Source organism: Cryptomeria japonica, chromosome 3 (genome assembly GCF_030272615.1).
Source record: "Cryptomeria japonica chromosome 3, Sugi_1.0, whole genome shotgun sequence".
Classification (NCBI taxonomy): domain Eukaryota; kingdom Viridiplantae; phylum Streptophyta; class Pinopsida; order Cupressales; family Cupressaceae; genus Cryptomeria; species Cryptomeria japonica.
The window spans coordinates 238,860,404-239,004,582 of NC_081407.1; the positions used below are offsets into that span (position 1 = coordinate 238,860,404).

At 37.3% G+C, this 144,179-nt stretch overlaps 2 protein-coding genes across 4 annotated transcripts; one reads left to right on the forward strand and one right to left on the reverse strand.

The window, feature by feature from the left end:
- Positions 1-38,223: 38,223 nt before the first annotated feature.
- On the forward strand, positions 38,224-59,102 carry LOC131074382 (structural maintenance of chromosomes protein 4). Of its 3 annotated transcripts, none has more exons than XM_058010997.2 (21): positions 38,230-38,557; positions 38,702-38,809; positions 38,881-39,017; positions 39,093-39,161; positions 52,485-52,545; positions 52,613-52,776; positions 53,304-53,340; positions 53,414-53,524; positions 53,622-53,756; positions 53,851-54,135; positions 54,315-54,383; positions 55,231-55,395; positions 55,483-55,688; positions 55,883-56,204; positions 56,371-57,056; positions 57,196-57,292; positions 57,409-57,638; positions 57,781-57,946; positions 58,013-58,124; positions 58,203-58,384; positions 58,495-59,102. In XM_058010997.2, exons 1-21 carry the CDS (start codon positions 38,396-38,398, stop codon positions 58,615-58,617), a joined length of 3,627 nt encoding a protein of 1,208 aa, XP_057866980.2. In that variant the 5' UTR covers positions 38,230-38,395; the 3' UTR covers positions 58,618-59,102. The 3 variants fall into 3 exon arrangements, with proteins under 3 accessions (XP_057866982.2, XP_057866980.2, XP_057866981.2); XM_058010998.2 differs by having other exon boundaries at positions 38,231-38,557; positions 38,905-39,017; XM_058010999.2 differs by lacking the exon at positions 58,495-59,102 and having other exon boundaries at positions 38,224-38,557; positions 58,021-58,124; positions 58,203-58,337.
- A 1,680-nt stretch (positions 59,103-60,782) lies between these two features.
- LOC131074381 (vacuolar protein sorting-associated protein 25) lies at positions 60,783-93,823 on the reverse strand. The gene is made up of 7 exons (XM_058010996.2): positions 93,595-93,823; positions 83,093-83,242; positions 62,500-62,639; positions 62,070-62,123; positions 61,885-61,973; positions 61,245-61,320; positions 60,783-61,137 (listed from the first exon to the last, which is right to left on the reverse strand). The coding sequence occupies exons 2-7, from the start codon at positions 83,140-83,142 to the stop codon at positions 61,016-61,018; spliced, it is 531 nt and encodes a 176-aa protein (XP_057866979.1). The 5' UTR covers positions 83,143-83,242; positions 93,595-93,823; the 3' UTR covers positions 60,783-61,015.
- Between the last annotated feature and the right edge of the window lie 50,356 nt (positions 93,824-144,179).

Below are 144,179 nucleotides of genomic sequence, written 5' to 3' on the forward strand. Positions count from 1 at the left end.
AAAAGTCTTGGTCCTCAACAAGTGGTTGTTAGGCCCCAAGTTTCAAAGCATAACAAGGTGAACAGAGTGATGGATTCATAACCTATAAGGGAATTATCACAACCAATAAATAAGGCTTGCTTTGATAAAGTGTTGCTTGCTATTTTTCTCTCTTAACACAGTTAATTGGCCACCTTATCCTTCTGCTTCTCACTATTCTCGTAGCTATTTTTCACCCTTAAAAGATAGTTTGCGTTGAGGTTGGTATGTTTAAGGAACTCAAGGAGTCTATTGAAATCTAAATAGAAGCTAAGAGCCTCACCCAAATGATCATGCATATCAAGTCGTCAAACATATTATTAGTGTCAATCCTCAATTTACAAAATTTGAGATTATACTTTGGTTACTCAATACCCTAAGCCTCTACCAAAATAGCTTGTTGGATATTCTCTCCTTCAAAAAAGTGGGGATGGCTAGACTATGATGAGCAATAAAAAATGCTTGTGATCTCGAATCTAAAAGTCTTGGTCCTCAACAAGTGGTTGTTAGGCCCCAAGTTTCAAAGCATAACAAGGTAAACAAAGTGATGTATTCATAACCTATGAGGGAATTATCACAACCAACAAATAAGCCTTGCTTTGATAAAATGTTGCTTGATATTTTTCTCTCTTAACAGTTGGTTAATTGGCCACCTTATCCTTCTGCTTCTCAGTACTCTCATAGCTTGTTTCTTGAGATTTAAGAGGGTGAATCTATGCTAGATTGTAAAGAGGCACCGTGGTTTCAGATCTCCATAAGTGGTGTCACTTACAAAATGGTGCTTCCTAAAGAACAACTACAGAGCTCTTAATGAGCTTGAACATGACAACATGCCCCTTGATACTCAACTTACACGAAGTTTGTTTCATGAAATGCTTGGGGTCTTAATGACTCCAAAAGAAAATGAATCATTTGAGACAATTAACAAAGATTTTTCAAACCTATGTTTTTTGTTTACAAGAGTTGAAAATTGCAAGTTTTACATTTTTTGTTGTTGTTGTGTTGTATAGCCAAAAAATCACTTTTTGCATAGTGATTGTGAGCTACGTTGAATATTTTTCACTTTCATTTCACCAAGAGGGTAACAACACTTTCATTTTCTCTAGCTGAAAGCATCACATAATGTCTCATGGATGTGACCCCATTAATCAAGATACGTGTGCCTTTTTTTAATATCAATAACCACAATTTTGGGGTAAATATTTGTGCTTTATATGATGTTGAAATATCTCCTTTGACCTTAGATTGTGGAGTCTCTTCACATTGCCACTTGGATTGTGTGGGATTTCATTATAGTTCAATTGGCTTCTAATAAACTTGCCTATGAGATGAACAACTGGTGAAGGAGAGGCTTGGTATTACATGCATTTTAATCCAAGTGTTGGTCATGTCACTCTAATTATTCATGGTATGGAAGGACAAGTTTGTGGTTAGGTAATGAAAGAGTTCACAAATGTCTTTATGAGGCCATGTTGTTAGGACAACCTACCTTTTCCTTTGTAACTACTTTCAATTATTGGAGTGTCTACTAAATTTTGTCCTTTCTAATCACTTTTGAATCTAATTTTGTATTGAATGACAAGTTCCAAAGCTTAAGGACATTAAAATGCAATTCTACCTCCACATGTATTGTTGAGTCATAATTCCATGTAGGCCCATATCAAACACTTTTGGAATCTTGAGTCATGCTCTCCTTATGGAATTGGCTAGATTCAATGGTGAAATGATGCCATCAAACTATTTGGTTAATTTTTGCACACTTGTGGTCAACAATCGTCACTTTTTTTTTGTCGCTCATACAAGGCTACCACTTCAATTCTTTGTGACCTCATTGCCAATCTAGAAGTGCTTCCATTTTCTTACATTTCACCACTAGAAGCAAATCATATATAGTCACTCTACTTGGGGATTTCAAATCAAGGCACACTAGCATAAGCTTAAAATTGGGCGTAAAGCTTCCAAATAAAATTTTCAATCTCTCAAACATTTTCAAATTCCTAATAAAATCAAGCATATCAAAAAAGGATATCATTTCTTCTTTGAGCTTCTTCATATTCTTTAGGCTCTTGTTTGTGAATATTGTTAGGTTTTTCAAGATCAAATGCCTTCCCTTGAGATCAAACAAGCCCTTCAATCATGTGTTAATGTGACCTCCTATTAGCTCTCCACAATCTAGCAGGCTTTGTGGCTTGAATCTTTTGGTAGATCTTTGTGAAATGGCTTCTTTCATGGCTAATGACAAAGATCCTAAATGTGACTATTTTCCTTGTAAACTCTATAGGGTCTTATGGGATATTCTTGGTCCTAATTACTTCTAGGTTTACCTGAAAGATTTTTCTATTAGTACCCTATGTGCTATAATAAATAAAGACATTATTAAATTAATTCCTAAAGTGGTTACTCATAAAGAAATTTGAAATTGGTAATTAATCTATTTATTGAATACAACCTATACGAATAATGTTAGGGTCCTTGCACTTTGCATCCATCACTTGATTTCACTTATTATTTGACTAAGTAGTTTAGTTTTGCCAAGAGAAGATAGATTTGGGAAAATCTTATTGTTCTCTAGGAAGACATGAAATAGGCCTATTGCTATCAACTATAAGTCATTTACATCAAAATCAAATTTACTAAAGCCTACAACCAAATTGAATGGTTGCTCATCTTGACCATGCTTTAGGCTATTGGATTTTACCGTAAATTTATTTTCTTAGTCTAGATGCTCTTTGAAGATGCTTCATATTATCTCACAATTAATAATTGATAATCCTCTTCTTTTAGGCTTTTTAGATCTATTCACAAAGATGTCCTCTTGCTTTCGCTCTTTATGTTCTTGTTGCTTAAGGAATTGGCTATTTGCTAGCTAATGTAGTTGCCAAACAAATGGTTAAAATAATTTCCTTTTCCCACTCTCCTCTCCAACATGTCGATAGCCACTTTGTTAATGACTCCTTTCTCACTCTCTTGGAAGAGCGAGACAATGCTAATCATGTCCTCAAGTGCTTGACTACTTTTGCCTTGCTTCTAGTTACAATATCTATTGGCAAGCAATTGATAATCATTTCTTCCAAATCCACCCAAGTTGATTCTTTTGGTTGGAAGCAACATACAAAAATATTTAGGCTTTTGTAAATACCATTTGCTTTTCAATCCTCTTTTATAGCTCTTTCGCGACCTATTGTAGTTCCCATTGAGAAAAATCTCCATTTTTTAATTACAAGCCTCTTTCCCTTGTTGAAAAGTTTCATATTTGTTCTAAAGTGGTTGCAACCACTCATTTGTAATATTCTTCCTAGTATGATCTTTCACAATCCTTTTATTTCAATCTAGAACAATTGCTTAAAAATTTTCTCTGGTCCTCTTTAGATCAAGGCAAGGGTTTGACAAAGCTACCTAAGAAGTGTATTGTATCCTAGGTTACTTTAGTGGTCTTGGTCTCATTGATACTCAAAGACAGGGCTCAACATTGTGTGCTAAATATATAATGTAGGAGTAGATATGTGACTCCTTTGTTGCAAATATGAGTTTGTGTTGTCATTGATGTCAAACTTGTTGTCATTGATGATAACTTTGGTCTAGAAGATTGATCAGTTGTTTTCTAAAGTAATGCAGCATCAAAGAATTGGTTATGAGTTCATGCAAATGTGTATAAATTGATTTTGGTTGTTTCATATGGTATATCTGGTTGCCTTATGACCTTTCCAAAACTTTGGAGGTGTATTATGTGGTCCACAGTTGAAGTTGGCTAATGGTGGTTGTCTTGGTGAATAATCTGTTAGACTTAGTATAGTTTTATGGTTTGGATTGTGGCTCATTGCTTCATCATTGCTTACGATAAGAATATGATGTTGGTGGATGCAAATTCTTGATATATCCTAGTTTGTATGTTCTCATTTTATCTACAATAGATTTTTTGATGGTTTGAGTATCAACTTGTACAATGACAATGTGATAGGTTGCAAGAATGTGTTACATTCCTCCGCCTTTAGTAGTTTTGGTGGTGCGGCTCAATGATTTGGCTATGTTGGTATGATGCTATGTTGTGCATCCAAAAAAAGTATTGGTGGTCTGCATCATGTTTTGAGTAAGTTTAGTTGGTGTGCTTTAACGATTCTATCCATTGGAGCAAACTTGTGCAGTTTTGGACTGTGCAGTAGTGTGAGGAGTTGTAGGAGTTTATCTAAGATGAATATGAAGGTGTACCAACATGGTGTGATCCTTCACATGTTTCATTCTTCCTTTCACATTGCCTTGGAGATTATTTTGGGCTAGCTATTTATATCCTACATAGTACATCTAATTGGGCTGACCTAATTGATGTTTCTTTGGTTGCGAATGGTATATAAAGATGAAATCTATTTGGATGATGAGAGAGGTTATATGTGTGGTATGTGAATTTGTGTATGGTGTATCTTGTAAGTGAAAATGTTTGCAAGTATAGTTGAGTAGTAATGAAGTCAGTTTCAGATGCATAACAATAGTCAACTATAATTAATATTTCAGAGGATGTGTTTCTTCCCAGTTCAATAATATTGATTCGTTGTATTTAGATCTATCGTATCTTTCCCTAAAGAAGTGATCTTTAGTGTTTGGAAGTCCATTGTATCTTTCCCAAAGGTTGTGCGTCTTCGTCTTGCAAGTCAAAATCAAGAGTAGTCAGCTTCCTTGGGCTTGAGCCTAAAACCTTTCAACCTATTTTCATATAGTGGGATAGTTCTCACAACGTTTTTTTCCTCATTGGGTTTTTCACGTAAAATCTTGGTGTTCATGTGTGATTTCTCTTTTCTTTTTTAGTTCTTCTCTTCTGCACATGCGATAATTGGAATGCTTGGTAAATGAATGGTTAAATTGTTTAAGTTTTAGATCTTGGATTTGAACACAATGTCTGAATATGAAGATTTGGATATTATGGAACAACATGAATGGGATATTGATGCAATTGTAGATCTTGAAGGCGAATAAAAAATTCTCTATTTTATTTGGAGGTTTATCAGAAAAGGTCCAAGGGAAAAGAAGAACATTTCGTCCATTTGAAAAGACAAATTGATTAAGGAAAAAAGACCATTGATGATCTTGAACTCAAAGCTACATAGAAAATCTAGAGAATGCAGGAAACTAGAAAAAGAAGTAGTTATTTTGAGGAAATAATTGAAAGAGGCAAAATAACAAATTAATTAAAATTTCAAGATCAAAGGCAGTAGCGATATGCTTAATGAGATGCTAAGTGTTTAGAAACCATCTAAAGACAAAGGTGAACTTGGATTTGACAAAGGAGAATATTCTAAAACACTTTGCAAAGATGACAAAGGAAAAGAAAAGGTGTGGGATGAATCAAAGAAGACAAATGAAGATCAAAAGGGTTTCACTTAGGTCTAGAACAAGAAAAACTTCAGGAAGCCTCCTCCTGCTTAAACCAAGTACTCTCCATCTTTCAGTTGTAAATATTATGCATACAATAAATTTGGACATAGAGCTAGTGAATCTAGAAGTTAGATCAAATGTCAATATTTTAATAAACAATGCTATGCTTTCAATAAGTTTGGACATAGGGAAACTGAATGCGGAAGTAGAATGATGCATGGATATGTGAATACACACTATGGTAGAAATATTCAGTCTTTCAACATGTATTGTTATGCATGCAACAAATATGGGCACAAGGCTATTGAGTGCAGATCTAATTTCAAAAGGAATGAAAGTGGTTCGCAGCAAGGTCCTACTTATTATAATTGCCAAAAAATCTAGACACATTGCTAGGTTCTATTGAGGAAAGAATGAGAAGACCTCTGCTCCGGAAAAGAGGATTGATACCAATGACGCAAAGGAAAAGATGCAAAAGACATGGGTGAATAAATCTAGTGAGAATGTAGATTGCAGGAATGTGGATGGATCTGTACCTATTGGTAGTACAGATGCTTCCTTCAAAAACTAGATAAAATTCATTATCTAAGGGGGAGAACTCATTGAAGACCCTAAGGACCCCCTTATTGTGCAGATGTTGGATTGGTTTCAACATGGGAGATGTTAGGAAGGTATTTATAGAAATGCCAGATGTTTGCGGTGATTTGCAGATGTATTTGTGATAACTGGTATAACAAAGTATTAACTTTTTATATGTAGGAATCAAATGCATTCAAGGCAAAAAAAACCTAAGTTGGTGGGGTGAACAAATAAATTATGATTTCAAATTCACTTTCATCACTTGTGAATTCAAGTGTTATTTTGTACCAAGATATTTTTGGTGCTAACCCTAGCAACAGAGTGTTTCAAGGTACTTGCAAAGTTTTTTGTTTTCAATTTAGTTAGTTTGATTGAAATGACTTGATCCAGCCATGGTTCGGTGGGTCCTCAAAGAGAATTGACTAGATCATGTAGCAAGAGTAACACAATGGAAGCAACAACAACGAATAGAAATATTACAGAATCAAACATCTGCATCATCATATTATCATCATAGAACATCCGGTAATCAACTGGTTACATGCAGGTTAACATGCTAGATTACAATCCATCTGGAACTCTTGGAGTTATATAGATCTCTAATCATGAATATAGAACCTCATACTAATCGATATCCCCCTAATGACTACAAAAAACCATATATATATCCTTCGGAACACATTTGGGTCGGCCACAAAAGATTACATTAACCAAGGAAGGAAAGTGAAACGTGTAAGACAAGTCAGCCCCAAAATGTGAAGATCTCATCCACCAAGAACAATTCAGAAGTGCGGACCACAAAGGAAGGTCGGCCAAGGGCCTAAGAATATCATGTGTGGTGCCAAACTGATCCACAATTCAAGAAATCACTCCAGAAAATAATAAATCTTCAACATAGACGATAAGCTCAAAACTGCTTCGGAACCCAGAAATAGTTACTCTGGAAGGAACAACTCACTGAAAAAGAACCCAAATGAACTGGAAATATGGAATAATGCACAATAACACACCTAGAACCTGAAAATATGATCCGCAATGAAAGATAAACAACTATCGGAATGAACAGAAAGAAACATAGGAAACTGCTACATGAACTGAACAAGAACAAAACTAAGGAAATATTTTTGGTTGATGCAAGATTGCTCATAGATCGGGGATGCTCCTGCATCAAACACCCCGGGTAGAAAGAAATGTTCCATGAGTGGCAACTCATGAACATCGAAAAGGATTCAGAATATAAATCCCTTGCTCATTTATGATCCAAACATCTTCCTTGTCTGCAAACCGCTTCCTTTCCTCTTCTGGAACCTCGGCCATATTCTCCAACTTCTAGTTCTCTTTATTCTTCTTTCGTTTCTTCTTACCTACACACTATCTCTGCTTACTGATTCTCTCTTTACTATGTAACTCGGATTTATTTCTGCCATGAGACTTCATCTGGTCTGCCACCATAACCTTACGACCATCCGGTTCCATCCTGCTATCAGATTTATCTACAAGATCCTTTTGCAAAACCTTGCCACCATTCGGTGTAGCCTTTGCAATTAGCTTCTCATTACTGCAACTCTTCCTAAGACTCAAATTTATCACTCCTTTCTCCTTCCCCCTCAAGCAAGTCAAAGTGAACTTTTGCCCATCCTTCTCCATAGTGATAAGGTTTCTTCTACAATCATAAATAACTCTTCTATGAAATTGCCAAGGTATACCTAACAAAACATGACAAGCACTCATAGACACCACATCACATAAGACCTCATCTCTAAAAGGTCCAATATTAAAATGCACTAAACATTGCTCCTTCACTTCTATCTTTTGATCATCTTGTAACCAACTTACCTTGTAAGGATAAGAATGCTTAAGCCTCTACAATCCAAGATTCTCCACCATCTCATTAGATACCAAATTATCAGTACTTCCACTGTCCACAATAACCTTACAATACTTACCACTTGATTTGCATACAGTCCAAAAAAAACTCCTTCTCTAAGTAGGTTTGATATCTTCATTGCTCTGCTTTGCCATGTTTCTCCTAAACATAAGAGATTCTCCCTGCTCCAGTACACATTCAGATTCGGTCACTCTAGCTTCATGATCCTCATTTGCCACACAATTGTTGGCGGCATTATTGTACACGGGAATAACATTAGTTAATTATGTGTAATTGTTTTGGTTAGCTGGCAACCGAAGGGTGGAAGTTGTGGTGCGACGGTTGGCGCTCGCACCCCCTCGGTACCCTTTTATACTTCGGAATGTAACTTGTAACATACACTTGTTATGAATAGAACATCTGATATACTTTGTCTGATATCTACGGCATTATTCTGCGTTATGTTCTTTATGTCTTAAGTTATTCACCCGAGAGGGCAAACATTTGGCGCCGCTGCCTAGACGAACTCGGGAAGGGAAGACACAGATGGCTCACAGACACAATGGGCCTACCCGTTGGTGAGGTAAACCCGGAGGCCGACGACGCACGGACAGAACTGTACACAGGAGAAGACACGGCAATGCGAGAATTTTCGATTTTGCTCCAGGTAGCCATTCAGACATACGTTCGACGAGAAGCGGCGGAGGCAGAAATCCCACCAAGTGCCATGTGGACAGCGCTGGAGGTTAGCCCGGCAGTAAACCGGTTGATGAACCACCTCCCCCGGTTGCTTGCACAGGCATCGCTGGCACAACAGGCCCGCCTGGAGGAGATTGCCCAGGAAGAGCGACGACAACAAATCCTGCAACGCTACGAAGAGAACAACCGACAGGACACAGACAGAGATGGCGCCAGGCCAGGAGGGAATTGAACTGTGAACTTCTTATTTTCAAATAAAAGTGTCATTGACACGAGTTGTACTTGAGCAGATGAATTAATAAAGACATGTTTTGATTAAAGAATTTTTAGTTATGGAAATGTGTGACAATTAATGCCAAACCTCTTGAATAAAGATAGAAATAGAAAACCGGAAACGAACGAGTGGGAGGCCGCGCAGAGGGCTTTGATTCTGGAGCAGCAAGTAGAACGTAGATGAAGGCTGAGGCAACTTGCCGAAGGACGACCTACCGAACGGGGGCCCGAGGGGAATCGAGGAGGTGTCACGGAAGGTGCAGAGGCCAATAGAAATTTCTACGCGTCGCCAGATCATCGTAGGACGCGGAGCCACGAAGAATTTTTAGAAGAAACAAGGTTATAGCGAAATCTAGTCGAGGAGACTCGGGATCAGTTTAGGAACATATCTCTCACGCCACGGAGTGAAGATCACCAACGGGAAGCAGGAGTAGGAGCGTGTCAGAACGAAGGGGAGGGCAACAGTACGGGTGTAGGTGCCACACGCGACAGGCAAAACACCGTACCTCCAGGACACACCACCAACACTACCGGAGGTAGCAGTGCAGGGCCACAGACACAGACACAACCGCCTCCAAGAAGACGACCAGGGATGGCGAGCAAACAAAAGTTACCAATGTTCACAAGGGACGGCAAGGAAGACCCCTTACGGCACTGCCGTACATGTGAGACCATTTGGTCCGCCAACGGAGTAACAGACCACGATGATTGGGTACAACAGTTCCCAGCCACGTTACGTGGAGTCGCCATAGATTGGTACTCCGATATAGATAAGCAAAAAGTGGCCACATGGGCTAACTTACAGAAGGAATTCACGGAGGAGTTTCGGTTGCTCCGTGACGACAACGAAATTATAACAGAGATATATAGTACCAAGCAAGGTACTAAGGAGACAGTACGGGCATACAGCAGGAGACTGAAAGAACTCTTGGGTAAAATGGAGAGACAACCTGCTGAGGGCTTAAAAAAACGATGGTTTGTGGAAGGATTGAAATCCTCCCTACGGAAAAAAATGAAGATTGTACCCCCGACGTCATACGACGACGCCTATAACAGGGCGATGGATCTAGAAAGCGAATACAAAACATCAAGGAAGAAGAAAAGTAATAGATATTCATCTGACAATGATGAAGATTCTGACGGAGAGAGCAATAGCAGTAGCGAATCGGGTAAAAAGGCACAGGCGCTCTAGAAGGACATGGAACGAATGCTGAGAGAATTCAAGGCCATGAAAGGGAGTACAAGTAAGACGGAAGAAACTGAAGTGTGGTGTACAGACTGCAGGAGTGATGGACACACAAAGGGTACTTGCTCGAAGAAGGCATTCTATGAGATTTGCCAAATGATGGGACACTCCACCAAGGAGTGCCCATACAATATGAAAACCCGAAGCCCGAACCAGGTGTTGTTCACAGAGCAGGCCACAACATCCGCACCAGCGGGTACGGGCCAGCAGACTAACACAACGACATCATCTGGAGGATACCGAGATAATAGACGCGGTGGCAGAAGAAATAATAACAATAACAACAACAAAAACCGGATCTAGTACGATGCCAAGGGCCAGCCAATGATTCAATGTAGGGCCTGCAATCAGTGGGGACACTTCGCCCGCGATTGTACGAAGGAAGCCAACACTCAGCACCTCTGTCGATGGTGCGGGCCAGGCGACCACAAGGACGCAAATTGCCCGAAGCCTGGTGTACAACTTCTAAACATAGAACCTACGAAGGTAGAAGTATTGGCAATCACAAGGGCACAGGCTAAAAAGATTGCCTACCCAAATCCCCACACAGAGACCGAGAGAGTGTGGGAAGCCAGAGACGAGATCACAAAAGAAATGGCCGCACAAGGACAGAATAGTCACCAGACAGCAAGTCCACCATGGATGAAGGGAGAAGAGGAAATCTTACGGCAAATCTTGCAGGTAGAGGTACCAGTGAGAATTCAAGACCTCCTGGAGAGTATGCCGCAGCTAAAAACGGCTATTTTAAACTCTGTACCTCCACAAGTAAAAACGAAGGAGGTCGTGCGCCCCACAACCAACCCCGCGTTTAGGGAGGTCACGAGCCTCGCAGTCGACCCCATGTTGTTGGTAGTCAACAGCGGACGAAACCCGGCGGTGGTAGAAATGGGTATACTAGGGACCACCTGAACAGACACTATTGTGGATGGAGGATCAGGAGTAAATGTACTCCCAGAAGCGACATGGAAAAAATTGGGAAAGCCTACATTGTGGCCCCCTACGTTCAACCTGCTAGGGGCAGACCAACATGGGATTAAACCCATTGGTACCCTCATGGGCCAGCAGGTGATGGTCGGCACGCAGCCATTCATGTTGGATTTTGTGGTAATCCCCTTAAAGCAGAAAGGATATGACGCCATCCTGGGGCGGGGGTGGCTCATTGCAGCAAAAGTGAACCATAACTGGAAGCGGAATACCCTTTCTTTGGAAAACGTCGGGAGGAAGTACGTAATTGACCTCCGTACGCAGATGGTGAGCGAGGAGTTAGCCTCTTCCTCCGACTTGGAGTCCGAGGGACACCAGTTAGCGGAGGGTGGAAATAGATGCCGCATGGAGCCCAGTGATGAAGGGGTGTTAGAACTGTAGGCATGCTCAGGCGACGATGGGGACTCCTTGAATGGCCTCTTCCATTGGCAAATGGGAGATTATGAACTATTTACACCCTCGTGCAACGTATTGAGCATCGAAGAAGAATCAGATATATTTCCCCTAGAGTATGGCGAGTATAAGGAAGGGGAGGCAACAGTAAATGAGACGCCGACACACCAATTCCCGAAGGGGGAGCCTATTAAGTATCAGGAAGCCAAGTTAAAAGAAATGAATCTTGGGGAGACAGGTGACCCCAAGATCATCCTTGTCGGAGATGACTGGAATCCAGTGTTGAAGGCCGCAGCCTTCAAAATTTTCCTGGAATACAAGGATGTCTTTGCATGGACATACAAGGACTTGAAGGGCATGCCCCCAGGGCTATGTGTGCACCGAATAACGTTGGTACCAGAAGCCCAACCAGTGAGGAAGCGGCCGTACCGAATGAACAAAAATTATGCTGTATGGGTGAACGACGAAATTGAGCGGATGTTGGAAGCGGGCATAATCTTCAGAGTACAGACAAGTGAATGGGTGTCCCCCATTGTGATTTCCCTCAAGAAAGAGACCAATCAGATCCGGATCTGTGTAGACTTCCAGTGCCTAAACGCTGTCACTGTTAAAGACCCGTTTCCCATACCCTTCACAGACAGCATCTTGGAGGAAGTAGCTGGACATGAAATCTATTCCTTCATGGATGGGTTCTCTGGTTACAACCAGCTATCCATCGCGGAGGAAGATAAGCTAAAAACAACCTTCGTGGTGGAGGACAGTGTGTACGCATACAACCGAATGCCCTTCGGTCTATGCAATGGGCCTGCCACCTTTCAGCGCATTATCTTACACATCTTCGACAAGATGTCGGTGGGAAACTTCAAAGCATTCCTGGATGATTGGTCTATTTACAGCGAACAGGACATCTACTTAAAAACTCTTGGAGAATGCCTAGAGAGGTGTCGGAGGGCACGGTTGGCCCTCAACCCGAAGAAATGTAGATTCATGGTACCACAGGGAAGATTGCTGGGACACATTGTGTGTAAAGAAGGATTGAAAACGGACCTGGACAAGATTCGGGTAATAGTAGAAATGGAACCTTCGACGGATGTCACAGGGGTAAAGTCCTTCCTTGGTCATGTGGGGTACTACAGGAGGTTCATCAAGAACTTCGCTGACGTATCCCACCCGTTGGATAAGTTGACAAGGAAAGGGGAACCATACATTTGGGCAGAGCCACAGAGCAAGGCCTTCGAAGAGCTGAAGACAAGGTTGATGGCAGCGCCCATACTGGCGTACCCGAACTGGGATAAGGAATTCCACGTTCACGTAGATGCCTCAAACTATGCCATCGGGGCTACATTAGCCCAAGTAGGAGGACACGGGCTGGACCACCCCGTTTATTTTGCTAGCAGATTGCTCTCGAAGGCGGAGAAAAACTATAGTACCACAGAACGTGAAGCACTCGGTATGGTCTATGCAGTACAAAAATTCCGTCATTACCTCCTGGCCACACCATTCACATTTTACGTAGACCACCAGGCACTCATGTATTTAGTAAACAAGCCCATTATCCAGGGGAGGATAAGTCGTTGGCTATTGCTACTATAGGAGTTCACATTTTTAATTGTGGTAAGACCTGGGCGAAGCCATGTCATCGTCGACCAGCTGTCGCGGATTAAGTCAGGGGAACCTCCAGAGGGAGTAAATGACGATTTTCCGGATGCACACTTGTTCCAAATAGCCGTACTCCGGTCATGGTACAGAAAGATTGGTGAGTACCTATCAACGTCCCGGTTTCCGGAGGGTATGCCTCCAGGGGAACGAAGAAAGCTCGCATTAAGGAGCAGGACTTTTTTGCTCATTAACGGGTTACTCTACAAAATGGGGCCGGACTAGATATTAAGGCGTTGTGTCATGGAAGAAGAAGTCTCGAGTGTACTAAGGGAGGCACACGAAGGGCCCGCAGGTGGACACATGGGTCCAGACACCACAGCCCGAAAGGTTCTTCTCGCCGGACTATGGTGGCCAACGGTATATCACGACGCCAGGGAGTGAGTCGTGAGGTGCGACACTTGCCAACGGGCGGGCAAACCTCTGAAGCGGGACTTCATGCCCCTCAACCCGTCGCATGCACAAGAACTCTTTGACCGATGGGGACTCGACTTTGTGGGTCCTCTTAAGGCCAGCCGCACATGACGGTGCCGGTACATTATAGTTGCGACAGAATACTTGACCAAGTGGGTTGAGGCAAGGGCTCTCCAGGATAATTCGGCAGTAAGCACAGCGAAGTTTATTTATGAACAAATCATTACGCGATATGGTATACCTATTCAGTTGACTAGTGACCGGGGAGGCCACTTCGTGAACCATGTCATACGGCGGTTGACATCAGACTTCAAGATTTTTCACTCATTCTCAAGTCCGTACTACCCACGCGCCAATGGCCAGGCGGAGGCCACAAATAAAATAATAATGTCGGTGATATATAAGTCTTGCGGAGTGGAGAGGGATGACTGGGAGGAGCGCCTACCGTCAGTACTTTGGGCATACCGAACGACCTACAAAGTAACTACTGGACAGACTCCTTTCCAGCTAATGTATGGACAAGAAGCCGTGGTGCCAGTTGAATTCATGGTACCGAGTCTGCGGATTGCCATTGATAATCGCCTTGGCAACATGGAAAGCCTGAGGGAGAGGCTGTACGCGTTGAACAAATTGGACGAACGAAGGATGATGGCTCAATGGGCGACAGAAACAGCCGAGCAAAGACGGAAGATGTGGCACGACAAGCATCTCCGGCGAATGAATTTTACTCCCGGACAGCTGGTGTTAAAGTTCAATGGGAAGAACGAAATTAAACCTGGGAAATTCAAAGTCCGCTGGTTAGGGCCCTTCCGGATACGTGAGGTCAATACGAACGGGGCGATAAAGTTATGGACGTTGGACGGGAAGGAGATACCAGATGCAGTCAATGGGTCAAAATTAAAGATCTATCATGAACGAAGGGAACTGGGCCCCCCCAGTCAGTCAGCCCGCTAGAAAAAAATTGAAAAAAAATATATATAAAAGAAAATTTGAAAAAAAAATAAAAAAATATATATATATATATAAAAGAAAAGTTACATACAAAAAAAAAAGAAAAAAGAAAAAAAGAGGGCCACCGTATGGTGGAACCACCGAAGGTGGCATCACCGCACTGTGCGGTGGAACCATCGTGCGATGGCACCATCGTGCGGTGGTTACACCGTGCGGTGGGAGCCACCGAAGGCCGCGAGAAAAAAAGATAAAACGCCGCACAAAAACAAGACACCCGCACACCGCCGAGGAAGGAAAGAAGACGCCAAACCCCACAAACCGCCGAGGAAGGAAAGAAGACGCCGAACCCCGCACCACCACGCCACCACGCGATGCGAAGGGTAGAGCACGAGCCGCACAATCCCACACACTGCACGGCCAATCAAAATGCGCAGCAGCCAAAGGAAAAAGAGGGAGACTAAGCCACACAATCCCACGCAGCCAAGCCAAACGTAAACTACAGAGCCACAGGTAGACCAAGAAGCCGCACGGCGGCAGCCAAAAAGAGAGGGTCGTTACGAAGGGTAGATTTTTTCTAAACAAATCAGTTACAGGGAGATCGATGGATTCAGCAGGGAAGAGGAGTTGGAAGAAACAGCTGCACGCTTCTTCCAGTAGCAGCCAGAGGGATAGGGGTAGAAATATCAGGGTTTTAGCTTCAGGAGTGCGTGTTGCAGGCGGCACCATGGATGCCAGCGCTCGGCAAAAACAAAAACAGAAAACACCACAGGTTGCCACAAGTGCGAAAAACACAGTGACGCCACAGAATATTACTTTCGAGGGCCTGAATGGATTGGAATGCCGAAAATGGTGGCAAGACACACCCGATAATGACCTGGTAAAGCAAAACCTCTGAAAGGCACAAGTAGAGTGGACTATTCGGATGCTTGTGTTCCCTATCCGGGAGTACGAGGGTGCCCTACGCTTCATGGTGGACACCTTCGACAGGCACACATGCACCAGCACGTTTGAATACCTCCGAAGGGATGTCACTATATCCTTCAAGGCAAGGGATTTCACGAGGGTATTCGGCATTCCGGGCAGCCAGGGCAAGAAAATAGACTTGAAGGCCAAGAAGATGACACAGGAGGAGAAGGAGCGGTGGATTAAATTAGTCTCCCAGAATTTGACCACAGCAGAGTTGGACAGCGTGGCTAGAGCCACAAAGAGTCGCGGAATTCGTAAGACTTTTGTTGCGGAGGGCCACTGGAGATGCATTATGGATGTCATCAAGAGTAGATTGACAGAGTCGGGCAGGGCGTCGGACATTGCCCTCCCTCAGATTATGCTGATGAATGGCATCGTATATGACTGGGCCGCGTTACTGGCAGAGCGTATGTATGAGTTTTTGACGCTCCAGCATCGCACATTCTATATGCCTCATTACGCTATAGGGTTATTCCTGGAGGCCACACGGGAAGTAGTGCCGGAGGACAAGTTGGAGGTACGGCCACAGGGACCGTTGACAGCGGGAGAGCCTCCAATAATGTATTGGAGGCACTTGGACATTGGGCACTCTTCTGCGAAGCGGAAACGGGCGGTGGATAGGGCCTCGGCCTCAGGGGAGCCTGACAGCGGGAGGGAGTCTAGCAGCACGGAGGAGTCAGAGGAGGAAGATGAAGAGGATGATAGCAGTCAGGCAACGGAGGAGCCTGTACGAGTCCGGTTTGCCCCACCTCTGTTACCGATGGGCACGACTGTGCCAACACCTGGAGTAGGCGGCACCTGTATTCCGGCCTTCGGACAGAGCCATACGCTTGTTACACTTGGTCCCCTCCAGCACGAGCACCAGGGAGCACCGTCGGGCCCAACCACAGCGGCACTTACCGAGGACATGGAAGAGTCAGGGACGGAGGAGTCACCGCATTAGATAGTGGGCGTTGAGGAGCAGGGGCCTACGGAGGTGGAGGATACCGAGTCTCACGTGTGGTTGGACGTCATGGGTAGTGACGTTGTGGTGACTGTTTCTGCTTCATTGTTGGAGGAGCCGACGACAGCGACCCATCCCTCGGTCACAGAGATGCGTGCTGACCTCGAGGCTATGCAGAGCTGGCTCACACAGCGGTTTCAGATGACACTGGCACAGTCGAAGGGAGCTGTTGTATTCTCACCGTGTCGCGAGACTAGAGTGGAGGTAGTCGACTTGGATGACTCGTCAGGGGAGGCACATGGACTCACAGTTAGGCACGAGGCAGGGGAGGTCGCCTCTGCTGGGCAGGCACCAAGAGATGGTGCACCTTCGGTGGCGGAGGCGGTACCTTCACAGCAGGATCTAGTAGTGACCGTTCCACCAGGGATTTCTCAGTCTTCGGCACAAACGGGGGAGGATGTTGAGACCTATCTCGTTGACATGGCTGATATGGTAATGAGGGGTAGGCGGGTGGTGGCCGCTGCCCAGACACAAGCATTGCAGCAGGTGGTGGTGGAGCTAGAGCAGGTCCTACAGTTTATGCGGGTGGGCTGCCCGACAGCCTTTGCTACCTGCTTTGAGTCTCAAGGGTGGCCGACTGTGGAGACAAAGGAGATGCTCCAGGCTTGGAGGCTGCGTCAGCCTGTTGTGGAGAGTCGGGTGACGGCAGTTGTCCGCGAGATCGAGCAGGTCTACCGGGATGCCTATTATACATTGAGGTGTACACAGCAGAAGTTTGCAGTCAGGGAGGCTGCCCGAGTAGCGTTGGAGAGGGAGGTGGCCAGTCAGCAGGCCTCATGGGCAGCCGAGAGGGCGCAATTGTTGGCACAGCTAGAGATGACCCGCACAGAGACGGCTGAGATCCGGACAGCGAAGGCGGAGGTAGAGACTCGTCTGGCAGCCGAGGAGACTCGGCTGGTCTGCGCGACGGAGGCGGTGGATACAAAAGAGAAGGAGTTGCTGGAGGCAGCACACATGGTGAAGACAACTTTAGAGAAGGTCCTCGTGGCGGAACGGGATGTGGCTGCACGCACTCAGCAGGTGTATGAGCTTCGTGCCCGCTTGGCGACCCAGACACCGCCATCCCACACTTCTACTTCAGGGACGCTTTCTCAACCCCCTCCCTAGTCTTTCAGATATGTATATTGTATAGGTTGCATTATCTCCATTTTTGTAAGTCGCCTGGAGACGACTTTTCTTTTTGGGGGGGGATGATGTTGGCGGCATTATTGTACATGGGAATAACATTAGTTAATTATGTGTAATTGTTTTGGTTAGTTGGCAACCGAAGGGTGGAAGTTGCGGTGCGACGGTTGGCGCTTGCACCCCCTCGGTACCCTTTTATACTTCAGAATGTAACTTGTAACATACACTTGTTATGAATAGAACATCTGATATACTTTGTCTGATATCTACGGCATTATTCTGCGTTATGTTCTTTATGTCTTAAGTTATTCACCCGAGAGGGCAAACAACAATTTCTTTCCAACCCTTGCTTACACTCATAAGATCTATGTTCGTTCTCTCCACACTTGAATTAAAAATCCTTTGTTGCTCCTGCCACTGCCTTTTCTCTCCGTCTTTTGATCTGGTTTTTTATTCCACTTTGGTTTTGGGTCTTCATCCACTTTCTGCTTCTCTAAACTGTCACTCATTTGCCCTGTATATCTCTTTTTTTCTCTAGGGTTATCTTTTTTCTTCTTTTCACTTTCTACTCAACTTTCAAAGCATATTGGTAAGCCTCCTCAACTGTAGAAATCTTTAGCATACTCATCTCATCCTGAATGTTAAATGCAAGTCCATTTATGTATCTAGCCACCTTCTCCCTTTCCATCTCTCTATGCCCAGATCTGATCATTACCTTGTAGAGTTCCTAAGTATACTCTTTCACACTCATGTTTCTATGTTTCAGGTTCTGCAACTTCTTGAACAATTCCAACTCATAGTCTCCCAGAATGAACTTAGCCTTCAATCATGCAACCATTTGTCTCCACTGGGTGATCTTCATTTCACCACTCTCCACTCTGTCTCTCTGCGACTCTTTCCACCATAAGGCAACATGTCCTTTCAATTTAGTTTGTGCCAACCTAACCCTCTGCGGATCCTTAATATCCTCAAATTCAAAGTAGTCCTCCAACTCTCCAATCCAATCAATCAAATCCTCTGGATTCAGCGTCCTGAAAAAGTTTGAAATCTCCACTTTATGTATTTTACTTGCTTGTGCCACCGCTCTTTGAAATTTTTCATCTTTCGTCTTTCGGTCCTTCAACCTCTTCCGCCTCAAGCTCTTTTCCAGCTTCTTCATATTCATCCTCAAACTCTGGATTACTCCACATACCAGCCAATGCGTTCCAGATCTTGTTCCTCATCTCATTCTTGAAATCCTTCATCATTTTCTGTACCCTCTGGGGGTTCATCCTTCTAGGCGGCATCTACTCCTTTGCTCCAGTGCAATTGCCTCAACTTGGTGATCTGATTGCAGGTTTCAATTGCCTCACACTCGATGATATATTGAACACACTCATAGCCTACCTCTACTCGGCGATCTGTTCACCCAAAAGAATGCCTCAAGGTTTGCAACTAGCTCTGATACCACTTGATGCAACCATGGTCTAGTGGGTCCTCAAAGAGAACTGACCAGATCATGCAGCAAGAGTAACACAATGGAAGAAACAACAACACATAAATATTATAGAATCAAACATCTGCATCATCATAGAACATCTGGTAATCAACCGGTTACATGCAGGATAACATGCCAGATTACAATCCATCTGGAACTCTCAGAGTTATCCGGATCTCTAATCATGAATTTAGAACCTCATACTAATTGATATCCCCCTAATGACTACAAAAAACCATATATTTATCCTTCGAAACACATATAGGTCGGCCACAAAAGATTACATTAACCAAGGAAGGAAAATGAAACGTATAAGATAGGTCGGCCCCAAAACGTGAAGATCTCATCCGCCAAGAACAATCTGGAAGTACGGACCACAAAGGAAGGTCGTCCAAGGGCCTAACAATATCGAGTGTGGTGCCAAACTAATCCACAATCCAAGAAATCACTCCGGAAAAGAAGAAATCTCCAACATAGACGATAAGCTCAAAACTGCTATGGAACCCAAAAACAGTTACTCCGGAAGGAACAACTCACTGGAAAAGAACCCAACTAGAAATCTAGAAATCTAGAACTACAAGAACACACCTAGAACCCAAAAATCTGATACACAACGAAAGATAAACAACTATCAAAATGAACTAAAAGAAACACTGAAAACTGCTACATGAACTGAACAAGAACAAAACTAAGGAAATATTTTTGGTTGATGGAAGATTGCTTATAGATCGGGGATGATCTTGCATCATGACTACATCGATTGTTGTTGACATGTCTTTGAAGCCACAACTGCAATTCAAACCCTATCCTTTTGTGGTGATGAAGAGAGATAAGGAAGGTGTTTTGTCAAAGGTGTCATTAGATGTATTATACATGGGGGACGCTAGGGCTTATATCCATGTGCCCCTAACGGAGGTTAGTCATGTAATTTTCAATGATTTGTGGAAGTAGCTGGTGGAAGATGACCTAATGATGCTCAAGCAACAATATAAGCATATTTTGGAGTTAGGGTTGACCATATGGAAGGAATTCTCTGATTTCAGCTATGAGCATACATGGATTCAGATCATCTTGAGTTGAATTCATGGACATGTTATATTATTGGATTGCCCACACAAGATTATGAAGGATGTCATTAGGGCTTTGGTAGGTTTGTGCATCACTAACACACTTCCTATTTTGAAATTGGTGAGGAATGATACTATGTTTGAGCTTACTAGTGCAAAAACTAACAAAAGGGCTATGGCTATTGAGAACATCACTAATTGAGGTGTCCACTATGTTACCAAGGGTTTGATGTAAAATATTTACTATGAAAATTGTGAGTTCCACCACTGCCACCACAATACACTCTGCCTATTAGATGGTGGTTGAGGGAGAAAAGTTTGACTTATGTGAGCTTCTGAGACAACAACTTTTGGATAATATAGACAGGACAAATAAAAGCATGTATTCATTCAGGTATGGGTCCCTGATCATTTGTCTGGCGTTTGTGTCTATGAATGAGCTCCCAAGTGATGGAATTTAAGTATGGAATAAGTTCGCTCATGTAGCAGTGCAAATAAAACATCATATTAGAAATTTTAACAACTATACCGAGGTATACAATATTGCATATTATGGTTAGTTTAATAATTTTTTAAGACAAGATGCAAGAAAGAGAGAGGGTTCATGCCAGATTAGTAAGGAAGTATAGGAATGAGATCACCTTTCTGTTCAGTAAAGACCATTGCTACATTGACGTGTTAGATCCAAGGACTGCTTGGCTACCTGAGTTACCCTATGAAATATCAGAGGAGTATGTGGAGAAGAATATAGAGACCTTATTGCAGTTGCTGGTAGATCGGAGTGTAGAAATATTTGGGACTACAATTGAATTATTGAATAAGATGATCTAGAAGAAGGTTGAGATTAGACATGCAAAGTGGATAGAGAACTTATATAAAAACATAAATCTACCCATAGTATAAGAGGCCTTTGGAAATCAAGCACAAAGGAGAAGTTGGTAAATTTTCGCCTCTCCTTCGATGAAGATTGGTTCCTCTGGAACTCTAGTGAGGTTAGTTTCAAGTGAGAAGAAATGTTAGAAACCTAAGAAAAAGGCAACAAAAGAGAAATTTGGTATGCAACTTGAGATTGAGCAAGTAGACAATAACAACACAAATGAAGAAGTGCGAAAGGAAAAGTTTGTGATTTGAAAGAGGTCTTCAAGGACAACAATTAAGAAAGAGGATGTTGAAGAAGTAGAGGAAATTGTGCCTCTCAATTAGAGAAAGATAACTTTGGTCTCTCATGTAGAGACCCCTTTAAATAAAATGAAGTGAAGACGAAAAAAGCCAGAGAAGACAAAGGGAAAGAAGAAGAAGATAGGTTCCCCTCCGGTTGATGTTGATTATCAACTGCTTGATTTTGATAGTTTAGTGAATGCTATTTGTCAGCATGAGTCCTTGGAGGTGTTTTCCAAATTATACAAGAATGCCCCTTCGACAATTAAGAAAAGATAAAAAAGGATATTATCTGGTATCTAATTACCTTTGACAAGAATGTGAATGATATTGTAGATAAGTCACATGAGGAGTTGCTACAAGCCTTAACAAACAAAAGGAAGGACACGCTGATGAAATAATATGATGTAAGGGCACGAGCTTTAGATATAGTGTATAATCCTTTATCCAAAGAAGATAGAGACAAGATTGTGCAAGCTCTTAATACAAGGTTTAGAATAGAAGAAATATTGAATATCATACCGGGAGGTGATCCAAATGACTATCAAAGGATAGTCAAGCACTATTAGAGGATAGTCAAGCAGATTGAGGTTGCATAAGAGATAAAGAAGAATTTTCCTTCTACTTATACGGAGAAGACAAACACAAAAAATAGTTCGAGAGGGAGTATACTTGGTGTTGGTAGCAGTATAGTTGATTTGGAGAAGAGAACCGATGAACAATTAGGTAGTGATGGAGATGCAAAAATCGGTTTGGGTGATCACATAGAGACTATTGAAACAGTTGCATAATAGATTCCGAAGAAAACACAAGAAGAGTAAAAGGGTGTGGAGAAAGAGAAAGAACATCAAAATAAGGCATAGGAAATGAGTACTATGTTTGGTGGAGAATTTTCCAATCTTTATAGAGAATGTGTTGAAGTTGCAATTACCTATGTCTCAAGGTCAAATGAAATTTAACTAGTTGCCCCATTGCCCATGTTACATTTGGGTGATATACTTTACCACTTTGCACATAATAAATACTTTAAATCTTAGATACAAAGCTCATACTTGTTATTAATGATGCAGTGAAGTTTCTCCATGAGAAACTTTTGGAAGTTGTGATGGATGAGACATTCAATGATATGGAGCAGGTATAGGTGCTTCTTAATGGCTCAAAGGATCATGCTTCTTTGTTGGAAGCAACAATTTTGAAAGATGTTGAAAAGAGAGTAGAAGAAAATAGATTAGAAGATTTAGCGAATAAATGTGCAATTACACAGTGATTGCAGGAAGGAATAAGAGTTTTTGACAAGAGTATAAAGGATGTAGTGGCAACATATCAATTTTCTCACTAGTGACTTGTATTTACCAAAGACATTTAAGGTCAAATATACATTTTGGAAGTACAAATTATATAGTTGTCTAGTGTTGTAGACTTGAACAAGGATGTAGATGGTAACGATAGATTGTAGATAAAGAATTTGTTTATGCATTTAAATATGCTACTTTTCAAAAGGAAAAGATTAAGGTACAATTTGGTCATATGAGATATATTGTAGACTTGCATCTCACCAACATAGTGAGACTTCTTGCAGACTCTCAAAAGTTGGATTAGGAAGTAAAGGTTCTGGGTAGCTATAGTGAGGCGAATGATCTTCTTTTGAAGATTGAAAGTTAGCACAACATTACGAACTGTATAGAGGATGATTGGAAGATCACTTGGTCTCATGTCAAGTTTTTTCACAGGGGCATTATGCCCCCAGCTATGCAAACTCCTTATTTTTTGGTGGTAAGAAATTTTTATTCCCATACATACATATGCAGGTAAGTAGAAGGTTGTTGAAATACAATTTTGGTTTTCAAAATTTGTTCATACCCTAAGGGGGTTTTGTATACTGTCATTGAGTTTGTGTTGTATTTGGAGATGCCCTTTGTTCTTGATGTCAAAGGGGGAGAGAATTAATTGTGGAGTGATATGATAATAATTTGGAATTGGCACACGTATTGCCATCAATGACAAAGGGGGAGATTGTTGCAAATATGTGTTTGTGTTGTCATTGATGATAAATTTAGTTTGGAAGGTTGATCAGTTGTGTTCTGGAGTAATGCAGTATTAGAGGATTGGTTATGAGTTCATGCGGATGTATGGAGATTGATCGTGATTGCTTCAGATGGTATATTTGGTTATTTTATGACCTTTCTGAAACTTTGGAGGTGTAATTTGTGGTCCACAATTGAAGTTGGCTAATGGTGATAGTCTTGGTGAATAGTTTGTCAGATTAAGTATAGTTTGGTGATAGTCTTGGTGAACAGTTTGTTGGACTAAGTATAGTTTGGTGATAGTCTTGGTGAATAGTTTGTTAGACTAAGTATAGTTTTATGGTTCACATTGTGGCACATTGCTTCATCATTGCTTGCGGTTAGAAGATGATGTTGGTGGATGCAAATGCTTGACATATCTCAGTTTGTATGTTCTCATTTTATCTAAAGTAGAAGTTGTGATGGTCTGAGTATTGACTTGTACAATGACAGTGTGACAAGTTGTATGAATGTGTTGCATTCCTCCCTCTTTAGTAGTTTTGTTGGTGTGCTCAATGACTTAGATATGTTGGTGTTAGGTGATGCTATGTTGTGCATCTGCAAGAGTCTTGGTGGTCTACATCATGTTTTGAGTAAGTTTGGTTGGTGCACTTTAACAATTCTATCCATTAGAGTCGACCTACGCAATTTTGGTCTGTGTGGTAGCGTGCAAAGTTGTAGGAGATGATCTAGGATGGATAAGGTGTGTCAACATTTTTTGATCTTTCACATGTTTCATTCTTCCTTCCACATTGCCTTCGAGATGGTTTTTTTATTGACTATTTATATCCCACACAATACATCTAATTAGGCCAACCTTTAGAATTGATATTTTTTTGGTTGTGAATGGTATGTAAAGATAAAATATATTTGGATGATGAAAGAGCTTATATATGTGGTATGTGAAGTTGTGTATTATATATCTTATAAGTTTGAAGGTTTGCAAGTGCAGTTGAGTAGTAATGAATTTATTTTCAGATGTGTAACAATAATGAACAACAATGAACATTTTAGAGGATGTGTTTCTCCGCAATTCAGTAGTATTGATTTGTTGTATTCAGATCTATTGTATCTTGCACTAAAGAAGTGATCTTTAATGTTTGCAAATACATTGTATCTTTCCCTAATATTGTGTGCTTTAGTCTTGCAAGTCAAATAAAGAGTAGTGAGCTTCCTTGGCCTTGATCCTAAAACTTTGTAGCATGTTTTCATATAGTGGGATAGCTCTCACCGTGGTTTTTCTCTCATTAGATTTTTCATGTAATTCCCCTCTCATTTTATTTGTTGCATTTCATACTTTCTTATGCGGACTTGGCTTTTATGCTCGTGGATGGCATCTTTTATAGTTTGAAATGTTTATCTTATGCTCCTTTTTGGATGTATGTTTCGTGATTGTTCTAGACCAGTGATGTATTGAATTTATCCATGGTGACCTTGATTCTATTGTTGCATTGAGGTTTATGCTTTCTTCTTGTGTCTTGTTGTGAGAACCATTGCATGACTAATTTGGATACTTGATTCATTGGGTTGTTGTTATGGCATAATTTAGACCTATTGTGCTTGATGATTGAGATAGATCAATGTTGTGATTTAGTATTGTCATATGAAAGATGTGGATATAAATGTTGATGTGAGTAATGATTAGAGCGAGACAAATGATGTTTACTAGATTAGTTGATTAAAAGTAAGGAATCATATTTTATGCTATTTTGATTTGGTGAGATATCATGTTACTAACAATATTATGATGTTGACTCATTTGGGGAATATAGCTGTAGCGTCCTAAAATTGCGACACTTGCAATTTTGACTGCATTTCGGTCTTCACGATGGCGACGCAACACGGAACCTGAATGGAGACCCCGAAACCTGTTTATGACACCAAAAACTGCATTTTCAAGCACCCTGGCCTGAACCTCCTTTGCACCCTGCTGTCCCGGGAGGTGGGACTAGAGCGCCCAGCGCCCTAGTCCCTGGCCCTATTTTGGGCCCGGTCTCCTATGGGACTTCGGGTCTTTTTGTTTGCAAATTGGAAATTATATTTCCTGGTCGGCCTAAGGTCGGGAAAATCAGTCTTTTAACCCTAATTGACTAGTATATAAACTACATTTTCTCTCTCATTTGGGGAGGATGAACAAAGGTGGAAACAACATTCAAGCATTCAAACATTCAAGCATTCTTTCAAGCAATTGATCATTCCAAGTCTCCATTCAAGGCTAAGTGTTGCATTCAAGACAAGGATTCAACCATTGAAGAGGAGATCACTTACTACATACTACTACAACATACAACATACAACAACATCTATACCTTCGCACATAAGGATATAAACATCCTTACAACAAGGTATTAGTACTTGTTTTACATTACAGACATTTACATTTACAGCATTTCTCATTTCTTGGTTAATTCCAAAACCGGGGTTTGACCTAAAGGCAAACCCCTAATCCCTAACCCCCCAATCGTCTTCGCTTTTCTGTGTGTAGGTTGCAGGTACGCGGCTGAAATTGAAGATCTGGAATCCTTGTGCAGAGACGAACAGATCCCCCTTCGTTTCGCGGATTTTTCGGAGGACCGTGTGCACGCCGGGCGCCATCGTCTCGTCAACTTTCGCTCGAATTTGCAGGACAGTGCTGTATCGACATTTTACTGCTAATTCCAGGTCCGCAGCTTCATCCTGTATCCCTATCTCAGTTTATAAGCGAATCTTTCTCACTTTCTATGCATTCCTAGCTTAATTCTTCTATGCACATTCTTTACAAAAGAGGGTAGCCTTGCTATCTTAACCCTTGAAACGCATTTAGCATCCAATCTTGCATTGTGTGGGATTGGATCTTGTGGGTTTCAACCCCTCTTTTGAATGTAAAGTCTCCCTAAGTGAAAACCATCAACCCTAGCAACCTCCCTTCTCTCTCCTTGGAGTTGGAAGAGGGGAGAGCAACTAGGGTTCGATCGATTTTCCGCTTTACATTTTGGTGAACCTGACGTGAACATCCTTTTTGATTATTCATGGTTAGATCTGAAAATTTGCTTCCTTAATTACATTTCCATGTTTGATCTTTTGCAAATTTTAGAGGTTGATTGCATGAAAACCCTAAATTTTCTTTTTAGTAATTGAACTTGCGAAATGTCTAAATGTTAATGCTTGTTTCAGATCTACCCTTCTATTACAAATTATCAATTCATATCTATGCTTTAATTTTGAAAATTAAGTGGTTAAGTGTCAAAACCCTAATTTTTGAAACCCTCTTGATTCAACCTTTGTCCGACAATTTCACTGATCAAAACATCTCCAAATCAGCTGTAACTTTGGATTCCGCAATAAAATCACAATATCTTTCATCCCTGAAAATTTGGAAACAAGTTGCGAGGACCGTGTGCACTCCGAGCACCATCGTCCCCGACATTTTTTCTGAAATTTCGGGAGCTAGATCTTACTGTATTTTCCTGATAAAATCCAGAATTTTGGCTGATTTTATCAATTATAACACTTTCAAAATTACAGTCAAAGTTGGTCTTGTGATTGCTTGGTTTAAGGCTTCTAAACTTTTGAAAATTATTGAAATTGAAATTTTGTGTCAAAATTGTGTCCTTACTGCCCTAAATCTGAAAAGTGTTTTTGCATTCATTCAAAATTTCAGTGCTTTATTCAAATTCTTGCAATTTGTGACTTTTGAAATTAAGTGCTTAATTACAACAACTTTAATTTCCGCTTTCAAAATTGAATTTTGCGTGAAATTGAGTCAACTTTTAAATTTCAAAACTTGCATTGCTCTTAACATTCCCTCTAAAATCATAAAATTCAAAATTTCAGTTTCCCTCTTTTTTTTCAAAATTCAAATTTTGCATTTTTCGAGAATCTTGGTAGGGTTCAATTTCGAGATTGCAACTTTAATTTGGCCTATCTACAAATCGTAAAATCACTCAATTTTTTCAGATTAGCTCTAAAATCATCATAACTTTCATCCCTGCAAATTGCAAAAAAAATTGCCGGGACCGTGTGCACTCCGAGCGCCACGGTCCCTGACATTTTTTCTGAAATTTCGAGAGATTGTCCTGATTGTATTTAACAGCTTAAATCAAGAAGATTGGCTGATTTTACTGAAATTGCTACCTCTAAAAATCAAAATTTTCTCTCTCTCTCTAGTGCATGAGTTTTACAACAATAAGCCCTACTTACACTATTCCCGTTAGACGAAGCCGTAGAATTAAGTCTTTCCGAGGTTTAATTACTGAGGAGATGGAACCTAATTTGAATAGCCTTTTCAACGAGGACATGAGTAATTCCTCTAATCCTCCTAATGATGAAGAAGCTCTCCATGAGGTTTCTGAAGAACAACTTTCGAAATTGGATAACCAATTTAACGATTTTCGACAATGGATGTCTCAAGAATACCCCGATAGTCAAGCTCTTCCTTTAATTGAGAGTTTAAAACATATGCTTCAAAGTGACAAGAATGGAATTGATATTTTGCGTGGTATTGCACACATTGTGGATTCGAATGTGATGCCTATGAAGAGTTGTGCTGAAACTTTGGGTTATACACAACCTCCTACTCAAGTCAATCATTCTATTCCTTTGACAACTCCTATTGCTAGCATACCTACCTTTACATCAAACATAATGACTACTTCTACACAAGACATTCCTCCTGTGATCACCAGTCATGGGGACAATCCTTCCTCTTCAATTAACCCTCTTCCTTCATTCAATCTGATTTCTTCATTCACTCCTTCAATGAGTGTCCCTATTATATCTCCACAAATGAACATGATGCAAGGGGGCAATTCATTCAACCATTCCATTCCTCCTTGTAGTGTTCCTCCTGTCCAATCATCTCCTATGACTAATTATCATAGAGTCCCACCACCTTACTCTTTACCTTCTTTCAATAACATAACACCTCCATCTCAATCTAACACATCTAATATGAATTCTTTGACTGAAGCGACCATTAACAATCTTGCACAAACTGTCTCTTCTTTACAGCAACAAATTGCCTCTATGAATCAATCTAAGTTTAGTGTGCCCACATTTGATGTTGCGAGCCCACTTTCTCTTGACATTGTTCGAGCTATCCCTCCTAAACATGTTGAAATCCCGCATTTGGAGCTTTATAATGGTAAAGGAGATCCTCTAACACATGTTAAGACTTTTCAAACAATATGTACTGATTTTGCTTATGACCAAAGGTTGCTTGCAAAACTGTTTACTAGAACATTAAGAGACAAAGCCCTACAATGGTATTGCTCATTGCCTTCTTATTCTATTACTTCTTTTGAACAACTTGCAAATGCTTTCATTCAACAATTTCAAAACAATATAAGTCCTAAAGTTACTTTGATTGATTTAATGCATTGTAAACAAGGTGTTAAAGAAAAAGTGACTGATTTCATTGGTAGATATAAGCATTTGTATGCTCAAATTTCTTTTCCAGTGCCTGACAATGATATTCAAAGAATCTTTATTTCTAATTTACAAAAAGATATTTGAGACAAACTTCTGTTTTCTGAGTTTACTTCTTTCCAACAGTTGTGTGCAACTCTTCACAATTATCAACTGACTGTGAGTCAAATGGAACAATCACATCCTATGGCTCCGAGTGATAAGGGTGATAGCAGTCAACAACCATTTGGGAAGTTTAAACCGAACAGAGATTCCATCAAATTCAATGAAAACATCATCAACAACAATGTGAATGCGGCATCAGGTGTGCCTCCTATTTCTAAATTTTTCAAGAAAGAAAGAAAGTATACTCCTTTGAATGAATCATTGCATAGTATTATGAATAAGTTATTGGAACAAAATGTGCTTACTCTTCCTCCTATAAGGCAAATTGATCCTGCAAAGATTACTTCACCTTATTTTGATAACAAATCTTTTTGTCAATTTCATCGTCAGCCTGGGCATGATACTGAAAAATGTTTTTCTTTAAAGGGTAAAATTCAAGATTTGATTGATAATAATACTATCTCTGTTTCTGGAGTGAATGATAAAGGCAACACATCTGTAGCTCCTCCTAACCAAAATCTTCAGATTTTTACTGATCCATTACCTTCTCATACCTCTAATGCGATTGAGACTAATGATTCCTCTCTCTCATCTGATGGTCTTGTGTCTATGACTCCGAATGTGATTAACTTTGTAGAGCAGCAAGAAAACCCTAAAGAACCTTCCATCACATTTGATTCTAGTGAAACCATTAGGGCACCTGATGGTCCTTTATACATAATTGCAAAAGTCAAGAATACACCTTGTCGTGGAGTGCTTATTGATCCTTCGTGCATGGTTAATGTTATTACTGAAGAATTTCTTTTTACTTTGCAATTGAATCAAGTGATTTATGACAAAACAGATGTGGTTGTGAAATTATTTGATGCATTTTCTTCTCCTGCAATTGGTTCTATTACATTGCCTATTGAGGTCCATAACAAATCCCTTGATGTGAGCTTTGCTATTATTCCATCTTCCGAACAATTTCGTGTGAAGCTTGGCTATCCTTGGCTATCTTCCATGAAAGCTATTGCTTCTCCTATTCACAAATGTTTGAAATTTCCCCATAATGGTGAAGTTGTTACTATCAATCATAGTCTCTTTAAACCAGCTGAAAGAACTTCTAGTGTTCCTATTGATTACTTTTGGCCTAAACAATTCCAATCCCTTCCTCCGCGAAGTGATCGTCTTTTCAAATCTTATCAAAAATGGAAAACAGATATGATCCTATCTTTAAGTGAACCTAGAACACCCAAACTTGATATTCCTATCGTTCTTGAGAAGGAAGTTCTTCCTTTGAAAGATAAAACTAATGTCTTTCCTCAAGAAGATTCCCAACCCATCCCTATGGATGTGACTATGTCTATGCCTAATAAACTTCCTAAAAGTAGACCTATACCTCCTCGTCATGATGGACTTGGTCTCCTTCCTAAACCAAATATTCCTCCTTTATATGGAGCAGTTCCTCCTCCTCCTTTTTATAGAGAGAAGAGACCTTCTTCTTCTCCTATTATCCAGCCTAAGAGACCACAACCTAAACACCCAAGTGATAAGGATGAGAACATTCCTCCTCCTCAATTTTCTCCACTTCCTACTAAGACTAGACGAAATCGTTCTGCACGTGAACGCCGACGAAAGCGTCGTCTTAGAGCTCAGGTAGCTGCTTCTCAAACTTTGCAATCTCCAAAAACACCTTCAACAAGCATTATTCCATTTTCTCCTCAACCAGAAATTGAGCCAAAATTTCCTAAACATAAGATGCATGATGGTCTTGATCCTGTGCAAATTAAAGACCCTATTTTTATAAATCTTGATGATGATATAGATGAAAATGTTATTCATGATGAAAATGTTACTCCTCTTGCTTCCGATAGTGAATATGAACTTGTTGATATTGATAACCATTTATCTAATGAATTTTCTAAAGCACTTATCCTAGCTCCTAGACAAGAACAGCGTGGCTTGGAACATGAACATAGCCCTTGTTTGGATCTTGTGATAGCTCCATCTGCTGTGTTGGAGGTTTCTCCTCTAGCGTGTTCCCTGCCTTCCCGAAACATTGATCAGCAAGATCGGGGGGTAGATGACGTGCTAGACTAGTTTCATTAGCATAGCAGATTCTCTCCTCCTCTCTTTTGTTACTTCTTCTATATGTTATTCTCATTCTTCTATTTGTTGTCCTTAGTGTTGTCTACTTGAGGACGATGGAAAGCATTGAGATCTCTTTTGGTCTCTCTCATGTTGACTCAAAAGACACATGTGTTCCCTTCTTCTAGGTGACCTTCCTTGATTGGGGAATGAAGAACAATTATGCATACATACATATGATATATATACATGAATTATCATACAGCATACTGACCCCAAGGAAAGCGAAGTCACCTTGTGCTTTGTGTTTTGTGTCTATTATCCTTGGGTTTATCTCACACTTGGGGGCTAAATCTTTGCGATAATGTGCTCCTTTCCTTTCTCATTTCTTATGTGTATCACTACGTTAAAACAATCACCCCCGTTGAGGCGTGTGCGATCGCTTTAACGTAGGGGGGCATACACCCCGTCTATCCCTTCAAGATACTTGAAAATTTCTTGACGAACTTAGTTTTGCCTTGAAAATTTTTGGTATTTCTCTTGCATGACTCATAGTGAGGGAACCTTACTACTGACAGTCATGGTTCTCCCTCGTGATCTTCCCTTTTACTTTGTCAATCGAAGTCGTAAGATCCTTAGTCCACTGGGGGCTTGGTGTATCTTGCCTCCTTGACGTGGTGAAAGTTTTTCAATATTGTTTCCTTGTACTTTACCGGAAGTATGAGCATACATACTCCCGCTAAAGTGGGGGCTAAATGTAGCGTCCTAAAATTGCGACACTTGCAATTTCGACTGCATTTCAGTCTTCACGATGGCGACGCAACACAGAACCTGAATGGAGACCCCGAAACCTATTTATGACACCAAAAACTGCATTTTCAAGCACCCTGGCCTGAACCTCCTTTGCACCCTGCTGTCCCGGGAGGTGGGACCAGCGCGCCCAGCGCCCTGGTCCCTGGCCCTATTTTGGGCCCGGTCTCCTATGGGACTTCGGGTCTTTTTGTTTGCAAATTGGAAATTATATTTCCTGGTCGGCCTAAGGTCGGGAAAATCAATCTTTTAACCCTAATTGACAAGTATATAAACTACATTTTCTCTCTCATTTGGGGAGGATGAACAAAGGTGGAAACAACATTCAAGCATTCAAGCATTCTTTCAAGCAATTGATCATTCCAAGTCTCCATTCAAGGCTAAGTGTTGCATTCAAGACAAGGATTCAACAATTGAAGAGGAGATCACTTACTACATACTACTACAACATACAACATACAACAACATCTATACCTTCGCACATAAGGATACAAACATCCTTACAACAAGGTATTAGTACTTGTTTTACATTACAGACATTTACATTTACAACATTTCTCATTTCTTGGTTAATTCCAAAACCGGGGTTTGACCTAAAGGCAAACCCCTAATCCCTAACCCCCCAATCGTCTTCGCTTTTCTGTGTGTAGGTTGCAGGTACGCGGCTGAAATTGAAGATCTGGAATCCTTGTGCAGAGACGAACAGATCCCCCTTCGTTTCGCGGATTTTTCGGAGGACCGTGTGCACGTCGGGCGCCATCGTCCCGTCAACTTTCGCTCGAATTTGCAGGACAGCGCCGTATCGACATTTTATTGCTAATTCCAAGTCCGCAACTTCATCCTGTATCCCTATCTCAGTTTATAAGCGAATCTTTCTCACTTTCTATGCATTCCTAGCTTAATTCTTCTATGCACATTCTTTACAAAAGAGGGTAGCCTTGCTATCTTAACCCTTGAAACGCATTTAGCATCCAATCTTGCATTGTGTGGGATTGGATCTTGTGGGTTTCAACCCCTCTTTTGAATGTAAAGTCTCCCTAAGTGAAAACCATCAACCCTAGCAACCTCCCTTCTCTCTCCTTGGAGTTGGAAGAGGGGAGAGCAACTAGGGTTCGATCGATTTTCTGCTTTACAATAGCTATATGCTCAATGTTGTAGAGGAATAATATTGATGATGCTATTTATGCAGGTGACTAGATGGCATTATCATTATGGAGTTTAATTGATATTTAGAAGTAAAAGGGATGATATTGTATCATTCGATTATATGAGAATTCATACGATGTTAAAATCACGGGGGCTTCACTTAGTGAACCTGGGTTATATCACGTGCATTCGTGGCATACTAGATAATCCCCCTATTTTCAAAAAATATTGCCCTAAACTCCTTTTTTGTCACCCCCTCCCAATACACAATGTGAATTAAAAGCCCCTTATTTTTGCTAGATATTGTATTTTTTTATAGCCCAAATTAAAAACCCCCCTATTTTCATCAATAAGCACTATATTGTACCCTCATTTTTGGCATATTAAACCCCCCAATATGAATGCACGTGATATAATATTGCCTAGCCAGTAAAGCCCCATGGCTAAAATGTCCTTGAACGATTTGAGTTAATTTGATATGTGTGTGTGTAGGTACACTTGATGTGTGAATGTTTCAGTGACTAGAAGTACAAGACATTGACTCCACCTAGATCCATAGGTCTAAGTGTGCTTGCATCCCCGATGGTGGTTAACAGGAGATAACACATTGGCCAAACATCTTGAGCCAAAAACTTGTGCCCTTGATTACGACAATTCCCTTGATTTAATTATTTAATTATTTTGAGCCCTAACTACCAAAATTGGTAGCTTTTGGAAACCCATTCATCATGTTGAGTCGACTCATAATAATTGTCTGTACACATTCAATCAATTTAGATTTGTCATCATTTTATTGCATGTGTAATAGTGATTCTATGTTTTGATGTGGTATATGTCTTATGCATATTTGATTTAATGAGATTTAAATGATTCTTTTGAGGGGGTCTTTAGGGAGTTTACTAGATAATTGGATTTTAAATTTTTTTTTAGCATATTTTTCACTCAAAAAGTGAGTTTCTATTGTGTAATCGAGCTCATTTGCTCAACACTTATTGTATTTTTCTCATGCTCTTCTCAAAACCCTCTTCATGGTAGTTTTGGAAGGGTGGTGATCTTGAGTTTCTTGGGGTAGAATTTTTTGGGTATGGTGTCGATAGATTTGGATTGAGGAGGCTATGTTGTTGTTTGAATCTTGAGGCTATTGGTGGAGAGTGTGGATGAAGTTTCTCTCCAAATTGAGGTAGAAGACTTCAATCTTCTTCTTGTCTTTCAATTTGATCTCTTTGAATGCTTTCAGTGTTTATTAATGTGGATTTGAAACCTTGTTGAGTAATGAAATCCAATCCCTTTAAGTGTTTGATGGATTGCTTGGTTGTTCTGAATGTGGGTTTGGGAAAACAATGTGAAAATGAAGTGTTTTGGGGAAAATGTTGCCCAATTATCATGGGAATCTTGCATGGGTGTTTTAATTGTGTTTTTGAAATTTCATGAGATACTTCTCAAATGGTTTGGCCCCTGATTTTGGCCTCCCATACTTTATTTCAGTCGAACTTGATGCCTTAGGTAGCTTCCCAGAGCAAAATCTTGCAACTGCTTTCAAATTTCTGCATTTGCATGAATTTTGTATTTGCTAATTGAATTTCACATTTTCCAATTGGATTGTTGGCTAATCTAAACTAATTTTTGGGTTTTGACCTTCTTTGGGGGTTTGATGAGTTGTCCCACCTTCTAGCCTTGGTGTTTGGGGTCAATTGGCTTGTGATTGGATGAAATTTGATGTCAAGGCATGCTTCCATGAGATGCCAAAGTGAATTTTGTATTATTCTTTTAGATTGAGATCAATCGAGGATTGAATTATTGACTCAAAGACCTAGAGATTGCTCCTTGAGTTATGACTTTGATATGCATTATGTTTATGACCTATTGAGATGTTATTATGATGATGAGTGTGTATCTATGTTTGAGATGATTCTTTCGATGTTGGTATATTGATTTGCATTAGAGTCAATAGTGTTAATACTATTGCTTGACATGTGCCTACCTTGCGTGTGTATTGAATTGATAGCTCTTGATACGAGCAATTGCATGGATGCTCGAGAACCACTTGTATGACTTGATTGTTGTAACTTGCTACCCCATAATGCTCAGATTTGAAGAAATTCACTCATAATGCTTGCTCTAGGATATAATTGAATGATTGTAGGATGCTTGAGGATGAAAATAAATTAGGAAAGATGCTCTTATATGGGTTCCCAAGATATTACATAAATTAGGCCGACTTCCGATGGTCATATTAAGATATCGGGATCAGGAATCAATTGGCGAGAATTGATAGACTGACATATTCAAAATTAGGCCCAATTTGGGGGGACTATGCTGCCTAGTGCCCTAGTCCATCTAGAAAAGGGTGAGACAAAGGTAACTTACAATAGATAATCAGATCACCATATCATCATATAACATCATTTTTGCAATACAAAACTAGAAATAGACTTCGAAGAGAGCTAAGGGAGACACACTAAGAAAAGGGCACAAAAAAAGTGTGAAATTGTAAAGGGTTACAATTTATGACACCACATTTAAGAATACTTGTCGTTTTGATTCCTAAGAAGAACAATTGCAACACATTTGTTGATTTTAGGCCAGTCTCATTTTGTAATACCAACTACAAAATTATATCCAAAGTGATGGAAAATATATTAAAGATGATTCTCCCAAAATCATTTCGCATGAACAAAATGGATATGTGAGGGGAGGAACATTCTTGATAGTATAATTTATGCCCACAAGGTGATACATAGCATCGAAATGAAAAACATAAAGGCCATGATTGCGAAGCTCGATATAGGTAAAGCTCATGATATGGTATGGTGGAGGTATCTTATGAAAATCTTGGAGAAGTTCGGCTTTGATCCAATTTAGCTGAAGTGGGTTTTCACATATATCTCCACACCACATTACTCAATCCTCATTAATGGAACTATGCGAGGTTCTTTTGAAGGAACAAAGGAAATTCACCATGTGGACCTGATTTCTCCATTTCTATTCGCGACTCAGCAAAAGAATTTCACAGCTAGAAAACTTTGTCTTATGGAATGGTATTGAAATCACAAATTCCCTTCCAAGATATACCGATTTGCTCTTCGCTGACCACACATTGTTATTTGGTTCCCCAAATCTGAGAGAAGTTGAAATCATCAGAAGTACATTGGAGGAGTATGCAAACTGGTTTGGGTAGGTTATCAACTTTGACAAATATAAATTTATTTTTATAATGTTAAGAATACTATTTGGTGAAGACTGGCAACTAAATTAAATTTCTCTAATGGGTCACTCTCACGCAAATACTTGGGCATTCCTTTGTATGATGGCTCCACTCACTCAATCTACTGTAAGGAGACTGGAAAAATACAAGAAGTGGGCTAAGTCTTGGTGTGGCCACTTGCTATCTCATGTTGGGCGGATCATCATGGTTAAATCCATCCTTATTGCCATTCTAATTTATATGCTTTGGTGTGTTGACCGGTTGCTAAAGCAAATATGGATCTCACGAAGATTGAAAAGCGGTTTCTCTGGGAGGGTTCTAATGATCAGAAATAAGTTTCATTGATTGCCTGAGACCTAGTCAAGAAAGATGGAAATCCAAGGGGAACAAACATGATAGACTCTTTCATATAGAGCCTAGCTCTAGGAGTGAAACTATCGTGGACGAAGTGCAAAAATCCCAATGCCCTCTGGTGTAGAATCTTGGTAGAGAAGTGATGCATTCTATAATGTCGCGGCTTTGTTTGTTTATCTATATATATGTTTTATTGGATATTATATTGGATACTCCACTAATAGTAGCAAATTAGCAAAATAGAGAGAATTTTCTTCAACTTCATTTTCAATGCTAGTAGTTAATGTCCACACAAAATGGTACTGTAAAAAAATTTCAGATTTATAAATCACAAAGTTTTTTTACCTGATTTTTTGTGATTTTACAGCAATGAGGATGCAGATCATGAAAATTTAGCTACTAAAAATTTCATGGAAATCTGTTTTGTTTTGCATATGTTAGAAACTGTACGGAGTGTTGTTTTGTGTGGAGATTAGTGGTTGGGAATGGATGCCGCTAATCTCCACACAAAACAACACTTCGTACAGTTTCTAAAATCTTCAAAACAAAACGGATTATCGCAAAATTTTCAGTAGCTAAATCTTCATGATCTACATCCTCATTGCTGTAAAACTACAAAAAATCAACTGAAAAAACATTGTAATTTACAAATCTGAAATTTTTTATGGTGTCATTTTGTGTGGAGATTAATTGTTGGTGTTGGGAATGAAGTTGAAGCAAATTCTCTCTATGCTACGACTATTAGGGGAGTATCCAATAAAACATATATATAGATAAACAAAGTCGCGACTTACCGTTCTAATTATGCAATGGATCAAGGTGAGCCCTTGAAATTCTCTGATTCTGTTGTGGACTGGGGCGAGTTGAAAAGAATTTTAGAGGATGATATTGCTTTGGCTTCCAAATGGGATTGCGTTCCAGAGTTTCTTATGTGGCTCCTAATTTGTGAATAAGGACCAGGCCTATGTTTATTAGTAGGTAAGCACATATTGCCATTATCACTCCAATCCTAAAATATTGGGTATGAACTGTAATTTTCCACATATATTGGGAGCTACCCTTAGCAATTTGCCTTAAAAAAAATGTCCCCCACATTTTAAATAAATCAACACAATCAAAATAGCAATTTGCCCAAATAAAAACATGTCCCATACATTGTAAATAAATCAACACAATCAAAATAATCAGAGCAAACAAACAAATCAAATAAAAATATAAACTAAAATATTCAAACAAAATCATTTCTATTTTTTCAACATTAAAAAAAACATTCAAATCATAAGAATCAAGTCAAACATACAAATAATCAATAAAGCAACCAACTTCTAACATGTCCATAGTTATGAATTTTCAATCTTAGTCATTCCATTCACTCCATGGGAGCTAAGTGTGTATGATATTTTAGTGCATACAAGTCGATATATGTTATCTGGAAGATTTTATAGTGTACAATGTGTATTCAATTCAATTTCGTATTCAAAAATCATACAATTAAGAGAAAAATAATGTTATTATTTCAAGGCACTTTCTAATATAAAAATTATAGAATGACACTTTATCATATACTCCATGGACATCAAAAAGAATCTGAAGATAAATTAAAAATGTTTTTCTCAACTCCATAGACTATTTTATTTTGTTAAAGTTATTAAAATCTATCATTTCATTTCAAAGAAATTTGACTTAATCCGCCAACACAAAATTGACAAACTAAAAGTAAGAGTAACCAAGATAACAAAGATCAATAGTCTAACTAATTTAGGCGGAGAAGGAAGAGCCCCAAAAACATTTAGAAAAACGACTTTTCCGTTTTCCTTAACCATCTCCATATGACCAACTGACCAGGCATACTGCTCCCTCTACTTTAAAATCAACGGAATCAAACTTGCAATATCCAAACTTTCTAAAGCAGCTCATGTGACCGGGGTTCTGAACCCTTTTAGCGAATCCAAAACTATTTAAACAATTAAGCAGGAACTTCGAATGCAAAGCGAAAATGAGACCCACAGAAGAAGCAGTAGCGGAACCTCAAGCTAAGCAGCGTGTTTTGGTACACTCAATCACAGCAAAAGCTTTCAAGTCTTTCAACGCCAAAGTGAGAATCGAACCCCTAACCTGCTTCACCTGCATTGTTGGACCAAACGGCACAGGCAAGAGCGTATCCTTCCTCCAAATGCTTGGCGGAATTCGGTTAAATTCTCCTCCATTTATTTCCACTAAATGTATAGGCCAGATAAGTTTATACAAAATCATTAAAAATGGCGGAAAATCTTTTTTCTTCCTTAATCAAAATAATTTTCAGGCAATTGGCGAAGCCCTAGCATTTGCGTTGGGAGCATCCCCAAAATTTCTCAGAGCCAATGCCTCTTCGTCACTCGTCAATAATCGATCTTCAGACTCATCTACTAAGGTTAGCATTGCCTCCATTTTGAGGACCTCATTTTCTGTTCTTTATAACCTTTGAGTGTTTTGGCCGCAAAGTTTAGAGGTAGATGCCCAATCCAGGTCTCTGTGAAGCTAGAAAGAAGCGATGATGGCGCTAAGTTCAAGGTGCAAAGGGTTTTTAGAGGAAATTCCTCAAAATATTACTGGAAAGACGATATTCGGACCTCTAAGAGGTATTTTATTTCGTAATTCACGTTTCTAGATTTCATCTTCAAGTTTATTTGTTAATTTCAACTATCTAATGACAGAGAAATTACGCTGAGCGAGCTGAAGGAGAAACTTGCAAGTTTAAATGTTCCCGTGAATAACCTGGATAGGTATGTGTTTCGTATCTCCCACTAAATAATTTCGATGAATAATATTATTCGATCAAATTCTCCTAATACTCATGAGTCAAATCCTCACAGGGAGGGGAATTCAGTTATAATTCCTATTTTGTTAGAAAAAAATTGTATTCCTGATTATGTGCACAGAAAATTATTTAAATTTTTTATAATTACAGAAAATTTTAGTTTAAGCTTTTATTCATGAAGGAAAGATCATCGTATAATTGATCAATCAAATTGTAGTTAACCATTTATGAGTAGAGTCTGAATCTATGTTATTGATTAATCGAACCTCACAACTAGGGGAAAATCATAAGTTTAGATTTTAGCATTTAAACAATATTTTTGAGGTTAGGCTTTTGTAATTAGATTGTTAAAGAAAAAAATTAAAAGAAAAAATAGTTAGGGAAAACTTCTTTTATTGTTGATTAATCAGATCTTCACAATTAGAAAATAGAGTTTGAATTTTTTAAATGACAATTTTTTTAATTTGAATTTTGATGAATGGAGAAACTTTTAGTTTAGAATATCAAGATATTAAGATTTTGACTTATGTTCTTATTATCAGGAAAATAATTTTTGTAGCTACTATTTTAAATTCCCACCAAAAAGCAAATAGAAGGAAAATAGTGTTTATTTATTAACTTATTATTTGCAGCATTTTTCATGAGACCACTAGCTTCCATAAATTTCAAAACTTAAATTTTTCAATTGATCTACACTACAGAATCTTAGGACCAACAACAAAACCTACTGAAACTTTTTAGGAAGCTTCATGAATTCTTACCCTTAGAATTTTTCCTTCTCGTTTGAGCCCCTTAGAATTTTTCCTTCTTGTTTGAGCTTGTGTAGTTTTAGAACACTTTTTATTTAGGAGACAAAGAAGATGTCAAAATAAAAATTGTTAAATAAAAGAATGGTGGACTTTAAAATGTTGAGTCTCAAGCATCGACCTTCTGCAAGAATTGCTACGATGACCAGGTTAATTTAATCAACCTTTCCGAGATCTTGTTGCAATGAAAAATATCGCTTAACGACTGTTATCTCTAATTTTGCGGTGGTTGTGCTATTATTTTGCAGCGACTCTCCGACAATTCTTTACATGGGATGCAAACCAGATAACCTTTCCAATTTTTATATTTATGCAGTTAGAGTCTCTGTTTTAACATGCAAACTGAATAACCTTTCCAATTTTTTATATTTATGTAGTTAGAGTCTCTGTTTCAACACTTTGTGTGTGTGTGTGTGTCAATAATGTTCTCTCATAAATATTTTTTAAAAATTATATTATAATTTTTGTAATTTTCTAGTTTTTATTGTGTAGTCTTTTAGAAATTTATTTATTGATATAGCATAAGTTTGAACATATGCTTAGAAAAAGTGTAATATAATAATTTTTAAGTTTCCATAAATTAAAAAAAATATTAACTTAAAATTTCTTATTAGAGAAAAATAATATACACTTTTTTTATTGAAGAAAAACATTTTAAAAAAATTGTGATAAATCAAATGAGTACTCATCTATCAAAATAGAAAACTACATCTAAGGATCTTTTTGAAATATGGAAAGGAAGAATAGATTTTATGGAAATAAATAGAAGTTTAGTAGCGTGTACAAAATATTGTTTTTTGGAGATTGTCCTTCACTTCTATAGAATTTTCTATCAGGGTAGCATTGACAAAATCTCCAGACATGGGCTGAAAACTTTGCCAATTTGTATGGCATATACATCATAATTCGCCAAATTGATTATACATCGATGAAGAAACATATATATAAATTATAACATGATTCTCAAACTAGAGATTCCAAATGAAATTAAAGTATATCACTATGAAGATTCATAAGAGCCATACCTGCTTCATTAGTGTTTCCCTCCTTGCCAAAAAATTAGTGGCCTTTTATGATTTTGTGCTATTAAAATGTTTTTATTAAGGTGAAGATTTCTCTGGATGATGAAGCTCAAGAGTAATGAGTTCACGATGATAAAAAGAATTACCAACATTTGCAAAGAGGTGTTTTTGCATTGTTGTCGCCTCTCATATGAGTTCCTCTGTACAGTTTTTGATGTTTCTCATAATATTGATCGAAACAAGCTCAGTGACATTTGAACTGTGTTACTGATAAAGGAGAGCCTTTCTATAATACCATTATCCATCACCTTATCTAGTCTATCTTTAATTTTTTTTGAAATAAAGTACTTTCGTAGAGTTGTAGTAATCTCTTTATCTCATTTCAACATGAGTAAGTTCTCCATGAGCATTGAGATCTACTAATTAAGCCTTATCCCTAGCTATCTCCTAAAAAAAATATTTTCCCAAGATTTCCACAATGGCTTCCAATACTTACTCTTTGTAAAAAAATACTCTCTGCATTTTAGCTGTTATTTCTCCCTTGAACACCATTTGTTGCATTGTGGCTCCCAACTACAACATAGGCTCCTTCATATGTTGGATGTAAAGAGATAAGTGACCTTGAGATGTTGAGAGATAAACAACCTTGAGATTTTCCACAATCTCGTAAATTGAGTTAAGCAAGTGCTGATGAATGTAAGATTTTGCCAATCCAATCAACAATGATTGAACACACACATTCACCACATAATCATTGTTCATCATAATTTGTGGATCCATCCAACATGAAATATTACCTTCAATTATTAAATCTTCAATTTGCTCGATACCTTGGTTTGATAAAGTTTTCTAACATATATTCCCCTCCCTATATCAATGCTTGATTGAATAGTTAGGAATATAATCCAAGACCACCAAAGCCTCCTTCAAAATGTTCATTTTTTTTCAGTTCAATGAATGTCTATTCCTCAAACACAAGGTAATGGCCATCAAGTAACCTTCTATAATGATATTAACGAGATTTCGGGATTTGATTGATTGCAAACCAAGTAGAAGTACTTCAACATCCATCATTATTAGTACTTGGCCCCAATTTTATTGCTTTTGCTTCAATCAAATTACTCAAAGAATCTCAAATAACACATCCAACACCAGATAGGCCTAGATTGCCCCAAGACAATGTCATCAAAGTTCACTTTCCAAGTGCTTGATTGAGATAGGATCTACTTGACATGTGAGTGATCAACCAATAGATGAAAAGGATTAAAGAACCCATCAACATGATTAAACTTTATCTTTTCAATTTAAATATTTTTAATTAAAAAAATAACATTAATTGACTATTTTATCATTTATTTTACCATCGAAAAATATAGTTTATTCTTAATTTGTATCAAACAACATATTTATCTTTCAAGTTTTAAATAAAATATACAAAATTTTAAAAATATATATATTATTATCAAATTTAAAATATCAATTTTTAGTTAATAAAAAATCAAGAGTTGATCATAAAAACATTAATATTAATTTCAAACTTAATCCAAGAGATTGTGGTATAACAACAAAATAGTGTATTTTTTATATTTTAATTATAATTTTCATATTGCAATAATGCAACTCATAACTTCGCAAACATATATTGCTTAGAGGAAATTCAAATTCTACCATACACTAGATCACATTATCCCCGTGCTTAAAATTAAAATTAGAATTTGGAAAATATTTGTTAAAGTCTATCCTTAGATGAAATGATGTTCTTTTTTAATTGATTAATGATTTAAGGTGGATTTGAACCAACCCCACTTATATTATATGATATTTAAATATTCTTTTTGTTTTAACTCCCTTTTTCAAATATGTGGTTGTAGGTGTATATATAATAAAGTAATTAAGTTACCTTTTTTATTAATATTAAAATTCATTAAGGAGTTTTCAGTTCAAAGCCAAATAAAATAATATAAACATATTAAAATTGAGATACAATAGGTGAGCAACCTTGAAAGGAATAGTACTTTGAAAGTTAGAACAACAATTATTCAAACATAGAGAAAGTGAAAATAACCACTACTCAAAGAGGTTGGAGACTCCCCCTTAATCAACACTTGGGACAACAAGCACATCTTGCTAGTGGTCATAAGCCTTGTTAGAAAATAACAAAATTCATCTATCCCACCACCTCTATTCAACAATCAATTTGTAAACCTTTATCAATTTAATATGTTTCACAACCCAAACTAGTTTGTTGCCTTCTAACGGTGTTAATACTTGCTTGTCATCTCTATTAATACTTTATGCTAAGATACTAGTAAGTGCTTCATTACCAAACGTAGGTCAACAAAACATTGTGAGGTAACATAGGTTTGAATCCACATCTTGCAATAGAGTGTAGACTAGACAACCTTTTAGTGTTCCTCATTCAAATTCACCAAGACTTACTTTTGAGTTGATCAAAGAGGATCATGCAACACCTCTTGAATGAAATATTCGTATTCTACATTGTATTGTGGAACAAGCAATTTCTCCATACAACTCCTAATCTCAAACAAATTCACAACTTTGCCCAAATTTGTATTAAAATTTGTTAAAATTAGATCCCTATTTTGAACTAACTATTAACATTTAGACCTTTCAATTATGCTCTTCACAAGATATAGCAAAGCGAGAAAATTGGCAACAAAACATCTTTTTTAGTTGATGAACAAAGACTACCTCTTTGTAGAGGATCTTTGGAGCCACTAATTGACAAACAAGCTATTAAATAACCACCCAACACAACAAAAGACCACCCTACAAAACCTAAATAAGAGAACGTAATAACAAAACACAAGACTAGAGCACCCATAGTGGAGAATGACTCATCATTGACATGTTGTGAATTGTGTAGAATAACTTGCACTTGAAAGGATCAAAACTCATCATTCACCATCATTCTCAACCAATACATTGTAAAGGTCATCATTAGAGAGAAGCCACCAACCAAGTGATAATTAAGGGGGATGGTCATAGTCTAAAGAATTGTCAAGAAACCTTAATCCCTAATATTAACACATTTGAAGGAAAAGGAGAGGGAGAGGAACACCTAGTGGTTAGCTAGTAACTCAATCACCTTGTTTTATTCCCTATAGCAATGATTAAAAGAGACATTGGAAAGTTCCCTACATATACCTATGAACTCTACCAAGAAGGGATTGAGCTTCGAATTTAAACACTTGGCTTTCTTGAGGCCATTGAAGACATTCATAGAATCCTTCCCTACCACTCTTTACATAACATTTCAACAACCTTTTGCTATAGCCATACAAAGACCAGCAATGACCTCTTCCCTTTCCACCTCATTGTTAGTTTTGAGACACAATATGAGGGAACTTCCCTTGATGAAGGAACCTTAGAGTCTAAATAACATACTCCTGTAGGTCTCAAATTTCCTCTTGTGATATTATCAATGTTTGATTTCCAACAATCTGTCTTAGATGGAGTTCATTTCTCTTTGTGACCTTCTTTTATATTCGTGAGTGAGTTAGTCAAGAGTTATTTACTTTCTTTTGTTGCCAAAGGTCCTTTCACCCTACTCCATCTACTATTTCTCACATTAATTGGTATGCTCAAGTTGAGAAGTGTAAATTCATAAAAGATTTTTTGTGATTAAATGGAAAATGTGGTAGGAAGAGTCATGTAGTTGCTTGGAATTTCTATTGTAAACCAAGTTAAGAGGCTTTAGGATTAAGTACCTTAAGGATTGTTGATATGTGCTTTGACACGCCAACTCGGACAAGGCAAAGATTTTCTCCGCCTGTCTTAGAAGGAGATAAATCTCCCCAAGTTTTATATCACTAGTTCTTGGCATGCTTGGGTAGCATGAAGGTTGATGTTGTTTCAATCAAGGCGCTATGGTAATTAAGATAAAGTAGCACAAGTCCTATTGTAATTAAACATATATCAACAATTTAAGATATACCAATTGATTTCAACTTATCAAATATTGACTCCATTGCATTCATCGTTTATATTCATATGCAAACTAGCAAAAGTAAATACTTGCAATCAAATGATTTCAACTTCTAAAATAAGGCACAAATTTAAACCTTGATATAAACTTCTATTCTAACCCTAATTTAATCCCAATTGAATAGATTTTAAAGAAATTGCAAAAGATAAGGGCAAAGACTAAAAAGTAAGCTTGTTTTTACAATAATGTTGAATCCAATTTGGTGAAGTGGACAAATCCAATGGAGTCAATTTGCATAGCTAAGAGCATAAGAAGGTGCAATCTCAAAGGGTAGGATCAACCACGACGAGAAATGAACATGTTGTCTATATTTATGAATAGATTGGGTACACAAATATATTGCACATTCTGCACTAAAGATATTTTATAAAGCATTGAACTAAGATGCTTAAGTTGACTTTACAAAATGTCTCGCCCCCAACAACATCAATTCTATGAAGCACTTTATAAATTCATCAAATACCCATATGAATAATAGAACTGAAATTAGAATAACGTGGCTTGTGTTTGGAAACCAAGGGAAAATAGAAAACAAAGCTTAAAATTTTGAAAAAATTGTCTATAAAAGTTATATAACTAGTTTTCAACCCTTTACAATACTTATTTGTTGGTCTTTAATAGTCTTGTAGCTAACAAATTTAGTAGGTTTTCTTCGCCAAGTTGTTTACAAATCATTTAATTCATGTTAACAATTCCAAAATAAGGACCTAAATTCATACTTGCAAAATAACGTAGACTTAAATTTAAAGGAATGGTCAACCATTAGATTATGCTTAATTCACTTTCATGTGGTAGTGTAAATGCATTGAAATCAATAGACATGTCTTTGGCAAATTATTTATGATAATTTCCTTGTCAATAATTTCTTTTAGACAAGGGACATTCTAAACTGCAGCTCTTTCTGCAATCTAATAGCTTCTTTTCCAATTTGAGTGGATTCATCAATTCATTATTCAAATGTAGTAAATAATTCCAATATAAATGGCTTAAATTTTTCTTTCTTTGTCTATGGGAAAGTCTCTTATTTAATATGGGTCGCACAAGCTAGTTGAGTTTCCAAGAGAGGTAGCATGATCTAATCAATGATCTTTAGTAGTCTCCACTAAGTCAAATTATCCTTGTTCATCAACTTATCAAAATTGTTTATGCAGTATATATTTCTATGGCGCTCCAAGTTCATGCTCTTAATGCAACAAATCCTTAATTAAGGTGTCCTCGTTATGCAACAACAAAAAATGGAGTATCTAATTTCTTTTAAGATGAGCTTAAAGTCATGAACTTTCAATCAATTTAAATATCATACAACCGTTAGGTTTGACAAGATAAGAAATCCATTAAGCTAGTACTAAGAAAATCAACTTCCTTATATCAATAATTACCTCTCAACAAAAATAATCCACTTCCTTAGACACTATATTCAGTGTATTATGTGTACAAACAATCAATCTCCATTTGCATTGAGACAAGAACTAAGGGGTTTTCTTGGTTATGAAGTGGAATTTAAGATCCTTTGAAGTCAATACTCCTTGAAAAGTGTTTGTTAGATGCAATCTCACCGTTAGGTTCCTAAGGGCAAGAGTTATTGGAAGGGGTTTCTATCTAATTAATCTTTTGTTTGGCACATTCTCAATTAAGCTAATATACCATGTTTTGGCATTTTTGGTTCCATTTAAAGGTCTTGGGAGTCTATCAATGTTTATTGTAATTCATGATGTTTTCTCTTTGTTTGGTCCTATTATCAAGGGGATTAATGTGGGTCATGATGTTTTCTCTTTGTTTTGTTTTGTTGTCAAGGGGTTTAGGGCTTGACAGTCCTTCAAGGTGCTTAGTGTGGATCATGTTTCTCTTAGTTTAGGCCAGTCATCTAGCTTTTAAATCAATTGGTGTAATCTTGCCTAGGAGAATATTGTATGATTCAAATTTCATTGTCACTTTGTTTAATTTCTTTGTTTGTAACCTACAATAATTGGGAGCTTGTGTCAATTTGGAGGTTAAGACAATTTTGTCTTCATCTTTATATTTGTAGAGGCAATGACATACAAGCACCTCTTATGTGAGATCAATAAATTATTCTGCAACAATGTTTTGTCTTTCAATTATTTCAACAAATGGCATCAAAGCCACTTCCATTGATCTCCCATGTTCTTGTCAATATTATCATCTACCCTATGATTTTTCACATTCTTTTCAACAATTTGAGTAGCCCTTTGAAAAGTAGGATGTTCTTGTCAAAGATTTTAGACAATGTGCTTAGCATATCATATAGGCAATGATACATAAAAGAAAGAGCAAGGCCATTAAAAGAAAAAAAAAGTGACAATGTTTTGGATATTCAAGAAAGAAAAATATAAGAAAAAACACATGAATAGGTGATTTTTGAAGGTTGTGCTTCACTTAACAATCAATATGGTTAGCTTGGCAACAACCACAAGACGTCGTCCCATACGTAGCCACACCAAGCTACACATCCCCACAACAATTAATTTTTTTATAAGTTCTAAAGTCTCAAGCCAAAAAATTTAGAGGTTGTGTCAAGAGGGTTGACCATCAATTGCTTCGATTTGTTTTCTAACCTCTCTTAAGTTTTACATGGATGCATTTTTTACCTTGGGGATTGTTCTCTTAGAAAAGCAAGAGGCTTGTTGTAGACATCCACTCTTAGGCTTGGTGTAGAAATGGCTTCAATTAGACCCATCATGTCTCCTTCGCTCAATGTGTTCATACTTTGTGAATATAATGCAACTTGACTAACCCTAATGATTAACCATGTATGTATGTATGTGTGTATATGTATATTTGTATAATGCAACTTGACTAACCCTAATGATTAACCATGTATGTATGTATGTATACATATATATGTATATATGTATACATATACACACATATATGTATGTGTATGCGCTTGCACATGTATTGCATACGTCTTTCATGTTGTGATTGCAGGATCCAAATTTAGGATTGTATTATTGAGGAAAGATTTATTTGGTGAGATGTAACTCTAACCCTAATTTGTTGCAATTGTTATTTTATGGCAAATTAGAAAGGGGACATTACAATGCATAACATCTTATGAAAAACCATTAGTTTCATTTTTGGTAGGATTTTTTTATATTAGTTGTGTTGAACTTTTATAAGTCCAAATAAAGCTAAAATATACAATAGATGTAATTTAACTTTAACATATAGCTAATTGTACATTCATTGATAACATTAGAATAGATTTGGATTGACATTGACTTATGGTTTTTGTTCAACTTTCTAAGATTGCCCTTGTAATTCATGAACTAATTGTAGATTACAAACTAGGATAAATTGTCAACATATGTATACATTGCACCTTATTACATTTTACTTTCAAGTATTTAGCCCACAATCTTGTATGCCTAGTACATGTTTGTATTAATTCAACCCATGTCTAATAAGGTCATTATAATTGTCATATTTTGTTGAATTCTTTTGATGGATAATTATAGAGGCACATGCAAATGGTAGTGTTAGGTATTATTTTAGTTCTTCAAATGTGATTCCCACATATGGTTAGTGTTATCCTTTTCTTTTAATTGTCACATGAATATTTAGAACCACTTAATCTAGTTATATGATTAGAATTTATCTATGAAACATTTTAATAATTGTTGTAGATGGGTTAGTGATTTAATAGTACCTTATTGAATTAAAGTTCTCAAAAGGTTTTGAGTTACAAGCCTTATTCTTGGTCAATTGCTAGTAAAAGGAAGGTGTGGGAATGCCACTTACCAAATGAAGTATGTAAATAAATCTAAGAATTGTGTTTTTCCAACTATTCAAAGTCATGTCTTCTTTCATGATTATGGCCTAATCATTTAGGATTAGATTATTTTTCCTTTTCCAAGGATATGGACATGTTAATGGATAAAAGTGGAAGGTAATGTTTATTCTCAAGTTTTTTATATGGAATAAGGTGGCACAAAGTTTTAGGTTGGATCTATATTTGTATCAACTTTCTTATATTGTTTGTCTCCTAGAAGCGAGACTTAATACAAGCCTTGACTTACAATTGCATAGTAACATAGGGAGAATGACTTCATTGAGTGGTACTAGAACAACAAATTTTAAACCTACTTTAATGTTGTAAATTGATACTCCTAGCAATTCTACTCAAACTAGTGGATAAGAGCTTTACATGACTACATGTTGTTTATTGACCTCTTAAGTACAATAACCTCAATAGGGAAACTATCATGAGAACTAAGAAAGGAGTACAATGGTTATGTTGGATGATGATATTTTTGTGTAGGAATCATGGTTAAGGCATTTTAAATACTTCAAATATGAAAAATGTTAGATGTAGCATTATATGGAGAAGATATCAAGATGCATGTAATTATGGATCATTTGAGAAATTCTATTGTAGTGGGAATAGGTGTAATAAATTATTTTAATATCAATTTATCCTCCTTGCTTAATGAAATAACAAGACATGCTATATGATTCTGGAGCGGTATTTGGGTATTGGGGTAAGAAATTTTATATGACTACAAGATATTTATTGACCCCTCAAGTAGAAAACACTCAATATTAAGCCTATGTTATGAATTTCAAATGGAAGTGACTTCATATGGGTTTGTGTGAAATAATGTAGTTTAGTGTTGCATAATAAGCCTAGCCCCTATATTGATAAGACAAACCTTAGGACATTTAAGTTGGTTTATGAGGGTACACTTTGATTCAAGACCTCGATATCCTTGATAGGTGATTGTAAGAGTTTTGAGATGGTGACATTGAATTAGGATCAATATCAATGGGAGGTCATTTGCTTGAGATATTTGCATATCTAAAAGCATCCTTCAAAGCCATATTGCCTCACATGTTGCTTTAATGGTTCCTTAATACTTTGTTTATGTTGAGGACACAGCGACTGCATGTTGCTTCTTATTGGTCCATGTGATTGCACCTGTACTAAAAAAACATATCTAGAAGTAGATTTCCTATCATCAACACAACATACCCAATCTGAATTTGTGAACCCAATTAATCTAGGATGTTTGCTTTTGTTGTACAAATTGCCAAAGTCAAGTATCTCATTCATATATCTTATGTCCCTCTTTGTTGCAACCCAATGTTCTACCTTAGGTGTTGTCACGAACATGGAAATGTAACTCACAACATAGCTCAAATCGAGTCTAGTGGTTGTAAGAGATATATAAGAATACCCACTAGTTGCCTGAATGTCAACTCATCGATAACCTTTTATTCTAATTTAGCTAAAAGCTTCAGCCCTTTCTCCATGTGTAGACAAGATTTTGCAATTTGTTATTTTGAAATTGTTGAGAAAACTCCTAGCATATTTAGATTGAGAAATAAAATAAAATGACATGTCTCCCAAACTTCTACACCTCAACAATAAATTTCATGAAAGTTAGCTATAAGAGAAAAGCTAATTATGACCTTGCGCTTGCCTCTAGACGATCTCCCCTCAATCATTTCATCATCTTGAACATCACCAACGAGTTTTTCGCACCAATTGGATCTCTTTTTAGAAACTTTTCTATCTAAATCAACATGGCCATCATGACTTGAGATACATGTTTCTCTGTTGTTTGGATGTTAATCTAAGTTCTCCTCGCGAAAATCATGTATTGGTACTTGCTCGGGAGATTCCATATGCTCAAAATGAGATTCACAATCAAAACTATTCCCTCTTTTGGTGGAGCCAATGGAAGATGAACGCTTGAATCTGTAATCCTAAGCTCAAAAGAGAGTTGAAAAGGCCCAACTTATTCATCAATCACAACATCCCTATTGAATGTCAACATCAATTAGCTTGTAGGCTTTATTATTTTCATTAAACCCTATAAGCATCAACTTCTAACTCTTCAAGTCTAGATTGGTTCTCTTTACATCTAGAATCCAAACATATGCAATTGAACCAAAACCTTAAGATGACTCACCTTTGATTTCCTCCTAGACCAAGCTTCCTTTTGGGTCTTCTCCTTCATTGCCTATGTCAAAGATCTATTGAGATGATAAAATGTAGTGTAAACTACCATAACCCAAAACTTTCTGGGACTACTCTAGTTCCCCAATATCCACTGAGCCATCTTCATAATAGTATATTTCCTTCTCTCAACTACTCCATTTTGCTGCGGAGTATAAGGTGTTGTAAATTGACATTTGATACCATGTTTAGCACAAAAATCTATGAATTTATTTGAACAAAATTCACCTTCGTTATTAGACCTAAGAGTTTTGATGTCACATCCTAACTTTTTCTCAACCAATGACTTGAACTTCTGAAATTCTTTAAATGCATCCAATTTTGATTTCCAAAAAAACACCCACATTTTTCTACTGAAATCATTAACAAACAAGAGAATCCTTGCACAAGTGACACATTTTGTATTCATTGGTCTACAAACGTTTCCACGAACCAGTTGCAAGACCCTTGATGCTCTCCTAACCTTACTATCTAAAAAGAAATTTTGCGTTGCTTCCCTACTTAGCAAGCTGCACAAACACCTTGTATCTATTGCTATTTTTCAGGTAAACCTTCTACCATATTCTGTGAAGCTAACTGAGAGATAAGATAGATTAGGATGCCCATAAAATAGCTTTAACTAAAAAAATAAAATAACATTTCTTCAGTCTATCCAAAGACTTAATTGATCATTATAAATGAAATATTACAATATTGCTTTAATAACCCAATCCCAGAAAGTTGGTGGAACACAAATGTGTCGTGATAGTTATTTGCTTAAAAAAATGTAACACTTTCTTGGTGAATTATGGTGAAGATTTATTCCGAGCAAGTGAAAATCAATCCAAAATGTATTATAAAAATGAACACATTATCCTCTTGATTGAATGGTGAAGATTTATTCCAAGTGCGTGAGAACCAATCCACTCCGTTCCCCATTGTGTACAGATGCTCACAAAAAATCAATTCCTTATTAGAAAGAAGTGCACCATCTTTATGCATCATACACCATGCAAAATAATGATCCTTTAGTCCAAGCAGTGGGGCTTAATACCATTCTGTATGTGTACAGATGCAGCAGTACATTAACTTCCTCCTAAGAAAGAGCAAACTATCTTGTCATTACTAATACCCATGCACAGTATTAAATAATGAAAAATTATTCTTAGCAAATGCGAATCAATCCAAGCCATTCCATATGGTGTACGGTGTACTAGCATGATCAGTTCCTAAAGAGCACACTCAATGTTTTAGTTAATAAAATAAAATAATCTTTGCATATTCTTCAATTGGTTAACTTAGTTGATCAATTCAACACTCGCAACAATCAATCATCAGTTCAGCTTGATGACTGATTATGTGGTTTAATCCAAAATTGTTGATTTGAAAAATCATAACAGATTTCCTCAAAAAAAAATTGAAATTATCTATCATAAACAAGCCCTTAAGATCAACCAAGCTCAGATATTTACCGCCTTGTCCCATTTTGCAGATTCATAGTGATGCAGAATCGAGTGGCTGCTAAGGTTAAAGAGCCTCAAGAACTGACCAAGGTAGCCCTTTTTTAAAACTGCACTCTATTTTCTGACCTCCATGTGTCTGATGATTTGGTATTTGCAGCATCTTGAACTTGTGATTGGAACCAGCCACTATGAAGAGAAGATTAAAGAGGCTGACCAGGAAATTGTCAAACAAACTTCTGGGTTGGACTGTATGCAAGAGAGTTTGAGTGAGATAGAATTGAAGAGGAAACAGCTCAACCCTGAGGTTGAAAAATGGAATATGTGAGTGCCATCCCAATCCACTGAGCATGGTTTATATTTATTAGGGAAGACTTTTAAGGGCTGTTTTGCGATCAATTGAAAACCATTTATTAAAATTAAAATTTGCTGAAGTGCTTAAATTTTTTAGAAGGATTCTCATTGTTACCTCACATATTATCTAGTTCAAATATTAATTCCATTATATTTCCACAATCCATGACACTATTGTATGCAGTTTCTGGATTTGATTGTGTGCAAGATTTTTAATAATCTTTCATCTCCTTGAACTCTCATTCATCCTGATGATGGATCACGGAGTGTGATCTTAACTCTCATTCATACAATATAGTTCAAATATTTTTAACCAGTGCTACAAATACTCGTAGCAAGTTAAAATTTTCTCATATATATCATATACTATTTATAATTTTTATTTACAAAATGAAATGCTTTCCCAGCTATAATATGCTTAGGGAAAATTTCATTGTGACAATTATAATCAATCTGCTGAAAAGTCCAGCTATGTTCTGATACCCTCCTATTCTCAGGTTTACAAAAAAATGGCATCAATTTTCTGAGAGGAAGGTACGAGCTTTATCTATAGATGAATGCAATCTTGTCGCTTCCCCTGCTTGCAACTTACTTTGTCTTGAAGCAGGCACTGTTTCTCAGAAACCAAGAGAGATCTCTACGTGCGAGATTGCAAATATGTAGAGACCGGAAGGACAATGGGATACAAGAACTCAGTCAAATTCAAAGCAAACTCAATGTATGCAATATATCTTCTTCCATTTGCTTTTTGAATTTGATGTATTATTCTGGAAAAAACAGCATGAAGCTGTGTTTTCTTTAACATTTTTCATTAGTCTTTGCAAGGGTTGTTGACAAATTTGAATCTTGAGCGCACACGATTAAAAGTGGTCCTGCAAGATTGCCAGAAGAAACACAAAAGTGCCCAAAGGCAATATGATTTGCAGAGGACCAAAATGATCAAAGAAGAGGTACCGTATAAATTATATGAGTTTGAATGTTGCTTATATGCGTGTTTAAGGTTTCAAGTTTCATTATCAATATCTTGTGATTTCATCCTTGCAGGTTCAGTTAAAAGAAGCTGAAAAGGAGGCTGCTCTGCAGAAAGATCATTATCAGAAGGAAGAGAAGTCTCTTCAGACACGTCAGAAAGATATCCAAAATGAGTTGGATTTGCTTTCTAAGAATGTTGATGAGCTTGAAAGCAAGAAACACAAGATTTGTCAGGATAAGGAAGAGACAGAGAAGAAAAAATTCTCTCTTTTAAGTCCGGAAGATAATGTCTTGCAAACAGATAATTTGACCAACCAAGAAGAAGTTCTGCTTACCATGAAGATAACTAGACTGCAGGCATGTGGCATTCTCATATTGACAACCATAATACAATAAATGCACAATCTCAATTGCTCCCATTTACGATACTTTTATGCTCTTAGGAATTTTCCTCCAAGGAACAAGCAACTAAAGCAAATGTACTCTCTTTTAGAGAAGAATAACTCATGTGAAGGTCTTGTGCTGAATCGTTGCAGGAAAGACTAAACATATCAACCGAAAAGAGCAGATACAACATTTCACGAGCCTCACAGTTAACAGTGGAGGTAACTTTTAGATTGCTTTGTTAAATGGATGATTCAGAAGCTAGGGAACAATAGCTAGCTGCATTCTAACATAATTCAGGCATTTGTTTCCTGAAAAGGATACATTTGCTTAGGGGTTTCGCTAATATTTACTTTTGCTGTGCAAGTTATGTCATTCCATATCAGGGATGACCATGCTTATTAACCCTGTATGTTAATACTTTTTCCCAAGAGAAATCATCAAATTGAAATGGTTGCCAAAAATTGCATTTTTCAAATCAAATAATTTACACTCTGCATTGTTGGGCACACAGTATGTGGGAAGCACATACTCTTAAATGTTTTCCTTGAAATCCCATGTCATTCTCAGTTCTGTAAAGAAAGTTTGTAGGCACTTATGTGTTTTAGAATGCTCCCTTTTCTTGCTTGTCTTTTGAGATTAGATGTGATTTGGTTTCAGAGCCAATAATCCAGGAGAGCGCCAGAGCTCGAGAGCCAATTGATAGATCCAAATTTCTAACTATGGAAACAATTTGCACTCCGAAAACAGATTGAAGTGCTATTGAAAACAATGAATAACAAATTATTTTTCATTTTCTATGCTACATAATATTAGGTTTGATGTTGTCAATGCTATGCTTCTGTCTGTCTTGAATAGGTACAGGGTTGTGAATTATCACTACACAAACCTCTTATTGTTTGTCATCTGATAAAACACTTCTACTTGCAAATCGGAATTTCAAGATTGTGCTTCTGTAGCCTTAGCAAAAGTCTTACAAGAAGCACTTGATATTGTTCTTTTCACAAAACAACAAAACTAAACTGATTTCTCAGTAAAACCTTCTGATACTAGTAATTCAACTTTCAGATGGAAATTACAAAGCAGGAACTGGAGGAAGCGCTTAAATTTGAAGAAGACCAAGAAAGAATGTTGTCAGTCACAAAGAATAGATTGTCTCTGTTGCATGAAGAAATTGATTTGTTAGGTGGGCAGAAGATACCTAGGCTGAGAGAAGAGATTAGCAACAATGAAGTAAGAATGCTGTTGTGTTTACATCTCTCAAATACATATTGAACCATAGGGTTTCAAGAAGTTCAATAGAAAAATTATTTTCTGCAGGTGGAAATTAAGCGTTTGATAAAGAAGTTACACGACATTCAAAACCAGCCAAATAAGTTGTCAAAAGAAGATGAAGCAGCAAAGGTTCTTGCCCAAAAGTTGAAAGGAAAACTACATGGAAGGATCACAGATTTAGCTACAGTCAGTAACCATTTAGCAAGAGCAGCAAACTCCATTCTATGTCATCTTACAAATCCAGCAACTACGTAAGACTAATTGAAAAATCTTCCTAATTTATTGTTATTGCTACTAGATCACATTTTTTATTCCAACTAGCAAATATTACTCTCGTTTTTTATAATGACATTTCAATTTACAGCATTTGGTTGATTATAAGTTACATTTGAGAGCATAAATATATGAAAAATTACTTTATAATACCACTTGTATTTATGTGCAGATTTGTAGTTGATGACAGAGACACAGCAAACATGGTTATCTCATATTTTCAGGAAAAACACATTGGGATTGCAACATGTGAGATACTGTCTGAGTTAAGTCGGCAATTTAAGTGCTTGAATCCTTGTGAAATTGGATCATATGCTAGGCCAATTTTGCAAGATCTCCAGTGTTCAGAAAACTATCAACCTATCTTCCAAAAATATTTTGGGAGTTGGTGTGCAGCAAAAGATCTTTGTGCTGCAACTTCATACTTTAAGAGGAAGCAAAGTTACTCTGAGACATATAATATTGTAACAGAGGATGGGGACATCTTCAAAAAGGTACGATTAAACCTTGCTAATTCCCTGATTAAACTGTTCAAATGAATATATTTATTATTTTTGAAAGCCCTTTAACTGATTTCAATTTTTATTATGAGTTTGAGACTTTGCAACCATGTTTGTAATTTGGAAAACCATTACTGAAGTTTTGGTTGATCATTTGCAGGATGGTGAAGTGATTTCTGCAAACCAGGGCCTCAGAGGGAGAGTAGCATTTAAAACTATCAATGATATCTCTAACCAAAATGAATCAAACAACATCTTGATATGGGAGGAGGCCCTAAAAATGAAGATTAAACTGAAAGATGAATTGGAGGCAAGCCTAACAATGCAGCTAACCAAATTGGAAGTATTTAAATCTCGAGAGCGAGAATTTTCTGACCAAATTCAGAAAATAGAGGAAAGTATAAAGTTTTGTAAGAATTCTAATGCAGCATCTGTCAGAAAGAAGCTCGAAAAGCAGCAAATTGAACTACATAATATTCAGAAGACAATTAAAGATGTTTGTGATGATGGCAAACTTCAAAAGGAAATTGAAGAATTAGAACAGAAGCGAAAGAATCTAAAAGCCAAACTGAAAGCATCTGAAAAAAATTTATCATGTAATCCTCAACTGATCGAAGTAAATGAAAGAATTAGGCGGCTAGGGGATGAAATTAAATCATGTACTGGTGAGATCAGGAAGAAAATATCTTCTATTAAGGTATTAAAAAATCAGTTAGAAGCATTAAAATCTAGAGATAAGTTTATGTTATCACTTTCAGAAAAGCTATCAGCCCTTGAATCACAAAGAGAGAATTTTCTACACATAAAGGAGCAAGTTCGACAAGCAGAATTTGAGAAGTCTTCAAGGTGAGTTGCTGCTATGTTCAAAATGATATTAGTCTATATTATTTTACTGGCAAATCATTAGTATAGTCTTCTAGTTCTAAGCTATGTTTTACACTTAAATGTGGTGTTGTGTAATTCAAAACTGGAACTATACATTCAGAAAATCAGATATGGAAAAAGCAGAAACGAACATTGCTGCCATTGAAACAGAGATTGCGGAGCATGGGAAAGAAGAGAGGAAACTGAGGTTAATAGAGGTAATTCTGTAACTTGTTTTACTTAAACCAATATGAAATTTGAAGATGGTGTTATACCATAGATTTAGTTCTTATTTTCATAATAATGAAGCCTTATAAATTGAAACATCTGATAGGTTTGCAAAAAGAATGAATTGAATGAATTGATAGCATCTGAAACGACAACAGAGGAACAACTAGGAAAAGTCCTTTTTGCATTGAGAGATGGTTGTGATCCCCAATTCCACAAAAGAGTATGTCATGAACCTTCTAGTCCATCTTCTTTGCAAGCACTTGCAAGTGAAGCTGAAGATGAAGAAGGCTTGATCTTAGCCCAAGAGGAGATGTCCTTGAATGAAATCAGAAGGCAATATTTGATTTACTATTTTTGTAGAACTTTGTTTCATGGATGATAATGAATGTTTACATGACTACGATACTTTCAAATGGTCTTTGCATCATTTATGAATCTACTATTCATTGTTTCTCATGTGTACCTATTTTACCAGGAGCATTTGTGCAGATGTCCTGGAAGAAGATGTCAAATACAGAAAGAACGAATCTTACTTCTTGAAAGAACTCAATCAGCTAAGTCGGTTGATTGAGTCAAACCGAAATCACAAGGAAAATCTAGAAAATGAGAGGTTTCATGTTTTTCGAGAATCTGTCAAGAAGGTTAGTGGACAATGTGCTTCAATTGCATTCATTTTATGTTCCAGACTAACAATGTTGATTTTGTAGCTGAACAGCACACTGTCAAATATATATCGAAGTCTTACCCAACATGGAGATGCATATCTCTCTTTCACAGATGAAAAGTGTCTCCTGTTCTGTGATGGAGTGAATCTACAAGGTAAGGATCTAATTTGAAATCATTATATGCCTCATTTTGCAACTGTATAAAACACACTAGTTGATTATATGTCAACAGTCCGTCCAGATAGACATAAGTGGCGCAATTTCAACTTTCTATCTGGTGGACAACAAGCCCTAGCATCTTTAGCCCTGTCCTTCAGCTTACAAACAATGTTTCCTTCACCATTCTATTTCTTTGATGAGATTGATGCTGCTCTCGATACAAAAAATGCCCAGCTTGTTGCAGAATATATAAAGGTGATTCCACCTCTGTTCCCTGATGTGTTTCAATGCAAGGCTTTTTGTATTTGTAACTTAAAAATTGTGTGTGGCTTTCACTAACCATTTGTGCATTTTGCGAACTTCAGAATCAAACATCTGCTCAATACATTGTGGTTTCACATCGACCTCAGCTATATGAGCTTGCCACATCTTTGGTAGGGATTTATCATTACAGTGGTGCCTCTACATCTATAACAGTCAACATTTAAAACCCATGGATAAAGATGCTCCATCTTTGGATGTCATGTATCCGTGTACAGTTGAAATTGCAATTCTATAAATCGAGAACCAAAGTGGAAGAGTGTGACAAAGTAAATTTGAATGTGAAAGGGTCAATAATACTATTCAACATCAATATTTCTTTTCTTTGTAAAAATAGTGGTTATTTACTTTCTGTAGACTTTTGCACATGAGCCTTATTTTGAAAATTCAATAGAAATTACACGCAGAGCACATTCTTCTTGATTTTATTTTGATTCAAGGCCAAGAAAATGTTTGAGTAGGAAGTGAGTCTTGTAGATTCATTCACCAAGGACCATTTGTTAACATGGTCTAATGTCTTGTATAGTGACTATTTGCACATATTGGATTAATGGTGTCCATTGGAGCATACTGATGGTGGCTTGTATTACAAATGTAAGCAGGACTTGTTCAAGTATTTTATTTTATTACAGTTCTATTTTGTTTGTTACCATGGAGGACATGATGCATTTTCATTTTGAGTGACATATATTTTATCTACATCTTGTTCACCGACTTTAGTGGTGATGGTTCATAATGCATTAAATCTCTCTCTCTCTCTCTCTCTCTCTCTCTCTCTCTCTCTCTCTCTCTCTCTCTCTCACACACACACACACACACACGCACAATTTAGAAAGTTGGTGATGGTACATAATGCATTAACACACACACCCCCCCCCCCTCCCCCCACTCTCTCTCTCTCTCACGCGTGCACACACACAATTTAGATAAAAACAAATGTGAATTCCGACATGATGGATTATATATCTTAACTGGGATCAGTTTATCCACTCTGCAAAATTAAGTTTGTGATGTTCATTAATAGAACAATTTGTAGACTCATGGACAGTGATCATTTTTTTGTAATTCTACAAGAAATATAGTCTTTTACATTCATTACACAAAATAAGAAATATTTATTTTTTCAGTTATACAACAATCAACAACATTTTATTCCCGGGTCAAGAATTAAAACATCAATACAAGATCACGTCAAATGTTTAATTTAACATGCACAAAAAACATATCAATAAATCACATTCCAAATGGTTAAATGAACTTAAATGGGTTTTTGCTTTGTACCTATGAGGGCAAAAATCCTATTCATGTCAGCAAAAATCCTATTCACGTCAATGGCTTTCTTATGATTTCTTGCTTTTCATGTAAAATCAATCATTACTCTGGACTTCGGCCCATAGGCTTTACACTTTCATTCAATTTTAACTAATGGCTTATTTTTTATTTGGAAGAATCATATTTGGTACTGCTAAGATTATTATTTTTATACATATTAGAATTGATTAAAATCAGTCATTTAACATAAATTTTCTTTGGAAAACAATTTAACCAAAAACAATATTATAGTGTTTATTGATGCATTATATATGGTGTTTAATTCTTCAAATTTGCATTTTTTTCACAGGCCAATGTTAAATGATACCTTTGTAATCTTGCAAATATCCAATATTATTTAGCATTAAAAAAATAACATTAAAATGTCTATAAATAAGTAGGGTATGCAGAAAGTGTGGTTAACACTGAGCTGTACCTTAAAAGAAACACTGGTCTACTTAGGAGTTTCTTACTATGCTGTAATATTTTAAGGGTAAAAATATATGTCATATAATGGTTGCAACACTTCCAGCTTGTAATGATATTGGTTGCAAGATCTGCAGCTTTTTTCATTTCATTATTATCATGTTTTCATTCAAAATAAAGGATAATACTTACTCTGGAACTAGAAAACTTAATTATGACAATTAATATTTACAAATATCATATGAATTGCATTTTTACAATAATCAATTACGTATAGAATTTGGATTTGATTTTAAGGAAATATAAAATAAGCTTTTCAGTTTACTAGGGCTAAAATTTATCTTTAAAGATTAACTTTGTTTGGCATAGTGTGTAGAATTCAGGTTTGATTTAAATGGTAATCATAAAAGAAAATTCAAGTTATGCTGGCCTCAAGTTACTTTGAAATATTATATAGACATGTAGCCAAATCTAGAAGAACATCAGAGTGCCACAATTTGCTCCCAAGGCCAATATCCATAAAGATATACTAACTCAAGCTTATCTATAAAAGTTGGGTCGTTTCATCTAAGCACCCCAAATAAAGTCAAGCATATAACTCAACCCAGCAACAAGAGAATCTTCAATAATATTTATGAATCATGTATACAAGCGACATAATGTGATTGTTGTACTAGTGGGTATGTGAAAGTTCTATGATTCAATGAAGCCAACACAACTCAATGTAAGTTCTACGCTCCAATTGAAACCAACGCAACTCAAGCATGCCTCTAAATTATTTACAGTGATTGAAGAATGAGAAACTGCATACTAACTTCAAATTGATCCCTAAATAGAAAATTTTACACCTTCATCATCTGTTGATGTTCCTTTGAACATTACAGCTTTGCCACGTTGTTCTAACAACTTCAGTGCACGATGTAAAACAATGTGATCAATATCAGCAAGGTCTGAAACCATTTAACCAAATAGTAAGCATATGTGATTTGTCAAGCAGCATAACAAAAACTGTAAAATAACAATATGGTAACATGAAATAACATTGTGGCTTACAAACCTGTTCCTCTTGATTCAACACCTGATCGGATTTCTTCAAGTGTCATAACATTATCTTCCAGACCATTTTCTCGGACCTGCCATTTTCTAACAATTTAAAAAGAGTATATTTTCCCAAAATTGTGAGAAAATTCATAGAAATTAAACTCTAAAAGTTTCCTTTCATAAAAAGAACAAGATTCCGGTCTCATAAAAAGCCTTTCATCAATATCAACTCTATGGTATAATTTTTTTTAATTACATTTTATGCCAAATTTTAGTTTCAGGTTTGATTCAATGAAATAGTTATATTCAAGTCACATTTATGAAACTTTTACCATTTACAAATTTCTGCAACTACAGTTAAACAGAATTATATTAAAGATCATTGCGACCCGTCAAAATCTCTATTCACTACATACAAGCAGAATCATTAGCTGAAAAGAGAGTGGTTGAGATAACATAATGGAATATTATCAGTAAAGAAAAAAAGGAGAATGCAAGTAATGGCTTTCAGATATAATGCAAATATGAGTTTACATGGAAAGAAAGTACCAGTTTTAAGCAGACTTGGAACTCAGACTTGTAATTAACGGTTATATTTTCTCTTTGCTATGAAAAATGCACTTGCTTTCCTCATTGAGGGACAGGCCTAAACTTACAAACTGTAATATATACTCGGCCCAATCCTGTATTCGACGCCAAAGAATCAAACATTTTTTTCGTCCTTTATCTAGCCATTCAGCTCGACCTGTTCACAATATATTTAAGATTCAGCTATATCAAATACCTAATGGAAGATATTCAAAAGGTACAATGCAAATTCAAGAGGCCTCAGAAGATTAACCTTCGGAAACTAATGCTTGAAGAAAGACCGCCTTAGCTTCGTGGCTTAATTTTCCTAGATATAATCAAAAGAGCAAAAAATTATGATTTTAGAATTGATGTGAAACAAAATGAAAACTATATTGATGCTTTCAATGACCAAAAATGCTTAATTGGACTACCATCAATTTAATATAAGAAAACACCATGTCGAACTTTGGAAGTCAGAAAATGAAGCATTGATGTGCAGTGGAAATGACAAAACTTGTGGCAAAGGCATGTGATTCCTGGCTAAAGACGTATATGGGATGAATGTACATCATGAATACAACTTTAACAGTGTAGGTATTTAGTACATCATATAATTATATTTCTTATGTACTTGCTAATCACAAGACAATGGATATCAACACTATAATTTTGTAATATTCCTTCAGCTTTGAGATACTTACTATCAATTGCTGTATTGGAAAACAAAGAAAATTCCTCTTCTAAATTAATAATAAAGATTTTGTGATGCTTGCAATAGTTGAGTATCAATTCTTTCCACAACTGCACTTGTTTTTCCTGAGTATCCTTCACGGGCTGTAAACTGCACATCATTCACTACAAATAATTAGAACTGCATATTTTATATGAATCAAATTGGCTTCTAATCTACAAGTAGTCGTGATCAAAAGCAGAAATTAACATGTTTAAAACTCAGCTTTCAAAAATTGGATTGGAACTACAGTAAGGACAAAGTGTAAAATCAAGATTGGCCTTTAGAAAAAAGGGAACACATAAAAAATATCTCAGGACAAAAATATCTAGAGTAAGGATCAACAAATTCTTGGGTCCCTGTGACCCTTGCCAAACCAGAAACATTAATCCTTTGATGGCCATGCAGGTTATGAACCAAAACAATGGAGAAAAAGTAAAGGTGGCGAGGCCCAAAAGGCCCCCCCACATCACTTTTCAAAACTCTACATCTATAACAACTCACAATTTAAATGCTTAATAACATAAAACGCATTCATTTTGCCATTTTGTGAGATGAGAAAAAAAAGAGGGGCAGAACAGTGAAAAGATGAGGAAAAAAAAAGAGGGGCAGAACAGTGAAAAGAAGAGAAAAAAAAAGAGGGGCATAAGTGAAAAGAAGCAAGGAGAGTATCATCACTTTGTCATTTGAGGTAAGTTTGGGATTGAATGTTCATTTTTTAGATTCTTTTTGTACTTTTTCATTTTCCTTCAAAATTTCAAACCCTTAAGCATTTTTTCCCAAATTGCAGGAGTATTTTACAAATCTGGGATCATTATTTTGAATTTTTAATTAACATTACATCTATGTTACATGAGAACACATTCTTGGGTCTTTTCTAAGCATCCCCATCCCTGTCACCTTTTAGGGATACAAGGTCGCCTTGGAGAAATCCTTGGGCCGCTGGCCAAACTGGAAACAGTAATCCTTGGATGACCAAGCAGGTTTTGAACCAAAAGAATGGGGGAAAAAAGGTAGTGGGGCCTGCAATCTCCCCCACATCCTTTTCCAAAACCCTAAATCTAAAACAAACACACAAATTCAAATGTAAAAACAGAAAACACATTCATAGTGCCATTTGGTGAGAAAAGAAAGAAAAGAGAGGTAAAAAAGAAGAGAGAAGTTCGGCATCCAATGTTCATTTGTTCAAATCCTATATTACTTTAAAGTTTTAAATTCTTAACCATATTTTTCCTAGTTTGCAGCAGAATTTACAAATCTAGGATCATAATTTTTAATTTTTAATTAACCTTACATCTATATTACATGAGAACACAATTCTTGGATCTTTTCTAAGCATCCTCGTCCTCATCATGTTTTAGGATGCAGGGACACCTTGGCGATATCTTTGGGCCCCCGGCCAAACTGGAAAATCAATCCCTAGATGGCCAGGTAGGTTATGAAACAGAACGATAGGAAAAATAGGTGACAGGGCCCACAAGGTCCCCCACATCCCTTTTCAGCCCTAAATACAAAACTAACTCACAAGTTAAAACTTAAAAACATGAAACAGATTCATTTTTCCATTTTGTGAGAAGAGAAAGAAAAGAGGGGCTAAACATTGAAAAGAAGAGAGGAAAGTATCAACGATTTGTCATTTGAGGTAAGTTCAGCATCGAATGTTATTTTTTAAATCCTTTTTGAATTTTTTCTTTTTCCTTCAATGTTTCAAACTCTTTAAAACTTTTTCCCCAGTTTGCAGCAATAGTTTTTTTCACAAAAACAAGATAAGCAACAATTAGGGTTTACTTAAGTGAAGCTGTTCAAATCAAATAAATAAACCAAAGAGGTGTTGGAGGTTCTTCTTGGTTTGGGACTGCTGTTGGTACAGTGGGAAATAACTCTTTCGAATGTTCTTACTCTCCTAAAAGGTTATACAAAGGGCGCATTCAATGGCACCAAATTCCCTTTTCAATTTGTGACATATTCAAACAAAATAAAATAAAATAAAACATCAATGGAGAGTAGAAATTGGTTGTGCAATGAGTGCAGGAGGGATTTCAAATGGAGCTGCATAGTTGGAAAGATCAAAATTTCTAGGTTACATATGGAGGGTGAGGCTGTAGTTAAGGGTTTTCCTAGAATCTATGCAACTTCTTAAGCCTGCCATTGATGTTGAGAGCTAGAGAGGAATGGGTTCTCGCAGAGGTAAGAGAAACGCTGCTAGGAATAGGGCAGGCATAGTTGTAGGGAAGAATCAAATGATACAGTTGCCAATTTTTTTTACACCCATGCTAGGCATGGCACATTTTCCTATTTCAAAAATACGTTAAAAAAGACACAATGGTTCCTCATATGCTCCCTAGAGAACATAGACTACATAGCACTCATCCTTGATAGAAAATATTTAAAGGTGAGTTTGATGATGGACATAAGCCAAACTACCTAAAGGTGGCTCAATATTAGATATCGGCCACTCATCAATATCATAGTTACTAGATCTCATGTTTGCAGAGATATTGATTGCCCAAGCCAGTGCAAGAATGCAGACTTTCAATTTCAGAATTTGAGGAAGGCCACAAAGGAGGTCAACACCTTCAATAATGTATAGGTTATGATCAACTCAACATCTTTTTGCGGATTAAGTGGTATGATGGTGGAGGTTGCTTACAAGCACATTTATTGGACACCATGTTATGTTCATACATCAAAAACATTTTTTGTGGATTAAGACATTTTGGAAAATAGATTTGGGTGAACTTAATGATGGAATGAGCTATAGAGATTACAAGTGTTGATTTCCAACTACCACACATCACTTGGAAAATGTCATGACTTTTTCAAGTAAGGAATTTCTCAAATATGTGGAGACTAGATGTGCTAGCTACTTCATCACACTATAGAGATCACACTATAGAGGGTACTTAAGCTGCAAGAGCCTCAGCAATTAATGATAATTAATGCTTGAGGTGCATTCACTTTTTATCATTTAAGCCTCTACATTTACTCTTTCATCTCACCTATTATGTGGACAATTGAGTATGCCCTGTCATTAATTTGTGTGTCAACTCTCGTGAACTCTAATAGGCCTTGGAGGTCCAAACCCATATATGTAACAAGATATACGGATGACTTGTAGCTGGGAGTGAGACAAACCAGTATCAGATACAGTTTTGTTTCCCATGAAATCCATTTCAATAGACTATTCTCAATTTAACTCTAATGTTATGTGATATGGTTACATAATGCATATGGTGAATGCCTTATGATATAAATAATTTGAAGTTCCTATACTTTTTTTAATTTTCCTGTACGTCTCTTCCTTGTTGATCACCACTTTTGAAAGTCTTAAATGATGGTTAATAATTGAATTCTTGACACTAGTCGGCCTTGACAAATAATGCAACTAAGTAGCCGTTGACCTCTTCTCAATCAGGTCGGCCCTATTAAATGATTGCTAATATTTATTATTTAATCTCTTGCTCGGTCTTTTGAATCTCCCATTGATTATGTCGCCTAGGGTTATATTTAAGGTCAGCCAGCAAATAAAATGGACAACAGCATGTTTATAGGGCCAAGAACATTCTAGGATTAATCAACATCAAGTGTCCATGTCTGTGGAAGTTAAGAGCAAAAGACAATAAGAGTGTCAATGGTTGTGAGAATCTTTGAACATCACTCTACTTAAAATCAAAGGATTCAATGGTCAAACTGTCAATAGCAATTTTACACCTCATCTATGGACAGAAGGGATAAATAGTTGTAATATTTGGCAAAAACTTATCTTTATCTCTTAAATTGTTTGACATTTAAAAATAGTCATTGTGCACAACCAATCTATTATTCTAATCTTATTTCATCCTAAAGCAAGGAACAAGACTTGAATTGTTTTAAAAATAAAAAGTTGCTTTTAAGTTTCACATATATGATTTAAAACAAAAAGGATTATTTTATTAAAGATCAGTAAGTTAAAATGAAGAACTCTATGGCAAATGTTGGTTGGATACCTTGGCAGCTAAGAACTGAAAGTGGGCTGCTGTGGCTTTTAGCCTATAAATTATCTGTGTGCAACTATCTGAGGCACACTAATAGTTGTTAAAAAATTATTTATTGCTTGAGCAATGGGTTTTAGACGTATCGGGGTATGGTATTGAGATAATATACATTATTGGCTCATTTTTTATATAAATTAATAATATGAAATTATGAAAAGAAGGAACAAAAGTTGTAAATTGTATATTTATACGTAGGGTCAAAAGTTACTCTTAGTTGAAGAACTTAGTGATATCTAGATCACAATTTTAATTTGAAGGCCTTGAGAGTTTTAAAAATTGAAAATATTTAGCCTAACTAGTTAAAATATTAATTGAGATGTCTAGACTTTATGTGCAATTAGGGTTGGAAGAATAGACTTGGAAACCCAACAGGGAAATAGAGAAAACTCATTGATGATAAAGATGAGTTGATTATAATCTCCTTAGATAGAATTGCATCTCCTTTGGTTCCCTAAGGAATGTTTATGTAAGTGGTTTATGACAAGAAGAGCTCAAGGCATTCAGTTGGCCTAGATGTTAGGATAGTGTAATGGAATGTTAAGTCAAAGGTGCAATCTCATATGATGCTAAACTATCCTTTATAACACATAGTTGAACTACTTTGAAATAAATTCCTGCAATGGAAAATACCTAGTCATACTTCAAACCCCAAGAGACACACCCTGAGACAATGTATAATATACATAATTCCTAACCCTTAAGGGAAATAGATTAGCTTTGTGAAAGAAATCTGGTATAACATGATATAAAATGTATATCTAATACTATTAATACTTAGTTATGGGAATTCTAATTTGTATAACAATCGTGGTTATGGTTGATGATTGTTCTAGGTCAATGATAACAACATTTGCTGATTTCTATGAGTTTTAGTAAAAAAACATGTTAGATCATCAGCACAATCTAAACCTGGAATGGTAGGTAATTTGTTACCTTACGAGGTATAATATGGAAGATCATGATTAACTTAATGAAACACATAATTATGTTAGAGAGTCATTAAATACCATGTTTTAAATTGGTCTTACACCGTGAACAATCAGAAGTGTTGTGTGCCTACAGAATTGAATTTAGTCCATTATCAGAACTATGACATCTAGCTTTGGAAATGCAAGTAGCATGCACATGAAATGAAGTAAACTACTAAAATAGTAAACTAATCTTGTATGGACTTGTCTTAACCTTGTGGCTACAGTTTTCAAAATATGAATGAATCTCTTGTACTTTTTATGCTACAATGAAGACATAGTATGAGTACTCATGTACTTGCTGTTGCAAATGTTGCCATTGATGTCAAGACTGAATTCGTAGTCCAATATTGTCATTGATGTAAAAGGCATGTGATTGTTACGGATGAAATTTAATGAAGGCCAAACAACACTAATCGCCATACAAAGTAAAATCATGAGACCAAGAAGACAAGTTTATGGATGTTAGCTGACCACCTTTTTGTTTTGGCATATATAAGACAAGTTTAAGTTTATGAAGTGAATTTCTTAAAGTATGCTGGCCGAATTCATTATGTTTGTTATGCTGGCCGACCCATATCTTCATGCTACTAACTGACCTAAGATAAAGGTAAATATAAACATTTATTAATCGCCCATGTTAAGAAGCATATGGCAGTGATGAAGAAGTATATCATTAAAAACAGTGATGTTATTTGAAAGGAGAGCAGCAATTATCATTCATTTACAGGGTAGAGATTCACATGTTATAAACGTTCAATGTCTAATATGAATAATGCAGCGACAGAGTTCATAAAAGAGAACAATCTAAGTCTAAGGAATGAGGCAGCCAGCAATTACCAATTCATAAGGCAGCAATTAAAGTGTTAAAAGTGCAGTAATTAGTCTAAAAAGGCAGTAATTATTTACTCTCAAAAAGCAGTGATCAAGAGACATGATCATTTAAATGGATATCTATTTTCAAAGAGATGTGTCTCCTTAATTAGATATGAAGATGCATAACAGAAATCATCCATGCGATAAAGTGTGTAGAGCAATGGAGTGAATAGAACATTTATAGAGAACGTTAAAAGAGAAGAAAAGTATATGGAAGAGATTACATCATATATGCGAAGGAAAGTTGCAAATTTGTTCAACATCCATAGAAGAAGTTTATATGAGTAACACTCATAAAAGTGCAAGATTCTAGAAGGCATACAAATGTAGATCATTCAGATTTAAGCAGATGTAAAGCGAATTCTACGGAGGGGATAGACGCATGGAATAATGAAGAAGATATGAACAAGTAAAGTTGAGAAAGAGTATAATAGCATATTGATGATAAGCAGATTTTGTGAAGGGGGTACATGCAGATTTTTTAATGTCCCAAATTTTTGAAGTGACAATTAATTAAATTGATTTTTATTAAGTTGTCAAAAAAATAAATGAAATATTCAAATGATGACTTAATATTAATTAATTTTAATAAATTAAAAATATATATATTAAATGTCACTTTATTAAATAAAGTTCTCCAAATATGATTAAAATTAAAATTGACCAAGTTGGCCTAATATTCTAGATGATTCCTGGAGTTCTTTATAAGGAGGTTGGATGGAGGAAGTAAATTAGCATGCTTTTGCATTTGAGATTTTATGATTTTTGAAGACAAAAACCTTCAAGAGTTTGATAGATGGGCTCTATAAAAACCTAGTTCTTCTGAAGGGGTGGACTTGTGACGGAGTCTACATCTGTGCCAAATTTGTAAAGTCTTCGCAGAAGAATAAAGATATCTTCTGAGTTGAGATATTTTGTGCTTATATCTATTTGGAAAAAGACTATTGCTCTCTGAATCTTATATTGTCCACGGGATGTGTGGAGTATGTGAAATATGAGCCAATGTTTTAATTATCGAAACTCTTTATGTGACAGCTATATTAAGGGAGTTCGATATTGTTATTATTTCGTATTAAGATCTGATATTATTAAAGTTTGGCGGTTTTTATTATTTCCTCATTGGGCTATCTTCCATTATAATTTTGACTTGTATCGACCTTTGCTGTGCATAAGATATTTGAAATATTAATGCTTGCTGCAGATAATATTTTTGGGAAGCTGATACTTGTCCAGGCAAGCGTGACAATTCTTCTGACACATCCACCTGAGAACATCTCCTCTGCTATGTGATTTGTGTGAAATCTACCTTGCGCATGATAGGAGAATTTGAGACAACAATCACCAGTCTCCTAACTCAAGAAGGAGCCTAAGGAGATTGCAGAGCTCACAGAAGATTGAAGAAAGAAGTAATCAAGCCAGCTAAGGGATTTGGAAAATAATTTAGGTCAGACCTTGAGGAGGAGATTCAATATAACACCCAGGTGCCCTTAGCCAATTGATAAAGAGGAAGGGCAGAAATATCAGATCCATCACTTCTGGAATATGAGGTAATATATATATTCAACTTGATAATTGCAGAGAGTTCTGGAAGCTGCGGCAGACCCAGGTGTACGTGTCCTTAATTAGCAGTGTCTACGACACCTGCAAGTGAATATGTGATAGGCCAGGAACAGGTGTGAGCTTAATTTCTGAATCAGTTCATTGTATGGATTATCACAGTTCAAGAATATACGCATGAATCTTTATTGATCTAACAGAAAAATCAAAAACTTTTATGCAAAAGAAGGTTGATTATCTTTGGGGTCTTGTTGACGTGTATTTTGTACACAATCATACACAGAATAAAATACCAACAGGCATCTTATCCTCTCTTGAGAAAATAGTCTCTAACTGCTGAAGATCTGCAAAAAGGATCAGTTAGATGGACTCCAAGGTTCTTTTAGTGGGGTCTCCACGTGTGGACAAGCTTTTTAGTGGTATGATGTGATTTTCTGTTTCCTCCAAGGCGTCTTACGTATTCAAAGCTCGAAGATTTTACTAATCTAAAAGGAACTTTCAAAAAAAAAATGGAAAAAGGACAGGGTTTAAGGAAGTCTAATCTAGCCTAACCCTATGAACGACTTAGCATGAATGAGATTTGGCAAGACTCAACTAACTTCAATTTTGCCATAAGGTAACAACTCAATTGAAATTAGTGCGATCTTCTAAGGTAATAATGGTATTCAATGCATCAAAGACCAAGGACACTACTACGAAAGTACATATCCTAGATGCGAAAATGCTTGAAGGTTAAGGACTCAAAATGTTTTCCAGTCGACCACGCAAGGCGTTCCTACAATCAGCAAGAAGCTAGTGGTTTGGATTGCGAATCCTACCAAATATCAAATCTCACACTTAGCCTTTCAAATTAACAAACTACTTCGATTGAGCGTGATTCAAGTACATCCAACAACCATGAAGATAACTTAAGAAATTTGCAACAAAACACCATAACTTCAATATTTTATTGATTTCCAAGTCATCATATACAACAATTGCTTGAATTTCTCTCTTCAAGACTCAATCTTGCTACAAAATAAAAATTGCTTACAACTCTAATCTCTCTATTTCACTCTTAACTCTATTACCAAATGAAATGAAAAATGGGGGTATAAATAGCATCCCCAGTTACAATGAAAGGTCCAGATTGAAAGTAAATCAATGGACAAGATCATGACACCTAAACCCTAATTAGGGTTTGTTACAAATGACCTCCTTTTTACTGAACAATATTAAATACATAGCCAAATATTAAATTTGGCACAAAAATCTAGGAGGTATCAACCAATGAGAAATAAGATGTCATGTCATCTGTAACAACCTTTCATCTAGAATCTTATTCCCTTTCCAATTCTCTTTCTTAGCATATGCAATGAATTTTGTCACGATTCCTTCGATTTCTGTGCTTGGAATCTCGGGAAGATTCTTGATACTCTCTTCTAAGTGGATAACCTGATCAAATGCATCTAGAAGAGCTGTGTCCCAAGTAGGTTCAAGTTCCTTTGTTCTATCAATCAGGAGCATGGTAGTATACATCTGATCATACTGCTCATCTGTAACATCTGCGTCCTTGCGAAAGATGATCTTGATTCTATCTTCAAATTCTTGTAAATCCACATCTGTCTCGACCTCGATCCTTCTGCCAAGAATGGTACGAAGTACCTCAAATACTCTGTCCTGGATCGGATTGATCACCTCCTCAACTTGGCTACATCTAACACTGATGTCCTCAAAGAGAACACTCTTTATATGGAGTAAGGTTGACCACTGAAACAAACTGTGAGAATCACCTTCTAAGATCTTCTCTTGTGCTAAAATTCTTCTGGATGTATGTCTTATAACTTTCAAGACAGGGATGACAACGTCCTTGGTATGGGCAAATGCAGCTACTGTTGCCATCAATTTGTGAATAATCTCAAGAACTTGGATAGCCTGATGGGTGATCTTCGACATCCTTGTAACAAACTCTATGGCCACCGTGTGAGATCTATCCATCCAACTACATGTACGCTGGACCATATTCCTGAATCTTTCTGCTTCATTGATTGATTGAAGGGGCAATGCCTGCAATGGTGATCTAACTGGATCCTGACGTCCCAAAGGTTCATTGATGTGACTGAAATATGTCCTCCATGCACCGACCTCTTTCTCAAGCTTTCTATTCTTTTCTACTTCTTCTCTAAACTTATCCTTCAATGCCTCAAATGTGTCGGTGGCATCATCTAAAGTCTGCTCTGTTGTGGATGGTCCTAACTCAATAGTCTGTATATGATAGTCCTCTGCTAGGATCTCACCCTCATATTTGTCTGCTGCCGGTGTAGCTATCTGCAGTTTTCTTGATCCAGTCTCATCTCGAATCATCTTGGACATCTTTGTAGCCTTCTTTTTCTCTGTTGTCATATGTGAGCGTCCAACAAGGCTCTCTAAATCAATTGCACTGTCCTCGTTCTCAATTACGATCACCTTAGTCAATCTTTCCTTCAACCAATCTGGGATATTTGATCTTGTCTCTTGAACTTGGATCTCTTTATGTACCATTTCTTCTTGTCTGGGAGGAGACGTTACTTCATTATCGTTATCTAAATCATAGTCTTGGAGAGATCCATCGGATGAAACATGCTGTGCCTGTTCTTCTTCCTGTCTGTCATTTTGTACCATCGATTCCATGGATTCTTCCACTCGAACTGTTCTATCCTCTGGCCTGGAAGAAATACCTGGTGTTTGATCTTTGTTGGCACCTTGCTTTTTCTTGGAAGGCTCTTTCTTTTCTGATCTTTCCTTTCTCTTTGAACCTCTCGAATGGAGATTGCCCTCACTGGCACATCGAAGGTTACCTTCACCTGAATTCCTAGGATTAGGATTGCCTTCACTAACACTGGCTCCACCTTCGGCTGGTTTCTCTTCCAAAGTAAAAGACATGGCTATGCCTTGTTCTCTCAACTTCTGATGCTGAACGTCTACCCATCTGCGAGTACAAGACAAGACTGGTGCCATCAATTCATCTAAATCCACGACCTCGGGCTCATTCCAATTCAAACTTATTGTCTTGCTTTCTCTATCATATGAAGATTGGATGTGCCTGCCGTTGTCCTGAGCTTGGTCGGCTACTCTGTAAATCTTACATTTCCTGATGAAATCCAAAGGCAATCTAGAATGTATCTTTCGTTTCACTTCGAGATCATCTAGGAGATTCATCATAAAATCTTCAATCTGGTACTCATGTCTAAATCTTCTACCGACCGTCTCCTCTAAATGTCCATGTGGATCAAAACTATTCCTCCAAGCAAAAGATGAAAAAGGATACAAGGCTAACTCCTTCTCTGCGTCATCCATGGCTAAGACATTAGGACATACCTCAACTGAATTACCCAAAATAATAGGTACCTGAACTCCATTCTGATGTCTGTGTCTGAATGCCTTCACATATGCTGCCAACTGCCTTGTTACTTCAAGTAACACAATTCTGTCTGTCGGGTACCTCGGCAACATGTATGGAGGTAAAGGACATCCATACACTCTAATGTAAGTGAACTTGGGAAACTGAATGAACCAAGCACCGTACCTCTTGATGAATTCCTGGGCATCCTGAGATAATCTGTTGTGGATCCCTCCTTGCAACGTCCTTGTGATGTTCATCGTGAAAGTATCATTGATTAACTTGTAGTTCTTCCCTGGTGGATGATGCAAGTAGGTATAGGATTCACAAACTCTGACCTCGCCGGGTCCTCTTCCAATCACTCCTCTGTGAGGTAGTCCTGCGTACTCAACGCTCCTGATTAAGGCATAGATGACGTATGAACTCATGTGGAAGGACTTAGTAGCCCTGAGTCTTCTCAACTGTACGTCTAAGCAATGGCTAATTATCCTAGCCCAATGTATTGTACCCTTTCCTTGAACAATCATCTGGATGAAGTAAAACATCCATTTCTCAAAATAGAAGGCATGAGGTGCTCCTGTAACTCTGTTGAGCATGGTGATCAAATCTCTGTACTCCTCTTGGAAATCAATCCTGTGTGGTGTGTTCGGTACTTTGCTCAAACGGGGACGACTCTTGAGTAGCCAGTTCTTGTTGATTATGCTTAGGCAAGCATCTGGATCATCATCGTACACTGATCTGGCTCCTTCAACGCTCTTGTATATCATGTCCCTGTGCTCTGGAAGATGGAAGGCTTCACTTATGGCTTCCTCTGAAAGGTACGCCAAAGTGTTTCCTTCGTTGGACACAATTGTCCTGGACTGTGGATTGTAATGACGGGCACACTCGATCATCAACTCGTGGCACTGAATGGCTGGAGGAAAACCGGCCGCCTTGATGATACCACTCTCTATTATTCTCCGGGCGACAGGTGATGGCTTGCCGATGTAAGGGACCTCTCGGAACTTCTTCGTGCTAAAGTTCCCCAAGTTGGTATCTCCAATGTTGCTCCACTTGGACACGATCTTGGTCTCCACTTCTTCAGTCTTCTGATCTTCTTTCATGAGAGCCGAGCGACTGGTGGATGCTCCCGCCTTTGGAGTCGCCATACCTACACAACATTTCATTATAAGAAATAGATTTTGCAATAAATAACGTAACTAAGAGAGATAAGTTTTAGGAAACCTCATGATAAGTCTCTAGAGTTATCATTTCCTAAAATACAACGATTGAGCCAAGAGAAATTCAAGATTCAAAATTTCAAAATTTGAAATATGACGATAAATGAATAAAGCAATAACAATTAAATCGCCATACCTCGATAGAGAGCTAACTCTAGAATGCAAAAACAAAATTTGCCTAGGCAAAATTGAGGTATAAAGATAATCTTCAATATGATCCCCTCAAAATTGACTTCGCCACCTCTGGATAGAATGTGATCTTCACTTATCGCCTCGGACGTGGTCTCAAATGGATCTTCAAATTCGCACTAACAAATCTCCAAGTCCTTAGCAAATTTCCCTTTGGCGTGGTCTTAGATGGATCTTCAAATTCGCATCACCTTTTGATTGTTTACGCCACCTTGGATGGAATTCGCACTTCTCCAAACACACTTCGCACTCCACGCAAGATGATACTAGCGCCACTTTGGTTTGAAATCGCACCACCTTTGGATGAATGAAACTCGCACTACATTCGCCTCTTCTCAATTCGCATGAAGGAAGGTAAAATAATGATGTAGAAAATGATAATTCTACCCCCCTTATATAGCGCATTCATCCTTCATTTACTAAGGCCGACTTAATAAAAATAAAACCATTTCAAACGATTTTTAAATGATTTGCAATGACATAACAAGGCCGACCCCCTTAAATGAGCGCTCAAATCGAATTTTTTTTTATTAATTAAATAATTATTTAATGCCTTGCGTTTTTTAATTGCAAATTTCGATTTTTAAATAAGGCAAAAATAATTAATAAATGTTAACGCCATATTAAATGCCAATAAAAAATGGATTTTCGATTTTTTTAAATTGATTTAGCATTTAAAGAAATTCAAATTGTTTAATTTGGCGCCAAAATATGAAAATAAAAGGACGTACCTCATCGCTCTGGTCCCTTGGAGAGGGACAGGAGCGATCCATGATTTTGGTCTAGATTCTTGCGTTTTTAACGTTCAACTCCTTCATTTTCACGTCCCAAATCGATCATCTGGTGGTCCTTCGAATTTGAATGCCTCTCTTGTGCGAGCAAATGCATCTCATGATCATTATCGCCCTGGTCCCTTGGAGAGGGACAGGAGCGATCCTAAGTTTTTTGCTTGAAATTTTCCATTTTGGTACGATCCTTTCCTTGTATCATCTTCCAAACGTCATTTAGAACCTTGTGCGTCCTTGTCTTAACGTGACTTTCAAAGAATGTCATGTGTTTCGTCTAACATCGCCCTTGTCCCTTGGAGAGGGACAGGAGCGATCTCCATGTCTTCATGTTCATCTTGTATCTTTGACCTTCGAAATATCAATGCTTATGTTCTTTTGCGCTTATTCCCATTTGCTTTTATTATGTGTTTGGATGCATTAAAAGGACCATCGCCCTTGTCCCTTGGAGAGGGACAGGAGCGATCCATGATTTCTCCTTGATCTTTGAAGGAACGTGAGTGTTTTAATAGTATCGCCTTGGTCCTTGTCCAAAGGACAGGAGCGATGTGGGGCCTTTACACCATTTGGCGATGTTTGGACGTTCAAAACTCTTGTTTATCACCTTGTTGTCATACCATGGACCCTCCAGAACATTGCAATATATTGTCCTTACGTGAATTTTGTATGAAATGATCAATACATCTAATATCGCTCTGGTCCCTTCCTGAGGGACAGGAGCGAAGTTCATCATTTTGTGCTTGTTCTTGTTTGTACCCACTTGTAATCAACTTCATTGCGTGGAATGACGTCCTTTCGACCTTCTTGGTTGCTCGAAACTTGTTTGCCTTTTGAAATCTACGCCATTATGTAGATATCGCTCTGGTCCTTTCCCAAGGGACAGGAGCGATCTGGGTCTTAGAGTGTAAATCTCTTCATTGTGATGACCTTTACAACCTTGCGCTTGATGGAAATGCTCTAAAATGTCTTCGCCACCCCTCGTCTTGACTTGGATCGGCCTTGAACTTTGGAGGAACGGCCTTGAACTTGCGTAGAGAGTATTATCATCATCATCGCCCTGGTCCCTTGGAGAGGGACAGGAGCGATCCTTCCCTTGTGGCCACTATCTCACTTTGCCTGGTTCCAAGTTTATATTCAACGGACTCGTCCTTCTTCCCTCCATTCGTTCATGCCTTGACATCATTTGTAACTTTGCAAGAAAAGCAATTATATCAAAAATCGCTCTGGTCCCTTCCTGAGGGACAGGAGCGAACTAGGCATTTAGCACTGTTATGGACGTCCCGAAAATCTTCAATTTATATTCAATGCGTTCATCTCATGTTTTCCCTTGTTTTTGAACGTAAACTTGCCTTGACCCTTGTCTGGATTTTGGAAAATGGAGGAAATCGCTCTGGTCCCTGGGAGAGGGACGAGAGCTACAAGGTACCTCGCCCTGGTCCCTTGGAGAGGGACAGGAGCGATTTAGTCAATATAGGTCATTTTCCTTCGTTTTTGCATCTCAAATTATATTCATTTGGCAAAGCATCTTCCCTTGGACGTCCTCAAATTGCTAAGTCACTAAAATCTTGCAAGGACGAGGCGAAATTTGATTCGTAGCTCCGGTCCTTCACTGAGGGACAGGAGCGATTTTCCTTCTGGAGGCCTTTCTGTGCTCATGAAAATCTTCAATTTATATTCAATGGAAAGATCTTGTCGTTCTCCATCACTTCAAACGTAAAATTTGTCTGGACTCTGCAAGGATGATGAGATATTTGAAATTGAGCTCCCGTCCTTCACTGAGGGACAGGAGCGATTTTGCTCCTACAGGCCAAAATAACAAGATTTTTCACATTTTAACACTTCACGAGGTGAAAACAAATCAATTCCAATGCCCAGGATCAAACTTCAAAAAAGTCAAAATTTGGTCAAAATATTCAATCAAACAAAAATTCATATTGACGGTCAACACTTAGACAAGTTTAAGCTCTGCATGAACATTCCAATTGAAAATTAGACCAATTTGGCGAATTCATTGTATTCAAAATTTGCATTCTAGAAAAGAAGCTCAAAAGCTCTCAAAAATGACTGGATTTTGGCTTGAAAAGGCAAAATTTAAAACCCTAAGGCTTGGCCCTAAATCCAAACGACCAACTAACTAACAAAACCCTAAAAACAAAAGCGAAAACGAGCGAAAAACAAGCAAAAAGAGGGGGTCCCCATTTGGGATGGGGCGATGTGTGAAATGGTCACAACAGGTCTGTAATTCTGATATTTCATTTTTAAGTTTGCATTAATGAAAAGAAAAACAAGTTTTGGTTGATCCGACTATCCTATAAGTTTTTATGCAATCCAAGTGTCTTAAAATCAGGGATCTCTCAGTTTTTAAGTCAAGTATCTTTCAGTGGTATCAGAGCTTAAGTCTTGCCAACCTGTGGGGTCGTTGATGAGAAAAAGGGAACAAAGGTACTAACAAAGAGAGGAGAAGAAAGGTACCAGTATGGGTGACAGAGACGAAGATGCTGCTAAAGCCTTCTTCAAGAGGTCTGAGGAGTTTCATATTCACATGTCCGATACTATGAAGGAAATGGTCCAATTGTTGAGGGGTCTCAATCAGCATCATAATAGTGATAAGCATGCACACGATAAGAGTGAAGGAAACAACTCTAATGGGGAGAAGTCTACTACTGAAGATGAGAAAGCATCAGTAAATACCAAGTAATTCAAGGCCAAGTTCTTGTCAAAAGAGGATGTGGGCGAATGTCAATTTGATCCAGCTAATGAGATGGACTGACTTCAGGTTGAAGGCAATGCACTGAGTGAAGTAGTCCGTAATGATATGAATTTCACTGAATATTGTGGACTGAAAACAAAAGGAGCATAGGAGGAAGGGGTATGATGAAAGAAAGGATATCCAGCACCGTTTGGGGAAGATCATAATTCCCAATTTTGATGGGTCAAGCAATACATCAGCAAGATCATGGCTACAAAAACTTGATACATATTTCTCCTTGAATCCCATGCTCGAAGAGGAAGCTATTCGCCACCTTGCATTTGGAGGGAGTAGCTCATGAATGGTGCTACCACAGTATGGTAACCCAGGGGCATGATTCTATCACCACTATAGAGAATTCAGTCAAAGATTGATCAAAAGATTTGATAGAACAGACCCAGAGATCCATTTCAGGGATCTAGCACAACAGTTGAAACAAGAGGATAAGGTGGAGGATTATGTAGCAAAGTTTCAAAGACTCGTAATGGTGCTTGATGTGACAAAAAGAGACTCGTAGTGCTCTTCATTGAGGGATTAGCTGAACCCCTAAAAGGGTTGCTTAAGGCCTTCAATCCAATCACACTACAAGAGGTCATCACAAGAGCCCTTTATTTGGAGGATTCTGTGATTAAGAACAGTTTTATATCCAAGGGAAAACACAATCAAGAGGACACTAGTGCCAAGCACAAGAAGGTATCTCAAGAGGAGTCAAAAGTCCTCCCTAAGCCAAGTAAGGAAGATGATAAGAAGCTGGATTTTGCAATCAAGAATGAGCTGTGTAGGAAGAAGTTGTGCTTCACTTGTAAGGAGCCATGGGTGCCTGGTCATAGATGTCATGGGAAGGGTCAATTGCATTATATCAAAGTTACATTTGATGTTGATGATGCTATTAATGGTACTTCAAAAAGTGACAATAAGGAGCAAGATACTATAGCCTTAGCACATGGTACCACAGCTTTACTTTTAAGTACTTCTAAGTATCAGTCGTTTAGAGTAAGAGGTGTGGTTAATGGACAGCAAGTGACATGTTTAGTGGATAAAGGTGCAACTCACAATTTTGTGAGTGACAACTTGGTAGCAAGAGGAGGACTGCCATTAGAACAATTTTGAGGATTTCATGTCATATTGGCTGATGGGTTTAAGATAAAATGCAACAAGAGGGTACCACAAATGAACATTGAGTTTGATGACTACACTACCATCAATGATTTCTATATGATAGGGATTGTTGATTCCGATATCATATTAGGAATCCAATGGTTGCATCCTCTTGAACAATACATTCAGGACTTCCAGCAGATGGAGTTGAAGTTCATGGTGGATGGAAAGAAGATAATACTCAAGGCCTTGGTGGAAAGCGCCACAAGTAGCAGCAGCAAGGATGATCATAGCAATGAATAATCACGAAGTGAATGAGGGGACAGCCTTACTAGTTGATTTTCCAAGGAGTGGATATGATGTTGAGACAAGGGATATTTCAGGTATGACATTTTATGATGAACTTTCGATCTATTATGCATCTATGGTGGGCATATTGGAGTATGGAGAATTGATGAGTATACAAACACTCATGAGTATGCAGCACGTTGTTAATCAAATATCAGTCTACAGCATGAGTATGGAGTGGTGGGATTATGATGAAACATTGTTGGATGGAGAGTGGATAACCATAACACTAGGAATACTTTCGCATTACAAAGTTGTAGGTTTCAATAATGTTGACTGCATCAGAGTGGAGCAGCAAAGTGATATAGTGTTCTTCATATGGCTGGTTTAAAGATCCTGGTGGTGCAGATGCAGTAGAGAATTGCTTGAGGACAAGCAACGTTTGGGCCAGCAGGATTGTAATGTCCCCACTTTTTAAAGTGACAGTTAATTAAATTAATTTTTATAAGTTGTCAAAAAATAAATGAAATATTCAAATGATGACTTAATATAAATTAATTTAATTAAATAATAACAAAATAATAAAATACTATCAAATGTCACTTTATTATATAAAGTTCTACAAATATAAATAATATTAAAGTTGGCCTAATATTCTAGATGCTTCTTGGAGTTCTTTACAAGGAGATTGGATGGAGGAAGGAAAGCATGCCTCTGGATTTGATAAACATTTTATGATTTCTGGAGACGAATACCTTCAGGAGTTTGACAAAAGGGCTGGACGAAAACCTAATTCTTCCGAGGGGTTGGATTCAAGACAAAGTCTACATCTATGCCAAATTTGTAAAGTCTCCATTGGAAACAAATTTGCAGATAAGTTCCAGTAATAAAGATATCTTTTGAGTTGAGGTATTTTGTGCTTATATGTATTTGGAAAAAGACTATTGCTATATGAGTCTTATATTGTCTATGGGATGTATCGAATATGTGAAATATGAGCCAATGTTTTAATTATCAAAACTCTTTAAGTGGCAGCTATATTAAGGGAGTTCGATATTGTTATTATTTCATATTGGCATCTGATATTATTAAAGTTTGGCGATTTTCATTATTTCCTCATCCGGCTATTATCTTCCAATATAATTTTGGCTTGTATTGACCTTTGCTGTGCAGAAGATATTTGAAATATTAATGCTTTTTGCGGATAATATTTTTGGGAAGCTGATACTTGTCCATGTATAGCGTAAGAAGTCTTCTGACACATCTGCCCGAGAATATCTTCTTTGCCATGAGATTTGTGGAATGGGGATCTTAGATGGGTGAAATCTACCTAGCGCATAATAGGAGGATATGGGATGACAATCTCCAGTCTCCTGACTCGAGAAGGAGCCTAAGGAGATTGCGGAGCTCACAGAAGATTGAAGAAAGAAGTAACCAAGCCAGCTAAGGGATTTGGAAAATAGTTCAGGTCAGACCTTGAGGAGGAGATTCGATATAACACTCAGGTGCCCTTAGCCAATCCATTAAGAGGAAGGGCAGCGATATCGGGTTCATCACTTCAGGATATGAGGTGATATATATATTCAACTTTATAATTGCAGAGAGTTCTGGAAGCTGAGGCAGACCCAGGTGTATGTGTCCTTACTTGGCAGTGTGTCTGCGACACCTGCAAGCAAGTATGCGATAGGCCAGGAACAGGTGTGAGCTTAGTTTCTGAATCAGTTCATTGTATGGGTTATCAAATTTCAAGAATATATGCATGAATCTTTATTCTATGATGTAACAGAAAAATTAGATACTTTTATGCAAAAGAAAGTTGATTATCTTTGGGGTCTGTAATTCTGATATTTCATTTTTAAGCTTGCATTTATTAAAAGAAAAACAAGTTCTGAGTGGTCCAACTATCCTATTAAGTTTTTTATGCAATCCAAGTGTCTTTAAAATCAGGAATCTCCCAGTTTTAAAGTCAGATATCTTTCAGATTTAAAGGAGGAAGAGTATAGAATACATAGAAGTATATATCATGAAGACCAAGTAAGAAATAAAGTATAGAATTATGGAGTGAATATATGAAGTAGATCAATTTGACCATCATCCATTAAAAAAGCAACATTCAAGGTGGAACTTTGTTTTGGAAGTTGGTACTTCCTAAAGTAGAGATTGGTATCTCTTACTAAGTTGGTGCTTAGCTGTGGGGGTTGGTGCCTACAAACTGTGGCCTTGGTGCCTCCAGTAGGTCGGTGCCTACAAATTGAAAGGATTGATGTCTCCAATAGGTTGGTGCCTATGAAATTTATAAAAGAGTTTAATATAATCAATATTTCGCCATGGTTTTCTCACATAAGGGTTTCTACATAAATCATGTGTTCTACTTGTGTTGCATAATTGTTAGATCTTATGTCAATGATATTGTGCAATTGATGTTATTGTGAGTGTTTCAAAAAGTAAAAGATGAAGAAGCGCAACTGGTGGCTGAGGTGACAGTTGAAATGGAGCTATAGTATTGTTCAAGCAACAGTATTTAAGGAATTTTAACTATGTCCCAATGGTTTTAGCAGGCATTGACAGCAATTTCGGCCCGTGCTAGCATATTAAGAAATATAAGTGATGATGTGGCAGATAAGTGCTAGCACCAAACACAGGGATCCATGAAACCCACAATGCTTCAAAAGGGTCAATGGCACAAAGATAAGCTTACATTGAATAATTTTCTTGTAAGAGATTCAGTATTATCTGAAACTGCTGCTATAGATAGCAACTATCCAGAAATATATAAGAATTCAATATCAAATCATTTTCATGAACCTGTACCATCTTCATCAATTGATTTGACAATATTGAATTATTTGGCAGTTATCTCTATAAACAAAATGAGACCAAGAACCAATGGTTGTATTCATCTTTTAATATATCTACTAGCTGCCACCCTAAAGGCCAGTTGCTCTCTAAAGCAGATATAAATGCCATTGACTATGCAACATTGAGTTTTCAATACACAGAACAGAAGCCCATTTTTTAGGAAAATATATACATAAAAATCCACAGATTGAAGACTTTGTGACATTAAAATACAGAATGATTCTAAGGGCATAGTAAAAAAAGTTTCCTATTATCAACCAACCAATTTTGTAAAACCTAAAAAATAGGCATGCCTCATCAGTCGTAGTAATCAGACTTCAGTTTAATGTCTTCATTCACATAGAAGTCGAACATAATCCATTCTAATGGTTTGGGGATCTTCAAACAAATAATGAATTATTGCTTTATAGTTTTTAAAAAAAAAAATTGCAGTTTCTTATATGCTTGTAAGCATTAAACACTTTTGTATGAAATTTTGATGCATGAGAATATATTCCTGAATTTTGTTTTCAATTCCCCATAAATTATAGACAGATAATGTAGTATGGGCAATAACCAATCATGAAAATGGGAAAGTGATTACGTAAAGTAAGGAGGATAATTGAAGAAATATGGTAGCTTGAAATCCCCCATTTATCTCTTGTTAAACAGCAACTGAATGTCCCTTCTATTGCATTGATCAATCAAGCCATCAGTCTCCTGAACCAGAAAAGCTTTGCCTTGTACAGTTAATCTGTGAAGCATTTGTTAAAAGTTCTTATTAAATGTCTGATTGAAAAGATCAATTAGAAAAATGCTTGCAGCAAAATGTCACTTTCAAAAAAAATATTATATTTCTAAAACAATTGCTGCAGATTGGTGCCTTTGCCATTCCTGGACAGTATGTGCATAAAACCTCAGCCATCATTAAGTATCACTTACAATCTTTCTAGATCATTCGAAATGCGAGCAGTGTTACAATTGTGGAGATATTCTTAAAATTTTAATAGTTACTTTATTCGGCAAAACTTAAATAAAATATAAATCTGAACTTAATAAATTGTAAATAAGTGTAACCAATGAAGAAGAACAAATATCATGAATGGATAGCACTCCAAATATGGTAAATGTAAATGAATTGAAATGACAGATTTCTGAAAAAGAGTTAAGAAAATGACAAATAATTGGACAGAGAAATAACATAAACGACAAGGGCAAAAGAAATATACTTTGGAGATTTGTTTTCTCTTATTTAATATCTTCAAGAAATAGGGAAAAATCTTGACTTAATATCCTAGAAACTGTTAAAATTAAACATATTAATGCAAAATGCTTTCAAGCAATTAAAATTAGCTAAATAAAGAATCATTAAAATATGTAGATTTGTCAGACTGCAATATAGCTAGATGGGCATCTGCCATGTCAATGAATGAGGTTAAACTTCGCAGGCTTTCCCCTCTGCATTCATGTGAGAACTAAGCTAAGCATGGTTTATGAATACCAAGGACATGACCTAGATAAGCCCACGCTACACATGCCCAAGAAAACTGTAGCTACTAGGCATGTTGATCAAGAGAACTCATATCATCAAGTAGGCAGTTTCGGGCAAAATTCTAAAAATTTCTTTATTTTTACTCTTCTTGTTGAAAGCATCCAATTTTTGCTTGGTAGTGTTAGTCTATTTTTTTTCTACGGCATAAATAGTCTTGAATAAGGAGGTCTTTAAAGTTTTAAGTTCTCATTTCAATTTTTGGGATTACATGTCTTCAATGTTTTTCAGAAATAAGTCATGATGAGGTTGTTGTCTTTACTTCAAGCCTATAAGTTGGTGGTTTAAACTTTGAAGGAGTTATGATATCTATTGAATCTCCAAGTATCCCCACTTCCCCAAAAGATGCCTAAAGTCCACATCTCTTCATCCTTATAATTTTAGAGGGAAGAGACATTTTAACCCATGTTGAAAGATTCTAAAAGAACTCCCACATTGAAAAGAAAATCTCCATGTTGTATACTAGTTTTAGGGCTTATAATTTCCCTGTTGCAGCTGCTAAATAGAGATGCATGCCACATTGAAGGAGGTTCATATTCCTTGCACATTGCAGAACCTACGTTTTTGCCTTGTTTCAGTTTGAAGGAGTCTTCACATTTGAGTGAGGATAGGGCACATTGTTCTTTTGGAAGCTCACCACGTTGCATAAATCGGGTAGAGATTTTGGGCACACAGCATGAGCTCTACACGTTGCATAAGAGAAGATCAAGGTTGGGCACATTGTGGGTAGGTGACCATGTGTGTGGAGGGCAAAAGAAATGTCAGGTTTGTCACTCATCTTCTCCTTCCATGAAACTCTCACTTTATTAAGGAGGAATTTTTTCTTGCCATATGGACAATATTGGCAACACATCAAAAAATCTATGCGTCTGTTTGTTAAAGATATCCATGCTGGCTCATGTCTACAATTGGTGAGAAAGATATTAAATACATTATGACAACCATCTAAAATTGTATTGATTCTACCTATAGGATGCTAGAAGTTATGTGGCTGAATGTTATTGGGGGTGTCAGGTTGAAGGAATGTGTTATAAGTTAAAAGATTTGAATGTCTCTTTGATGATGGGGCAGTCATGAATATGCAGTCCTCATGAACAATGATATTAAACTGACCAAAAAGGATGACTATCCGCTAATGAGCATGAAGGGTATCACAGAACACAACCTAATTCCAGGGTAGCACAACAAGAGATCAAAATCATGACAGTCTTAACAGCACGGTGAAGCAGTATAGAGGGCAGTCACGGAAAAGAAGGTCAAGGCCTTGTGACAGCGAACATAAGAGGGGTACATGACAGTGGTATCACTATTAATAGTAAGATCACACAAAGGAAGCATTCATAGAGAGGACATTCCAAGGGTAAGCTTATGGGCTTGACAGTGATGAAGGATGTTGACAGAGTTTCATGGCAGCCAAATGGAGGAGCAACCAATTCACAAAGTGTAAGACGGAGACATAAAGTCCAATGGAGATCCTCAAAGATGATATGAGAAAAACTATCATAACAGGTTGATGAGGGTTTAAAGTGGCATATCTTGTGAATGAAGCCTCAATGAACTCAAAACACAGTCAATGATAGTCAGCACCTTGAGAAGAATGAAGACAGTGAAAATGTAAGAGTAGTCACATTCATAAACAATAGCTCCATGATAGTTGCAAGCATAGTATTCTATACAATAGACATACTTATAGGAGATAGAGTAAGGAGTTTGGCCAGCCCTAAATCATCAAAATCTGAGACAAATAACAGTGATTAGGTTTTCTTTGTTAATGACAGGGTCTGATTCAAAGTTTTGTGACAGTCAAGTATCATCCAAAGGAACAGCACTGCATTGCTATAATAGCACAAAGGACAGTCTCATTACTCAAAGATAGCAGTCCATGTAATAGTCAAAGATATAGGGCTGATAATAGTCATCTTAGGACAGTCATTGAGTTTTGCATTCAAAAGACAGTGATGCATTCAAGAAGGCCAAATCTGGAATAGTATCAAAACATTATGACAGTCCACAAGGAAGTCCAAAGGTAATAGGGTGAAAGACTAAAGGACCAGTAGCAACCAAGAAAAATACAGTCCATGCAATATTAAATAGCTCGATGATCTTTATGAAGGCCTTGACAAACGTTTTGTAGCAGTGGAGAACAGATGATCGCCTCAATTTTAATTATGGAGATCCAATTAATGCTACGCTCATGTTGACCTCAAAACAGTGAGCTATAACACTCATCAAGAAAGATGGTCAATAACAATGAATACGAGGCAGTATTGGATGTAAAGATCAATGTATCAAAGTTTTGAACCAGTAATGGAATCAATGAAACAATACCAATATGGAGAAGACAGTGTTAAGAACTTCATATCAGCAGAACGAGGACAGTCAACATTAGATGGACCAATGATAAAGAAGAGCACTACAAGAACAGCCCTCATATCATGAGCAAAAGAAGATAGGATGACATTCATGTGCACAAATAAAGTAGTTAATAGCACACAGAAAAGGTAGAGACAAATTTGACAGTATGGATCAGCATCAGAACACAAGGGTATCACAGAGCATAAAGCTCGTCATGACACTATAGATATGACTTCCCTTTGAAGACTTGAATGTGACATGAGCAATCCCAAGGGAAAAAGGTAGCCACGGAGCAGCACCGAGACAGTCATAGCAGTCCTGAGACACAAAGACTTGATGATGGTGCCAAAGGACAACAACATGAATGAAGGTCCCCTTTACAGTGAGCAAGGTCATCAAGGACAGTGATGAGAAGGACTCTGTTTGAGAGACAAAGCATCATCATAAATCCAAGTACCAGATCAAAGAAGATCAGACAAAGGAATGGAAACAGAAACAGTAGGTTGGTAGGCTGCAACATCTATAAATGGAATATAATGGTTAATGGAAGCTATCATGAATGCAAGAAGTATAGAAGATCTTCAAAGAAGAGATCATATAGTGATTGGCAGTCTCTTGATGAGGTTGAGGAGCATCAGGTCCAGTAACAAGTGATTGTTGAAGAGAAGAAGGTTTTGTGACAGCACATAGGGCTGTAGATAATTGCATCAATGATGGAGAAAAGATCATTCACTCCACATACCAAATACAAAGATTTGAAAGGTGTTCATCAAAGCCAAATTACAACAATCATATCCAATGTTATGGATAAAAGGATAGTGGACAACAGATACAAAGAGCAGAAAAGAGGGAAATTCTGGGCTCTTAGGTATCATTTTGACATGGAGGGGTATACCTGGTGGTTGGGTACACATGTAAGGCACAATTTGAGGCCATTGTTATTCAATTTGAGACAGTTCGAGAGCATTTTATGACCCAAAATCAATTCTACCCGACCCTACAGCAGTTAAATGGACTAGAAACATTATGGAGAGCAGATTTAGCAGCAGTTGGATGAGTTGGACAGCAGGTAGAGAGCATCTAGGAAGGAGTGATTAAGCTGTCCAGGTGGTGGAGTAGATATAGGGGTAGTTGAGGACCTTTTCAAGCTGATTCCAGGAATATAGGGACAAAATTGAAGACCTAACTAATAGGCAGGTAAAAGGAGAAGTCTTTTCTTCATCAATTTTTCAATTTGAAGCAGTTTGAACTTTGAAGGGCTTTTTGGACCCAAAATCAGTTGCATTCGACCCAGCACAAAGGAGACTTTTTCAACCATTCAAGGCAAGCATGATGCAAGCATTTATGATGCTTTTGTACTTAAATAAGCAGCTTTAGAACTTCTTTCTCTAGTTCTTACTTCTTTTTTGCAACTATTGTAGCTACTTTTGAGCTCTATCACGTAAAAGTGTATAGTTTGTAACTCAAAATCAGTCACTTTTGGACTGATATCTCATTGTAAGAGTCAATTTTTTTTAAAACGCATCAAACATTTTCAGATCTGTACTGCTGTAAAGAGTTTCTTTGATCAATATAAAAGCAAGCTGTGCCTTCAATTGGTTGTTCCATGTTGTGTGTAATTTTCAAGCATATGTCTTTCTTGTTTTTTCATGATTAAACCTCTTTAGACATACTATATGAGCAACAAATGAATTCTTTAGCTGGTTGTAGGTTGTGAAATGATGATATAAGGCTCTATTCAATAGTGATAACGCTCTCTCCTTTCCTTCAAAAACAGCAATATACAATGTCCTTTCTACAAAATGATGAAGTTAGAGTTTGCAACACCAACTGTTGTGCAGAAAATTGGAAGCTTTTCATACAGTCATTGTAAGTTTAGACAGCATGTATAGGTCTTTTATCAGGGTGCATCACCAAGTTTAGTTGTAGGCTTCATTTCTAAGCAATTTTAAATCAAAGGGAGCCAGCGCTTCAGTCTGGAGGTTTGATCTCATTTAGGGCATCCACACCTTGAGGTCATTCCCATGTTTCAATAGATTGTTGAACTTTATGTTCAACAGGGTGCAAATCTCATTCATAACAGTTTTTAGCATGCCCGGTGGGACGAAGAGCAGATTTTCAGTATCTTTTATACTTCATATTACTGTTGTCTGGTGTGTACAGTAGTAGTTTCTGCCTTTGGAAGCAAGTATTCAACACACCTGGTGACTTTGGAAGAATATCTGCTCTTTTCAAGTAGACAAGTGCTGGTATGTACTTATTTTTGTAGAAAATCAAACCTGATTTTTCTTGCTTTAAAATGTTTCCATGAATTTCCAGCTTGTTTTGATGCTTCATATGCCTACATTTCATAGAAACGTGTTTTATTACCCTCCATTTCGTGAAAACACTGTCCATGTGCCTACCTACTCACCATACCAAACTGGACAAGCTGTTCCCCTCATGCAAAATAACTCATTGATAGCAAGTAGACAGCAATCTCAATATGCTTACCACCCACCCACCCCTGCTCAACCTAGTTGTCAGCCTACCTATGCTTGCAACCGGTCTCAAGGTCATTCAGATCTGTACTGCTGTAAAGAGTTTCTTTGATCAATATAAAAGCAAGCTTTGCCTTCAATTGGTTGTTCCATGTTGTGTGTAATTTTCAAGCATATGTCTTTCTTGTTTTTTCATGATTAAACCTCTTTAGACATACTATATGAGCAACAAATGAATTCTTTAGCTAGTTGTAGGTTATGAAATGATGATATAAGGCTATTCAATAGTGATAAGGCTCTCTCCTTTCCTTCAAAAACAGCAATATACAATGTCCTTTCTACAAAATGATGAAGTTAGAGTTTGCAACACCAACTGTTGTGCAGAAAATTGGAAGCTTTTCATACAGTCATTGTAAGTTTAGACAGCATGTATAGGTCTTTTATCAGGGTGCATCACCAAGGTTAGTTGTAGGCTTCATTTCTAAGCAATTTTAAATCAAAGGGAGCCAGCACTTCAGTCTGGAGGTTTGATCTCATTTAGGGCATCCACACCTTGAGGTCATTCCCATGTTTCAATAGACTGTTGAACTTAGGGTGCAAAATCTCATTGATAACAGTTTTTGGCATGCCCGGTGGGACGAAGCGCTGATTTTCAGTATCTTTTATACTTCATATTACTGTTGTCTGGTGTGTACAGTAGTAGTTTCTGCCTTTGGAAGCAAGTATTCAACACACCTGGTGACTTTGGAAGAATATCTGCTCTTTTCAAGTAGACAAGTGCTGGTATGTACTTATTTTTGTAGAAAATCAAACCTGATTTTTCTTGCTTTAAAATGTTTCCATGAATTTCCAGCTTGTTTTGATGCTTCAATATGCCTACATTTCATAGAAACGTGTTTTATTACCCTCCATTTTGTGAAAACGCTGTCCATGTGCCTACCTACTCACCATACCAAACTGGACAAGCTGTTCCCCTCATGCAAAATAACTCATTGATAGCAAATAGACAGCAATCTCGATATGCTTACCACCCACCCACCCCTGCTCAACCTAGTTGTCAGCCTACCTATGCTTGCAACCGGTCTCAAGGTTATTCAGATCTGTACTGCTGTAAAGAGTTTCTTTGATCAATATAAAAGCAAGCTTTGCCTTCAATTGGTTGTTCCATGTTGTGTGTAATTTTCAAGCACGTCTTTCTTGTTTTTTCATGATTAAACCTCTTTAGACATACTATATGAGCAACAAATGAATTCTTTAGCTGGTTGTAGGTTGTGAAATGATGATATAAGGCCATTCAATAGTGATAAGGCTCTCTCCTTTCCTTCAAAAACAGCAATATACAATGTCCTTTCTACAAAATGATGAAGTTAGAGTTTGCAACACCAACTGTTGTGCAGAAAATTGGAAGCTTTTCATACAGTCATTGTAAGTTTAGACAGCATGCATAGGTCTTTTATCAGGGTGCATCACCAAGGTTAGTTGTAGGCTTCATTTCTCAGCAATTTTAAATCAAAGGGAGCCAGCGCTTCAGTCTGGAGGTTTGATCTCATTTAGGGCATCCACACCTTGAGGTCATTCCCATGTTTCAATAGATTGTTGAACTTTATGTTCAACAGGGTGCAAATCTCATTGATAACAGTTTTTGGCATACCTGGTGGGACGAAGAGCTGGTTTTCAGTATCTTTTATACTTCATATTACTGTTGTCTGGTGTGTACAGTAGTAGTTTCTGCCTTTGGAAGCAAGTATTCAACACACCTGGTGACTTTGGAAGAATATCTGCTCTTTTCGAGTAGACAAGTGCTGGTATGTACTTATTTTTGTAGAAAATCAAACCTGATTTTTCTTGCTTTAAAATGTTTCCATGAATTTCCAGCTTGTTTTGATGCTTCAATATGCCTACATTTCATAGAAACGTGTTTTATTACCCTCCATTTCATGAAAACGCTGTCCATGTGCCTACCTACTCACCATACCAAACTGGACAAGCTGTTCCCCTCATGCAAAATAACTCATTGATAGCAAGTAGACAGCAATCTCAATATGCTTACCACCCACCCACCCCTGCTCAACCTAGTTGTCAGCCTACCTATGCTTGCAACCGGTCTCAAGGTCATTCAGATCTGTACTGCTGTAAAAAGTTTCTTTGATCAATATAAAAGCAAGCTTTGCCTTCAATTGGTTGTTCCATGTTGTGTGCAATTTTCAAGCATATGTCTTTCTTGTTTTTTCATGATTAAACCTCTTTAGACATACTATATGAGCAACAAATGAATTCTTTAGCTGGTTGTAGGTTGTGAAATGATGATATAAGGCTATTCAATAGTGATAAGGCTCTCTCCTTTCCTTCAAAAACAGCAATATACAATGTCCTTTCTACAAAATGATGAAGTTAGAGTTTGCAACACCAACTGTTGTGCAGAAAATTGGAAGTTTTTCATACAGTCATTGTAAGTTTAGACAGCATGTATAGGTCTTTTATCAGGGTGCATCACCAAGGTTAGTTGTAGGCTTCATTTCTAAGCAATTTTAAATCAAAGGCCAGCGCTTCAGTCTGGAGGTTTGATCTCATTTAGGGCATCCACACCTTGAGGTCATTCCCATGTTTCAATAGATTGTTGAACTTTATGTTCAACAGGGTGCAAATCTCATTCATAACAGTTTTTGGCATGCCTGGTGGGATGAAGAGCTGATTTTCAGTATCTTTTATACTTCATATTACTGTTGTCTGGTGTGTACAGTAGTAGTTTCTGCCTTTGGAAGCAAGTATTCAACACACCTGGTGACTTTGGAAGAATATCTGCTCTTTTCAAGTAGACAAGTGCTGGTATGTACTTATTTTTGTAGAAAATCAAACCTGATTTTTCTTGCTTTAAAATGTTTCCATGAATTTCCAGCTTGTTTTGATGCTTCAATATGCCTACATTTCATAGAAACGTGTTTTATTACACTCCATTTCATGAAAACGCTGTCCATGTGCCTACCTACTCGCCATACCAAACTGGACAAGCTGTTCCCCTCATGCAAAATAACTCATTGATAGCAAGTAGACAGCAATCTCAGTATGCTTACCACCCACCCACCCCTGCTCAACCTAGTTGTCAGCCTACCTATGCTTGCAACCGGTCTCAAGGTCATTTTATGCCGAATCAACAGTACTGCATTTCTTGATCAGCTCCAAAATAATGAAGAAATGGAGAATGTAAACATTAGAAGCATATTACTTGATTTCACTAGACAGTTGAATGAAATCAAGAGAGAACAAGAGTATCACATGCAACAGGAAGAGATAGCTTTTCAAGCCCACCTTCATGGGCAGGCGTTGGAGGCGCAAGTAAGATATGAGGAAGAGCAAATGAAGCCAATGCTTGGTCAAGCCCAAAAGTTAAAAGCCCATTCAACACTTTTTTCCAAACCCATTCTTTGATAGGTTCAATATACTAAGCTTCAAACAAGAAGAGCCTTCATTTGAAGAGAAATCAGTTTTGTTGCAGCTGAGTGATAAGTATAACCAGCTGGGACAACGAGGTATAGAACAAGAAGATGATGCCCAGCATGAAGTGTTGGCTGATTTGTTTGATGAACTCCCATGTTGTGTTGAAGAAGAGAAAGACATATCAACTCTTATGCCAACAAATCAGTTGGGACAAGGTAAAAAGCAAGGAGGAAGTAATAAAGATGAAAATTTTAGATTTTTATTTGATGAACTTCTTTGTTTCATTGACAACAGGTAGATGCATGATGCTTTATAATGTGTGTGTGGATGAATTTTAATAGTAACATAAACATATAACATTCCATTAAATGAATTATTAATCCTCTATTCGAAGTCACTAGATCTTGACTTATTACTCTTTCCACATTAAGGATGTTGGGTTGTCTGTAAATCATCGATTGACAGTAGCTAAATGTTTTATTTCAAAAAAGTTTTCCTACTTCAGCTTCTTTGATTTAGTATAAAGTTTTAACTCTGCTCAGCTTTTTATGCAGAGTTAATATATTGGAACGTAATTCCCACAATTGAATAAACTAAGTGTACAGGAGGGAGTATCTAATAACTATATGTTACAATGAGCCCAGTTATGACCCTAGCTTGGAAGTTAGAAATCATTGGTTATCCCAAATTGGATGATCTTAGCTGCAAATATAGGAGAGCATGTATAATGGATGAACACAACTTGTTTGAATCTCCAACTGCTATTTAGTTTTATATGTCTTTCATTCTTAGTAGTATATAATATTCTTAGGGTTTTCGCCAATTGAAACTGGCAACAACGCAACTGGGTAGTTACCAAAGCTGATTTTCGACAAAAGTTGGGTTGTGCTGAATGAAATTCGAACGCCCAAAGCTGATTTTCAAAAAAAGTTGGGTTTATGTGCTTAACGACTCCTGTAATTAAAATTTGTTTGAGGGTCAAAATAACCGCTATCCAAGGCTGTCTCCAGGTTTTTGAAGGGTGCACTGCAGACAAGTACATGGAAGTTGGAGAAATTGAATGCCCACGATGTCGTTTTCAAATAATATTCTCCCAAACCAAAACTAATCCTAAAACCTGAAAATTTGATTTCTATAGATATGAACAGAGTAAAGTTGTGCGAAAACAGAGCAGAGTAAAAAACTGAATGATTTGTTAACAATTGAAGTCATACAAATGAAGATTTTAACCAGAAATTTTTTGAAAATATTATCAGCAAAAACAAATACCCTAAATGTAACCCTTACATTTTGTATTCGTTGCAGAGGTCTGTGGATGTAGCTTCATGAATCAAATACTATCTGAATGAAGAAGAAAGTCTAAATAGGAAAATTAAAAATCCGACTATGAGGGGCACGCGCTACAGACGTGAGACACCAAAGCTTGGCGTCGAGAATAACACAAGTTTCTACCCAAAAGCCGAAATAGGTGAGAGCGATCGTCAATTTGTAGCACATGGAATATCGTAAGTAAGACCTCAGTTTAATGTAAAATGGACATTTAGCTAAGTAAGACCTCAGTTTAATGTAAAATGGATATTTAGCTATCTATAAATAAGGTTTGAAGCCCTGGCTCATCATGTAACTCGTCAAAATAATATGTTTGTTTGAAAAAATATATATCATTTCTTGTTAGTAAAATATCATATTTTTATTTAGAGTATAGCTACATAAATGGACCAAATACATATTGGTAACCATAAATATGTGTATCTCTAGCTTGTAAATCCAACATAAATGGATCAACAGTTGAAACAACAACAAAAAATTGTTGTTATAGAAAAAACACATTATTATATAAAATACAATTTACATCCAACACAAATGGACCAATAGTTGAACACTAAAACTTGTTGAAAAGCTTTCTCATTTCATAATAAAATACAAGGTATTTTTTGCGCTCACCTTTTATATTTGTGATAGGACCTTTTATATTTGTGATAGGACAAATTATTAATATGAAATACTCCAATTAATGTACATTGCTGCCCCAATAGTTGTACACATAGGAATACTATTTTTTCACTATGACAACAATATTTGCTTAAGCAAGTATCTTATTTTATTAAATGAGCATCTTATTTTTTAAATGACACACTTGTAATGGATAGTTATGATATTTTTTTCAAATGAAAAACTATTTATTTTGCTTGTTAATGAATGTATATTTGTACTTTTTATATAACATTTACAGGTTCTTATGCGTTCAAGTATAGGTCCATTTTGACCAACATTTGGTTATTTTTTTACTTACATGTGAACTATTTATTTATAATATATAGTATAAATTTGTGTTAATATTGGATATTATGAGCACAATTGCTATAACGACTATTAGACCCTATTCAACTACGGGATATTTCTGCTCACATATCTAAAGTAAATTGCCCAATCATTGTGTAGAAAAATATATTTCATAATTTATAAATTTAAAAAATTTACATCTAAAATTTATAAAACAAAATAAATACTTTAAAAAAAAAAAAGAGGGCTAAAAATTTATTGAATCAAAAAGAGCAATACACATAACAGGACCACAGCCCAACATTAAGAAGCAGAGGAGTCGACATAAGTCCGCAACCAAATAACAACTAAACTGCTAAATCCTCCTTGACCAAACCCTCAACAACTTGAACATACTCCAAGGGCAGATGAGCCCAGTCTTCAACTCTCCACCCATCCAAGTGATCTAAGGCCCACTTTGCCAGACAATCAGCAACTCTATTGCACTCACAGGGCACATAACAAAAAGAAACTATTTCCAAGGCAGCACTCAAAGAAAGGATTTGTCTACCCACCACAGCCAAATGCCACTCAACATCCTCCATCCGCTAACAATTTAACATATCAACCACAACTTGGGAATCAGACTCGGATAATCTTACTCCACCCAAGAGAACAAACTCTCTTAAGGGCCATCATAATAGCAAGGGCCTCCATATAATTATTGGTTTGGAAACCCTTATAGACAGAAAAGAGAAAAACAACATTACCAGAACTATCTTTGCCAATTCTACCAACCCCAACATACCCAGGATTACCTCTAGAAGATCTATCAGTATTAATCTTAAGATATCCCAAAGGAGGAGGGGTCCACTTACATTCCGGCAAGCCCTCCTTTTAACATTTATGCTCCTGACCTGAAGTTTCTTACATAAGGCATCATGAAGGCTTGTCCCTAAAATATTCAAACTTTGAACCACCTGCATGTCACCAGGATCAACATCTCCTAAAAGGTCACAGTTCGCCATTAGGGTCTCCTGAATCATATTTAAAACTTTCAGTCACACTTGTTGCACCATTTTCATCCTATCATGGAAAGTCCTACGGTTCCTTTCCAACCAAACCTGCCAGATAATAAATCCTAGACCAATGTCCCAAGCTGCATCCAAAAAGGGAGTCTTGGTAGGAGGTCTACCAAGGCTATTACAAAACTCCACCAGAGTGCTCACATGAACACAAGCATGTTTCCAAACCCCCCACCACCAATGCCAAATATATCTAGCGAATAAGCACTGGAAGAAAAGGTGAGAGTTGTTCTCCTCACTCTCATGGCATAAAACACTTATAGAGGGCCCATGAAAGCCCCTCTTCTGAAGATTTTTTCAGGTAAGACACCTATTCTGTACCACAAGCCACAAGAAAAAGTTACTACTTGGGCCAAACCAGCCTATTCCAAACTTGTTTCCACTAGGGAACATCTACCTTGGCAAAGGACATATGTTCCAGCTCTTGATAGCCAAAAGTCACAAAAAAATTGCCCTTCAGATTAGGGCCCCAAGCAAGGGTGTTAGTATCTCTAAGAGAATTACACAATCTCTCAGCTAGAATTTCAGCCAAGGCTTCCCTCTCTTCCATATAACCCCCAGGAGGCCATTCCTGAGGTTCTTTCCATCGAGCTACCTCACCACAACCCACCATTGAAATCACTTTAAAGTCCTCAACTTTACTCCAACCTGTTGCCATAAAGATGTCACCAAAAGATTGGAGATGGAGGAAATTGAGACAAAATAGGAGGATATCCATCCTAGGAGTCCTTCCAAAATAAAGCTTCAGATCCTCTGCTACAAATCCAAAAGAGACCCATCTTAACTAGATGAGCTCCTCTCTTCAAGGTGTCCCAAATCATTGACCCATTTCTTATTAAGTTGCATCGGGGGACATCCTTCCCTTCCACATCACCAAGATATTTAATCCTAAGGATACTGGCCCATCTTTGATCTTGATTTACACACCATCTCCAAAACAAATTAGCAGCAAGAGTGCAACCATTCAAGATAGTTTTCTGCAAACCAAGGCCACCCTCCTGTTTTGATTTACACACATTATCCCACTTAACCAAACTCCACTTGGAGGAAATCAAAATGCCAGTCCATAAGAACTGTCTAGAGAGGGCTTCAAATTCCTTCATAAAGCTAACTAGGGCTGACTGCACAAAGAACATGTAAATAGGAAGTGCCTAAACAACTGAATTTAAAAGAGTAACTCTACCAGCAGTTGAGAGCCACCTGTTAGTCCAGTGACACACCTTGCTTCAAAACTTATCCAAAATTTCCTTCCAAAAAACTCCTGGCAATCTACGAACCGAAAGAAGAATTCCAAGGTAAACAAAAGGAAGGGTACTAATTTGAAACCTCAAAATCTGTGTTATCCTTGCCTGAATGGGAGCAGGAGTATTGAAAAAAAAAAAATGAGATTTTTCCTCATTAATCAGTTGTTCAGAGGCCTTCACATAAATATCTAGAGCTCTTCTGAAATTGGTCACTTCATTGATTCTAGTAGCACCCATTAATGCAATGTCATCCACAAATTGAAGATGAGAAGAAGGAGGAATACCAGGACCCCACCTCCAACCCCAAATCAAACATTGTCTGACTTGAGACTTAAGAAACCTTCCCAAACCATCAGCCATCAGAATAAACAGATAGGATGAGAGAGGATCGCCTTGCCTCGGGCCTCTAGTAGCACCAAACAACTCTATTGGCTCACCATTAATAAGAATGGAAAAGGAAGGAGAGGTGATGTAGCTCATAACCCAACTAATCCATTCTCTTCCAAATCCAAAAGCTAAGAGAACCTTTTGCAGAAAACTCCAGCTGATCCTATCGTAGGCTTTGGCCATATCAAGCTTTATAAACATAGCCTTCTCCTTAGAAACAACCATGGAATGCACTGCTTCAACAACAATAATAATGACACCGTCCAAAATCTATCTCCCAGACACAAAACCCCCTTTCTCTTCGAAAATTAATCTACTAAGCCAAGGCTTCAGCCTTTTAGCAATCAATTTAGTGATAATTTTGTAGATCACATTACACAAAGCAATGGGCCTAAAGGAGTTAAGATAATTAGCACCTTCCTTCTTAGGAATGAGAGCAAGAAAAGTGGCATTTAGGGCCTTAAGCATCTACTTGTTACTAAAAGATTCCTGCACAACTTCTAAGAGATCTGGCTTGACAATATCCCAAAAAGCTTGAAAGAACTCAATAGGGAAACCATCAGGCCCAAGAGCTTTTCCTTTCTTCATACCAAAGACCGCTACCTCAATCTCAGAAAGAGAAATATGTTTAATGAGAGCCTCATTCATTTCCAGAGTAACTATGGAAGGAATGCAATCAAGCACCAATCTTTCTTCAGCACAAGCAGGCACCAAATCTTCTTTGAATAGGTTCCCAAAGAATCTAGTGGCTTCCTAGGCAATCTCCTTATGAGAGGAAACCCAAGTCCCTTTTGAAGTAATGAGAGAATTAAGAGTATTACCATGCCTTTTGTCCTTTACTGAGCTGTGAAAGAATCTTGTGTTTCTATCCCCTTCTTGAAGCCAATCAATCTGAGATTTTTGCTTCCAATAAATCTCCTCTCGAAGCTCCCATTCCTCTCGCTCTTTGAAAGCAATAGCCTCTTCTTTGTATAAAGAATCAGACATCCCCTGGTCTCTAATTTGATGGATAATGATGTCCACCCTCTGCTAAGCATTCCTTTTGGCAAAGAAAAGATTACCAAAGCTCACCCTGTTCCACTTTTTCAGCCTATACTTAACATGTTGCAACTGCTTGACAAAGGAATACATAGCAATACCAAAAGTCGGCTTCCCTTCCCTCCACCATTCAAGCATATGATCCTGAAGAGAAGCATCTCTCAGCCACATAAGCTGAAACTTAAATGAGGGATTCTTAGTCCTCCTAAACTTAGTGGCTAACAAAAGGATAGGCCAGTGATCCAAGCCTCTCCAATCTAAAATCTCTGAACGGGTAGTCCAACTATCCTCCAACCAGTAGCTAGAAACCAGGAACCTATCTAATCTTTCTGATATAGCCTCAGCCCCACATCTCTTATTATTCCAAGTAAATAAACCATTGGAAGGTTGGACATCCACAACCCTCAAAGTCTCAATGTTACTCCTCAACAGCCTCGTAGAAGGGTCCAACTTGGAAATACCTCCTCGCTTCTCTTCCAAACATTATACAACATTAAAATCACCATCCAGAATCCAGGGAAACGAAGGCGCAAGAGAGCGGATAACACCTATATGTGAACAGAGAAAGGATTTTCCAACATAATCGATTGGAGCATACACATTAGTGAGAAGGAGAGTCTCACTAGTCTTGCAGCAAGTGGCCACCAAGGAGATAGAGGACTTGCTAGAGATCCACCAAAGTGGGACAAGCTTGCGAGGATCCCATAACAAAGCCAAGCCTCCCGAACTACCTTGAGCCCCAATACATTGACAAAGACATCTTGACCAAATTTTAGCAGCCATGTTGAACATACCATCAATGGAAAGCTTTGTTTCCTGAATGAAAACCACATTAGGCGAATAAGACCAAGTCAAATCTCGAATAGCCTTTTGTCTAGGGATGCTATTCAACCCCCTTACATTCCATGAGAGCACAAACATTTATGAGGTTGAGAGAAAAGAGAATCAATGGTCTTCACAGCACCAGATTCCACTAAAGTCTCACCAGCAAGTTTAACCTTCTCCCAATCTTTCTTCCTACCCACCTTAAGGGACTTTTTCAAAGTAGCTTTCTTAAAAATTTTTTGTTGAATACCCAAGACAGGGGAAGTTCTTGTACCTTTGCTCCCGCTCTTAAGGTCCTTTCCAACACAAGTCTCCAAGAAGATAGAATTTGTGGTCACATGTACTTCCATACCTCCACTACCTACCAATTCTTCCATGGGCCTCAGTGAAGTATCTATATCCATCTACACCCCACTGCTTCCTCCAGTGATTCAATTTGAATATCATTGATCTCTTCCCCACCTATTACCCCTGCTTCCAAAAGACCCTGGTTGCCAAGCATATTAGCAATAGCTCCATCAAACTGTTCCAAATACTTAAGGGCATCAAATATATTGAAGACCTCATCCACCTGCATGTCCATAAGAGTCCTCTTTAAACCTCGACCTTTATTTTGAGTTTTAACCGAGGCGAAACCCTCTTTATCCTCCCTCATAGGATCTTTCCCCTTATCTTGCTTAGGGGGAGAATTGGTTGTCCCAGATTTAAAATCCCCTGCTAATTTAGACTTGGGGCACATCTTCTACAAATGTCCATATTCATGACAAATTCGGCAACGAAACGAAAATGTTTCATAATCAAGTTGTTGAATCCATGAGCCAAATCCCAATCGGAGTTCCATGGAATCAAGCAGAGGATTGTTCAAATCAATTTCTACACAGACATGAGCATAGGTAATTACCTTATTTTCCATAGTCTGATGTGAGGGGCCAATTGGCTTTCCCAGTTGAGCTGCAACTAGATTGAAAATGTCCTCTCTCCAAAATTCCAAGGGAAACCAAGGAAGCCTTATCCAAACAGGAACCCTTGAAGGAAGCTCCTTTGTGGGATTAAATCCAATGTGCCAAGGTTTTCTAAAGAGGCCAATCTGATTATAAAAATAAGGCCCCCCTTCAAACACCTTATTTCTGTCAGTCAAGCATGAAAATACTACCAAAAAATAGCCATTAGCAGCTAACATCACATCCATTTCCCCCTTTGGATTCCATGTCCTTCGAGCCCAAGCTTCCAAGAAAGGCAAGGACACCTGGATCCTCATAAACTTACAAATCAGAGCATGCCTAGATAGATATTCAATGTCCTCCTCAATAGAAGTTGGAGGAATCACAACAACCGCCCTAATGTCACTCTTAGCTAAACACCCATTAACCTTTGTTGGTCTGAAACCTCCAACATGAGAAGATTGTTCCCCCATATTTGAACCGGCTAAACCAAACATCAAATTCTCCCGCATGTAGGAGGAAGAAATATTGCCTGTCAAAATATCATGAAATGATGTGCCCTAAGCATCCACGAGTCCTTTTTTGGTAGCCATGCAAGGCCCTCACACAAAGAAACCCCCAAAAACCATAACACGAAGCAAACAATAAAGTGACACAGATACCAAGACTCGACACCACCCCCTGCAAAAGCCAAAGAAAAGAGAAAGAAGGTAGGGCAGGGCAACCCCACACTACTCCTATGCCACCACACCCCGACCCACTAAAACTCCCCCTGAATCACACCACTAAAACCCCTGACCCTGCACACAAAATCCCCACACACCAAAAATAAGGACAAAGGCCATCGATCAGCGAACCATAGAGCTCAAACAAAGAAACAAAAGTCGGCCTCAAACCCCAACTGGCACCCTGAACGCTGCCCCAACACCTCAAAACCCCGACCCCCACACAAACACTCCTCCCATGCACCGATCCATCGCCAACAAAATAAACAAATGATTATAATTTATTTAAAACGGTTTTTTAATCACTATTTAAGTATTAAAAAAATTCATTACAATAATAAAATAATAATAATATTGTCCAAGGACAAGTACCAATAATAATAACAATATTATTATATATCTCTAGATGAATGAATGAATGATGGATTTTAATAACGTCCACAGGGCCAAAGCAGCCTGTGGGACCCACAAACATCACACACCCCACAAAATCAGGGCATTAGATTTTAAATAGTATTTAACCTCTTCTCAAGATCTCCCCTTCTGCAATGAATTTTGATTAGTAGATTTGTTGTTTTTTCAAGTTTTGTTTGTTCAAAAAGTGTGTTTAATTGTTCGTTTTCAAAATGTCTTTGTAAATGACCCAGATGCCACTATATGTCGGGCATTCCATGACAAAATGTCACTCCATCTCTACTACTCCTGTTTTACAAAATAGGCATATTATTTTCTCTCATTCTTCTTTAGGCACCTTCCATCTACCTATTTCACATCTCAAATGAGAGTTGGTTCTTAACCGAGCCATTAACATTTTTGCTTTCCATTTGATATTCACTCTTATGTAAGCTTTTTCTTCATGGTTTCATGTGGGGTTGATTCTGTGATATAATAAACTTTTTTACATCCATCTTGTTTTCTCCATAAACTGCTCCTGAAATGATAGATGGGATATCATTTCCATCTATACAAATCCACTACACCTAGGCAAGTTCATTAATAAACCCCTAGAGGGCTCCCCTACTTAATTAACCTACTCCTCCTCACACCCCCCACCCACACTTCAAGGGGAGGTTGATTGCCTAGTTTCTTGATTTAGGGAAGGAATACAATATAACAATACTGATAATAAAATTATAGTATCATATAATATATTTTATTATATATATTTTTATTATTATTATATTATTGTACTAATATAATTAATATATTATTATTTTATTTTTCTTATATTATTGTATTAATATTATATTAATATAATTATTAAATCATTTATGTATTTTTTTATTTTATTGATATAATTGTTATATTATTATTATATTAATTTTTTTATTTTTAATGTGATCGGTGGTGTTGGCACACACACCCTCCAGCTCTATGTGGAACGTTTTTGACCCAGAGCTATGAACCGGTGAGGCCACAAACAGGGGACCTCATCCCCACACTTCGCTTGATCAAACCCACAAGCACAATGGCTCGACAAAGGCATAAGGCTTGCGAGCGGAATGGCCCAACAGGGATTTGAACCTTGGTGGCCACTCCACTAACAAAGTGTTTTAACTACAACACTACACATCTGAAGACATTATTATTATATTAATATTTACTATATTTATATTTATATTATATCATTATTTGTATTATATTATACTATATTATCATTGCATTTTATCATAGTTATTTTATTATTATATTTTAATTATTGTTACATTATTATTATATCATCTTATATAATTATTATTTTTATTATTTAGTAAAAAGGAGGCAATAATTTATTAATCAACAAGAACAAGTACAAATCACCAAGGGTAACAAACCCAAAAGAAAGAGCATAACCAAAAACCAACCAACCAAGAAGGAACCTAAAGAGGGACTTCAACTATAATTTCTTGTCCTCTATAATAACTTTGCCAAACATTTGAGAACGTTTAGGGGCAATTGTCCCTATTCACTCACATTTCAATCGTCCAGTCGCTTCGAAGCCCATTTAGCCAAGCAGTCAACCACCATATTCCATTCCTGATGAATATGACAAAAGGAGATTGAATCCAAAGTGCCCCTCAAACTAAGAATCTATCATAACCATTGAAATCAGTTGTCAAATTACATCATCCAACCTCTACTTATTCACCACATCGATAACCACCTGAGAATATGATTCGCAAATAATCTTGCACCAACCAAGAGCACATCCTCTTTCAAGCACAAAGAGAACAACAAGAGTCTCCATGAAATTATTAGTTTCTTGTCCTTTATACATAGAAAAGAGGAAAATAACAGCCCTAGAACTATTTGTACCAATACTACCAACCCTAGCATGCCTAGGATTTCCCCTAAAAGAGCCATCAATACTAATCTTCAACACTCCCTAGGGTGGGGAAACCACTAACCATCCCGCTAGACCTTCCTCTTATCACAGTTGCTCTTCCTTTACAAGGAGCACCGAGAACCATAACTAGTTAGATTCAAATTATGGATAACATACATTTCACTAGAGTCCATAGTTGCGGAAATATCACAATTTGCCACCAAAGTCTCCTAAAGCATACTAATAATTCCCTACCAAACTTGAAGCACCACTATCTTTTTATCTAGATAAATCCTATGATTATTTTCTACTATAGTTGTCATAAAATAAAAGAGGGGCCAATATCCCAAGATATATGAAGAAAGGAAGTCTTAGCTAGGGCCTCCCCAAACTATTCCATAACTCAATCAAAGAACTAACATGAACACATGTATGCTTCTAGGATCCCCACCAAAGATGCCATTTTTTCTTGGCAAAGGCACACTGGAAGAAAAGATGTGAAACTCTTCACTACTGTTGCAAAGAACACATATAAATGGCCCCTGAAATCCTCTCAGTGAGGCACCTATTTTGTGCAACGAGACACAAGAAAAAAATACATTTGGTTCAATCAAACCTATTCCACACTTGCTTCCACCTAGAAACTTAAACCTTTCCATGTTTTTATCTATCAAGCTTCATGTATCCTCAAGCCACTCAAAACTTACCCTTGTTATCAGCAGTCAAGAAGGAAGACCGAGAGGGGGGGGGGGTGAATTAGTCTTCACCGGAATAACAAACTTTAAGCACAACAATAAACATATAAGCAAATTAACAGCACAACACACAACACCAAGATTTTTGACGTGGAAAACCCGATTAAGGGAAAAACCATAGTGGGAACCTACCCACAATAAAGATGATACTCTGCAGTAGTATGTGAAAATATTACAATGGGGAATGCAAATGTATTCAGGCACACTTCCTAGAGCTCACTACTCAAAAGATATTTGCTCGAAAGGCTGCAACCCTCATGGAAGTCTCACTGACTTACAATAAGATTCGAACTACAATCTGGAAGAAATGAACTGAAAGAATAGAATCTCCAATTGCCTAATTACAATTTCGGTTAAGCACAAATGTCTGCCCTGCAACACCAATCTCACCACAAACTCAACACTGAAGGATAAATCACTTGTTCGCACACAAACCTCCACCCAAACTACATAAATAACTCACCTATATATACAATTCATCAACCTTGATAACAAGATCGTAAACCCTCAACCCTCAAATACAAACTCACATCACATGATACAAAGATCAACCACTGCACCAATATAATGATTTACATGACATAACATGGACCTAATTCAAATTCCTAAATGATCAACTCCACCAAAAATCACGCCAAGATCAACCGCAACATGCTACACCACCAGAAATACCACATAACACGAAAATCAATGTCGGTTGATAGAAACCACTAAAAACTTGCACAATGATCAATGCGGATCACCAAAACAAATAGGACATGACTAGGAAACACCAACAAGCACGTTAGAATAATCCAGAACAACTGCACCAACACCACTTTTCAAATCTTCATCTGTCAACATCTGAAAGCTCAAGAACACAACCAATCAACAACTGTCATGAAGAAAGATAACTTGTGGAGCACCAAATCATAATCCAACTTAAATGAAGATACACAAAATCATCCAAAACAATATCCCAAAGTCTCAGCACAAGATCTAATCACATCAAAATATACCAGAGGAAATATCAACTTAATGGTGATCAACAAAACCAAACTACAAAACCGGACCAGAAAATATTCTCAATCACACCGGAATAAATCGTAGGAATATGTTGACATCAATGACAACAACATATCCTAGCAGCAACAATGAGCAACCATATCCAACAATCTCCCCCTCTGGCATTAATGGCAACATATGAATGTGAAAAATAGTCAATGCAAAGAAAAGAAGATATCACCAGCAAACTCCCCCTAAGATCAAGACTTAGAAAGAAGTTTTTCACATGAACTCTCTCCCCCTTTGACAACAATGCCAAAGATCTCAAGACAGAAAACCAAACTCTTCAAAAATAGAAACATGAATCTTTCTCCTTAAAATATAGACTACTCCAGTAGAGGAGCAACACCAACTCACCAATCTAGATAGAAGAATAAGGCTCTGAAATCCACCAGATCGATGCAACTCAATGCATCTAGTTCTCATCAGGAGGGGTGGATACCCCTAACTTGTCTCTCAGATAGACAAATGTATCTGAAGGCAAAGGCTTAGTGAAAATATCAGCTATCTGTTCCTTTGTAGATACATACTCCAACTTCACTTTCTCTTCACTAGCTCTCTCAAGTGATGATATTTGATTGATACATGTTTAGTCTTTGAATGTTGCACCAGATTCTTTGACATGTTGATAGCACTGGAATTATCACAGTATATAATAGTAGGCTCATCATGATTAGCTCTGATATCTTTCAACATTTGCTTCATCCAAACCACCTAAGTGCATTTACTAGTAGCAACAATGTACTCAGCTTCAACAGTAGATAAGGACATTGAATCTTCTTTCTTGCATGCCCATGAAACCAACTTCTTACCCAAAAAGAATGCTCCACTGGTAGTTCTCTTCCGGTCATCTACATCACCAGCCCAATCAACATCAATATAGGCACAAAGCATGAAATCATCATTCCTAGGATACCATAAACCATAGTCCACAATTTCCTATTTATATCTAAATATCCTCTTAACAACAGTAACATGACTCTCCTTCAGGATCAAATTGATATCTAATAGCCATGCACATAGCATGCATAATGTCTGGTCTAGTCTGTGTAAGATAGAGTAGTACACCAACCATAGATTTGTACAAACTCTGATTAGCTTTTAGAGATTCATCATTTTTAGACAATTTACAACCAATCACCATAGGAGTTCCAATCGGTTTGGAGTTATCTAACCCAAACTTCCTCAACAATTCCTTCACATACTTAATTTAAGATATGAATATACCTTTTCTAGTCTGTGCAATATGCAAACCTAAGAAGAATTTCATCTCACCAATCATAGATATCTCAAATTATTTCTGCATATCACCAGCAAACTTCATGCTCAAGTCATCATCACCACCAAAGATAATATCATCAACAAAGACTTCAACAATCAGGATGTTATCGTTTTCTATATTTAAGTACATATTGTTGTCAGCAACACATTTAGTAAATCCCAATTTCAACAAGTATTTATCTAGTCTAGCATACCAAGCTCTAGGATCTTATTTCAATCCATAAAGGGCTTTCTTCAATTTACATACCATGTCTCCATCATCTGACAGTGAAAATCCATCAGGTTGTTCAATGTAAACTTCTTCCTCTATATCACCATTCAAAAAGGTTGATTGACATCCATCTGATAGACCTTGAAATCTTTATAAGCAGCATAAGCAAGCAATAGTCTAACAGCTTAAAGTCTAGCAACCGGAGCAAAAGTCTCCTCATAATAAATTCCTTCTTGCTGTGAGTACCCTTTGCAAACCAGTCTAGCTTTATTTCTGACAACTTCACCGACTTCATTCAATTTATTTATGAATACCCATTTAGTACCAATAACATTCTTATCCTTAGGTCTAGGCACAAGTTCCCAAGTGTTATTCTTTTCAATCTGATCTACTTCTTCTTCCATAGCTCTCATCCAACTTTCATCTTTACAGGCTTCAGCAACATCTTTGGGTTCAACTTTAGAAATCAAACAGACTTCTTCAACAACTAACCTTCTTCTAGTCATCACACCTTTATTCTTATCACCAATAATCTGATTTTTAGAATGATTCAATCTTACATACCTCAAAGTCTTATGTCTGTTTAGATTTTCAAGTTCCTGCAGTCCTTCACCAGCAACATCTGGATTCACAATCTCTACTGGATCATTCTACTTAGGCTCTTCAAGTTGAACAAGAGCCAAAACAACATGTTGACCATCATAATAAATGCATGCTCTAATCTCCTTCCCAAAGTTCTCCTCCACCTTCACATTTGCACTTTCTACTATCTTTCTTAGTCTCTTATTATAACGCTGATAGGATTTTCTCTTAGTTGAATATCCAAGAAGATACCTTCATCACTTCTAGCATCAAACTTTCCTATATCCTCATCTCTCTTGATATAACATTTGCTACCATATACTCTAAAATATCTTACAGTAGGAATGTGACCAAACCAAAACTCATAAGGGGTCTTACCGATATCTCCTTTGATGTGAACTCTTTTGAATTTGTAAAAAATAGTGCTAATGGATTCTCTCCAGTAAATCTTCAGAACATTCCCTTCAATCAACATAGTTCTTGCAACATCCAAAACAATTTTGTTCTTCCTCTCAACAACTCTATTTTGCTGAGGGGTTCTAGGAACATATAACTGTCTTCTAATTCCATGCATCTCACAGAATGAGTTGAACTCACCAGAATAGAATTATCCACCTCTATCTGATCTTAGACACTTCACCATCAATTCAGACTCAGTCTCAACCTTAGCTTTAAAAATATTGAATTTATCAAATGCTTCTGATTTCTCCTTCAAAAAGACAACCCACATCCTCCTAGAATAATCATCAATTAGTAGCATAAAATATCTATCACCCTACACACTTCTAATATGTGTAGGTCAACATAGGTCAATATGCACAAGATCTAGCAATTCATTAGATGTATATTGTTTTCTTTTAAAATAAATTATTGTTTGCTTACCCAATTGACATTCCTTACATACCGAATTAGTAGGCTTAACAATCTTAGGCAGATCTCTAATAGCTTGTATAGAACATATCTTAATCATTGAATCAAAATTTACATGACACATTCTCCTATGCCACAACCAACTCTCATCTATCTTAGCAATCAAACAACTTTTCTCACCAGCATTCAAATGAAAAATGTTACCTTCAGTCTTAGTTCCAGATGCAATCTCTATGCTAGAGGCAATCAAGATCTTGCATTTGCCATCCTTGAATTGTAGATCATAACCCTTATCAACCATCTGTCCAAGACTCAAAAGATTATGCTTTAGACCTTCAACATACAAGACGTCATCAGTGTTATGTTTACCATCAAAAGAAATAGAACCTCTCCCATGCATCACATAGACTTTGTCATCTCCAAATCTAACTATTCTTCTGTCATACCTTTCCATGCTCACAAATTTGCTTTTATCACCGGTCATATGAGGTGAACAACCATTGTCAATCACCCATTCATCCTTTTCTTCTACCTTAGCTGTCAAAGCTTTCTCTTCAACATAACAACTAGTGGAATCAATAGGTACATGTCTATCCTCTTTAATGGCAATAAACACAACTTCATCTCCTTCTGATTCATCATCGGTAACACCTTCATCTGTAGCATAATAACAGTTCTTATGGTTCCTAAACTTCCGATTGGACTTGTAAGGATTATCATACTTCTCATGCTTCTCATATCTATCATTCCTATCATGCTTATCAAACTTATCATGTATGTCATACTTAGCTATTCTCTCTGAGCATCTAGAGGCAAAATGGCATATCGTATTACAAGAGAAACATTTAAAAGGCAACTTTCCATCATACTTACCAACACCTTTAGGCAATCTCTGGGCAATCAATGCTTCAAGCTCATCAAGCTCTCTTTCTTTCTCTTTAATCTCTCTCTCTCTCTCTCTCTCTCTCTCTCTCTCTCTCTCTCTCTCTCTCTCTCTCTCTCTCTCTCTCTCTCTCTCTCTCTCTCTCTCTCTCTCTCTCATATCGGGATATTCTGCACTCATCAGGATCATACTTCTGCTTATCGGATATAGAGGCAGATGCCCTAAATGTTGTCTCAGATTTTCCATATGATTCTCCAAACTCACTCAACTCAAATGCAACAAGATTTCCAACCAACACATCTCTTGTCACTGTAGTCACTCTTTGGATCTCATCAATAGTAGCAACCTTATGCTTATAAGGAGAAGGCAATGATCTCAACACCTTAGCAACAGTTTCATCTTCCTCAATGGTTCCACCGACACATTTGATACCTAGGACAAGGTCATTCACCTTATCCATAAAAAGAGTGTATGTTCTCATCATCTCCCATCTTCAATGTCTCATGCTTTTCTTTCAAACTCTACAACTTAGGAACTTTCACCTGTTTATCTCTTTCATACAAGATCTCAATCTTCTCCTAGATTTCATGTGTGGTCTGAAGTCCCATAACATTTTCCATTTCTGAATCAGTTAGGGCACTAAGCAATGCTTCCTTCGCTCTAATATTGTATTATACTTCATTAACCTCATTAGGAGTAGATGGTCCATTCTGAGGAACAACATAGGGATTCTTTGTAATCTTCCAATAGTCTTCTCCAGGACATTTCAAGTACACTTCCATATAGTATAGTTGCTTCCATCAAACCTCAGACTGCCCTTCTTAAAGAGAATACCTTGAGCTGCCATCCTAGATCTCCTCGAGTGATCAAGATTCTACCTGAGGATCTAGCTCTAATACCAATTGTTAGCAACAACCAAGAAGGAAGACTAAGAGGGGAGGGGGGGGGGGGGTGAATAACAAACTTTAAGCACAACAACGGATCTAACAAACTACAACAATAAACAGATAAACAAATTAACAACTCACAACACACAACACCAAGATTTTTGACGTGGAAAAACTGGTTAAGAGAAAAACTACGGTGGGAACCTACCAACAGGAAGATGATACTGTGCAGTAGTATGTGAAAATATTACAATGGGGAATGCACATGCATTCAGGCACACTGCCTAGAGCTCATTGCTCAAAAGATATTTGCTTGGAAAGCTACAACCCTCAAGGAAGTTCACTGACTTACAATAAGATTCGAACTACAATCTGGAAGAAATGAACTGAAAGAATACCATCTCCAAATGCTTGATTACAGTTTCGGTTAAGCATAAATGTCTACCCTGCAACACCAATCTCACCACAAACTCAACATTGAAGGATAAATCACTTATTCACACACAAACCTCTCTCTGATAATGCAGACACAACATCGACACCCAAACTACATGAATAAGATCTATATATACAATTCATCAACCTTGATAACAAGGTCGATTAAACCCTCAACCCTCAATTAAAAAATTACATCACACGATACAAAGATCGACCACCGGACCAATATAATGATTTACATGACATAACATGTGTTGGGATTATAACAGACAAGAAGAAGGTTGGCATTCCAATTACAATGAGAGATTGTTGGCATTTCAATAAGGATATTGAGAAGGTTGTTGATGACTATGGATATAACTGATTAAGGATGATTACTGTCTTAATATTATTATTTTTTCATTGATGTCAAGAAATTGATTTTCTAATTCAGTATGATGTTGCCATATCTTAAGAAGTATGATTTGATGAGTATAAAGTTGTCGGTAAAAGACACAGAAAGAATATGATGAATAAGGGGATAAGTTATTCAATGGGCAACTATTACCGAGTTAGACAATGATGAGATCATGATGTTTAGATTGTTTTGATATCCTACATATGCTATTGTTTGAAAGGTTAATACTATACTATGTTACCGAGCAAAGAACCTAGTCGGTAAACCCTAAGGTTATCGCTATCAGTTAATGAAGGCAGAATGTCTACCGAGTGAAGTTTAGTATTTACCGAGTTACAACCGAGCTATAACAGAATGCATTAAATGTTTACATGTGATATTTAATGAAGGAAGCTGATGAGTTGGAGTGGATTAAATGATTGGTAAGTTGTGTATGAAGATTGTTAAAGAATCTATGGTAAAGAAAGATCGACAGGAAGATCTACAACTCATATTGAACCGCAATACCCTAACACAAGTTCCAAGGTGAAAATGCAAGTTCCAAGGCAGGGTAAAATGTTTTTAGATCGAAGGATACATTGAACCTAGACAAGATTGAAGATCTGATGGCTATGATTGATCATGGGAAATGTGATCAAGGAGATTAAGCGGTTGGAAGATTGTTTATAAATAGGAAACTGTTGATAAACAATGTATGCGGGCAAGTGTATGCACAGGGATGCTACATAGTGATTACCGAGCACAGAAGCCTGAAGACTTGTTAGAATAATAGAGTATAGATGCCCAACAGATTGACAAGATTAGTTCTATGTCTAAATTGTATTGAACAAATAGGAATCTGCTTTAGCATTTTAGATGTGAAGTTGCAGATAGATTTTTATTACTGTTATTTTGAGAAGTAACAGAAAATCTCTTAACCGAGTGGAATTAACAGTCTTATTTGTAAAATCCTCTAGCAAGGTGACATTCTTATTGAGTGTTTGAAATCCTTTAACAAGGTCACTTCTAAGAAAGTGAAGATCCTAACAGATCTGAGGGAAATCCCTTAACCGGGTCACATCTAGCAATGTGTTTGTAATCTTTAACAGGATTTGCTTTTAACCGAGCATACTCTAGAAGAGTATATTTCTTAGTGGGTCCAAAATCCCACAATGGTTTTTCCCTATTTGGGTTTCCATGTTAAATCTGGTGCTATATGTTTGTGATCTTATCTATTTATGGGTCTGCATGCATTACTGTTTTTCTAATAAGGTTACTGAGGTTGAATTTGTTGTTTTTATTGAAGATTAAGTTTGAATGATTCACCCCCCCCCCCTCTCATATTGTTAGCTTGGCATCTGTACTAATTATATTTAGTATTAGAACTATCAATTGGTATTAGAGCTTTGGACTCTGGAAGAAAAGTTTAAAGGCACTTGAGTTAAAGATCCAAAAGATGTATAAGAGGGATGCACCAAAGCTGAATAAGTCAAGTTTCTCTACATGGCAGAAAAGGATGAAGCTGCATCTATCAGGAATAGGAGAATATGTTGTCTATTATCTGGTGAATGATTTCATCACACCAAGCACCTATCCATTGACAATGGAAGAGATAAAGGCAAAGCAAGAACATATTCAAGCAATGATTGAAATAACATCTGCATTGACCGACTCAGAGTTTAATGATCTAGAAGGATGTACTGATGCAAACGCAATGTGGACTAAGCTCATATCTGTGTATGGTGGAGATGAACATGTTCAAGGAGCAAAAGTGGATAGTCTAAGAGGACAACTTGAATCTATGAGGATGAATGAAGGTGAGAACATAACATAGTATAGTACAAGACTAAAGGAGATTGCAAATCAAATCAAAGGAGCAGGAGGAACTATTGAAGAAAAGGATGTAACAAGTAAGATGCTGAGAACCCTTCTACCTGCCTATGCAATCCGAGTCTCTGCAATCAATGAATTGAGGTCTGTACCCAATATGCCAGTTTCCTTGGATGCTACTATTGGTAAGCTACATGCATTTGAGTTAAGTAATTTTGATAACAGTGGATCTTCGGTAAATAAAGTTGAATCTGCATTTAGTTCTTTTCATCTTGATGAATCTAATGATTACAATGAAAGAAAATATAAGTACTTTGAAGGAGATCACAGTGGAGCAAGTGAAAGATTTTGGAAGAACATGGAAGCAGTACACAAGCTGTATGAAGAAATCAGAAAGCAAGAAGAGTTTGAAGCACTATTGGCCAAAAGGTTACCGAAAGACAAAGGTAAGTATAAAGGAAAACTACCTTTGAAATGTTTCAATTGTGATAAGATTGGACATATGGCATCTAACTGTCCTGACAAAGATTTTACTGAAAAGAAAGATTACCGAGATGACAAACAGAAAGATAACCATTATAGAGGACACCGAGACTTCAGAAGAAGAGATAGAAAGACATGCCTAATAGCTGATGAGGAATCTAATGATGATAAATCAAATGAAACTGATATAGAGGAAGTTGTTTATGTGGCTATCAAAGATGGATCAGATGAAGAAAGGTATGAAGAAAAAGCTTTAATATCTCATATAAATACTAATGATTCTTGGATCATAGATAGTGGTTGCTCACATCACATGATAGGTGATAAACACAAGTTTATTAAATTAGATGATTATGATGGAGGCTATGTAAGATTTGGTAATGATGCACCATGTCCGGTAAGAGGTAAAGGATCCATAACACTTCTTGACAATGCTAAATGTAATGATGTTTATTGCGTTGAAGGTTTGAAATACAATTAGTTGAGTGTAGCACAGCTAAACAACACAGGTTACCGAATAGAGTTTGAAAAGGAATTGTCAAAGTTCATGACAAGCATGGAAAGTTAGCTACTACCGGGACACAAACAAGAGGTAATACATTTCATCTTGACTCAACTCGGAATAAATGTCTATATGCAAGGATAGATGATACCTGGTTATGGCATAAAAGGTTTTGTCATGTTAATTTTGATAATCTGATCAAAATAAGTAAGAAGCACCGAGGAAGAGGTCTACCAAGTCTTGAAAAACCTGAGAATGCTATGTGCCGAGGATGCCAGATGGGTAAGATGACAAGATCAAGCTTTACAAGTAAGTCCTACACTTCTAAGGGAATTTTAGATCTTGTGCATACTGATCTTTGTGGTCCTATGAAAGTTCAGAGTTATTATGGTGATAAATATTTCATATTATTTGTGGATGGTTACTCAAGGATGATGTCAATAATGTTTTTAAATGAAAAATCAGAAGCTTTTCAAATGTTTAAATGGTACAAGGCTAGAGTTGAAAATGAATCAGGAAGACAACTGAAATGTCTTAGATCAGATAGAGGAGGAGAGTTTACTTCTGATGAGTTCAACTTATTTTGCAATGATCATGGTATAAAAAGACAAGTTTCTGCACCAAGAACTCCACAACATAATGTGATAGCTGAGAGAAGGAACCGATCTATTGTGGATTGTGCCAGAACCTTGATGATTGAAAAGAAAGTTCCACAAACATTTTGTAGAGAAGCAATAAGCACAACAGTTTACACCTTGAACCGAGTACAACTGAAGAAAGGAACTTTGAAGACACCTTATGAAATCTGGTATGACAAGAAACCTAATGTAAGTTATTTTAAAATCTTTGGGAGTAGATGTTATGTTCACAAAGATGATAGAAATGGTAAGTTTGATCAGAAAAGTGAAGAAGGAACATTTCTAGGTTATTCTTCTAGAAGCAAAGCATTTAAATGTCTGATCAAATCATCTAACAAAATAGCAGAAAGTGCAAATGTGAAAATTGATGAATTTGCAGAAAGAAATGATTAAGGAAACTCCAAAGAACCAGAAGATTATGAAGGATTTGTCTATGTTCAACCGAGAAGTCCTACCGAGAAGAACACTGAAGAAAATGAAGAGAATATCCAGTTACCGAGTGATGAAGAAGATCATACAGAGCCTACCGAGCCTGTATTAGCCAAGTATGTCAGAAGGAATCATGCACCAAGTCAGATTATAGGAGATAAGAATGATCCAGTGATGACAAGGATCAAACTGAGACAGAACACATGTCTAATATCTGAATTTGAACTGAGAATAGTGAAAGAGGCATTTAACAGTGAAGATTGGATAAATGCTATGACAGAAGAGATTGATCAAATCAAGAAGAATGACACATGGACACTGGTCCCAAGACTGAAGGACAAAAATGTAATCGGTACAAAGTGGATCTTCAGAAACAAGCTAAATGAAAAAGGTGAGGTCATTCGAAATAAAGCAAGACTAGTTTGCAAAGGTTATGCCCAAGAAGAAGGAATTGATTATGGTGAGACTTTTGCACCTGTGCAAGACTTGAAGGAGTAAGAACATTGCTGGCATATGTTGCTTACAAGAATTTCAAGGTATATCAAATGGATGTCAAATCTGCATTTCTGAATGGTATATTAGAAGAAGTTTTCATTGAACAACCTGAAGGATTTGTTGAAGGAGAAAATAATGATCAGGTATGTAAATTGAACAAAGCTTTATATGGTCTGAAACAAGCACCTAGAGCATGGTATGAGAGATTGCACTCATATTTGATTAAAATTGGTTTTATAAGAACAAGTGAAAACAACAATATGTACATGAAGAATGATGAAAATGGAATACTGATCTCAGCCATATTTGTTGATGATATTATCTTTAGTGGAAATGACTCTCTATGCAAGAACTTTGGAAATGAAATGAGTAAAGAATTTGAGATGTCATTAATCGGTGAGATAAAATATTTTATAGGTCTGCAGATACTGCAAATGAAAGATGAGATTTTCATTACTCAATCCAAATACATAAAGGAAATCTTGAAGAAATTTGGAATGGATGATTCAAAACTAGTAAGTACTCCTATGACTACCAACTATAAATTATCAAAGAATGATGAATCTACATCTGTTGATGAGACACTCTACCGATCCATGATTGGAAAGCTACAATATGTTGTTCACAGCAGACCAGACATAGCACATGCAGTAGGTATAGTTGCAAGATTCTCTGCAGATCCTAAGGAAACACACATGACGACAATCAAAAGAATTTTTAGATACTTAAAAGACACTGAAGATTATGGCTTAGCATATCGGAAAGGAAATGTTTTGATTTAAAAGTTTATACTGATGTTGATTGGGCAGGCAACATTGATGACAGGAAAAGCACAAGTGGAGGAGCTTTCTTTTTAGGAGAAAGACTAGTGAGTTGGCTTAGTAAGAAACAAGGATGTGTTTCTCAGTCAACAACATAAGCTGAATATGTTGCTACAACACTGAATTACACCAATATAGCATGGATCCAACAACTGTTGGAAGGTATAAATGAGCAAGTTACCGAGCCAGTAACTATATTCTGTGATAACACTAGTGCCATTAACATTTCAAAGAATCCTGTTATGCACTCTAAGACAAAGCACATCTCTATCAAATATCATTATCTTAGAGAAGAAGTTCAAGAGAAGAAAGTGGTTTTGGAGTATGTTAGCACAAAGGAACAAATTGCAGACATCTCCACCAAGCCACTGCCAAAGGACACTTTTGAGTATCTCAGAAGTCAGTTAGGGGTCCTACCCCTATCTTCCATTCACTGACTGAGTTCAGTGAAAGCATCAATTCGATGACTCTACAGAATATCTTTTAGGAGTTGATGCTAATTTACACACTTTAGGAGGTTTTCTAAAGGTGTGCAGGAAACAATAAACAGGGAATGGGAATTGAAGACAAAATGCTCTAACCGAGACTGAATTGATACATAACAGCATGGAATTCACTTCTCAGAGGAAGAAATTATGTTTTTAGTTCTTTTCATTTTTGACATTGTTGTCAAAGGGGGAGAAGACTAATGTATGGGGGAGAAGTCTACTGACCGAAGGAGAAGACTACATTTCAGAACTGGGGAGAAGACTAATGACAGAGGGAGAGCATTTCAAAATTTCACAGCAATTTGAACCCGAATCAATAAAGTCAAATCAATTGGTTTTGCCATCAATGCCAAAGGGGGAGATTGTTGACATTATAACAGACAAGAAGAAGGTTGGCATTCCAATTAAAATGAGAGATTGTTGGCATTTCAATAAGGACATTGAGAAGGTTGTTGATGACTATGGATATAACTGATTAAGGATGATTACTGTCTTAATATTATTATTTTGTCATTGATGTCAAGAAATTGATTTTCTAATTCAGTATGATGTTGCCATATCTTAAGAAGTATGATTTGATGGGTATAAAGATGTCAGTAAAAGACACATAAAGAATATGATGAATAAGGGGATAAGTTATTCAATGGGCAACTATTACCGAGTTAGACAATGATGAGATCATGATGTTTAGATTGTTTTGATATCCTACATATGCTATTGTTTGAAAGGTTACTACTATACTATGTTACCAAGCAAAGAACCTAGTCAGTAAACCCTAAGGAACCTAGTTGATAAACCCTAAGGTTATCGCTATCGGTTAATGAAGGCAGAATGTCTACCGAGTGACGTTTAGTATTTACCAAGTTACAACCGAGCTATAATAGAATGCATTAAATGTTTACATGTGATATTTAATGAAGGAAGCTGATGAACTGGAGCGGATTAAATGATTGGTAAGCCGTGTATGAAGATTTTTAAAGAATCTATGGTAAAGAAAGATTGACAGGAAGATCTACAGCTCAGATTGAACCGCAATACCCTAACACAAGTTCCAAGGTGAAAAAGCAAGTTCCAAGGCAGGGTAAAACATTTTCAGATCAAAGGATACATTGAACCTGGACAAGATTGAAGATCTGATGGCTATGATTGATCATGGGAAATGTGATCAAGGAGATTAAGCGGTTGGAAGATTGTTTATAAATAGGAAACTGTTGATAAACAATGTATGCGGGCAAGCGTATGCACAGGGATGCTACATAGTGATTACCGAGCACAAAAGCTTGAAGACTTGTTAGAATAACAGAGTATAGATGCTCAGCAGATAGACAAGATTAGTTCTATGTCTAAATTGTATTGAACAAATAGGAATCTACTTTAGCATTTTAGATGTGAAGTTGCAGATAGATTTTTATTACTGTTATTTAGAGTAGCAGAAAATCTCTTAACTGAGTGGAATTAACAGTCTTATTTGTAAAATCCTCTAGCAAGATGACATTCTTATTGAGTGTTTGAAATCCTTTAACAAGGTCACTTCTAAGAAAGTGAAGATCCTAACAAATCTGAGGGAAATCCCTTAACCGGGTCACATCTAGCAATGTGTTTGTAATCTTTAACAGGATTTGCTTTTAACCGAGCATACTCTAGAAGAGTATATTTCTTAGTGGGTCCGAAATCCCATAGTGGTTTTTCCCTATTTGGGTTTCCACGTTAAATCTGGTGTTATATGTTTGTGATCTTATCTATTTATGGGTTTGCATGCATTACTATTTTTCTGATAAGGTTACCGAGGTTGAATCTGTTGTTTTTATTGAAGATTAAGTTTGAATGATTCACCCCCCCCTCTCATATTGTTAGCTTGACATCTGTACTAATCATATTTAGTATCAGAACTATCAACATGGACCTAATTCAAATTCCCAAAGGATCAACTCCACCAGAAATCACGCCAAGATCAACCACAACACACTACACCACCATAAATACCACATAACATGAAAAAATAATACCGGTTCATAGAAACCACCAAAAACTCACACAAAAATCAATGTGGATCGCCAAAACAAATAGGATTTGAATAGAAAACACCAGCAAGCACGTTAGAATCATCAGGAACAACTGTACCAACATCACTTTCAAATCTTCATCTGTTAGCGTCTGAAAGCTCAAGAACACAACCAATCAGCAACTGTCACGAAGAAAGATAACTTGTAGAGAACCAAATCATGATCCAAGTGAAATGAAGATACACAAGATCATCCAAAACAATATCCCAAAGTCTCATCACAAAATCTGATCACACTGGAATATACCGGAGGAAATATCAATTTCTGCAAAACAGTGATCAGCAAAACCAAACTACAAAACCGGATCAAAAAATCTTCCCAATCACTCTGAAAAAAATCACAAGAATATGTTGACATCAATGACAACAAAATATCCTAGTAGCAAAAATGAGCATCCAACAACCCTTCGTATCTAGGCCCTAGGCAGGGAACATCCTTTCCCTTCAAAGAATTTGTTGGTGTAAATTATGTCTTATAATTACACTTTACTTAAGTTGACTTAGGATAATGCATTCATTATAGTTTGCATACGAGACATTTAGGGAATTGCACATCTAGGGAAGATGGTTGTAGGAGAAATTCAATCTTTTGTGGTATTATTTTGTTATCACATTCCACCTTCGGTGGGTGATCCACCTTTAGCGGAATATTTTATTATTTCTCCTACCTACACCTACCTACCCTTGTATCTCATTAGGCCATATTTCATGATTGTGTTCTCTCATAGACTTGCATTTATAAGTAGACTCATATACATTATATGTAATCCAATCCATCTTATTGCATCATTTGATGAGAATAAAATTTGTTCTTGTCACATTATTTCCATCTTATTCTTGTGCTTTTTATTGGCCTCTAGATCTTGGGTTGATAAAGGCAAATTCTCACATAATTGCACATTCTCCCAACTGGAATCCTAGAAAGTTCCTTATGAACGTCTATTAATCCACCAAGTGGCCATTCATGAGGTTCTTTCCATCTAGACACTTCAACATTGCCCAAATTCAAGGTAGTTTTAATCCTCAACTCCACTTGAACTAGCTTCAAGAAAGCTAGTATACTGTACATGAGGAAACTAAGAATAATAGGAGGATGGCCATACCAAGGATCATGCCAAAAAAGAGCTTTAGAGTCCCTGTTACAAATCTAAAGAAGTCTTTATTAATAAATTGAGCTCCCCTCTTTAAAGTATTCTAGATTGTAAATCATTTTCCTTTAAGAGTGAAACAAGGGACATCCCTATAGTCCACTCCCACAAGATACTTGACAATTTGGATTTTTGCCCAACCTTGATCTTGATTAAGGCACCACCTCCAATATATCTTAGCAACCAAATCTTGACCAAACTCCACTTTTAAGAAATAAAATTGTCCACCCATAAGAATTGATGAGAGAGGGAGAGTATCAAATTCCATAATGAAACTCATTGGAGTAGTCTACACAAAACATATATAAATGGGAGCATGAATCACAGACTTCAAAAGTGTCACTCTCTGAATGGTCCAAAGCCATCTATATGTCCAATGATTGATTCTCCTACAAGACTTATTTAGAATATCCCGCCACAACCCTCTAGTCAATAGACTCACCATAAGAGAAACTTCAAAATGAACAAGAGGAAGGAAGCCAATGTAGAATCACAAAATCCTAGCAATCCTTCTTTAAATGAGCTTAGGAGAATTAAAGTAAAGAGTGAAAGATTTATTTACATTAATCCTTTGCTTAGAAGCAGACAAGTAAATATCCAAAGCTTTCCTTAAGTTAACTACTTCATTTATTCTAGCAATACCCATCAAAGTTGCATCATCCACAAATTATAAATGACAGCGGGGGGCAATCCATTATCCCAATTTCATCCTTGAATGAATTCTTTCCTTGCACGAGCCTTAATATTTTTTCCCACCCATCGAGCCTTAGAATTTTCCATAGAATGAATGGCTTCAATAGCAATAACAATCTCATACATAATTTTTCAACCAACAACAAAACAACCTTACTCTTCATAAATGAGTCTATGAGACATGGCTTGAGCCTTTGTGATTATTTTATAAATTAAATTACACATAGCTACAAGTCTAAAGGAGTTCAAAGAGTTAGCTCCTTCTCTTTTAGGAATAAACACAAGAACATAGCATTCATGAACCTCAACATATGTTTTTGTTCTATGACTCCTGCACAACCTCCAAAAGATCCATCTTGATAATCTCCCAAAATTATTGATAGAAATCACTAGGAAATCCATTTGGACCAAGGATTTTCCTTTGTTAATATAGAACATTACCTCTTCTAATTAAAATAAAGAGTGGGTTTGATGAGTTCTTTATTCATCTCATTAGAAATAATGGATGGAAGACAATCAAGAATTAGACTCTTTTCCTCATTTGCAAGGTAGAGAACCTAGTAAACAAATTCGTATAGAATCTAGAAGCCTCCCTTGAAATCTACTTGAAATAAGAAAGTTGAATCCCTTTAGAGGATAAGAGAGAAGTAATATAATTTCCATGTCTCCTATCCTTCATTGAGTTGTGAAAAAAATCCATGCTTCTATCTCCTTCTTGAAGCCAATCAATCTGAGACTTCTACTTCCAATAGATCTCTTCCCACAACACTCATTCATCCAAATCCTTCATAGATAAAAAAAAAATTGTCACAAAGTAAATCCTTAGATTCCTTGATCCACAATATGGCAAGTTAAAGAATCCACTCCAGATTGTACTCAAACCTTATTTGAGAAGAGGTTACCAAAACTCTGCCTATTCCACTTTTTAATCTTATACTCAATAAACAACAATCTCTTAGCCAATGAATACATTGGATTACCAACAATAGGTTTCCCTTCACACTACCACTCCAACATAAGATCTTAAAGAGACGTATCTTGAAGCCACATAAGCTGAAATTTAAAAGAGGGGTTTTTTAGGGACCCTGAATTGAGAGGCAACTAGTTTGATTAACCAATGATCTGAACCTATCCAATCTAAAATCTCAAAAATAGTAGCCCAACTATCTCTCATCCAATAAAAAGAAATGAGAGCTCTAACATCTATACTAGAGCCTCCTCCCCACACCTTTTATTATTCCAAGTAAACAAACAATTGATAGGTTTTATGTCCACCAACTTCAAGAGATCAATATTATCCCTCAAAATTTTAGAAAAAAGTTCAAGCCTAATAGTATCTTTCCTTTTCTCATCCAAACTAGAAACTGCATTAAAATCTCCAACAAGAATCCAAGGAAGATAAGGGGCAAGGGACCAAATCTATCTAACATGAGACTAAAGCATAGATTTTCTAAAAAGATCAGTTGGAGCATAAACATTAGCTAGGAGAAGAGTCTCACCAGATTCAAGACATGAAGCAACCACTAAAATAGATGACCTACTAGAGATCCACTAAAGTGGGACAAGCTTATGCGAATTCCAAAGGTAGGCCACACCCCCCAAACTTCCTTGACCCCCAATGCACTGACACTGACCACAAGACCAAATTCTAGAAGCCTATTAAGCATACCATCAACCAATAATTTAGTTACCTAAATAAATACCATATTAGGAGAGTAATAACCTATCAAATATCGAATAATCTTTTGTCTATGGTTGTTATTCGAGCCCCTTACATTCCATGAGAGTACAATCATCTTTGGAATTGATAGAAATGAGAGTCCATGGTTTTCAATGACCTTGATTCCACCATTGACTCACCAGTCATTTTAACTTTTTCTTGATCCTTCTTGCGGCCCACCTTGAGGGTCTTCTTTGCAACACCCTTTTTAAAGGATATTTGTTGCATGCCTAAAGCAAGTAAGATCTTACTGCCAAGTTGCCAAAATCCCAAATTGACTTTTCCACACGAGGAGCACAGTTAGCCATGGTTGAAACATCCTCCACCTATTTTAACACATTTTACATTAGCTCACTAGGGCCTAGAAGAATATGATCAGTGTCCATCCAAGCATCCTACAAATCCTCTCGAGATAAAATATGATTGTCATTCTCCTTGAGCTTTGCATAGACAACCTCCAAATACCCATCACCAGAAAGAAAATCTACAAGTAACCCTTCTTCCTTAGCCATGTCTTCCAAAGCATCAAAACAGTTGAAAATTTCATCACTCTATCTATCCCTAAGGGTTCTCTTCTAACCACTCCATTTATTTTGAGACTTAACTAGAATAAAACCCTCATTATCTATTGTTTCCTCTGATTTCCCTTTATTAACTTCAAGAACAAGATTATTTTGAGCATTAACTAAAGAAAGAGCATAATTGAATCTTGGGCACTTCCTTTGTAGGTGACTATACTCATGGTAAATTTGACACCAGAGAGGAAGGACTTCATAGTTAATTCGTTCAATCCATGAGGAGGTCCCAAGATGAATCTCCATGCAATCTAGTAAATGGTTATTTAAATTAATCTTAACACAAATTTGAGCATAATAAATTACCTTTTTATCCAACATCTATTGCGATGGTGCAATTGTCTTTTCCAACAAAAGACCAATCAAATGCAAGATATTGTACCTCCAAAACTCTAGTGGAAGCCTCGGAGGACAAACCCAAATAGGGACCCACTAGGAAAATTCTTCTACAAAGTTGAAATTCGCATTCCAAGGTTTGATAAAAAGACAGACCTAGTTGTAAAAACAGGGTGCACCCTCAAAGGTCCTATTCCTATCGGTCATATTTGAAAAAAATGCCAAAATATAATTATTGGTTGCCACAGTTATCTCTATATCCCCTTAGAATAGATTCCAAGTCTGTCACACCCACGAATCCAAATAAGGTAGGAGGCACCAAACCCCATAAATTTGAAAATTAATGCATATTTACATAGGTAATTAACATCCTCAATAACAGAATCTAGTTGAATCACCAAGATCAAACAATGTGTACTTATTTCTAAACACCCATTTGTTTTCTTGACTTGGGGCATACCATGCAAAGAAGAAGAGCCCTCACCACTTGCAGATGTCTTTAAATGATCCATAGCCTATACACGGGAACTTGGAAAGGGGTTTTCCCTCCCCACATTCTCCCCAATTATCTACTTTGAGGAATCACTAATCTCTCCCATTAAAACTAACCACTAAATGTAAATCTTTCAAAAAGCATGAACCATAACCCATCCACCTAACTAGGTCCAAATATTTCACACACCAAACAAGAGAATGACAAATCATAAAAAACCCTCCCAACACCAACAACAAGGACAAAAGAACCCACACACCAAACCTACTCTATGCACAATGAAAACCTTCACACCCCAGATGTAAAGAAGCTCCCTCTACCAAAAACCATGCTAAAACAAACCCCCACCTGCAAGCAACAAAGAACCCCAAAAAACCCCCATGCAACACTTAACAACAAAGGAGAGAATGACTAAGGCATCAAAGCCCTATCCCACACAACAACACAAACCGTCGCAACTCACCCATTCCTTTTCAACCAATTATCATTATTTTATTATATTAGAGCATTATTAAATTTTAATATTATATTATTATATTATTATATTATGATTATGATATTATTATATTAATTATAATATTATATTACTACTATATTATCTTATATTATTTTTAATATTATTATAATTAAAATAAAAAATATCATATTATAATTAATATTACATTATTATTATACTATCTTATATTATTATTATACCTCTACCCACCACCCACCACCTTCATTTGGATGGTGCAAACTCAATTTTGATGGGGCACCCCAGGGTAACTCAGGCCTTGATGGGGGGTATAATAAGACTCCCTATTGGGGAGATGATGGTGGGTTATGCAGGTGGTATTGGTCATGGCACTAATAATTTGGCAGAGGGCAGGGCTCTTTTCTAGGGGGTCGAGTTCGCCCTTATCATGGGTATTAGGTACCTCATTGTTGAGGGTGATTCCAAACTGATTATTGATGTTGTTAACGGTTCCAACACTTTAGGTTGGACTTTGGAAGATATTGTCATTGAAATTTGCAAAATTATTACAGGTTTTGAATTGTTCAAGCTAAAACACATGTTCAGAGAAGGGAATAGGGTTGTTGACACTTTGGCTATCCTAAGGCTAACCATTGTGTCCTTGCGTTACTCATAGGACTTCAAGTATTTGCTAGAAAATATGCAAAGACTCCTATCTGAGGAGTGAAACACCAATTATAGCTATCGTGGTTAATAGAATTCATGTTTGGCTTTCCTAGATCCCTTCTCTACTCAGTTTTGTTTGTGGGTTGGTATGGGATATAATGATCTAGAATCTAAACTTTGATTGTTATTGGTGGGATTTTTTTTATTGGATGGTCATGTTGAATGAGATGAATATGTGATCGTCTCATCATAATTTCTAGATTGGTTAGGTGGCTCCTCTAACTCATTGGGAGTCTTCTCAACTACGTCAAGTGTCATGGTGGGCCTGAGTGGTGACTTGGTGCTCTACTAAATGGCTTGCCAGCATGGTGCCTACTTGGTGTCACATCAAGATGATGGCTAGTCCTTATAATAATGACTATTGTACTGCTCATATATCCCATGGGATTCAATTTTTTTTTTATCGCCATTTTTGCAAAGTAACCTTTATCTCTAATTATTTGATGACAATAGTTAATGCGAGGCTTTCCTTAGCCTTTTTTTGTACCGCTGGAATTGGGAAGCGTGTTTGATAATTAACTTGGATGGTACCTTGTAATAATGTTTATTATTGTGACACACATCCCATCTACGTTTCCTTTCTGGATTTCTCCTTTTTTGCTACTTACTTTTTGGCATTTGGTAACACAACAAAAAATTTGTAAGTTTGAGAATTTTGTTACTATCATGAGCATGGGGGCTGACAGAGTTATGATTGAGCCCAACACCCACTCTGAGTTTAAGGATGACAAAACTATTTGGAACATCTACTCGGAGGGTAGGTCTCACAGTTTATTGATTGCATTAATGGGTTTTATGAGAACCTTTCTATCTAGTTTGCAACGTCATGAAAAAATAAAAGAGTTATGGTGGGTAGTAACTTATTTGAAATTAATGAGGATGTCTTTACTAAAGAAATTAGTCTATCCACAAGGGGCAAGCAGTGGAAGAAGTAGAGTAAGGTCATCGAAAAATGATAAATTGGCTCTCTTCTTTGAAAGAAGGACAAAAAACTAGTCAAATTGCATGGTGGGTTTGATCATGAGGAGTTGTTGAGGCCTTGGAACTAGGTACATTTGATGGTAATTAAATTCTTTACTCTAGAAGGAATTTTTAAGGTGTGTTATTACTACCATCTCCCATTGACTAATCATTTTTATCATAATTCCTCGATTTGCTTTCCATTCTTCCTTTGAACTCTTTGGAGAACTCCATAAAGGATACCTTGGAAATGGCAAAAAACCCCAATGTAAGAATATCATCCCACTCCACTAGGGGCTTATTTTTTGTCTATACCATTTCTACTTAGCCATGTTCCACCTAAACTTATAATTGTCATTGAGGCTCCCCTACATTTTGATTCCATGCCAACGGCTACCATTTTGGACTCTCCTAGTGGTCACCAAAGAAAAATAAGTGTTTACAAATCTCAGACTCTACCAAACACCCCTCCACTCCTCGCCCCCTCAAAAAGGAATTTAACCCCTATGTCCCCCTCCCAGTTCTTCACCCCCACTACCTCTATCTTGCTTATCTCCCATAGGGTTAAGTCCACTCCTAAAATGCCCCTCTTTATGCATAGCCTTTCTATCAAAGGTCTCTATGACCTTAAATAGTGCACTACTTCTAGTAATCTAGATAAAAGAATAAAATCAAGCAAGGTATTCCATCGTCCAAGAAAATGATGAAAAACCTTACCCAATTTCATATTAAGGAGATTGATGATGATAGAAAGATGACCTAGGCTAGCATGGAGGAAGCGAATAAGGATGCAAGAGGCTCCAATCCTCATAGGTCTAACAAGATTCTAGGAAGGTCTACATACAAAGGCAAAGAGAAGGTGGATGTGGATGCGATTGATGAGGATTCTACAAGGAGGAGGAGAATGAGGGTAGCTCAGAGAAGATGACTAGTGACTAATCCAAGAACTCCCACCACTTGGACTACACCAAGACAACACCTTTGGACTTGATTTAAAAGGAACACATGTTTGAAGATGCTCACTTGACGAAAGAGACCCACTAGGATGGGAAGAGAACTTTTAGCCCAAAAGGTGAAGGTTTTAGACTTTGAAAAGAAGATGGTGAATCTTTTGAGGTTCGACTCGAGAGTTATGTACAGGTTTACTACAACATTCATCCTACTACAAAAGAAGGTGCTTGAGAAGAATGGTGATGATGATAGAAACTACAAGGATATGTTTAAATTTCTCACTAAGGATTGGGGTGACCTATGTGCAAGTAGCCACTTGGTAGCTGCTTTTTGGTTTTTTGGTCATCTAGTTTCTAAAACTCTAAGACATAATTACTGTTGGTTTTATTATGCTAGATTATTTCTATTATTGTGTTGTTAATAGCTTGCTAAATATGTCTACGTATTGTTTTGTCTAAAGGGTCAACACCCTTGTTTTATTGTTTTTTTCATATAAAAAAAAATTATAATTATGTTTTTTACTATTATATTATTGTAATTAATATCATATTATTATTAATAGAATATATAAAAAAGATAAAAAAAAATTATACTCTTAGTCATAAAAGCCTAAACATTTGCATTTTACATTTTCCTTGAATAGTCATAGGTCATCCATTATTCCATGATGACGGCTAGGATATTGAAAAAAGAGAGTTTCGTAGTGTATAAAGTACTTAGTGACAATCACAATTTTTATTATGTTTGAGATTTAATTCGTGTACAAATAAAAATATAAACAAACTGGTTGCCATTGTAGAATGTCCATCAACGTTGAAAATAAACATAATATTTTACTATGTCATTATTATTGTAAAATAACAATCCTAATTGTAATAATAATGGAATCCTAACCCTAATCCTAAGTGAACCTATATGTCAATCATAAAGGTAACCTTAATCCTATATTTAAAACCCTATCTTAATGTACTAACCCTTACCATAACTAAATTGTAGTCATAATTATAACCCTAAACAATCTCTAATTGAATTGTAATTTTAACCATATATGTAACCTTAATATAATTATATTATTTTATTTTATTTTTCTAGTAAATAAGCACTATCAGGAGGGTGACTTCCTCTCATTAATAAAAGAGAAGATTACATCAATGTGCTTGAGCTCATGAGCTAAACATCCATGACTCCCATTACATCAATGTATATAATCCTTTAGCTAGCTCAATCACCCTCATAATCTATGTCAGTGAAAGTAGGTCCCCATATTTTTCCACAAATTTGGCAAATGGCTCCATGTTCTTGATACTTAGGTTTTCCTAGAAAAGTTTATGTGCTTTGGAAGTGATAGATTTCTTCTTCTTTGCTACATTTGCATTAAAAAGACTAGCAAACAAGGCATTCAATGGCAAAATTTGGATCCTCACTATTGGGACTAGCATTTGTCCTCCTTAATGATTTCATTCAATCCCATCCAATTTGAAGCATAGCTACTAGAGTAATATGTTGCATTTTTATCTATATGCCCCAATTAGCAAGAAATTTCACAACCTAATTTGACTCCCTATATACATGGGATATTGTTTAATCCTTAAGCTTGGATAACACTTCTCTACTTTTTCCAACCTTTGATTGTAATACCTAGTTATCAATATTATTTTGTTTGATTGCATTGATGGAAACCATCAAATCACCTTCAATTTCCAATACAACAATATTGTGCTCTTTGAATAAATAAAGTCCATGCAACAACCAACAAGGCTTCAAATTATATCTCATTATTTGTGTCGAAGGGTGGCCTAGATGATTTGCCTAGACCAAGTCCCCTAGTTTGCTTTGGATAACACATCCCACATTTGATCTTCCAAAATTATAATTTATAATATTATATATTAATATTGATCATATTCTTTATATTTTATAATATTAATGTTATGTTATATTATATTATATTTTATAATATTAATGTTATGTTATATTATATTATATTATTAGTCAATAGGTTTTTTATGCGGGGAACCCCATCGGAAGTGTCTCACGTTGGTTTTTTTTTGTTGTTGATGGGAGTTTCCCCAGTGTAAATGTCTCACGGTAATTTTAGTTTCGGATTTGGGGGATCATAGGAAATTACCACCATGTCCACAGTGTAACCTTTAGACTTCATTTATTGGATTCATAATGCCTATATCTAAATCTAAACCATTCATCCTACTATCTCGTTCATTACTTATAGCCTTTCACACTGCTTGACTTTCAGTTTTAGCTTTTCTCAAATGTATGTTGCATGGCCTCAGTAGCAGCCTAATTTCCATGTACTTTAATACTTAAACAAATGTAGTATATTCCTCATCCTATGGAATTTAGGTTTAATGTTGGATGTATTAAGGCATTCAAATTTTGTTTTGAGCAACATATAATAGAAATAGAATTGCACAGATTGATTCTCTTCAAAATTCACGTTCATATAAAAAAACCAAATAAATAATCTATGTATTGATTTGTTGAAAAAATATGCATACAGATAGCAACAAAAGGCTTCCAATGCTGAAAAAATCAATACTCATATCTAATAAATGTATCAAAATACTGCTGAAAAAAATACTATCAACAATGAAAAACCAAAATTCCAATACTTGCATATACAAGGTCTTACATGTGTATCTACCAATTGCACTAAATGTTTATTCCAATACTCATATCTAATAAATGTATCAAAATACTACTGAAAAAATACTACTAACAATGGAAAACCAAAATTCCAATACTTGCATATACAAGGTCTTACATGTGTATATACCAATTGCACTAAACGTTTATTCCAATCCTTGAGTCACACACCATATCTCTCCAAAACACTTAAAGAGGAAAATGAGAAGCAATGGTACTCATGGACAACTTACATATATATCTTAGCTTGAATTTGACTAATTTATTTCGTCATATCAGGTTCAAGATTTGTATTTGTATTTGTTTTGACTGCATAATTGAAAAATGAAAAACGTTAATGGTGATAAGCCAAAACAATATTATTTAGACAGTAAAATTAAGACATCTTGATTCCATAAGAGATTTTATTTTTGAGTTATTGATGCACTGTTGGTGAAGTTAGTTTTTTGTTTGTTTAAATTATCAACATATTCAATGTAACTCATCTTTATAGTCAATGGTATTCATGCATTGTATAATAGATATTGTATTATAAAAATATTTTCTACAATTTAACATCTTAAATTAACTTCTATTCATTCAATTTTTGTTCATTTCAAAAATAATTCATTTACAATATAAATAATAATTAGTACAAATAATCACTATGTTTTATTGTCTACAATTAACACCCTCGAATACATTATTCAAAATATAGTTTACTATCGGTGTAACCATTGCACTTCCTTTTGGTTTAAGCGGTAGTATTATATTATATTATATCTTATTCTTATTCTTATCCTTATCCTTTAGAAAAAGTTGGATTTTATCTACACCCATTTTGAATCTCCATGCTACCATTGTAAAGGACTTTTGACATAAAAGTATAATTTTCAAATTCACAATTCAATTTTCTTAATTAATTGGTTAATCAATCACTTTTACAAAAAAATGCATTGTTTAATCATAATCTTCAATTTGTGCATTCAAATTTCCCTCCGTGCCTGAGTTTTGTTACCATTAGTCCTACCTACAATATTCTCTTGAGAAGGAGTTGTACAATTTAGGTTTCCCAAGGTTTAATTACTAAGGATATAGAGCCTAATTTGGATAACTTATTTCATGAGAATGTTGGTGCTTCCTCCAACCCAACAAATGATGTCATTTATTCTCATTCTCTTCATAATTCTCAGGATGAGGATGAATCACTAACGAGCGTTACCCTTGACCAATTAGAGAAGATTGACAATGAATTTGAAAATCTTCAACAATACCCAACAAGTGGGGAATCCCATTGATTAAAGGATTAAAAAGAATGGTGGAAAGTGATAAAATTAGTGTTGATTTGTTGCATGGCCTTGCTCATATTTTTAACACTAATATCATGCCAATAATTAGTTGTGTTTGTAGCGTCCTAAAATTGCGACACTTGCAATTTCGACTGCATTTCGGTCTTCACGATGGCGACGCAACACGCAACACGCAACCTGAATGGAGACCCCGAAACCTGATTACGACACTGAAAACTGCATTTTTCAAGCACCCTGGCCTGAACCTCCTTGCACCCTGCTGTCCCGGGAGGTGGGACCAGAGCGCCCAGCGCCCTGGTCCTTCGCCCAGCGCCCTGGTCCCCCAGGACCATGGCGCCAAGCGCCCTGGTCCCTGGGTCCTATTTTGGGCCCGGTCTCCTTTGGACTTCGGGTCCTTTTGTTTGCAATTTGGAAAATAAACTTTCCTGGTCGGCCTAAGGTCGGGAAAATCGGTCTATTAACCCTAATTGGCAAGTATATAAACTACATTTTCCTCTTTCATTCGATATGATGGAAAAGGCATGGAAATTATACTCAAGCATTCAAACATTCAAGCATTCCTTCAAGCAATTGATCATTTCAAGTCTCCATTCAAGGCTAAGTGTTGCATTCAAGACAAGGATTCAACCATTGAAGAGGAGATCACATACTACATGCTACATACAACATACATGCTACAACATACAACATACAACATCTATACCTTCGCACATAAGGATACAAACATCCTTACAACAAGGTATTAGTACTTGTTTTACATTACAGACATTTACATTTACAACACTTGCTCATTTCTTGGTTAATTCCAAAACCGGGGTTTGACCTAAAGGCAAACCCCTAATCCCTAACCCCCCAATCGTCTTCGCTTTTCTGTGTGTAGGTTGCAGGTACGCGGCTGAAATTGAAGATCTGGAATCCTTGTGCAGAGACGAACAGATCCCCCTTCGTTTCGCGGATTTTTCGGAGGACCGTGGCGCTCGGGCGCCATCGTCCCGACAACTTTCGCTCAAATTTGCAGGACAACGCCGTATCGACATTTTATTGCTAATTCCAGGTCCGCAGCTTCATACTGTATTCCTATCTCAGTTTATAAGCGAATCTTTCTCACTTTCTATGCATTCCTAGCTTAATTCTTCTATTAACATTCTTTACAAAAGAGGGTAGCCTTGCTTTCTTAACCCTTGAAACACATTTAGCATCCAATCTTGCATTGTGTGGGATTGGATCTTGTGGGTTTCAACCCCTCTTTTGAATGTAAAGTCTCTCCCCTAAGTGAAAACCATCAACCCTAGTGAACCTCCCTTCTCTCTCCTTGGAGTTGGAAGAGGGGAGAGCAACTAGGGTTCGATCGCGATTTTCCGCTTTACAGTGTTGAAGTCATTGATTATTCTCAACCCACTTTAAAAATAACAAACTTTTCACCAATTATAATTGTTAAATCAAACACACTTGATTGATATAAAGTAGTTAATGCAGAATAGACATGAAGAACACAACCACAAGATAAACACCAGATTTTATATGTGGAAAACCCAAATGGGAAAAACCACGGAGAGTGTTAACTCTTAAAGGAATATAATTAGTTATCTAGTTGAGTTTACAAAGGGGTGGCTCACTGCCAAATTACAAAAATGGCTCACTGTTGAACTCCTCACTGCAAATATACAAAAGATGGCTAACTGTCGGAATGCTCATTGCAACTGGAAAGGTTGAATTGAAAAGGTTTGCATCTCCAAATGCATGGGATCAGTTCCAAGTTTAAGCACAAATTACAAATCTCAAACTCCATAGTAGATCCAGTTAGAAATCTCTGTACAACTGTCCTGCAACAGGTCCGGTAAAGGACTACTGCACTACTGTGACACCGATTTCCTTTGTTGTCTATAACTCACACTTCACACACTCTGCTATGTTTGTTGCCAAATATATTTTGCACATCACTCAGTTTCACTCATACACTCACTTGTTCGATATGTCATACCACTACATATGTATATGTATACATATACCAGAGGGTACATATATAAAATAGTGTGTCAGCCAAGCCCAACACATTACCAATATGCTCATGTCAGTCTCCGCAAGAATTCTATATTCTTCGCTTTCATACTTAGATTACCAATACATATACCAATATTACCGAAAAGGGGTAGGGTCATCCGAACCCAAAAATACCGACCCATTATCACAAGATCAGGGCCAATATCTCCAGAAAGGTAGACTCCACATGAACCAAGGAAACCTCAACACAAAGCTCGAAGAGATACATCTGATAATTGCCAAAGTTGTTAACATCGGGGCACATAACTAATATCGAGATCAATAAGAACTCCTAACACTGGGATGTCAAGATCAATGAGAACTTGTTGGTGTAAATAAATATTCACTTTGGATATTATTACACTTACTTAAGTTAACTTAGGATAATGCATCTCTTCGTAGTTTGGAATTGAGACACTTAGGGAAGTGTGCACTTAGGGATAGAGCTTGTAGGAGAAATTCCACCTTTTGTGGTCTTATTTTGCTGTTACACTCCACATTCGGTGGGTCATCCACCTCTTGTGGAACATTATATTATTTCTCCTACCTACCCTTAGTATTTCTTACCTACCCTTGTTTCTCATTGAGCCACATGTCATCTTTGTGTGCTCATACATCCATATGGCCTTGCCTATATAAGCAGGCCTCTATTCATTGTATTGGTTAATCCAGTTGATCATTTGTATATTGATGAGAATACAATTTGTTCTTTTCATTCTATTGTCTCTTTTATGCTTTTCATTGTGCCCTTGATCTTGGCAAAATCCAACATGGTATTAGAGTTATTGGGGCTTCGTTGATCAGTTTTTGGAGACGTCGTGGAAGACTTCTATTTTCGGATTTGGGGATCTTCATTTTTTGGAGGCATCATACAGCGATTTGGACATCACCGTTGAATCCGGGAGGCCATTTCCATAAATTTCGACTATAAAGTCGACCTATTTTGGTGAGAAATTTTTTTTTCCCAATTTTTGCTATATCGTACGGATTTTCGGAATTTATTATTATTTTTCAGAAAAAAAAAATTGTTCTTTTTCTGAAAAATATTTTTCAAAAATTGAAAAAATCAAAAAATTCGAAAAAATCAAAAAAAAAAAATTGAAAAAGAAAAAAATTGAAAAATCAATCAAAAAAAATTTTGGTTTTTGGGGGGTCCGCAGACCTCCCCGTGCCGCACGTACTTGTGCTTTGTAGGTTTCGCAGGTCTGTCAGTCGTACCTATTAGAACCGAGCAGCTCCGACCGTCCGTACCCTGCGCCTCACCGCCCGCGCCCGCAGCCGCGGCAGTCGCCGTCCGGACTCTGTCCACTCTCCGGCTCCTGGCAGACTCCCTCGCCACCACCGTGCACGCCGCTTGTCCCTGCTGCAGGTCCCCGCCGGCCGCAGACCGACGTCACCGCCACCACCGGACTCTGCCGCAACCCACGCCGCGCAGCTCCTCTTTGCCGCCGCTCGGCTCCAGCGCCTCCCGCCACCTCCCGACACACGCAGACACCAGTCAACGAGACCAGAGGACTGCGCCCGCCACGTGGCAGGCGGCCACTGGCCCGTGGTAAAACTGTACACACAGTCATCAATACAGACTGCCACATAAGCTGCCGAATCAGTCTGCCCCGTCAGATTTCCATACGGTACAGATACTGCGCAGTCGCAGCCACGTCATCTGTCCGTACAGTACGGACGCCCAGTCAGCAGGGAGGCGAAGTTTTGCGATGGTCATACAGCCGTCAAATTTAACACAGTGACTTACTAACATCAGCGCCACATCAGCATTTTTTGAAATTTTTTTGACCCCTCTCCATTGAGCTTTTCAGTTTTGCAGTCCAACTTTGAAAGGCCATATCTTGCTCATTTTTGCTCCTTTTTTGGTGCAATTTTTTTTGAAATGGGCTAAAATTTCGTGATCTTCGCAGTGGTGTGGTTATTTTCTGATTTTGGTGCACAGGTTTTTCGAAATTTTTGGATTCTCTCAGCTGTACCTATCCAATCCTCAATTCTGCAACTTCAAAGGCCTCGTTTGAGCTCATACGACCTCCTTTTCAGGTGTCGTTTTTTTTGAAAGTGCTTATTTTTTCGTCTACTTTTAGAATATATGATCAGATTTCAAAGATTTTGAGTGAAAATTGTACTTTCAGAAATTGGTCTTATTTGGCCTATTAGGTACTTGTAAATTGCTTGGATCTTAGTAAGATCTCTTGCATTATCAGTTTGAGACTCTTTTGGCCTTATTGAGGCAGTTGTAAAATTGTAAATCAGAAGTCCACTTTGCCATTTTTTGCAAGTGGCCCATTGTATACGCACTACTTATAAAGTGCCAAAAACATCACATTGGGGGGGGTTCTTTGATTGAGTGAATTTGGGGGGGTGTCTTGTGTGATTGTGCCTCTCTTTGTGCTCTTTCCATTCTTGTTGCAATGAGTCCTAATAAGTTTCCACCATTAACTCCACATAATTATGCATCATGGAAAACTAAAGTATGGAGTAAACTAATGGAAAAGGGTCTCACACACTACATAGATGGAACAATAACAACACCACCTGATCCTAAGGCTGATCCAAATGCTCAATTAGAATGGCTCACAAGGAATTGCATGGCTCTTGGAACCTTACGCAAGTATGTATCAGATGACCTCATTTTCCACATTGAGAAGTGTTAAACAATTAAAGAGGCTTCGGATATGTTTCAAAAATTGTATGGACAAGTTGATGAAATCAGTGGCTATCATATTGATAATGAGCTCACCAACTTAGATCCCAAGAATTTTGATACAATCCAAGATTATGTAACCAAAGCAAATGAGCTAAGAGCAAAGCTAAAGGATTGTGGAATTGACAAGAAGGATGCTCAATTGATATTCAACTTGTTGGACAAGCTTGCACCAGAATATGCAACATTTGTATCTAGCTTCCAAACTCATCGTTTGACAGTGGGGAGTTCTTATGTTATGCCTTCATTTGATGCTTTCACAGAAATGTTGATATTGGAACAATCTAAGTTGTTGAACATGGGGTTTCTCAAGTCTTCAAAGTCCAAGGCTTTGGTAGCAAATCAAGGAAATCAAGGAAGTCAAGGCAAATATTCCAACAAGAAGAAGAAGCAATCTAAGTCTCAACCACACCAGGAAAAGGGACAATCATCCTCTCCATCACAAGGCAATTTTCAATCCTCTTCCAAGAAGGGGACACCACCTAAGAAGGATAAACCAACTTGTGCATATTGCAAAAAGTATGGTCATGATGAGCATCGATGCCACGCAAAACAAGTTGATGAGTTAACCAATCTTTCAAGAAAAACAACATCAACTTGCCATCCGCCTACACAAAGAAGGATTCATCTTCTTCTTCTTCCTCACAGTCCAAGGGAAAAGGGCAAGCATTTGTGGCTAAAGCAGGTTCTTCACAGCAATGGATACTTGACTCGGGTGCCTCATATCACATGGGTTCTACAAAGGAGCAGTTTTCTTCATTGGAGCCATCTAAGGTACCTCACATTTACATAGGTGATGACACACAAGTAGAGGTTGAAGGGAAAGGTTCAGTTGACATGGATGATGGAACATTTGAGAATGTTCTCTATGTTCCTAACTTGTCTACCAACCTTCTCTCCATCTACCAAGTCACTCACTATGGGAATGGGAAAAAGGTTGAGTTTACACCAGATTCAGTTGTGGTAAAGGAAATTGATGATGATGCCTTGGTAGCAGTGGGACAAGTCAATGACAACTCAAGGCTTTATTCATTCTCCCACTTTGTGCCAAGTTCACCTTCTAGGGCCTTGCTTACTCATTCAAATTCAGAAAGTAAGCTATGGCATGAGCGGTTTGGTCACCTCAACTACCGCTATCTTCAGCAGCTCAGCACTAAAGACATGGTCACAGGTCTTCCTCGAATCAGTTTTTCAGAGGGTGTATGTTCAGGTTGTTCCATGGGCAAGCACCCCGAAGAGAAGTTTGATAAAGAGAAAACTTGGAGAGCTTTGGAAGTTCTTCAACTTGTTCACAGTGATGTAGCAGGTCCATTTCCAGCACCTTCATTTAGTAAGGCCCGCTATGTTCTTACCTTCATTGATGACTACTCCCGCTTCACTTGGGTCTACTTTCTCATTCATAAGAGTGAAGTATTTGACAGATTTCAGGACTTCAAGACTCGTGTGGAGAAGCAATCAGGGAAAGTGGTCAAGATTCTTCGTACAGATAATGGCAGGGAATATGTGAACAAGAGACTTGAGGATTTTTGTACATTTGAGGGGATTGATCTTCAGCATTCTGTCGCTTATACTCCACAGTAGAACAGGGTTGCAGAACGCAAGAATAGAACTCTCAAAGAAATGGCTAGCTGTATGATACATGCACGTTCTCTTGATCTCGCTTTTTGGGCAGAGGCTATCAGTTGTGCCACACACATCCAGAATCGGGTTCCTCACAAAGCTTTACAAGGTATTACTCCTTTTGAATCTTGGGCTGGTAGGAAATCGATTGTGAGACATTTTAGAGTCTTTGGGTGTCCAGTATGGGCTCGCATACCTCCACAGAAACGCAAGGCATTGGAACCTCATAGTTGACCTTGCATATTTGTTGGATATCCTGAGGGTGTTAAGGCATACAGATTGATGGATCCAGAGACACATGAGGTATTCATTGAGAGGAGTGTTCACTTTGAGGAAAGCTCTCCTAGCTTAGCCTCTCTACCTCCTCCACCTTCCTCCTTTGTGGATAGTGATGTCAGTGATTCCGATGATGAGACTCCCTCAACTCCGACTTGCAGGGTTCCACCTCTGCAGGGTCCACTTGCAGTTGAGGAGCCTCGTTCTCCCCCTCCACCCAGACCTCATTCGGCTCGACAGACACTTGAGTCCGCGGTTTCTCTTGTTGGGGATCCTTCGGATACACGGAGAACTCGATCACAACATCAGGATCTTCCACATGCATTCATTGCTACCGCTTCCGATCCACAGACATTTAGGGAAGCATCAGGGGTTCCTGAGTGGGACCAAGCTATGGAGGAAGAGTATAGTTCCTTGATGAGGAACAACACATGGGATCTAGTTCATCTCCCTAAGGGGAGAAAGATGGTTCGATGTAAGTGGATCTATCGGACCAAGTTTGCAGCGGATGGTAGTGTGGATAAGTATAAGGCTCGGCTTGTTGCAAAAGGTTTCTCGCAGGTTGTAGGTGTTGACTATACTGAGACCTTGCACCCGTAGCCAAGATGAACTCCATTCGTTTGACACTTGCTATTGCTGCAGCTCATGGTTGGGTTGTACATCAGATGGATGTGAAGAGTGCCTTTCTTCATGGTGATCTTGATGAGGAGATTTATATGGAGCAGCCACAGGGTTTCATCCAGGATACTTCCTTGGTTTGCAGACTAAGGAAATCTCTCTATGGCCTTAAGCAGGCCCCCAGGGCTTGGTATGCCAAGATGGGTTCCTTTCTTCTCTCCCCAGGTTTCACCAGGTGTCATTCTGATCTGAATGTCTACATTTTGTGACAGGATGACTCTCACTTGATTCTTGTGCTCTATGTTGATGACTTGATCATTACAGGGAGTACTTCATCCATCATTAGCAGGGTCAAATCTGCTTTGCATGACATATTTGCTATGACTGACTTGGGTCTTTTGCACTACTTTCTCAGGATAGAGATTTCACAGTCACCTTCTGGGATCACACTATTGCAGCCCAAGTATGCTCTTGATCTACTTGCACGCTTTCATATGGCTGATTGTAAGCCTGCCCCGACTCCCTTTCTTTCAGGAGTCAAGCTTGAGGCTCAGTGTTCTTCTCCACTAGTTGATGCCACTTTGTATCGTCAGCTTGTGGGTAGTCTCATCTACTTGACTCATACACGCCCTAATATTTCATTTGTAGTTGGCATGGTTTCCCGCTTCATGCAGGAACCACATGAGCTTCATTGGAAAGCCGCCAAACGCATTCTACATTACATCCAGGGTACACCTCACTATGGGATTCACTATGTAGCAGGCACAAGACTTCGCTTGGTTGGTTACACAAACTCCGATTGGGCTGGCGATCTAGTTGATCGTAAGTCTACTTCTGGTTACAGTTTTCACCTTGGTTCGGGCCCCATTTGTTGGCAGAGCAAGAAGCAACATGCTATTGCTCTCTCTTTGACTGAGGCTAAGTATCGAGGCGCTGTTAACGTAGCGACTGAGACCATTTGGCTCCAGCAGATTCTCACAAAGTTTGGATTCACTACTCCATGACCGATAGTCCTACATTGCGATAATCAGAGTGTTATTGCCATCTCGAAGAACCCGGTCCAGCACCAGCGGACCAAACACATCGAGATTCATATGCACTATATCCGAGAGCTCATCCAGGAGCAGGTCATTGATTTGCAGTATTGTCCTACAGTAGAGCAGGTTGCTGACATATTCACCAAACCTTTCACCGAGAGTAAGTTCCAACAGTTGCGAGCTCTCTTGGGGGTGCGGGATGTGTCATTAGGGGGGGTCAGCTGACTTCTCCTTCCTCTCTTATGGGGGGGACTTTTTCCTCTTTGAGGTTTTGTCCTTCTTCTTTGAGATTCTTTTGTACATTCATCTCTCTTTTGGTGGGGAGTTTTTTCCCACTGGGTTTTCTCCCTTTCTCCGTTTGTGAGAGATTGCATTGCATAGTTTTGTACATGGGTACCTATCATGGCCTAGTAGCTGGGACCCATCTTGCATTGTTGACTTGAGTCTTCCTTCCCCTAAGTTGTACTTAAGGGGGGGTGTTGGTGTAAATAAATATTCACTTTGGATATTATTACACTTACTTAAGTTAACTTAGGATAATGCATCTCTTCGTAGTTTGGAATTGAGACACTTAGCACTTAGGGATAGAGCTTGTAGGAGAAATTCCACCTTTTGTGGTCTTATTTTGTTGTTACACTCCACATTCGGTGGGTCATCCACCTCTTGTGGAATATTATATTATTTCTCCTACCTACCCTTGTTTCTCATTGAGCCACATGTCATCTTTGTGTGCTCATACATCCATATGGCCTTGCCTATATAAGCAGGGCTCTATTCATTGTATTGGTTAATCCAGTTGATCATTTGTATATTGATGAGAATACAGTTTGTTCTTGTCATTCTATTGTCTCTTTTATGCTTTTCATTGTGCCCTTGATCTTGGCAAAATCCAACAGAACTCAATAAAACCACAAAAATAATCATCTAGGGTTGTCCATGAGCTACATAATAACTTCTGACAAAAAATGCAACATCTGAACTGCACATACATACAAACTACTACATTACCATCCTTGCATACAATATTATAACATCTGTAACATCCATAATATCCAGACTAATAACTGGGCCTTAAACACTATTTGGTCCAAAAATGGATGACTGGTTTGACATCAATGACAATATTATTCATACAAGTCTAACAATCTCCCCCTTTTACTCATGTGATTCCTCAAAACCACATTCCTTGAATTCCTTTATCAAAATTGAACCTTACACAAAGAAACTTTCAGCTGCTCTTCTTTGAAAATATAAGCTTGTACTTTTCCCTCAGATCAGGAAGAACTTACCAAGAATGTATATCTAGTTTGATACTCACTAAAATACTTCTGCACTCAACCAACAAATCAATCGAATTTGAAAAATTATCTAGAGCTGTTGGATTCTGCTCATACTCAACCACGTTATCTTAGCTTCAACAATTTCCTTAACCTTCCAAAACATACTCACAAAGTCTTCTTTCTGCCTTTGCAATAGAAGGAGCTCAACTTTAACAAAAATAACTCTTTTCCTCTGCTTACCATCCTTATCATTCAGAAAATCAAAAGACTTGCCTAGACTTGTTAGTTCATCTTCAACAACATCAATCTTACCTTTGTGCTTCATAGCAACTGTTGGCCAAGAAATATAATATCTATAAACTCTACTAGAACTATGGATACAATCTCTCAATTCCTCTATATATGTTGACAATTTCTTTTGTGTAGTAATGCATTCATTCAGTAGATTTTGCATATGCAAGCCTTTTCCTTCAACTGATTGCTCAGACATTCTTTCTTTTAGGACCCCATTCAAAGACTCTGGAAGCATATTACTGATATCTTCTAGATTTATGTTGTTCCAGATCAAATGCTTCATCAGAATGCTCTTAATTCTGTCTAACTCAACTGAGGTCGGCCATTTCACACCAATATTCTAAATTCCATCTATATTGTCAACCGGTTTTAGCAAAATAGACTCACGTTTGAGTCTCCAGCTTCCTGCTCACTAGCTTCCAAAACTCCTTTAGCTGCAGGGGATTTTAGATCTTTAATTACCACAATTTTTCCACCTTTCTTTTCTTCTCTTTGAAACACCAATGAGAACAAACTGTCTCCTTTTCTTCTTTCCAAAGGACAAATCTCCAGAACCAGAAGAGAAAGACACAAAAACCGAGCCAACTCTCCACATATCCACAAATGATTTGAAAAAACCATCGCAAACTTATTCTTTGTTAGCCAAACTGTTCAAATATCTAAATATTTGTCTTGCAATAGGAACTACATAACCAAACTCACAAGCAATGACCCAAATCAGAAAGCATAGTTCTTTTCCTTTGTCATCTTAATATTTTCTAACAATAGTTATTTCAACAATTCACACAAGTCAAATGATCTATTATCCATTACAAGCATACGTGCCATATATATTGCAATTGTCGAGGTGTCTCCTTCCCTATTTCAAAAATAGATTTTATAAGAGATGCCATAGGCAACATACCTCACCATAGGGTTGATGATTGTGTTAATGATTAGAGCTCATTGATCACCCTTTATGTTTATTAGGGCTTACACTTATTTGTTCAAGATCGACTTCTTTGCTAGAACTTATCCATTGTCGCAGAAGCTGGTGACCGTAGAAATAATTTCCTTCGTGATTGGATAGGGTTTATCCAATACAATGCAATTATCTTGCACACGACTAATAATTACCTTGATAACCTCTGCATTATCGAACCAAGGGAATTAGGTCTATTGATTCAGACCTTTGCCTTTCAATTCTTTGACACTCTACAATTCATCATTCTTCAAACCTGCTTCAACAACTCTGATCTTCTTCAGGATAAACTTGCCCAGGAGCACCTTGTCCATAGTTTGAAATTACTCGCTACTAGATTCTCCAATGATCATTTTTCCTTCCATGATAGCTTTCTCTGCTACTGCTCTACTATTCACATTATTCTCAAGCAAATAACCGATATGTAGGAAATGAACTCAAAACTGATACTTATCTTGCTAAAGATACTTCATTAGGGTTTTGTTGCCAAGAATTGTCCTTTCGATAATGTCATCAAGATTCCTTTGATTACCAGATACCACTCAAGCATTGTCATGCCAGATTAGTGACATGATTCATTCAGATGGGGAGGATAGATGATTTTTCTTTTAGATCAAAAACTCCTCCTGACCCAAAGCTCTAAGCTTAATTATTGGAGGAATGGGTGCCTGCACCAGATTTCGGTACTTCAGGCTCACTTCCTTTGTTCTCACTCTTCTTTCTCCAGACTAAATTTTATTTCTTCTTTGATTCACCATTCTTCATCTCATTTTTCTCAACAAATTTTTCCTCATTTCCATTCCTGCATTGATTAGCATAATATCTTGTCTACTTGCATTTGAAACAAGCAACAATCTTCCTCTTAGATCTTACTGGGTGTGATTTGTATCTGCATTGATTGGCCTTATGTCCATAGTTATTGCAAATTTAATAGTATCCATGAAAGTTGTAACTCTTCTTGTTTGCAACAACTAGATTATAGTTCTAATTCACAACATGATTCCTACAAAGACTTGACTTATGTCCAAACACCTTGCAACCACAACATTGAATGCTTCTACAGTTTACTGCCTTGTGTCCAAATTTATTGCACCTAAAATGATAGCCATTAAAATATGGGTACCTTTGTGCATTAGGATGTTGGACCAATGGTCTTATTGTATTTGATTTTTGACTCCATGATTTCTTCTCATCTTCTAGCTTCTTCTCTTTGACTTCTTTGTTTACTTCTTTATCATTCTGATCTAGGCGCATACCAGTTTGGAAACCAAGTCCGGTTTTATGTGAATTACCTTATTACATACTTATTAGATCTTCCAGGAGCTTATTGTTGTTAAGGATATTATTTTTTGCCTTCAAGTTCTTCACCTCTTGTTCAAGCTTTTCAATTTCTTCAGATTTCAGCTTTAATGTCTCTTTTAGGAGCTACTTTGTCCTATGCTTTTCCTCAATCTTCTGCATCAGATCTTTGATAGTTTCATTCGCATGTTTCAATTGATTGTTAACCTTCTTATGTCTCAACTTGAACTTTCGTATTTTCTCTCTCAGCTTCTACACACATTCATTTGCTATCTTCATGTTTTCCTTCAATTATTCATTCTTTGATTCAACTCTTTCCAAATATTCAAGAGTTGCCTTCAAATCTTCATCCATCTGAAAATCTTCTTCCAAGCATATAGGTTTCATGACTCAAACAATATGGATCTCCCTCAAGCAATTAAGCTTTCCAAACAAGGGACCAAAGCTTTGATACCAATTGTTGACTAGGTTGAAAGTACCAGAATGCTGAGAGGGCAGGGGGGGGGGGGGTGAATCAATATTCCCACAGATTAAAAAACAACAAACTTTTCACCAATTATAATTGTTATCGAACACACTTGACTTATATAAAGCAATTAATGCAAAATAGACATGAAGAACACAACCACAAGATAAACACCAAATTTTATATGTGGAAAACCCAAATGGGAAAAACCATGGAGAGTGCTAACTCTCAGGAGAATATAACTAGTTATAGTTGAGTTTACAAAGGGGTGGATCATTGCTGGGTAGCTCACTACTAGATTAGAAAAATGACTCACTATCGAACCACTCACTGCAAATATACAAAATATGGCTAACTGTCAGAATGCTCACTGCAACTGAAAAGGTTTGCATCTCCAAATGCATAGGATCAGTTCCAAGTTTAAGCATAGATTACAAATCTCAAACTCTATAGTAGATCTAGTTAGAGATCTTTGTACAACTGTCCTGCAGTTGGTCCGATAAAGGACTACTACACTATTGTGATACTGATTGCCTTTGTTGTTCACAACTCACACTTCACACACTCTACTATCTTCATTGCCAACTATCTTTCAAACATCACTCAGCTTCACTCATACACTCACTTGTTCGATATGTCATACCACTATATTTATATATATATATATATATATATATATATATATATATATATATGTATATATATATATATATATATATATATATATTACCGGAGGGTACAGATATAAAATAGTGCATCGACCAAGCCCAACATATTACTATTGAGACATGGACAAGCTAGGACTCGAACCTAGGACCTTCCATACACTACCAGAGTGCTCTACCACTGAGCTACTGGCCCCACTTGGACCAGTCCATCGTCAGTCTGGGTGTGGCTTATTTCCAACACCAACACCCCCCTTAAGCCACACCTCTCGTGTGCTTGGGGCTCCTAGCCTGGACCTGGCTCTGATACCATGTTGAGACATGGACCAGCTAGGGCTCGAACCTAGGACCTTCCATACACTGTCGGAGTGCTCCACCACTGAGCAACTGACTCCTCTTGGACTAGTCCATCATCAGTTCAGGTGTGGCTTATTTCCAACACCAACAATTACCAATATGCTCATGTCAGCCTCCACAAGACTTCTACATGCTTCCCTTTCATATTTTGATTACCAATGCATATATCAAGATTACTAAAAAGTGGCGTGGTCATCCGGACCCAAGAATACTGACCCATTATCACAAGATCAAGCCCAATATCTCCAAAAAGGTAGACTCCACATGAACCAAGGAAACCACAACACAAAGCTCAAAGAAATACATCTAATAATTACCAAAGTTGTTAACACCAGGACACATAACTGATACCAGAA

Coding starts and splice junctions, on each gene's coding strand:
- LOC131074382 (XM_058010997.2), top strand. CDS start 38,396: ATGAGACCCACAGAAGAAGCAGTAGCGGAACCTCAAGCTAAGCAGCGT. Junction 38,558..38,701: donor CAAACGGCACAGGCAAGAGC/GTATCCTTCCTC, acceptor AATAATTTTCAG/GCAATTGGCGAAGCCCTAGC. Junction 38,810..38,880: donor CTTCAGACTCATCTACTAAG/GTTAGCATTGCC, acceptor TTGGCCGCAAAG/TTTAGAGGTAGATGCCCAAT.
- LOC131074381 (XM_058010996.2), bottom strand. CDS start 83,142: ATGGGGGATTTCAAGCTACCATATTTCTTCAATTATCCTCCTTACTTT. Junction 62,640..83,092: donor AATTATCCTCCTTACTTTAC/GTAATCACTTTC, acceptor AATGATGTGCAG/TTTACAGCCCGTGAAGGATA. Junction 61,321..61,884: donor CCGAGTATATATTACAGTTT/GTAAGTTTAGGC, acceptor AGAAAATGGCAG/GTCCGAGAAAATGGTCTGGA.